Source organism: Hippocampus zosterae, chromosome 16 (genome assembly GCF_025434085.1).
Source record: "Hippocampus zosterae strain Florida chromosome 16, ASM2543408v3, whole genome shotgun sequence".
In the NCBI taxonomy this organism is placed as follows: Eukaryota; Metazoa; Chordata; class Actinopteri; order Syngnathiformes; family Syngnathidae; genus Hippocampus; species Hippocampus zosterae.
The window spans coordinates 5,430,095-5,573,652 of record NC_067466.1 but is presented as its reverse complement, the minus strand read 5'-3'; the positions used below and the strand labels follow the sequence as shown (position 1 = coordinate 5,573,652).

The following is a 143,558-nucleotide window of genomic DNA, read 5'->3' as shown; positions in this document are numbered from 1 at the left end:
TCCCTTCTTCAATTCCTCTTCCATTTTTCTTTTGTTAAATGCCCCCCACCCCCAGGATAAATTCTCCACAAACGCTGCTGTATTAATGTCACATGCAAACACACATATGGGGTTTAACTCTTAGGGGTATCTCGAAAGTTCATCATCTGACACATCTTTCAAACAACCAGTGCATTCTTTTTTTTCTGGAATGTGATTTTAACCCTTGAGTGTCAGACTGAATCCCTGGCATCACCGCAATGTGTAAAGTCTTCACTGAATGTGCGGCAGTAGTCATACAGAGATCCCCCCCCCCCCCCCCCCCCAAATACAACACAAAAGAGAAGCCATAAGAGGAAAATAATGCACCAAGTTGATTTCGGATACTGGCCGTTCAAGACAGTTTTCCCTGGGATGGCGAGGGGGTGGCACTTTTTATAACGCACAGTTTATAACGCCCCCCCCCCCATCCCCTACAAACACACTTCTAATTCATTTCTAATTCTAATTTCAATTAACTATTCAGCAGCAGGCGGCCCGGTAGTCCAGCGGTTAGCACGTCGACTTCACGGTGTAGAGGTACCGGGTTCAATTCCAGCTCCGGCCTCCCTGCGTGGAGTTTGCATGTTCTCCCCGGGAATGCATGGGTTTTCTCCGGGTGCTCCGGTTTCCTCCCACGTTCCAAAAACATGTATGACAGGCTGATTGAATTGTCCCTAGCTGTGAGTGTGAGCGTGCATGGTTGTTCATCTCTGTATGCCCTGCGATTGGCTGGCAACCAGTTCAGGGTGTCCCCCGCCTACTGCCCGAAGACGGCTGAGATAGGCTCCAGCATCCCCCGCGACCCTAGTGACGATTAAGCGGTTCGGAAAATGGATGGATATTCAGCAGCACGCTCTGAGGAAAGCCCATCTCAACAATATTCTGAAAACCTCTGTCGTCATGCATGGCAAAAAAATGCCAGCTGCCCCAGAGAGGACGTCTCCGCAGCTCATTAGCCGTAGCTTTATTTAGGATGCTGCTCATGCCTGTCGAGTCGATGTGGAGGATTTTATTATGTACCACGAAAACATGCGCAGTAACTGAGTTGGCCACAGTGCAGAGTGGGATCCTGTTTAAGCCATTCATTTTTAAACCTTAAGGTAAAACTATTGGGTGTTTTTGGAGCTCAAACAGTGGCAGGCAGCCACCAGCATTCACGACAAGTAGACAACAGCGCACTGAACACTGGTGGCTGCCTGCCACTGTACTTTACAGTGTGCAATAGATTCATACAATACAATACAATACAATACAATACAATACATGCTGATTTATATAGCGCTTTCACAACAGCGGCAAGCTGTAACAAAGCGCTTAACAAAACAGTTAACAAAGTAAAATAATAAACACAACACATAACATAAAACATGGAGTCCTAACCACTTTTCCATCACAAGCTTTGTTGTTTGAAGCAGTTTGAGATGAAAGAGGAGAGAATGTTGCAAATAAGTGAATGGGAGGCTTTGTAAAGCTCTTTGGTAAGACATCGTATGATGTAGATACATTAATATATAAGCGGATTCCATGTAGCATTTTAATGTACAGTTTTTTATTTTCCATCTGGGTGGCAAAGTGCTTGACTGGTTAGCGCATCCGCCTCACATGAGTTCGTATCTGGCTCCGGCCCCCCTCTCTGGACTGGGGCTAGTCTAAAATTACTGCTAATGTAGCGTTAGCTTGACCAACGCAACACAGATCTATGACAAAGAGGAATGAAAGAAAACTGGAAATTCGGAGATCCCAAAATAAATTCATAAATATAAAACAGTAACAGTGCTAAAACACTGCTTAACAGAGCCAAACACTTCGACTAAAGTCATCCACTTGGCTCCTGGTAATCATCTCCTGCCTCAACACTGCATCATCTCCAGCTGGCATGGCTCTGAAATGCTGGTAACACTTGCCAACGTGTGCTCTTGTCTCTTCTCTGTACTGCCCTTGTTGATGCTGGTCCTTCTTTTAGAATAAAGGTCTAAAAAATATACAAATAAAAGAAAGAAAGAAACAGAAAATCAAGAAGAAAGACCCAGCAAAAGTTTAAGTTCATGCTTTGATGCTCTCTGAAAGAAGGTCTTGTGGGGTATGCCGAGGTTTGTTTGTTTGTATGTTTATTGAACATATAAAACATACAATACGATAATAAATTGACAAAAGTGAAGGCAAGTAAAAATTGTAAAAAGGAAAAGAAAATACAGTCATCATCACAATTTTATGTTCAAAGGAGTAGGAAGAAGTAAAAAACGGATCTAGTCCTACCCCTTGTTATGTAGTAACATGAATTGATCCTTTTTCAATACAAAAAAGAAAGGAAAAATCAACATATCATCAAATGCTTTTACCCTTATGTGTACTATACTTTTCTATTTATACAACTTTCGCTTTGTATATACATACTCACTCTTGCACATTTATATATCAATTTTCTCATATAATACTACATCTCATTAAAACATTCAATAAGTTGATCGATGTAATTCTGATGTATTACTATATTGTATAAATATATCAAATTTATCAGCTTACCTCTGATTTGTGTAGTTTTTTTGTACTAATCTTTTGAATTTGTTTTAGAACTCGACAAGCGATTTACTCATTTTTAGGTCCGTTTTGAAATTATTCCACAGATTGACACCTATTACTGATACACTCCTTTGCTTGATGTTTGTTCTTGTTTTGGATTTTTGGTATTGGTTAGTACCCCTTAAATTATAACAACTTTCTCTAATTTCAGAAAGCTTCTGAATGTTTTGGCAAAGGAGGTTATTATGTACTTTGTACATTAATTGGGCAATTTTGAAGTCAACCAGGTCATAGAATTTCATTGTGTTCAATTTGATGAATCGTGGATTTGTGGGGTCTGTATATTTAGATCTATTGATTATTCTTTTTTTTGTAGTTTTAAAACATGGGGTGTGTTTGTTTTACAAGCGTTTCCCCATATTTCCACACAGTAGGTCATATATGGAAGTAATAATGAGTAGTATAATTCAGATTCAGAAAACTTTATTTATCCCCATGGGGCAAGTAGAGTTGTGCGAGAGCGGCTTATTATAGAGACAGTCAGAGCAAAGGAAAGACATAGGATGAGAGTGGGGCTGTAAGCTTAGCACTTGAGGTCTTGAGGTAGTGGTTCCAGCAACAAAATAGTATTGCACATCGAGCAGTATTGCACAGTGAAAACAATATTGCACGTCAAAGTATTGCACCGTAAACCCGTATAGCACAATGGGGTGTGCGAGTCTGTATGGGGTGGGGGCTTTTGAATAAGAGGATAATGTGTACAAAGATCTCTTATTTAACACATCCTTAGTTTTGTGGAGCATCCCTATAGTTATGGATATTTCTAACGTTGTCTATGTGTGGCTTCCAGGATAGTTTAGTATCTATTACTAATCCAATAAATTTATTTTCATAAACTCATTCTATTTCAATTGAGTTTACCTTTATTTTAACTTGGTGTTTGATTGGTCTCGTGCCAAAAACAACTAACTTAGATTTTTTCAAATTTAGTGATAATTTATTCCTGTCGAACCAGTTTTTTAATTTGTTTAATTCATTTTTCACAGTTTCCAGGAGCTGTTTCATATTTTCTCCAGAGCAGTAGAAAGTTGTATCATTAGCAAATAGGACACATTTGAATTGTTTTGAGACACCACAGATATCATTTATATATAAGATGAATAGTTTTGGTCCAAGCACAGACCCCTGAGCAACTCCATGGGTAATCTTCAGTAGGTTAGATACTTTTTATTGTTGAACTGCACATACTGATATCGGTTTTCTAAATAACTTTCAATCCATTTATATGCTCTGCCTCTAATACCATATCACTCAAATTTATTTAATAATATACTATGACATATTGTATCAAGATTTTTTTAGATCTAGAAAAATCCCAACAGTAAATTCTTTGTTGTCTATATTAGTGACTATTGCTTCCACAAGCTCCATTACTGCCATTGAGGTAATCCGTTTTTCACTCACTCTCTCTCTCTCTCTCTCTCTCTCTCTCTCTCTCTCTCTCGCTCTCTCTCAAGGTTACTTGCTTTGTTAGCTGATTTGAAGCATTTTGAGTTCAATGTTATAATGTTATTTTATTTTATTGATTATCATGTTTTCCACTGTGTGTAGTGAGGTCGGCATCCTCCTCAACTCCTCCTCATTGCAGCTGCAGAAAAATTAAAAGCGCTCACACGCATTAGCCGGCTGATGGACGGAGAAAATCACGGATGTGTCGATTTGCTTTCATGGCATTTCCGTCCACTGCATCTTACTCTTGTCTCCTTCCTCCACTCAGGCTTGCTTGTTTTTAATCCGACCTTGACAATACAAATGTTTGAATGTCATTCAAATATCCAGGTCAGATCGGAGTCTTTGAAATGCAGGATCGGGGGGGAACTGCCAATCAGTCATTCAAATCTCATCTTATCCCTTCTCTGTGTTTTTCTGAGCAGATTCACAGACACTGGTCGCATCAGGCTAGACAGAAACACTAGCTGCCATCTCTCTGCAGCACGATGCTTCACTATCTTCCTGAAGGACAACATCTCCGTATCTAATTGCACCTTTTATTTTTCCCTGCATCTCTGTAGTCATCACCCCCCCTCCCCCTGACCTATCCACGAGAGAGCAACCTACTGGACTGCAAAAATGCTGCTTAATGGACATACTGCCGACGCTTTCTGACACTCGAGACACATACCGGTACTTGTAAGAGAAAACAAACGGAAACTGAAATCTTCAAAATGCGGATAAACAATGTCTTGGGATAAAACTAATTAAGGAATAGAGGATGGTATAAGTGTTTGGATTAGTGCTTATGTAAATGAGAGCGTAGAGGGGCTGTGGAGAGTGGAGGGAGAGAAGTCGAGTCGAGCAGTCTTGTTTCACTGAGATGAGCCAAGTCTCAGCCTCTTTCAAGCATTTGAGTCACCATGTTGAGCTACAAGTTTCTTGTTTGTGACTCTCTGGAGTCTCGATCTGATAGTAAGCAGGTTTATGATGATTCACAAAGAAGCATTGAGATTCACTTAGTGCCAAATGTATTGCTCCAAATTAGACAAGGCGTGCGGATTCTCCTTTGCTTGGAGGTTCGGCATTCGGTAATTCATAGATAACACTATTTTTTTTCCTTTCTTACATCTAAGATTGATGAGGAGGGAAAAAATGATTTTATTCTCTGATGATTTTGGCATCATTTTGAGATGTGAGTGTATGGGACAAGGCTGATGTTTAGTCCTTTCATGCACGCTGTAACCCGACATCATGATAAGCTGTCCACTGTAGTAACCGCTGTCCCTGAATGGGTTCAAACTAATTTTATCGCTCAACTTGATTAGGTGCTGCGGTGTTTTGTGACTAGTCTCCATCATAATTGGCAAAAATATCAGAGTAGTTGTTTGGTTTTTTTTCTTCTCCTCAAAGAGTGGAATTACCAAAGTCAAACCGCAACTTTGAATTTGCCTTTTATGACTGGAACAATGAAGTGACAGAGAGCAGACCAAACGGCCACACAGGGCCACGATCAAAAGAAACACTGTCACTGCCAAAGCAGGGTGGAAAAAAAACAATGCAGATGAAGACAGTCACGAGGCTCCTAGATGAACAAAGACAAGTTTTTGATCTTCAGAAAACAGCGGAACCCAGTATAATGCAAACAAAACGGGTGAAGGAGCGGTACTGATTTCCTGGTGACATTGGCTCATATACCCCACTTGGGTCACCCAGTGGTCACTGATAATGTTGATATGCGTTCTTGAACTGCGCATGCGCATTCTTGAGCTAATGCTGTCTTGGCAATGATGCCGTTGAGTGGCAGTGTCACCTGAACTGCCTTATTTGTCACGGACACTTCTCTGGACCGTTGTTGACATAGTGATGAGACAAAAGTCTGTGAAGATCGCAAAAGCTAAGGTTAAATGAAGTGTCGAAAGCAGTGACCATTTCTGAGCAGCGATGGTAGCAGGTTCAAGGGTGCTGGGTTTGATTTGATCAAGTCAACCACACGGTACGATGCTGGTGGTGCAACTGCAGAATTTTGAGCTCTTGAGCAGAATCACAGAAGCAAGTGAGTGGTCGTTGCAATGTTGCTTGTAGTGAGGGCCAAGCGAGTTTGTTCCAATCAATCCAATGAACAACCAGATCATCATGATATGACCACCTTCCACATGGCCAAGGAGTCTCCTGATGTTTGTTGGCTGGTCTGGTCACTGCCATGTTAAAGTTTGGTGGATTGCATTTTCGCTTAGCTTTCTCTGCCTTTGGGTGCTTGAGATTTAATTATCCTTATCACCACTCAAAGCTGCAATTCAACCCCTTCTACCTTCCACTACTTCTGAGCTTGGTCATAGTAATTTCTTTAGATAATTAAACTGCACCAAGACCTTTCTTGTTCATCCTGACTCCAAATGAACATGGTAGCAGATTTGTTGGCCCGGCTATCAAATTTGGGTAAATGTCGGTAAAAACTGAATACAGTGCCAATTCACAACAGAACTTGGAACAGGACACTATTGGGGTACAAGGCATGAGAGAGAGAGAGTGAGAAAGTACCGTATCGGCCCGAATATAAGACTGTGTTTTTTGCAATGAAATAAGACTGTCAAGGTGGGGGTCGTCTTATATTCAGAGTCTAAACATTATACCTATTCACGATGCTCGATGCCACCAGATATCATTGAAGCGAATGCTGAACTTGACTCCCGAGGCCAAAGTGAACCCCTGTCACGAAGAATCAAAATTAAAATAGCAGTAGCATGAAGAAGAAAAATAAAAAATTGTGGTAAGAAAGAAAAGAAAAGAAAATAATCGAAGAGATAACAGAAAATGGAGAAACGTAATGACAATCTGGATCAAAGATCGTCAGCTGAGGAGAAGTTCTGAAACCAGAAGCCATTCATTTACGAATGTGATTGCACTTTAGTTTACATATTTAAATGTTCAGATATTAAGATTTGAATGAGGCAAAATAACATGCTTTTTCTCTTAAATATATTGTTATAATCATTTGTTTCAGATGTACTGTAATTATTTTCTGTATAAAAATTAATTTGGTGGTCTTTTTTCAAACTTGAGTCTTGAAAGTGGGGGTCGTCTTATAATCAGGGCCATCTTATATTTGGCCCAATACGGTAAAATCCAACGGTAAAAGCCTACTCCAGCTATCTTCGGGCAGTAGGCGGGGGACACCCTGAACCGGTTGCCAGCCAATCGCAGGGCACACAGAGACGAACAACCTTCCACACTCACCCCTAGGGACAATTTAGAGTGTTCAATCAGCCTGTCATGCATGTTTTTGGAATGTGGGAGGAAACCGGAGTACCCGGAGAAAACCCACGCAAGCCTGGGGAAAACATGCAAATGGAATGTGGGAGGAAACCGGAGCACCCGGAGAAAACCCACGCAAGCCCGGGGAGAACATGCAAACTCCACACAGGGAGGCCGGAGCTGGAATTGAACCAGGTAGCTCTGCACTGTGAGGTTGACGCGCTAACCACTGGACCGCCGCCCAAAGTTAAATCCTCTTGAAAAATTGCACACCATGCAACTACCACACACAGACAGCATCCAGGAAAGGGGGTTAGCCTGAAGTGATAAGCATATCTGTCTATAGTCAGAACTGCTATTCAGCATCTCATTGGCTCTGCGGGCGCACTTCAAGGATTTCTACCATCGCTGAAGGTGACAGGACGATATCTTTTTTTCCCCCCGCTTTTGACATACACATTGATATTTGTATCATCCACCTGCTAACTTAATTTGGACTCTGGGAATGTTTTTCTCTTAAAAAAAGAAAGAAAAGATGTAACCCTTTCGGGGACAGAGGTTACTACAGTGGACAGCTTATCATGTTATTGGGTTACAGGGTGCATAAAAGGGTTTTTAAAAAAAAGGATTTGTTGCAGTATGTCACCATAATGCCAACCAGAATGATCTTGAGATGAATGCAGCCATAACTAAACAACCTCCTTATCTTTGTGCATATTCTAGGCATGTGCAACTAAAATGTTATCCTGGCCAAGTTCCCCACCAGACCTTTTACCATCCAAAAGCCATTAGCGCATTTCCTGCTCTTTTCATCTCTCTTTCTCTGTCAAGCTGACCTCAGCTCTAAAACAGCCTTTCTTTTCAAGCTTACATTTCTTCTCCAACAATAAGTGCATGTTAATTCACATTTGCATCCCAGACAATAGCAGTGAGCCCTTTCAAAAAGCAATATAATAGATAGAAGCGTAAAGATTTGTTTCCGGGGTTGATTTATGCGCAGCTCAAAACAAACAAAAGGTGTGGGATTGCTTATGCAAACATCACCGAGAATATATGAGTTGCTGAAATAAAAAAAATAAAACATTGCAAATTGTATTCTTTAAGAGGTTCTGTGTAGCGCACCATTAACGCTTTGTGAAAGGCTGCGCATATTGTGATAACAACCCTGAAGCAAGTAATTAAAACCTGGTGCATGTCTAATATGCAATTTTATCTAATGGGCAGCCGTGCATCACATCGAGTCACAGTCAACACATGAAATGCACCAAACAGGCTAAATACAATTCCATTATCACAGTTCCAAATTAACCGTTTGAATCAGAGATGGTTTTACTGCTGATTGTTCAAGCAAATCCTAAAAACCAAATTTACTTATGGGTGTAAGAAAATGATGCACAGCAAGTTGCACGCATATACTTATTATGGCACTACAAGGAAACGCAAACAACAGCAAACGTTTATGGCACGCAACATAGAATTTTTTGTGGTCTATGTCAACCTGGTGTCACCAACAATGTAAAAGTTACAGCCTTTGAGAGCCATAAAGTCACGTCTGCCATCTAGTGGGGAACTGTGTTTTTACAATATAAACCTGAACGTGTAGAGGCAGGTTTTTTGTAATGTTCAAAAATCAATTGAGGAGCAAGTACGAGTGCGGGTATGAGCCTGGCGGTGGGCATCTTGCATTGTAACTGTTGAAATGGTGCGTCCTACAAAAACTTTGGTTGAATTACTTTAAGCGGCTGTCTATTGTTGTGATTTATCTGAGGAACAGATTATATTTTATGACCAAATTATACAAAAATTGATGTCATTTCAAAGGGTTCTCACACTTTTCCTTGCAATTGTATACAAGTCGTGCAGCCCGGTAGTCCAGTGGTTAGCTCGTCGGCTTCACAGTGCAGAGGTATCAGGTTCGATTACAGCTGCGGCCGCCCTGTGTGGAGTTTGCATGTTCTCCCGGGCTTGCGTGGGTTTTCTCCGGGTGCTCCGGTTTCCTCCCACATTCCAAAAACATGTATGGCAGGCTGATTGGATACTCTAAATTGTCCCAAGGTGTGAGTGTGGATGGTTGTTCGTCTCCGTGTGCCCTGCGATTGGCTGGCAACTGATTCAGGGTGTCCCCCGCCTACTGCCCGAAGACTGCTGGGATAGGCTACAGCACCCCCCACGACCCTAGTGAGGATCAAGCGGTTCGGAAAATGGATGGATTTATACAAGTCTTGTACACAATAGACGTATGGCTCAATCGATTGAAAGATTCTTTTCGCCAAGTAACACGTGTACAACAAAAGATTAACTTCACTATCGAAAACGGAATAAGGACTAAAGCTGATAAAACAAACAGTAGTAGAGGGCAATCGTATCAAAGGCATAAAAGGCAATCCAGGGAGTATGTGTCCAAGGGCAATAAATTAACCGCAAGAAGATAAGATCTTTTTAATCAAACATGAAAGATTTTCTAACCTGTAGGAAAACAGTGAGTTTTTTTAAATATTATTTTGTGACGATAATACTGAAATAGCCACGTACTGTACACATGAGAAGGATTTCCCTGCATTGGGGTTTGACTGTGTTTCCTGCTCCGTACACTTTCCTGTTTGTTTTGTTTGTCCTCATGTACCCCATGCGAGTCTCTGGTTGAGCCAGCCTGGCCTACTTTCTGGTGCCTGCTTCTACACCTGCAGCTCATCTCTGGCAATCATGTGCACACGCTGGCAAGCTTAAAAGACCGGCTCACTTCTTTGCGCTTTTTGTGAGCTTTTTGTTGACCCTCTTATGTCTCCTAAAAATGCTGCTGTTTTCACATCCAATTGCCCCCCTGACCTGTCAAGTCTTTCCAAAAAAGTTGTGATTTGTCTATTTCATCCTTTTTCGCTCTGGTGCTGGTACCGATTTAAAAGAAAAAAACAAATTGTATACATTGTTGCAGATTTTTTAAATCTGACATGACACAAAAAAATAATTGTGTGTTAGCTGATATCAAGCATTTTGGGTTAAATGTTATGATGTAGTATGTACAGTACTTGGAGACTGTGGTGTACCAGAGATGATCAGCATAGCACACCACAAGATTGTCCATTCCCAAATCAAATGTCTGTTCTAGTAGTCCAGTGATATTTAATTTGAGGCACACAGATATTAGTGACTGACTTGATGTCTGGCAAATTCTAATCTCCTTGGAGTTGTGACTCACTCATTCACCATCTCCTGGGTCCTCAGAGCCTCACAGCCAGGCAAGGAGTATACAGTGGGAGCACTACTTACGCGCGTCTCTTCATACGAAATTTTAGTTAGAAAGTTACAAAATGCCTCAACAGGAAAATATTGCCTCTTGTTATGAAAGACATTTTAAGATACGAAAGGTAAAAATACAGTATGGTCTGCTACTCGCAGCTCCGAGTTTCCTGAACGCAACATAGTTATAGCTGCTCTGTCATTGGCTCTCACCAAGCATCATCCTGGCATCCCATTGGCTAAGAGGTACTTCTACCGTATGTGTCTATGCATGTAGATTGAATTGAATGAATTGATATGTGTCTATGCAGCATCCTCGTCATTCGCCCTTCGGGCCATGAGGCGTTCCGATAGTGTTACGTACATGTGAATCACCCAGAAAAAGTGTTCACCAGTCCGGCGATCACTCACTATGCTGATGTTTGCCTTGGACATTTTCAAAGGATTAAAAGCCGACAAAAGCAAACGTCCTTGGATCAGTTCTTTTCAAAACGGCAAGCAAAAAAACAAATCCGAGAGAGAACATGAACTAAAAAGGGCAAAAAATGCTGAGGAAGTGAATTGACCATCATTTTTACACTTTACTCTATCCTTTGTTTTTTTTACATTGTGCACAACTCTCATTTATTGTGCAATAATGTAATTGTAATATATATATTTTTTTACATATTTTGATGCATTTTTATGCCTTAGAAAACATTTATGTCTGAATTGGGGCGGGGGGGGGGGGCTTGGAACAAATTAGGGCATTTACATGGAAAACATGTCTCAACTTACAAAATTTTCTAATTAAGAAATTTCTTCCAGAACCAACTAATTTCATAAGTAGAGGCACTACTGTACTGTATTTTAAACGATGAGTGGGAATGACATATATTAGTGGACAATATGTCTAGCAAGACACAACCAAATGTCTTCAACAAACCATTAAATAACACGAAAGCCGCAATTTACACAATCAAATTTGCATTTGTATTGTTTTAAATATGAAGTATAGAGCTTGTTAAATCAATACTCATGCAACAGAATAATCTAATATCACAAATTTAGATCAATAACCTCAAGAGATAAAATAACTCCACGGTCTCTCTGCGTTTCATGCTTCCTCGATTTTGCTCTGTCTGCAGTTTTTTCAAGAGTTGCTCACTTGGAACTTTCTTGTCTATTCTTGTTTGCGTCCAGATTGTGCCCTAGTAAATGTGAACATCCGTTTCAGGACAGTATGTTCTTTATGCGGAAAGTCCCTAACTCACTGCTTCTGGTTGATATAATTTCCGAGTGTAAAGATTCTATGTTGGATGGCTCATTAAGGAATGATGGCATCTGACCCAGCGGTGGCCGGTAGACTTTTCGCCAAGTGGGTGGTGTCGGAGTGGAGGCACAATTAAAAAATAATCATAAAAAAATTAAAGTGAATAAAACTGAACCTGTATCCTTCAAGCCTTCCGATACACCTCGTTTTGGTTCCTGTGACTGTTTTTGGTTCCTACCTCCTTGACCTGTGCCTCTTCCTGAAAATAAACCAGAATTGAGTTCAGTGTGTCTGAAAGAATGCTATGGCCACGAGATATACCGCTTATCCCGTGACATCAAATGTGTCGGCTGTTCAAACTTCAGATGTCTGCGACTCTGTTGAGGCACGATTGTTGTAAGATTACAATTGGTTTGAATTAAAAGGTTTGGCTTCACTTATGAAATGCCTTGATTTGAAGGTTATAGAACATAAAACACTGCAGAAGGCACAATATACTGTCTAAATTTGAGTCAATTGGCTTTACTTTGCATGTCCTTCAATTTCCCTATATAATGTTTGCACCATTGGTAGAGAAGAGTAAACTAGTTGCATTTGATTGATACATTGAATGAATAAATCAAACATACTTTACTTTGATAAACAGTATAGCTGGAGATTCACCAAGTTGCCTGAATCAAATTGACTTGCAAGAGGACTTAATTTTGTTTGTCCACTAAATGCCAAGACATGCTGTTGTTGTAACCTCAAGAAGCAATTAAACTCTCATCAGGCTTTCCACGCTGTGTTTGTGTGTGTGTGTGTGAGGGGGGGGGGGGAATTTAATTGCTTTTATGACACAGCTATACATGGGTATGAGGGTATAAACAAAGGCAAAACATTTTCTTAATCACAGCCAATTGTTGTTCACCAATATCTTCTGGTTAGCTCTGATGTGATAGATCCTGTTTATTCATTCATTCATTCATCTTCCGAGCCGCTTGATCCTCAAGGGGTGCTGGAGCCTATCCCAGCTGTCTTCGGGCAGTAGGCGGGGGACACCCTGAATCGGTTGCCAGCCGCAGGGCACACAGAAACGAACAACCATTCGCACTCACACTCACAACTAGGGACAATTTGGAGTGTTCAATAAGCCTGCCACGCATGTTTTTGGAATGTGGGAGGAAACCGGAGCACACGGAGAAAACCCACGCAGGCTCTCATGATAAACCACATCAAACCTGAAATTTCTCTAGTCACACGTAACACTGTTGAGTGGCAGAAATAATTGGATTAGCAAATGTGTGATTTGATAATATTTTGATCGCATTGATACATGATATTATGGTGCATATTTTCTGCTTCAGTGACTGCCTTGTTCCTTGTTATTGCTTTTTTGTGGTCTGAAACAGTTCCTTTTTTTAATTGACTGATTTCATTTGTTAAATTTCTTGCACTACTTTTCCAAATTATTGACCAGTTACACCACAAGCCGCAAAGGCTTCACAGCCATGAAGATTGTACATGATTAATGCAGCTTGTGACAACCTCTCCGAACCCTCAAGTAGCAGGATGACCTATTACAAAGATGCGTACGCACTTACTCACACATGAAGTGTTCCATCCACAAACACACTGCTGATAGAGACATAGCTGTGGCTCAGCTTTGATACAATGCCTCAACATCAGATAAAATATCCATGGCCTGCTATTTTCTGCATAATGCCATCATTTTAGTGAAACATTAACTGGAGCTCAATCAAAATTAAAGTTTTCCTCACCACTGAAAAAACAAAGGTCCTGTCACAATTTGTATGACTGTGCCAGAGTTGGGACCCATACTGGTGTGATGTTGCTGCGGTCAGTAACATTAAATGAAAACATGTGAAAAGAGTATTATAGCTGTTTCAAAATTGATACTGGACATTCGTGAAATGTAAGGATGGGTAGCCACATCTCCTCCACTTTGATCCGAACCACTGGGACACCACAAAAGTGTGTACTCAGCCCCCTCTATTTCCTCTTGACTCATGACAGCTGCCTGCATTCAATCAGCAAGACTTTTTACCAAATTTTTGCTGATGACAAAACCATTGTTGATCGATAAAAATAACAATGAGTCAGCCTAAAGAGTGGTGGTACGAGATGCTGTGAGACCACCCTGATCCTGAAAAAAGCAAAAATGAAGGAGATGATGAACTTGGATGTGATTGCACACATTAGCCATCTACATCAGTTGAAAGAAGGTTGAAAAATTGAAGTCTCCTAGGGTATAGAGCTACAGACATACACTTGTGGTTGACAACCATTTGTCACCAGGTGGGGATGCCGCAAAACAGACTGTCCAATACTCAATAATCCACAGCAGGCGTACCTCTCTCCAGCCTGCTCGGATCAGAGGCTAATCGTCTTCTAAGACAACCGGACTAGTCCAGTTGTGATCAATTGAATGCCCTCGGAATGAAATAATACAGATGAATGAAAATATTCACAGGCATACCTCCCTCAATACTATTTATCAACTTCTTTCACTCGACCTTCAAGGGCTTCCTGAAGTGTGATTCAGCTACGGCACAAGTGAGAGAGAACAGTTCACATAAAATAACAAAACAAACCAACAAAATACGGTAATATAACACAACACATAAGACATGGATGGATGATTCTGAATTCATATTCTGTAATCACATGCTGGAGCAGAAAGCAGTTTGACAGCATTGTGGAGCCTCGTGAAAAACGAGGGCTCACGTTGGCACGCTTGATGATTCATTTAGGTTAGTATATACTCAGAGGGCGATCCTGGCCTCAGACATGTTTGCTTTAAGGTAAATTGGAACCATTTCACATTTCAATGCCTTCTGGGGTCATCCAATGAGAATTTCAGAAAGTTAACAGAATCAAATTCAAACGCACATGAGAATTATTCCATCCATCCATTTCCGATCCGCTATATCTTCACAAGGATCACGGGACGTGCTGCAGCCTATCCCAACTGTCTTCGGGCAGTAGGCGGGGGACACCCTGAACCATCCACACGCATAAACACACACACGCACACACATGTAGGGACAATTTTGAGTCCCTACATTTTTGAGTAATGAATTTTGTTCACTAAGCTTGCGAAGACAGATGGGATAGGCTTCAGCACACCCGACGACCTTTGTAAGGACAAGGGAATCAGAAAATGAAAGGATGGATGTGCACATTGATGAAACTGGTTCTCTGCATTTAACACCTGAACACTTGTTAACGACTGAGAGTTTATGGATCTGCGTACTTAAGCTCAAAGGTGCACAGCACAGCTGTTGGTGTTAATCAGGATCTCAAGGGTTGTTTGCCACTTGGCGATGTCTTGCTATTTTTTAATTCTTTTTAAAAGAAGAAGCAAAGAGATATTTGGCTATTTTTACAAGTGCTGGTAAAAGGAGCAGTTTCATATTTTAACAGCCAAGACGGGATGAATCACAAATGTCAAAGTCATACTTGTTTTTTTAAGGCGCAATTTATCCACCATACAATGTTCAAAGAATCCCCAATAATAATGGAAGTAGGGGCTTTGCCCGGCTCTCAGACTAACTCTTTAAACATATTCTTCAGACTAAATGCTTAAGGATATGTTTTGAAGAACAAGGTTTTCTCTGCCTCAAAATGCTTTCCACCTCTCTCACATTGTGCAGAGTTGTACAGATAGCCTCCAGTGTTTTTGTGTCATTCTGAATGACTTATACTTGAAGTGTCAGGTGAAGCGGAGTCAAAGTCAAATCAATAAGATTTAGACAGAGACAAATAACTGGATTTATAGCAGTGTATTTCGAGCAAGATTCACAAAGTAATCATTGCCATGATGGTGATGTGTTTTTTTTGCTGGAGGCTCAGCCTGCGTTTATTCTGATTCCAGTCAGCATCATGAAGTTATCGTCATTAACCCTCATGCCCTGCAGGTTCACATTGTCATCACATCACTTACAATTTACATTTCTCGTTCATGAGCGTATTCGCTGTGAATCGGATTGCTCCATGGGTCAAACATTTAAACAAAAGCTCCATTCGGCAAATCTAAAGCACTTCTACCCTTTGACGCCAAAATGGACAACATACAAAAAGGGGGGTTTGATTTTGTATGTCGGACCCTCTCGAAAATGAGATGGCTTAACCCAAGGTTTGGAACCCAATAAAATAACTAAAATATAATGAAATGATAATCTGCTCAATGGTTCACTCTGACACATACGAGTTTGTAAAAAAAAAAAAAATCCAATATATTGGGAAGAGTGGCGAGTAGACTTTTGCAATGAGGATTCAGACTGTGTGTGGGTGACCATCTGCTTTCAACCATTTGGTTGGTTTAGCGAATGATAGAGGGAACAGAAGGAGAGACAACAGGGCCTGTGTCTCAGCTTTTTGTGTGTTGGCATCACACTCAAAATGAGTTGACATAATCAAATTACGCTGTCGTTATTCATCAAGAATAGTCAGTCACAAACTGAAAAACGTGCAGACAAAATGACACATGGAAAATACAACGGAATCTCAAACGGCCACAAAACTATGCAATTTAAAAATTCGACCAAAATTTTCGAAAGAATATGCCCTCAAAATTGCATCTAATGGAGTCCAAGCCACCATGCTTGCAGCTGGCAACCATTTCAGGGTGTAGACCACCTCTCGCTTAAATTTTAGCTGGGATTGGCTGCAGCTTCCAAAGCTCGGGACTTGAATCAATGCAACTTGGACTTGAGTCACTGCTTTGATGACTTACTGACTTGGCACACACTAAAAGACTTGAGACTCCAATTTGAATATGTGAGTTAAAGACTCGACCACTGTGAGCCATCACATTACCGTGGTGAAGGGGTATGTGTGTCCCAATGATCCTCGGAGCTAAGTTGTCTGGGGCTTTTTGGCCCTGGTAGAGTCACCCATGGCAAACAGGTCCTAGGTGAGGAACCAGACAAAGCAGATCCCTTATGGTGAACAAAACAAATGGACTTCAGTTTCCCTTGGAGGGACGCGGGCCTCCCTCTGGAGCCAGGCCTGGAGGTGGGGCTCGATGGCGAGCGCCTGGTGGCCGGGCCTACACCCAAGGGACCCGGCCCGGGCTCAGCCCGAAGAGGCAACGTGTGTCCCCCTTCTCATGGGCTCACCACCGATGGGAGGGGCCAAAGGGGTCGGGTGCAGTGTGAGCTGGGCGGCCGCCAAAGGCGGGGACCCTGGCGTTCCGATCCTCGGCTGCAAAAGATAGCTCTAGGGACGTGGAATGTCACCTCTCTTGTAGGTAAGGAGCCCGAGCTGGTGTGCGAGGTAGAGAATTTCCGACTGGATATAGTCGGACCTGCCTCCACTCATAGCCTGGTTCTGGTACGAGTTCTCTCGAGAGGGGTTGGACTCTCTTCCACTCTGGAGTTGCTCACGGTGAGAGGCGCAGAGCAGGTGTGGGCATACTCATTGCCCCCCGGCTCAGTGCCTGTACATTGGGGTTCACACCGGTAGACGAGAGGGTTGCCTCCCTCCGCCTTCGGGTGGGCGGACGGGTCCTGACCGTTGTTTGTGCATATGCACCAAACAGCAGCTCAGCATACCCACCCTTTTTGGAGTCCTTGGAGGGTGTGCTGGAGAGTATTCCGGTTGGGGACTCCCTTGTTCTGCTGGGGGACTTCAATGCTCACGTGGGCAATGACAGTGAGACCTGGAAGGGCGTGATTGGGATACCGGAGACAAATTCCTTGTGTGTTCTACATACTTGGCCAATAAAGATGATTCTGATTCTGATACTGTTGGCTCCTTCAAGCAGGGCTCTCCAACTCTCACTGGAGTGTTTCCCAGCCGAGTGTAAAGTGGTTGGATGAAGATCAGCACCTCCAAATCTGAAACCATGGTCCTCAGTCGGATAAAGGGTGGAGTGCCCTCTCCGGGTCGCGGAGGAGATCTTGCCTCAAGTGGAGGAGTTTAAATATCTTGGGGTCTTGTTCACGAGTGAGTGCAGAAGGGAGCGAGAGATCGAAAGGCGGATCGGTGCTCGGAGTAGAGACGCTTCTCCTCCACATCGAGAGGAGCCAGAAGAGGTGGCTCGGGCATTTGATTCGGATGCCTCCTGGACGCCTCCCTGGTGAGGTGTTTCAGACATGTCCCGCTGGCAGGAGACCCCGCGGACGACCCAGGACACGCTGGAGAGACTATGTCACCCAGCTGGCCTGGAAACGCCTCGGGATCCGCCAGGAAGAGCTCGGAGAAGTGGCTGGGGAGAGGGAAGTCTGGGCTTCCCTCCTAAAGCTGCTGCCCCCGTGACCCGACCCCGGATAAGCGGTGGAAAATGGATGGATGGATGGAGTTAAAGACTCAGGACTTGGGACTTGTCTTTGCCTGCTCGCCAGCAACCCTAATGAGGTTAAGATATTAAATTGATAGATAGTTTATATCTGATGCTTGTCTTTGTCCTAACATTGACTTGACTGTTCTTCATATATATGAACCCCCACCAACCACCGCTATATCCGGGGTTTATAATTCTCTATTTTCACGAGCCCTGTAGCAATACACAATAAAGCTGACCAAAGCAATCCGTCTCAGGATCACTTGGGGAAACAAGACGAAATGGAGGAAAACACAGCGGATTGATACTAAATGTGGTGCAACACATCAAGGAGAGACAGGAAATCAATGTGTCACTATAGACACAAGGTCATCAGGTAAAATTATATGGGACGAGACAAGTTGTGCTGCAAAGGAAAACACACAAACTCTTGGACAAAAGGTGACATGAAAATGCTGAATAGTACAGTCTCAACCCGCATTACAAAGTTGTTGTTTCAGCAATTGAAGCATTAGCTCAATTAGATTTATGGTCATCTAATGTCTATATCAGGCGTAGACTAGTTACCGCATTGGCCTCACAGAGTAGAGGTGTGGGTTCGATTTCGGTGCCGGCCTTCCTGTGTGGAGTTTGCATGTTCTCCCCGTGCCTAGGTGGGTTTTCTCCGGGTACTCCGGTTTCCTCCCAGATTCCAAAAACATGCGTGGCAGATTGATTGAACACTCAAAAATGTCCTTAGGTGTGCGTGTGAGGGCGGATGGTTGGGATAGGCTCTCTCGACCTCATTGGGGTTGCAAAAAACTCGACTTGATGGAAGGACGCATATCGAAAAAAGATATCCAACAACAAATCACACGTGGATTTATCAAGCTTCATTTTTCGGATGTTGGAGAAAAATGGTGTGCCGGGAGAAAACCCACGCGTAAAAGAACACCACACAAATACCACACAGAGATATTCCAACAAAGAGTTTAAACAGGTTCTCCCAGCTGTGGGCAGATACCGTATGCCATACTCCAAACAACAAAATGTGTTTTTGTGCGGAGCCCAAATGGCACTTTATTCGTCACTCTGATAATTTGAGATCCCGTGTCACTCATTTGAAATGATTTCCTGACATTTAATTACTCAACTCTTGCCAGAGGTGATTGCTCTAAGACTGCAAGGGAAGCTCAGCTTCCATATAAAATGTCAAAAGTAAGTGATCAAATATATGTGTGTACGTACAATTGTGTGGCCATGTCATTGACTAAATATACGTTACAACGCGCTCAACTTTTGTTCCGAATCGGCTTCTTATTACTGGTTACAATGCAACTCTCTTCTCATTCCTTCCCACAGCTTCACTGTGCTTTTAAACTGTGTGGAGGTTGGGCGTCTTGAGAGTTCAGTGTAGGTTGTCCCAATGCATTGAAACGAGACGAGTCATTGGATAATTGCTGGTTTTGTCCCGCCCATCGGACGCTCAGTGTCTCTGGGAGTCTACAGTGGGCGTTTATCAGCTGGCCCGGACGCTCAGCTTTTCTGCATGATCATTGGATGATGAGGCCGAATCTCTTTTTGATTGACAGCGAAATGAGCCAAACACCGATCTTTTGGTGAATGCATCATTTTCATTTTTTGAAAAGGAACGGAGAATAGAATTCATGTATAAATAAACGGACAAATTTTATGATGAAGACCGAAATTGAGCTTCCCCTCCTTGAGAGACCAGCATCCGCCACTGGCTCTCGCTACACCTATTATTAATAATAGGAGACAAAACGTTGCTCAAGTAAGAATACTGCTACTTTAAAATGATTAATGAAGATGGCTACCATATTTCAGATAATTTTATTTTGAAAACTGCTTCTGCGTCAGCCAGTGGAGACCATTTCATTCTTCAACTAGAGTCAAATGTCATTAGAATTGATATCGGATTAGTGAAATGGTGTCATGTCACACGAGTCTTAATGACAAAACAGAACGTGCAAGCAATAATAAATTCATGTTGATGGGGGAAAAAAAAGTAGCAGGCAGGATGTACCTCAGTATAATTAAAGTAAAAGTCATGATTCTTCTTGACAAAAAATATGCAAGTAAAAAAAGCACGCTGCATTAATAGTAGTCTGACAAGTACAATTCATCTGAAACGTTACAACAGTAAATGTAATAGTAGCTTCGGACCATACACCACTGGTAGGAAACAAGTCTATTAGACAAGACTTGTACGTGTAGAATTTAGGGATGTGAATCTCAGCACTGAGGACGATTCGATACACATCTCGATCCACTGCCAGCGATGCGATACTTAAACGATACATGGAATTTTCTGGCAATACGATGCGATACGTTTCACCGTCGTCACGATGTGATACGATTCGATACACATTAAGTTCAAATCAATGCGGTCCGATACGATACAATGCAATTTGTTGCGATATTGTGCAATTAAACATGATGCAAATAAGCAAAGAAAAAAAGCTTTTAAAAAGATGGAATTCAGTATGGTATTACAAAAAGGATACCATTTTATTCCTTATAAACAGTAGAACTTGTAAAACAACTTATTTAAGCCCTTTCACAATTGGGTTTTGTGCAAAGAAAATGTAAACAATTTGGCACCTGAGACTGACAGCTGTTGCTATAGTGTAAACACAAACAGACTATTCTCACTGAGTGTCTTATATGAAATTATATATATATATATATATATATATATATATATATATATATATATATATATATATATATATATATATATATGAATCTATAGCGCAAGATGTCCACCCATCCACTGTAAGTGCAACTCTTTGCGCACTGTTCAGCGACACAGTAATCTCACTTCTCACTTTGTTGTACACATCGGGAATATGTTTGTAAGTGAACACAGACCTGTCTGGTATTTTATACCTGGGTTCCAAAACGTGCACGAGCTGTCTGAAACCCTCGTTGTCCACCACGCTAAGGCTGGAGGTCTTTGCATATGAAATAAGCAGTGACCTTAGTTATAGCCATTGCGCGGTCACAGTGAGTTGCAAGGGGACTCCCAAAATAAGAGGCAATTTTTTTCTGATCCTGACCTGGTTTACCAAGAGTTTCTCCGGTGTCCGACGAGGAACTGGGCGTGGAAGCGGGAGGGAAATTTGTCGGTGATCTGGTGCCATCGTTTTAAGTGGGTCTGCATATTTGTGGTTCTGACGTTGTATGGCTTCTTAGTGCGACATTCCTTGCAAATTACGGAGGTTTTATCAAGCTTTCCGTCTTTCTTTTCGAAGCCGTAGTGGTGCTGCCGTTGTATGGCTTCTTAGTGCGACATTCCTTGCAAATTACGGAGGTTTTATCAAGCTTTCCGTCTTTCTTTTCGAAGCCGTAGTATTTCCAAACATAAGATTTGAATGTTGCGGCTGCATTAAATATAGTAGTTTCCTTGCTGCTGCTTGCGCTAACTTCCATAATGTTTCGCTAGTTGTGTACTCTGGACTGTATTTGACGCACGGCTACCGTCCGTATTCAACACAAAACGCAAAGCAATGATGGTGCATTCATTGCGCCTAGGAAAGGGCAGATGTGTGACGTTTAACCTGAATAAAACGTAAGGGTGTGGAAAATAATCGATATTAATCGATACATCGATGCGCACGTGCGCGATCCGAGTGCATCGGCTCATTCACTGGGTACGACGCGATTGACGGGTGAAATCGCGATTCACCACGATGCATTGATGGGTATCGGTAAAAACCGATTCAAGCGCCGTTTTATTCATGTTAAACGTCACATATCTGCCCTTTCCTAGGCGCAATGAATGCACCATCATTGCTTTGCGTTTTGTGTTGAATACGGACGGTAGCCGTGCGTCACATACAGTCCAGTACAGTGCACTCCGCTTAATAGAACACCGGTTAATAGAGTAATCCGCTTAATAGAGCAAAAGGCTCTGGAACAGATTTGCCTAATGCAATTTCCTATAAAGATACTCCGCTTAGTAGAACAGATCTCCGCTTAATAGAACAGGCCGTAAGCAATGAACATTGTAAACTAGTGGTTTTCGAAGTGTAGCTATCGCGATACTGTACCACTATCGCGAGAAAACGCGGTAGTTCTAGCCGTATACAGTAACAGGTAGCACGCGTCTTTCCACACATAGACACACGCACGTCACAATGGCTTCAACTTCATTCAAGAGACGAGAAAGAGACGAAGTGTAGCTATCGCGATACTGTACCACTATCGCAAGAAAACGCGGTAGTTCTAGCCGTATACAGTTACAGGTAGCACGCGTCACTCCACACATAGACACACGCACGTCACAATGGCTTCAACTTCATTCAAGAGACGAGGGCTATCACCTGCGGATAAGAAGGACATACTCAGACGATACGATGCATTGCCGGATTCTCAGAAGGTACGCCCGCGGTTTCCAGGACTTCCCTCTTATCCAGCGCATTGAGAGGGAAGTCAACCGCAAAATTACAGACTCCTGTTTCCAGACAAAAGTAACGAAATTTTTCTCGTGATTTGAGATGTTTGACTGAAGTTGATTAAAGTTGTTGTTTGATTAAAGATATGGACGTCCACAGTCTAAATATCTCTTCTAACTCGTCAGCAGGGGGTTTTCAGCGTGCATAACTTGGTCGTCGACGTGTCTGAAGGTGTACCTAATAAAGTGTCTCAGGTTAATAGAAACCCCGCTTAGTAGAACAGAAGCGCTTCGGCCCAATGGTGTTCTATTAAGCGGAGTGCACTGTACACAACTAGCGAAACATTATGGAAGTTAGCGCACGCAGCAGCAAGGAAACTACTATATTTAATGCAGCCGCAATATTCAAATCTTATGGTTGGAAATACTACGGCTTCGAAAAGAAAGACGGAAAGCTTGATAAAACCTCCGTAATTTGCAAGGAATGTCGCACTAAGAAGCCATACAACGTCAGAACCACAAATATGCAGACCCACTTAAAACGATGGCACCAGATCACCGACAAGTTTCCATCCCGCTCCCCCGCTTCCCCGCCCTGTTCCTCGTCGGACACCGGAGAAACTCTTGGTAAACCAGGTCAGGATCAGAAAAAAATTGCCTCTTATTTTGGGAGTCCCCTTGCAACTCACTGTGACCGTGCAATGGCTATACCTAAGGCCACTGCTTATTTCATATGGAAAGACCTCCAGCCTTAGCGTGGTGGACAACGAGGGTTTCAGACAGCACGTGCACGTTTTGGAACCCAGGTATAAAATGCCAGACAGGTCTGTGTTCACTTACAAACATATTCCCGAAGTGTACAACAAAGTGAGAAGTGAGATTACTGTGTCGCTGAACAGTGCGCAAAGAGTTGCACTTACAGTGGATGGGTGGACATCTTGCGCTATAGATTCATATACATATTATTATTATATTTCATATAAGACACTCAGTGAGAATAGTCTGTTTGTGTTTACACTATAGCAACAGCTGTGAGTCTCAGGTGCCAAATTGTTTACATTTTCTTTGCACAAAACCCAATTGTGAAAGGGCTTAAATAAGTTGTTTTACAAGTTCTACTGTTTATAAGGAATAAAGTGGTAACCTTTTTGTAATACCATACTGAATTCCATCTTTTTAAAAGCTTTTTTTCTTTGCTTATTTGCATCATGTTTAATTGCACAATATTGCAACAAATTGCATTGTATCGTATCGGATCGCATTGATTTGAACTTGATGTGTATCGAATCGTATCGCATCGTGACGACGGTGAAACGTATCGCATCGTATCACCAGAAAATTCCATGTATCGTTTAAGTATCGCATCGCTGGCAGTGGATCGTGATGTGTATCGAATCGTCCTCAGTGCTGAGATTCACATCCCTAATAAAACGGCGATTGAACCGGATTTTACCGATACCCATCAATGCATCGTGATGAATCGCGATTTCACCCGTCAATCGCGTCGTACCCAGTGAATGAGCCGATGCACTCGGATCGCGCACGTGCGCATCGATGTATCGATTAATATCGATTATTTTCCACAACCTTAGTAGAATTGCTCGTGTAAAGTACATGTATGGAGATGATCGATTGATAATCGTTCCTTTTTATGGCAATAGGATGTATAATTTCCTGCCGTGAGCTTTTTCTTCTGCGAATCGATTTGCAACTACTTATCTGGTCTGCGATTGGCTGGAACCCCAGAACAGGTTGTACCTCGCCTCTTAATCAAAGTCATCTTGGATACACCATGGCACACCTGCGTACCTCATGAGGATAGGCGTGACAGAAAATGAATGGATGGATGATTATCTGGCTATTGAACAATTGCCAAGCACGGTGGCCCGAAACACAATATGGGCGAGGGTCACTGATGTCTTCAAAAATGTATATGTGGTCGTATATGTCAGGTCCCGGATGGAGATGTTGATGAGTCACTGCTGGAATGCTCAAGGTCACGCACAAAAAAAAATCTGCAGGGAGGTATCCTGCAGGAATGCAGTACAAACGGATTTAAATCTTTTGCTCAGCAAGCAGATGACAAGATGTGAGTAGAGAATCTCTCTTGCGCTCTTTTTGTTGACCTCACCTTAGAGAGGGGCTGCAAGACTGGAGGAATAATTTTGCCTCCGCACTGAACAAAAACACACTGCGCTTAATTTAGAGTTGACAATCTGGTGGAAATGGAAATTAATTTCTCCTCTGGCCATCTCAGATGTTTATGTGATAGAATTTTTCGCTTTAAAGGGTAAAAAACAGACACAAAGGAAAGACAGAGACAATAATTACTTAGGAGGAAGAAAAACAGCAGCGCACAAAAGCCCCCCCCCCCTCCTCCTCCAGTCTATTTTTATGAGCGGGGTTGAATTTTATGACTGTTGCTAAATCAGCCATGTTCTTGGGCTACAGCAGCTTTTTCTCCAATAGACATTTCACTTAATCAGCCAGGCACCAGTGAAGAGCAGTTAAAGGAGAGGAGGGGGGGGAAAAGTATATTTTACTCTGTATTTTCTAAGCAAGGGGAGCAAACTGAGGCCTACGCAAGCTCCATAACACATTTGCAATGATTACATAAAGCCTAACCGTGACTCTTAAGAGCCAATATGAGCTGTTGAGGAATTCAAATTTTAAAGGAGATTAATTTTGCTGCAGGCACTATTACCAGAAAATCCCTCCTGTAATTCAGAGAAGCCCCTCTGATCTATTCTCCAAATGTTTTGTACATCCTTGGGCAGAGTGCGCGCATGCCATTCAGAACATTACTTGTCATTCAAGGTTATAATGATGCACCATCCCTTGCCTCTCTCAAAGGTCATCTTCACACTCACTTGACAGAAGAAAAAGACCGGAGGAAATCTGATCTCATGTGCTTAACAGAGACATTTCACTGTATTACAACATTTTACTTCATTTGCATACGCACGAAGGGCAAACTATACGTCATGTCAGGTTCTGAACCCAACGGTATAATGTTTTGGATTCTGGAAATGCAGGCTGAGACAAAGTGCGAATTACCGAGTGTCACAAGGCCAATGACATGAAACCAAAATTCAAGATCGATAACAAGGAATTATTAAAATACTTACAAAGTCCAATGACAAAACAAGAGTGACGATGAAAGACATCGAGACAGTTGAAGCACATCGGCGAAAAAGGTCAATAATCAGACATTATACGAGGCAACTTGGCACTTCTTTAAATAAATGGCAGGCTTGATTGGTAAACACGGAACAGGTGCGGCTGCTGGTGGGAGTCACCCTTCACTCCAGCTGGGGCTGAAAACAAAACAAACAGACTCAGATCCTCATTCAATGCAATATTTACCAAACTAAACAGGCCATTTGTATTTTGGCATAAAACAGGATAAAGGCCAAATTACAGAACACGTTTTGTTTGTTTGTTTGTTTGTTTTTCAAGCTCAGTGATAAAAGGCAGTGGCAAAAATGTTTTAAATCAATTTCCAGAGATGGCCAGCTTGATTTGGCAGTTTGCGACGAGACGAACAATTATAAATCAGCTTGGGATAAAATACCGTATTGGCCCGAATATAAGACGGCCCTGATTACAAGACGACCCCCTCTTTTTCAAGACTCAAGTTTGAAAAAAGACTTTTTGAACACCAAATTAATTTTTATGCAGAAAGATAATTACAGTAAATCTGAAACAAATGATTCCAACAATATATTTGAGAGAAAAAGCATGTTATTTTGCCTCATTCAAAATATCTGAACATTTAAATATGTAAACTAAAGTGCAATCACATTCGTAAATGAATGGCTTCTGGTTTTTGAAATGTAAATTACATCATAACTTATCCTCAGCTGCCGGTTAACCTGGCTGATCTTCAACCCACTTTTCTCCAGATTGTCACTATGTTTCTCCATTTTCTGTTATCTCTTCTGTTATTTTCTTCTCTTTTCTTTCTTACCGCTATTTTTTATTTGTCTTCTTCGTACTACCGATATTTTTATTTTTATTCTTTGTCACAGGGATTCGCTTTGGCCTGGGGGGGTCAAGTTCAGAATTCGCTTCAATAATATCTGGCGCCATCGAGCGTCGTGAATGGGTATAATGTCTAGACCCTGAATATAAGACGACAACCACTTTTCCAGTCTTATTTCAATGCAAAAAACACTGTCTTATATTAGGGGCCAATAGGGTCCGTCATAATGCCATTCGATCTGTATTGGTGCTTATTTAAAGTGTGTACGTGTGTGTGGTGGGGATTTGATAAGCAACACTTGCTCGGTGAAATTTTCGATGAGGTGGAGGTTTGAGAAGCAATGTGGCCATAGAGCGTATGAACTGTTGCCTCTCACAGTAAAAGTGCTTCCTTTTGTCACTTTTTATTCACATTCTGAGCTCTGCATCTCCTCGTAGAAGCAAGCAGCCAGCCGCTGCATGCTCACTGCCAAGCAAGGCGGAGTGGTCAGTTCTGAGAAGAGCTGCACAGTTTGTGTGCATATCTGTTGAGTCGTTTCACTTCCAAATCAAACACTGGCTCCTTGTCTCATCCTACCGTCTGGGATGTCCGAGAAGACAGCCAAAAATATTGACTGTACTGTATTGTCTTTGTTCTTTCGCACAACAAGAAATATAAAACAGCTCTTTCATCCCACTTTAAAAAACGAGCTCCCACTTTGCTGCTTCACACATAACACCTTTTGGCAATCCAGTTCTTTTTTTTCAGTTGTTCCTTGTTAAGTGTCTTGTTTTATTCCGGCATCAATCACTCAGCTTGCTGCTTTCCTCAGGTACAACATTCAGAGTGATTATGTTTCAGAAATTTAATGGAATGACGTGAAGCCAAACTCACATCTGAAGTGATAAATGTGGGCTAGGTGACTAATTGGTCGGTCTTGGAGCAATACAATGGTACCTCTACTCACGAACATCTCTTCATACGAAATGTTTAAGTTACGAAATGTCTCATCAGGAAAATATTGCCTCTTGTTACGAAATAAATTTCAAGATACAAAAAGTAAAAATACAGTATGGGCTGCTACTCACAGCTCCGAGTTTCCTGAATGCAAGATAGATATATCTATTCTGATATTGGCTCTCACCGACCATCATCCTGGCACCACATTGGCTAAGAGGTACTTCTACTGTATGTGTTTATGTGTATAAATAGATAGATGTGTGGATGCAGTGTCCTCGCCATTCGCCCTTTGGGCCATGAGTTGTTCCAATAGTTTTACATAAATGTGAATCACCCAGAAAAATTGTTCAACAGTCGGGTAATCGCTCACTGTGCTGATGTTTGCCTTGGTCATTTTCAAAGGATTGTTAAAAGCCGACAAAAGCAAACGTCCTTGGATCAGTTTCTTTACAAAATGGCACTTCGAGACAGAACATGCATCAAAGAGGGCAAAAAACAATGAGGCTGCACTTAAAAGTTAAATGACCATAATTTTTATTCTATATTCTTTGTTTGTTACATTATGCACACCTCTTATTTATAGTGCAATAATATAATTGTAACATGTATTTGTCCCGTATTTTGATGCATTTTTAGGCTTTCACAAACATTTACTGTATGTCTGAATTTTTTTGGGGGGGGGCTTGGAAAACATGGAAAACGCGTCTCTACTTACAAACTTTTCTAGCTAAGTTATTTCTTCTTGAACCAATTCATTTTGTAAGTAGAGGTACCACGGTATATAATTATGTCGGACAATAGAAAGAATGACCTTCACTTAAATCCCAAAAACAAAGAGAGGAAATCATATCTTGAGACTTCTCTTGGGGTCTGACTTTCAAACCTCAATTTGTAATGGTAGAGGAGCGAGTACGAATGAACCAGCAAGATACAAAGCATTATTTCAAGGCGCACAAAAGCATACCTATAGCTATTTTCTTTGACTATTTAAAAAAAATAGTTGGAAACAAATCCTGACCAGGAAACAAAGGTGGGATATTGTCGTAAGAATGTAGAAGTGATATTTCAGAAAAGTCAATGTTGCTGAAAATTATGGAAATAAAGTGTTTCGTGTTGATTACTTCCCACCTCTTTGCTAGTTATTTATTTATTTGTTTGTTTATTTTTAAGGGTGTATTAAACTGGTAGCCCATCCCATCAACCAATACCCAAAAGGTTTGTGATCCCTGGTGTAGAGGAAAAAATCCATCTGATATGAATTTACACAATTATTTTATTACCAGTGTTTGTAAAGTGGTGGGTCGGTAGGCCAGTGGTTAGCACGTCGACTTCACAGTGCAGAGGTACCGGGTTTGATTCCAGCTCCGGCCTCCCTGTGTGGAGTTTGCATGTTCTCCCTGGGCCTGCGTGGGTGTTCTCCGGGTACTCCGGTTTCCTCCCACATTCCAAAAACATGCATGGCAGGCTGATTGAAGACTCCAACTTGTCCCTCGGTGTGAGTGTGAGCGTGGATGGTCTTTCATCTGTGTGTGCCCGGCGTTTGGTGGCAACCGGTTCAGGGTGTCCCCCGCCTACTGCCCAAAGACAGCTGGGATAGGCTCCAGCATGCCCCGCGACCTTTGACAGGATAAAGAAGATCAGAAAATCGATGGAAATTTGTAATGTTTATTCGAAAAACAGGAAATATTTTCCCCTCCGACTCCTTTTCATTTTATTCTATAAGTTTTGGTTTTATTTAACTTAATCCACCCCATTAAGTGATTTTTTAAACTGTATGTGACTTTGGCGTGTATATCTTTTTCAAAGTGGTTTATTATTCCACTGTCCTGGAAGATGGAAAATGTAGAGTCTCGAATCTCATATGCCATTATTTGATCAATGATATCATCATTCCATCTAACCCTATCAATTATATAATTTATAATCAGTAATCTATGAAATCCAATCAACAAGGACATGGAGAAAATAGTGTTTGGGTTTTTGTTTTTTAAATCAATATCTGCTTGATTAAAAAAAAAAAACCTTGTGGATGGTGAACCCCTGGGCACCAATCTTTTCAATATAGGACACATCACAAGACACAAAAGGATACGGAAGGTTTTATTTTTCCCGAAAAAGTGTCTGTCAGCAATGGAATGTGGAAAATAACCTCCCGCGGCTTCTTTGTAGCAGAACTCTGCTCAAGAAAAGAGGGAGCCTTTGAAAGTGCCTGAATTCCCTCTGGTTGTGATTCTCTTTATGGATAAAGCCGTAAAATAAGAGTGAATCCGAAAGAAATAACCTTGGTATGCATATTTACCCTCAACAATGTAGAGCATCTCTGTATGATGTTCTCCCAAAAGCTATTTTCTTACAGCAAAAATAGTCAGCTGACCTAATTGTATGAATGCCGCGGTGACAAACATCCAAATAAATTATATTGTGCACTAAAATTGTATATTGATAGAGGCACAGAGAGATGTGTGACAAAGCCCCTGACAACACGAAACACAAAGACGCTGGGACTTTCACTTACAAATACACACACACACACACACACACACACACACACACACACACACACACTAAAAATAAGAAAGGCACACAGGTTCAAAGAAAGAGCCGACTAATCGGCAAATCAAAAACCAAAATGGTCATTCATTTTTCGTGTCAACCCAAATGATCAAATGCTTCTGGAAGAGTGTATTTATAATGGGGTAAAACTGGGCATTTCACACATTTTTGGGGGTCGGAACATTCAATTTGGTAAAGAAGCATATAGCTTTATCACATCCATCCATCCATCCATTTACTCCATTTCCGTCTTCAAGCAGTAGGCGGGGAACACCTTGAACCGTTTGCCAGCCAATCGCAGGGCACACAGAGACCAACAGCCATCCGCGCTCACACTCACACCTACGGACAATTTGGAGTGTTCAATCAGCCTGCCATGTTTTTGGAATGTGGGAGGAAATTGGAGTACCCGGTGAAAACCCACGCAGGCACGGGGAGAACCTGCGAACCACCACCGGGCCACCCTCAGCTTCATCACATCGAACAAATTTACATCTTTTCTGTACCCAAGTACAGTGTGGCTCAGCCTCTGTCTTGCAAGTGTCCTGGCTAGCAATGTCGTTGTTGTGATAATCGCATACTTCTTCATTGTGGGACAAATCAATTATCATATAATCAAGTGTTGGATTATTTCTAAATACTCACAGATCAGGGCCTACTTTAGCTACTTTAGTTCGATAATGTATTTGCACATTGGGTGTGTTTTCGTGAGCGCTGAATAATATTGCTATTCTGAATAGGACAATGGAGCCCAGTGGCCCTCGGCTTTAAATTTCAGGCATGGCTTTTTAAAAGGGGCAGCTCGAAAAAGGGGCAATTTATTCTACAATAAGGACCATCGTGGCTTTTGATCCTCCCCTTGAGTGCCCCATTAACTGAAAGACTTCTATGCCCTTCCTGGCCATTTCAATGTGCCTCATTACCCTTGTGTGAACTACAGCTTTTTCTGACTGCATGTTAAGTAGAAATAATGGAGCTTGGAGAACCCTGTCTTTATGACAACCTTCAGGATATTCTCTTTATCTTTTAAGGAGCACTGACCCTTGCAGCTCATCCGAGACGTGTGAGTGTTCTGGTCATGGGCCTCCACAGATGCTTTATAGTTTGTGGAAGCTGACAAAATTGAGGACTGGATTCCCCAACTGCTCAGGCTTATTTGCTCAAGAGCCAACCAAAATGACCGCAAATGCAGTATGTTTCACTTTTATGGCCAACAATGTGTCACTTCCATTTTGGACAGTACCATTACGAATCTTTTTTAGTGTGACTTTAAGACCAGTCAGCAGAGTCATGATGAACTAGTGAGACTTTTGGGAACTGTTGTTTGAACTTAGGCTTTCCAACAAGGTCTCTTTCCATTCATCTATTTTCTTCTACATGTGTGTTGTGGGCGCAGCAGCTCTCGCAAGGAAACCTAGACGTCTCTCCCCCAGCCACTTCGTCCAACTTCCTTCCCCCTGCCCTTCTGGATCCATACCATAACATTCCCAGGCCAGCTGGGAGACATAGTCTCCCCAAGGTGCCCTGGGTCATCCACGGGGCTTCCTCCAGGTGGAACATATCCAGAACACTTCACCATGGAGGTGTCTTCTCACCCTATCACTAAATATACAGAGGAAACTCTTTTTGGCTGCTTAAAGAGGTGAGGGTAGGAATGTAGATCGACAAGTAAATCGAGAGCTTCGCCTTGCAATGGGTGGGTGGGGGGTAACCGGTGACATTAGACTCTAGTGACGCCCACCCAACTTGGGGATCGAACCCGCGCAGCCAGTACCTCCCTGGATTGGGAGCGCATAGCACTGACCAGTGAGCCTCAGCTACGCACTGGATTTGAAAACAAAACAAGGACATACAACTGAAAACAGGTTTGCTCCCCTTTCATTCAATCAACAAGCGTAGGTGGAATTCAGCTTCAGTAAACAGTATGAAAATGAAACTTGGGAGTAAATGAGGTTAGCAAATGAGCCCCAAACATTGATTGTTAGTGACTTTAGCGGTTACACTGCACAGATCAATTTGAAGCAGAGCTTGACAATGTGATGTTTCATTGTCCGTAACCACAACCAAAACAATGACACGGCGGTCATTTTACTGCACTGAACATAGCCAATCCGTCTTCTTTTGACAACTGGGGTTAAATTCATCGTATTTATCATATTTTCTACTTCAGTAATTGCCCTATCTGTCTAGTTCTCAAGCTTTGAGAGGAGAATTGATTAAATCACAAATCTCAGTGGCATTGGATGAGAAAAGAAAAAAGGGAACTATCGTACTGTACAGTGAAACCCTTAGGGCCAAGTAAGCCTGACACAGAATGTATCTTTATCTACAGTATGACTAATGACTCAATGGTGATGGAATTCTCCTTGCATCTGATCTGTTAAACCAGAGGATGATGATTTAAATAAGATAAAAGGGTATAAAAATCTAGGTTGTGATGGATAACAATAGCATCGGTCCAATATTCCATTGATATGTGGAATTTCAGGAACTTGTGTAAATATATGTTTGGGTCAACAAAGACTTTTAAAAAAGTGACAAACAAATGGGAGCTTACAGCAAAACAGATTGATTGGTTTTAAAGCACACTTTTTTGTTGTCTTTCCTTGCATCAATTCTGTCAAATTGAATAAATTAAATTCCAAGATTATTTGTCACCTGTTTCTGCAGAGGCAGTCAAAACCGATGTAGTAGGAAAAATCTATTTGTTAGTGGCTGATTAGAAGTACAGAAAAAAAAACCTGAATAATTAAGGGCAGAGCAGTGAGAGTAGCTGTCCAATTACTTAACAAGGTGTCGTTTTATATTCCTGCGATGGGGTCTTGTATAACGAAACAGATAGGCTCTGAATAAACCAATTTATTACTTGCTTATGTAGCCTCGCCCCTCTGTTAACTAAATTACTTGCCTTAAGTGATCGAATCTCTATATCATGCTCAAGGTGTAAAAACCAAGGGGCAATCCCAGCATTTACGTCTTCTAAAATCCCAAATATACCGTATTTTCCGGATTATAATAAATCACATTTTTTTCATAGTTTGGCCGGGGATGCAATGTATACTCTGGAGCGATTTATGTTGATTGTATGTTATTTGTGATGTGCTGTCACACGATACTCCTTAGGTTTTTGTATTATTACTTCCTCATTTATTTTGATGGTCCACTTCCGGGGACTTTGTTTGCTTCCGCACCTGCAGCTGATCAGCAATCACCACCTGTGTATCAGACCTCTGCTGATCTGCAAGCGGGTGCTAGATGATTCGTGAATTACGAGTGGTATCTAGGCCTTTTTTTTGCGTACATGCTTGCCCTTGTTGGATGTTTGGTGTACAACTGCTTATTCTTGCTCGTCTCTTCCTAGTTCCTCCCTGCCCAGCCTGCCGCTGCTCCTTCACCCCCGGACCGAGTGATCCTACGATCATCCTCCTCCTCATTCACTCAGTCTCCCCACCTCATCATCCAGATGCTGCCACAGGTCATCTAAAAAAACAAAACTCAACAAAATTGGCATTTAGAAAAGTTTCCAAAAACAAACTAATAATGATGAGTAACATGCCAGATGTAGTTTGCAGAGGTGCTTTTGTTGGTAGATAATATTTCTGTCTGGCAAATTAGACATTTCAGCTGCAATAAAATAAGTGAATGTAAACTAAGAGTTACCTTGAAATGGATTTGAATTAGAATGGAACAAGACATAAATCTGAGAGGCACTTGGTGAGACAAGGAGATTTGAATAAATACCTTATTCGCCAAAAGGATATCAAAATGGTTCCAAGCTTGGTTAATTGAAAAGTCGATCTTCGGGTCCAAAAGGTTTGGGCACCCCTGGTCTAGAAGCAGTATGCACGCCGACTCATGCGTCGACACATCATTGTTGCTGGACCTATCACTAGGATTTGGTTTTCTGTGTTTTAATAAAATTTGTCAAGTACAACCAGCTCTTCTCTCTTGCCTGCTTTTTGGGGGCCCACCACCACCACCATTTCTTGACAGAATGACCCGACCATCTACTGGACCCCGCAGGTACCAAGGACTGGTCCCAATTCCCCCCCGTGCCTGGCAGAGCACGTCTGCGGCCGACATCCTTTTCCCCTACTGGCAGCGCAGGTAATGCGGCTGTCCCATGTTCTTTACGTCAAGCCACGTCTACGGTAGGCCGAGCCCTGTCCGCGTCCACGTTGAGCCGAGCCTCGTCACGTGTCTGTTCGAATTGAGTCACATTCACGTCCACGATGAGCCGTGCCACCTCCACGTCCACGTCAGGCCGAGCCCCGTTCACATCCGGCTGAGTGCAGCCAAAAGGTTGCCGCCGCCCTCTGTTCCTGTTCCCGGCGAGGCAAGGGTTGCCGTCGCTTTTCGTTCCTGTTCCCTGGCAAGTTTTGGTTGACCCTGCTCCTTCCTTTTGCCTGCTTTTTGGGGTCTTCCACCATCATGCATCATGACAGAAGCGAACTAAATTTCCCACAGCACTGATTGGAAAGGAAATGTCATGTGATGATCTACATCTGCTGGTGCGACTTAAATCCGGATAATATGTTACTGTATAGCAAAATTGAGCATTAAAAAAAGACAACAAATGATTGCAGTTTTTAAAATGAACATTCATTGGAATTGTGTCGTGAGCTGGTCATATTGATGTGTTTATTGACCTGTTAGTTCAAAAGAAATGGACAGGATTAATATAAACATGTTAAAGGAGAAGATAATGGAATGTGCTCTTGTTGTTGTCTCTTGTTTGTTTTCTCATTTGGGGAAATCTCTCACACGCATGCACACGCTCACACACACACACACACACACACACACACACATGCACACACACACACACACACACACGCACATACGGTGTTTGGTCTGAACTGTTTGACAAGTGTGAGCACTCAAGCATGTAGGCGTGGCACACTTGACCAGTCCCCAGCATGGTCAGAAGAGCTGTGTCTCAGCATGGTACGATTTCTCATACGCGAACACATGCACACAGCCACCCGAACTGGATGTGTCGGTATAATTGGTGAAGAGGCCAATGTGGTGCGAGTCAGAGCTTGTCCAAAATAGAGAGAATCAACTGTGTTGCTGTAACCAAATTTTCTTAAGAAATAAATCAATAAAAAACCCTGAGAGAAACCATGTTAAAGTGTGCTTTGTACAAATGCCCAGAGAAAAACCCATGCAGGCACGGAGGGGAATATTTAAACTCCACACAGGAAGGCCCAGAATCGAACCCATGACTTATGCACTGTGAGCCAAACATGCTAACCAGTTGAACACTGTGCGCGCGCGTGCGTGTGTGTGTGTGGGGGGGGGCGCATTCCATAATGAGGCCGCCCATATAGTTTCCTTTTTTCTTTGCTTTCTTCCTTGCTTGCATTCTAGTTTCCTTCCTTCTTCTGTCCTTCCTTGTTTCCTTGTTTCCTTGCTACCTTCATTTCCTTCCTTCCCTACTGCCACCTTTAAACTGCTCCCCTTATTCCTACCTAAATAATAAGAATAAGAAAACCTTTCCAACCAAAATTCGCAGAAGTTAACCCTAAAAATGAATGTGATTTTGTTTTATCCCTGACTTTCTATGTATTTTCACCGATTCAAACCATTCCACATTCAACGTGTTTTGCAGGTCATTGTGTATCATTGTATATCATTAAATGTCATTTCATATCATTGCACAATTTTTCACTCTGCCTCTGAGCCTTCATATGCAATTTCGCCAGAAATGGCATTTTCTAGTTGTCTAAGTGCTTGCTCATTTTGGGTCATTTCATATTGTTGCATGTGTGAGGTGTGCGGTTGTTGATCTGCTCTTGTGAAAATTGCCTTGAAATATCTGATGTTGTGAATTGGTGTTTTATAAATAAAATTGACTCGACCTTTTAAGGAATTTTACAGAAAACATGACTCATCTTTGTAATGGGTAATTGAAGCTAATTCTTGTTGTGGTCCAGTGTCTCCATCTAGTGTTGAGTTATCATACCGCCTGATGCGCTGTGAAGTCAGAGAGATCAATAAAACAAGCTACATCTTGTTTCATTAGTTGGAAAATGACAGACATAACATTTGCTGGGGTAAGAGTTTCCCGTAATAAGTATGCAAGCACGGAAAATAATAAAATGAAAATTAAAAGAAGAGACGGAAGAAACATTAAAAAAGAAGAATTTCACATTAGGGACAAAAAAAAAAATTATTTTCTTTTCATCTGTATAACAGGTATATACTCTAGCGTATTTACCTTAACTGATGATGTCATAGTGTGTGTGCGTGTGTGTGCGTGTGTGTGTGTGTGTGTGTGTGTGTGTGTGTGTGTGTGTGTGTGTGTGTGTGTGTGTGAGCACATATGGAGCACATGGAGTATGTACAATATCAGCAGGCGTCATTATTCCGGCGGCTGACTCATTCCCATTGTCACGCAAGCACACACTTTGTATCCTTACTCTCATGTGTTCTTGTTTTTTTTTCCATCAGTTTGGCAGCCAGAGGTGTTGAGGAGGCGGATCTGTCTGAGAACAAGTTGCATCACTGACACGCTCCAGTCATTTGTTGGAGAAGTGAGGTCACTCCTCAGGTGACTCGCGTGAAGTTCACATAAATTTGATGAACATGCGAGAATATTTTCAGCAAACCCGATCATAGAAAAATACAGAGGTCCTTAGTGAAGCCAAAAATGTTACTCAATAAAAATGACTGTGACTTGAGAATAATGCGACTTACGTAAAAATAAAAAGTAATGCTTCAAATAAATTCCTGAGTGTTTAGTGGGGAGGAAAGATAGAACAGACAAACAAGGGCAAAATTACCGGTAAGCCACAATAAATGTTTTCAAATTCCCATTTTTGTCCACGCATGAAGCACATTGGATGCCACAAGGCAGAGATGATTAATTATGAAATTCTACATCATTAAATGATATGGAACTTTGACAGGTAGAATTCAACAATGCTGAAATGTTTTTCATTCCTTAAAAACAATTTGTGGTATCCCATCATACATCTTAATGCTCAGTGCTGGGCATATAATGTGGATAATTTTTCCTCGTTGTTTTTTTTTTTAAGTGCATAGCCTTTTTAACAGCTCGGAACTGAGAACTCAAATGGGTCTGACTGGGTCAGCCAAACTCCACAGAGCATGAGGCTCTAACCGCCCCGTACAAACAAAAACAATCGGGCTGTTTTGGTCCCATATTTTCTCCCAAGGTCTTCAATCGCACAACTATATGTCATCTAAGATTGTCCAATAAGGTTATCCATCTGTCTGAGGTATTTTAAGAGTGGATTTGTACCAAGAATAACATCCAAAATGACTCAGGGCCGCTCCCCCCCCCAATTTTTTTTTAATAAAAAAAAAAAGCATTCAATATCTACAACCAAAAATCAATCAATGTGTATGGGGAAAGATAACTATTCTCATTTGTCATTTGACTGTGGACTGTGATGTGAATGTAGCCAATCAAAGAAGACTGACGAACAAGGAAGCATATATATAAAAAAAAAGATTTAAATGTCCTACCTGATGTAATTTCTTTTGTATAAAAGTGGGTTCTCTGGAGGCCAAGACTTTTTTTTTTGTCGCTCCTGCTTCTGGAACACTCACGCAAAATTGCCGCATACTCAGGTATTTCTGTTCTTATTATATTCATTTTTTGTGAAATCACATTTGAGCACACAAGTTTTCTGCCTTGAAGAACGTTGACGGGAGGTCGACGGCAGGACAGATTCAGCATCAAATGTGTATGTTGCTTTGTGTTGAAAGAATTCTGAGCACACACATAATACGACCGAAACAGTTGAATACCTGATTTTCTATCTTCATTTTTGGTGGCTGTTTAAGAATGGAAAAATTTCTGTGTGTACCAGTGCTTCTTAGACTTGCAAATGCAGTCCGAGGCAGAATTTGGTTCTCAAGTGGAGTTCTTGGCGCTTGAAATTATGACATTTTAGGTCAGACACAGATGATGATTGATTGATTGGTCAATTCTCCAGTGTGGGAGAAATAAAGGTTTTCTTATCTTATCTTATCTTAATTGGGCACCGCTCAAGAGCAAATTTGAATCAGAGATGTGTCTCAAAATGTATTTTTGTTGCTGATTTTAAAAAATGCTTCTCCTTTTTCATCTACCACATCAGGTTTTTGAGATTTTTTATGTTGTTGTTTTTTAAGTTTGACCCGCTTGCGCAATATAGATTTTACCACGTGTTTTAATTCATAGTTATTGTGTTTCTGAAAATATTTCCAACTGTTGCTGAGAAAATCCATAGTTCATATTTACAACGGAATATTACTGTATTACATGTAATATATACCGACAACTTTTGTTTCAAATCTCTGAGATTAACCTGAAAAAAAAATGTTCCTCAAAATTAGAAACTTAAATGAAGTCATTGATTTGCAACACTGCTCCGCAACCATGAAAAAAATACATATTTTGAGCCTTTATGCTTGAGCCTACATTAGTGCCTGGTACCTTTGGGACTGTGAAATGTTAAACTTCAGTAACAATCAACTACTTGGTGTTGATCTGGTGCTAACTACAAATTTAGAGTGAGGTGAAAAAAATGAACACAAATGGAACCTTGAATTGCGGGGTGGTGCGTCAAAGGTAAATAAAAACAGAATACAATGGTCAAATCATTTTTAACTTACCGGTATCTTCCATGGAATACAGTACACGACATTATTACACAATTGCTGTTTTCATCTCGACTGAATACTGTGATTGTAACGTCTATGACAGATTACCTGCAGACCCAGGCAAGATTCTAAACACACAGTGTCGAGAGTGAGGACCCAAAAAAGAAGTCGAACAAGACATGCTGTCATTGGGGGCCGTCCCCCCCCCCCCCCCCCATCGTCTCACACCGGTGAGTCAAGGTTTTCCGTTGATTCACGTCTGCTCAACGACAGGCGAAAACTGAAGTCACCCTCCTCCTTTTTCATATTCCTCCCCCCTCCTATTTGACTCCTCCTCGCTGTTTATCTCTTTGTCCAAAATTCCCTTTCCTTCCGGTCTGTTAATTGTTGTACAACCAAGCTCACTGTCTCTGGGTATTTGAGACCTTTGCAAAAAACATTCATTTGTACCTTCGGGCCAGTGCGGCTCAGACGGGGGATTTCACTGCACTGATGACGGGGCCCAGTCTTCCTTCCTGAACCCACATAAATCTGTCGGTGAACTTGCTCCGGTAGTATGATACTAAAGCTATTTTCCATGGCAATCTACTTGGCAGGGAGGGGAGAAATTTTTGGGAAGCAATTAAAACCATGGAGAAGAAAATGCTGTTTTAATAAGATAAGATCATGAGTTCTTTTTTGGTTTGTTTGCTTTGCTTATTTAGCAGTGGATCACATCACTTGTAATAACATGACTCCCTTGTTGTTTTTGAAACAGTTGCTTTAACTAAAATTGGCATACTCTTTAAAACGCCCCATAAAACCACAGGCTGAATTGCACGTTGACCCATGTTTTTATTCACTTCTGTGCCGATGTTCTTTGACTTTTGCCAAGAAAAAGTGACAAGAACGGACTTGCGAGGACATTTTTCAAATGAGTGAAGGACCTCTGTCATCGCAAACACGGAATAGTAGAGGCTGCTGACCTGAGGCTATAGTTTAATATACACACAAGCACAAACTAACACCCATCGCTTGCACACATAGAAATGCATTTTAAAGGGTTTTTTTTTGTGTGTGTGAAATTTGAGCAGTGCATATTGCAAAGAAAAGCAAATCATAGAAATGATGACAGGAATCATAGACAGTAATTTGAACATTTAATTTCAAAGGTTATAAAACAATGTAACAAATATACAAACAATATACATAGAGTCACGGATTTTATGCCAAAAGAGTAAATAAACACTTATTTGAACTGTGGAGTAAAATGTTTGGATGCTCTTGCATACCCCGCTTACATAGCAATGTAATACAGAGGTACTTGTGCATCTCCATTACGTAATGAGAAATGTAAGAAGTAGTGGTTGACCACTTCAAAATTTGTAGTGACGTGCTTGGCGATGACATTATTCTGTGTGTTCTAGAGTCAAACATTCTCTTACATGATTCATTCTCCAGATGATCATTATGCATTTATGCATATCTTTTAATTACCGCACTATAAGGTGCTTCAGAGTATTAGGCGCATCTTTAATGTATGGCCTTTTTTAAAACAGTTTTCATATCTAAGGTGCACCGCATTATTAGGCGCATAGAATAGAAGCCAGAATAGTGGCTGTGGTTGCATGATGCATCCACTAGATGGAGCTATGCTAAAAGAAATACAATACAATACAATTACAGTTTTATTTATATAGAGCTTTTACAACCGCTGCAGCTGTAATAAAGCGCTTGACAGAACATTTAAATTACTATGTCCAAGAAATCTGAATATTGATCCACATGTAAGGCATATTGGATTATAAGACGCACTGTCGGCTTTTCAGAAAATTGAAAGCTTTTAGGTGTGCCTTATAGTGTGGAAAATACGGTATATTGGACGAGAGCAAATTGTAATACTGAGTTGATTTAATCATCAGAAACAACCCCCCTGCCATCGTGAAAAAAAAAAAAAAAAAATCATCAAACTCTTCCCTGAGATCACTGAACTGTCCACTGGTGTCCATAGCAGTCACAAGTTCTGTTCCAGTCTGTCTGAGCCCGCAGAGAGGTTGTGCTCAAGTTCCTGCAAATAGTTCATCTGCCAGGGATGTCCCAATGCTCCACAAGAGTGTCTATATACCCCTGAGAGCAGGAGCCCCACATTCCGGGCTGATACCCCAACCCGTCACCCACCTGAGAGTACCGCAGAGGGCTAGGCGGATGGTCATGAGGGCTGCCACAGTGGCTGTGTGAGGCATAAAATTGTCCCTCCGTAGGATAACAAGGGTAGTGTGGTGAAGGGGGACACGAAGACACCCCGTTATCCATGTAGACGTGTGGCTCCGCAGACAGCCTGTGCATGTGTGGCCCCTCTTGAGGCTGCATCTGGTGAGAGATGGACTCATGCCAGGGAGCGAAACTCTGATGCTCCGGATGAGGGATGGTACCCCCGGTTGGCTCAAGTCGAGATGCTGCCATCGCTGTTGGCCCCGACAGTGACCTGTTACACTCCCGATGGGCGCAAGGCTTGCTGGGAGGGTGCGTGCTCAGGAATACAGAGAGAGCCGAAATGCGATTGATGGCCCTTTGCAGCGTGGCGATCTTTGAGAGCCGTTTGCCACTGAGGTCATGATTCAAAGCAACACGTAGAGCATTGAAGGCCTGGTTGTAATCCATGATACGTTTTCTCTCACGAACATTGGCTGCCACTCGTCGAGCTTTGGAGCGGACTGGCCTATTCCGTTTTTTGGTCTGGCCCTCCTCCGGGTCGCTTGGGCTGCTAGTTGAGCTCTCGCTGTCTTGAAATGACGTCTTTGGACTTGTTTGGTTCTTCTCTTGGCCAAGTGCGCTGAGGTCCAACTCTTCCTCTGAAAACTCAGACTCTGCAACGCTGCTGCAGCTCATTGTGTCATCCAAGCGGACAGTACTTGGAGGGATGAAAAATACAACTTGCAGTGAAAATCTCAATGCCGGACTACATTAGCAGATTGCTGCATGCGGGGCTGTCGGTGTTTGCTGCTGTGCCGACAGCCCTGGTGCTCTCTTCCCCTGACTCCTCTGGATGACTTGCGGTTACTTGTACTTCAACAAGACAGGTTGGCTTGCTTTTTAAAGCTCCCGTAGTCACATGGTACAGTCACCTGTGAGGAATGATCCACTCTCTCCCTCTCGCGGTTTACGAGTACCCTCCAGCCAAAATGGCACTGTCACCTCCTCCTCCTCTGACTCTCCCTCACATCCCTAACAAGTTTCAACACTTGTGCCTCAGAATGAAAAAACAAATCACACGACAAATATGGAAAATAAATCTAGATTTGAATTTGATTTGATGTAAAGGGGTGGCTACCCCAATGAATTGGTCTTCATTCATCCTAATGTCTTTCTTTTTGCAACCTTTTCTGGACTTTGCTGCATGCAGCTCATTCTTTTCTATAAATAGGAACCAAGCCATGATTTTCAATAAGTGACATATGAGTGACATATCACAAGGGGACAAATTGCGCAGTTATCCAAAGGTCCCTATCGTCAAAACATAGTTTTCCTTTTCTCGCTTGGAACCTTCTTCTCTACCGCAGGTTAGATTGGTCTTGCAATTAGACATCTCAAGAGCGATGATTTGACCTTCTCTCAGTCTCTCTCTCTCTCTCTCTCTCTCTGCACAGGTTTAAGGGGCCATGTAATTTAGAGTAACTTCCCTCGAAACCGTCCTCATAAATCAGGCTTGGGCAGCACCTCAGGACAAGAGCATTGCAAAGCCACAACTTCAAAGAGTGGGAGTGGGGGGGGGGGGGGGGACAAGGGCACTTTACAATTAGAACCTGCAATTGCTGACGGCTGAGGCGACCAGTCTTCCAGAACCCGTTACCCATAAATATAATGCAGTTCCAATATTTTCAAATGACTTACAAATCGTGAAAGCACAAGTCTTTTTTTAATAATGTCCTTATACAATGGCACCACCATGTAAATAGCCTTTCCAAATTCAGACCGTTCCGAACAGCATCTCACCCATGCGAATGGTACAAGTGTTTTGGACAGCAAAAAGGTGATGGTGCTGACTTTCAAGCATTTGACCCTGAGTGAGTATTTAGGTCAGGTAACTCTTCAGACATTTGAACCGATGGTCATTGAGAAGCATTGCTTCCTTCCTCTTAGTTTTATTGTGTGTTGTGACTTTGAGACACTCATCTTTAAACAATTACAGGCTTACTGCTTAAAGCAACTGTTGAGTTGAGGTGTCTCATTTTCCTGTGTGTCTCTGTGTTCTGAGCGGTAGCTGATTTTAACAGAAAATTACCAAACAAACAACCATTCACGTTCACAACCACAACTAGGGACAATTTGGACTATTCCATTAGCCTGTCAAGCATATTTTTGGAATGTGGAAGGAAATGGAAGTACCCAGAAAAAAACCCACACAGCATGGGGAGAACATGCAAACACCACTCAGGGAGGAGGAGCCGGAATCGAACCCTGCACCTCTGGACTGTGAAGCAGAAATGTTCACAAGGTGACACCCCCTAAAAATATATATAATATATATATTTTTTTTTTTTATCCAGCCGCCAAGCCGCCAAAATATATATATATATATATATATATATATATATATATATATAGATTGAGCGTCGTCCCGCACGCGGTCTGTCCTTCCGTCTGTCCCTTTTCAAAACGTACCTACTTCACCGCGCCGCTGCGCGCCCCCACTGCGCCGCTCAGGCAGTGGCTCACTACGATCGCGCGGGCATCTTAGCGAAAAAATTTTGTCTACCCACAAGCATTGCAATGAAATTGTTAGTTATTTAGTAGAGCTAAACATCTCTTTATTTTCGCGATAAGCAATGAAGATGAACAAAAAGTTGAACCAAGCAACAACACTTTTGTGGGCCGAAGGCCCACCTTACCAGCCTTCCGCAGGAACTAGCTGATGAGCCGCCCGCAGGGCGGCGAACCAGCTAGTATATATATATACATACACATGGCACTCTGAGACTTCTTGTGATTAAGTGTTGAAAGTGTGAAATTATAAGCAAACGCGAACAGTAAACTTTTGGATACCAGCAAATAGTAGTGTATTTATACACAAATAAAACATCAAATTATTTAGAGAGACCTCTAAATAATGATTGATATGAATCCCATTTTTCTCTACATGTTTTTATTTCTTCTGGCATATAGGCGAGGTCAGAGCAGGCACTCTTTAAAAGTTAAAAAGTAACGACTACCACTTAACTGGAATTGACATTTGGCACGACAAATTCAAGGGATTAAGGTTGTGACGATTGGTTCAGGGACTGAGGCAACTACAAACACCTTTTTTATTGAGGTGAGAAAATTCCTTGCAATGGCCAAAAACATGCATTAACATACCACTGCAAAGCCAAGGTTAAGCGAAGCCAGACCTTACTCGCTTATTAGCACTAACCACCCCTCTGGTAATACACATCTACGTTTGGCACACAGACCTCTAATAACAAACAGCTAACAACCAGTCATTATTGGGGCTTGAGCATGAGATTTACAAATCTTCGTCGCGGCAGCATTGGACAGGTAGCGCTTCCTTGAAAATGGTTATCCCAGCACCGGTGAGGTGAGCTGCCTGATAAAATCTTGTGATTTATTTCTGGCTGGCTGATAATTACGGGTGTGTTGTCACCTGTCAAAAATGGATGGGTGGAGAGAGTCTGAATCCGCAGTCTGCGTGGTGTTTACAACACTGCAGTAAATGTGAAATGTTTGTCAAGCTGTACATCCAGAGGTTCTCTGATAAAAGCTGCGCTAGCCTTTGCGGCATGGGGTGAACATTTCGAAGTTCGAGTGATTAAAGGTACGCAAAATGATCTGCGGGGTTCCCTGAAAGGTGTGTGAGTTCAAAGAAGTGTATATAACCATTTTACAATTCAGTGGAAGAGCTCATTGCTGAACACAAAACAAGGATTAAAATAGCACTAATTATAAATGAGGGCACACACTACACAGCGGGACATTGGTGACTAATGGGATTTTGGTAAGCAGTGAATTTGGAGATTTCCCAAAATGTTTTCTGTTGCGTGAAAAGGGAGCCTTCACTTTTCAGACAAGTTTGATGAAAATGCCATCATAGAGGTACAGTGTCAGCAAAACGTTTGGAGACAACTTCAAATTCAAATGGTCTCAGACTCATAAAGAGGTCAAGAAATTCAAGCTATTTAAATTTTGATCATGCAGACTGTGAACTGAAAGTCATTCCACATCATAAAGCTGACTGAGAAAATACCAAAGCTGTTATTCAGACAAATATGGTGCTTTGAAGAATAAAAAATTATAAACCATATTCTGTTTTGATTTAAAAAAAATATTTATCCCAAAAATTCCATCAGTATTTCTTCATAATGATGACTCTTTTAATGACTCGACAAATCAGGAACATTTCAAATCATGAAAAAAAAAGGCATGGCAGCTTTCTTTATACAGTATGGCACAGATCAATTGGCTACAAATCAATTGGCTGCATGCAAAGACGCAACAAGTCAAGTCAATTCAAATTTATTTAGAAAGCTCTTAAGACTTTCTCAGGTCTGTTGCTGCTTTGGGTGATCTCCCCATTAGTACCGACCATTTCTGGTTGTAATATTTTTTTAGGGCGGCCCTGAAATGCAAACCGGAAGAGGAAATTACTGGTTAGGTCAGGGTTTTTTTTTGGACAAGAGGCACAGTCAGTCAATCAGCGTCTCATTTGTTAGGGTTGTTGTTGTTTTGTTCTTTAACTCATTCACTCCCAAAGACGTTTTTAAAGGTCTTTTCAGACTTGGTCTAGAATTGGCTGGGACTGAATGAGGTAATTGTGATGACAATGTGTGGATGTGTCCCACAGTACATCCAGCATTTTTTCATCCATACATCCATCCATCCATCCATCTTCTACCGCTTATCCGGGGCCGGGTCGCGGGGGCAACAGCTTTAGCAGGGAAGCCCAGACTTCCCTCTCCCAAGCTACTTCTTCCAGCTCTCCCCGGGGGATTCCGAGGCGTTCCCAGGCCAGCTGGGTGACATAGTCTCTCCAGCGTGTCCTGGGTCTTCCTCGGGGTCTCCTCCCGGTGGGACATGCCCGGAACACCTCACCAGGGAGGCGTTCAGGAGGCATCCGAATCAGATGCCCAAGCCACCTCATCTGGCTCCTCTCGATGTGGAGGAGAAGCGGCTCGACTCGGAGCCCCTCCCGGATGACCGAGCTTCTCACCTTATCTCTAAGAAGAAGTTTTTTGAAATTCGAGAAAGCAACTATGAATTAAGAAGTACCAACTTATTCAAAAAACTCAAAACAAGAACAAACATCAAGCAAAGAAGTGTATCTAGCAAAGGTGTTAATCTGTGGAATAATCTCGAAACGGACCTAAAAATGAGTAAATCGCTTGCTGAGTTCAAAAACAAATTCAAAAAAATAGTACAAACAACCTACACCAATCAGAGTTAAAATGATAAATTCTAAACATTAAATATAATGATAAATCAGAACTAAGTTGATAAATAGAGAAAGGTATTGCAATATCCTTTATAAATACAAGAGAAAATTGACACAAGAGTGCCAGGGTGAGGATGTATATAATCCCGATACAAACCAAAAGTTGTGAAAATATCACGGTTAAGGGTAAAGTATGAGCCTTAATGGAGACTTCTTCTTACTTTTTCTTTTCTGATTGATATAAAATGATTTAGTAGATATAAACACATAACGGGGTAGGACTAGATAAGTTTTTTTACTTCATCCTACTCCCTTGAACATAATAACTGTGTTGAATGAAGACTGAGTTATTTCTTTTACTTTTTTATCTACCTTATTTTCTGTCAAATTATTACTGTATATGTTTTATGTTCAATAAACAAACAAACAAACAAGGGAGAGCCCGGACACCCTGCGGAGAAAACTCATTTCGGCCGCTTGTATCCGGGATCTCGTTCTTTCGGTCACGACCCATAGCTCGTGACCATAGATGAGGGTTGGAACGTAGATCGACCGGTAAATTGAGAGCTTCGCCCTTTGGCTCAGCTCCTTCTTCACCACGACAGACCGATACAACGTCCGCATCACAGCAGACGCTGCACCGATCCGCCTGTCGATCTTCCGCTCCCTCCTACCCCCACTCGTGAACAAGACCCCAAGATACTTGAACTCCTCCACTTGGGGTAAGATCTCCTCCCCGACCCGGAGGGGGCACTCCACCCTTTTCCGACTGAGGACCATGGTTTGAGATTTGGAGGTGCTGATTTTCATCCCAACCGCTTCACACTCGGCTGCGAAACGCTCCAGTGACAGTTGGAGAGCCCTGTTTGAAGGAGCCAACAGCACCACATCATCTGCAAAAAGCAGGGATGCAATACTGAGGCCACCAAAACGGACTCCCTCAACGCTACGGCTGCGCCTAGAGATTCTGTCCATGAAGGTTATGAACAGAATCGGTGACAAAGGGCAGCCTTGGCGGAGTCCAACCCTCACTGGAAACGATTCCGACTTACTGCCGGCAATGCGAACCAAACTCTGACATCGGTGGTATAGCGACCGAACAGCCCGTATCGGGGTTCGGTACTCCATACCCACGAAGCACCCCCCACAGAACTCCCCGAGGGACACGGTCAAACGCCTTCTCCAAGTCCACAAAACACATGTAGACTGGTTGGGCGAATTCCCACATACCCTCGAGAACCCTGCTAAGGGTGTAGAGCTGGTCCACTGTTCCACGGCCGGGACGAAAACCACACTGCTCCTCCTCAATCTGAGGCTCGACTTCCTGACGGACCCTCCTCTCCAGCACCCCTGAATAGACCTTACCAGGGAGGCTGAGGAGTGTGATCCCTCTGTAGTTGGAACACACCCTCCGGTCCCCCTTTTTAAAAAGAGGGACTACCACCCCGGTCTGCCAATCCAGAGGCACTCTCCCCGTTGACCACGCGATGTTGCAGAGGCGTGTCAACCAGGACAGCCCCACAACATCCAGAACCTTGAGGAACTCTGGGCGGATCTCATCCACCCCTGGGGCCTTGCCACCGAGGAGCTTTTTAACCACATCGGTGACTTCAACCACAGAGATAGAAGAGCCCACCTCAGAGTCCCCAGGCTCTGCTTCCTCCAAGGAAGGCATGTTGGTGGAGTTGAGGAGGTCTTCGAAGTACTCTGCCCACCGGTTCACAACGTCCCGAGTCGAAGTCAGCAGCACCCCATCCCCACTGTACACAGTGTTAGTGGTGCACTGCTTCCCCCTCCTGAGACGTCGGATGGTGGACCAGAATTTCCTCGAAGCCGTCCGGAAGTCGGCTTCCATGGCCTCACCGAACTCTTCCCATGCTCGGGTTTTTGCCTCGGCGACCACCAAAGCTGCGTTCCGCTTGGCCAGTCGGTACCCGTCAGCTGCCTCTGGGGACCCACAGGCCATAAAGGCTCGATAAGACTCCTTCTTCAGCTTGACGGCATCCCTTACTGCTGGTGTCCACCAGCGAGTACGAGGGTTGCGCCACGACAGGCACCAACCACCTTATGGCCACAACTCAGATTGGCCGCCTCAACAATAGAGGCACGGAACATGGTCCACTCGGACTCAATGTCCCCCGTCTCCCCCGGAACATGGGAAAAGCTCTGTCGGAGGTGGGCGTTGAAACTCCTTCTGACAGGGGATTCCGCCAGACGCTCCCAACAAACCCTCACAATACGTTTGGGTCTGCCAGGACGGACCGGCATCTTCCCCCACCATCGGAGCCTACTCACCACCAGGTGGTGATCAGTTGACAGCTCCGCCCCTCTCTTCACCCGAGTGTCCAGAACATGCGGCCGCAAATCCGATGACACGACCACAAGGTCGATCATCGAACTACGGCCTAGGGTGTCCTGGTGCCAAGTGCACATGTGGACACCCTTATGTTTGAACAAGGTGTTCGTTATGGACAGTCCGTGACGAGCACAGAAGTCCAATAACAAAACACCACTCGAGTTCTGATCGGGGGGGCCGTTCCTCCTAATCACGCCCCTCCAGGTCTCACTGTCATTGCCCACGTGAGCATTGAAGTCCCCCAGTAGAACAAGGGAGTCCCCAGCAGGAGTACTCTCCAGCACACCCTCCAAGGACTCCAAAAAGGGTGGGTATGCTGAGCTGCTGTTTGGTGCATATGCCCATCACCGGGGGCATTTTTCTGCATTTTTTCACATCAGCATGTGCTGATGTGCTGATGTGAAAATGCAATGCACATCAGCATTTTTTCTGATGGCTTAAATACGATCTTTGTAACTATCGGCTATTTTTTTCCAAAACTCTTCACACAAATAAGACATACTTTCACCAAAGCGGCAAAACGTCATAGTTCTTTTGCACAAGCAAATAAGTCTAACTTAACTCTTCAAACCTACATTAAAAAAGTATCAATTGTAAAAAAATAAATAAATAAAAAGAATCTAACAATAACACAAGCTAAAGCTTCTTGACTTACAAGTTGCTGCACTCCAATCATAAAATATTGTGCTGGCTTTAACATTCCTTACTATTATGCAGATATAGAGCGAGGGCATAAAGTGTATCATAGAAAAGAAGAGAAGAATACAAAGGTTATTCCAAATTGAAGATAGCTGACAGGCATGGAAGAGAAAAGTGTTTGCAAAGCGATACTGTCATCTTGTAGCGTTTTAGGTTGTATTTACAAGCACATTGCCATTTATTTTAAGGGATATTTGGCAGTGGTTAGCTGTAGGGTTGTGGAGAAGAACTTGGATTTTATGTAATTTTATTATATATATTTTTAGATTTCTGTTCTTTTTGAAAAATTCTGTACAAAGTGGAGTGGACACCCAGTCGCTGCTGATCGGGGTTTCAAATTTTAAGGTGACTCTGTTATTTAGTTGTTTTAAGGCAAGTTCTTTTTCACTAAATTTAAACATATCGATGTTTCACCTGCAGTGGAAATACATTGTCTTTACCATAGATGTGTAGCCTTTTTTCTCCATGTTTGATTTCGGTCACCGTTTAAAGAAACACAGTAACTCCCGAGTTACGAGATGACGGTCATTAATGTTAGATGGTTGCCATGTTAAAAAAATCACTAAAGTTTAGGTCAGTGACAGTCTCTAATTTCGCCGTAAATCGTATGTTAATGTAAACCTCTGTTGTTGATTTATGTCACGCAGATCTTCTCGTACTGATGTCATGACACGTCGAACAGTTTCCGTTGCAAAGGAATGTTGGCACGCTTCCTCCCCTGCCCTGAATCATGTAATGAATCATTCACTTTAAAACGGCTGGATTGACTGGTGGATCACTAAATGCAAAACCAAGGACAGATATTATTCCACGCGTTCATGGCACAGACAATCGCCTGCTTCTATTTGTTTATACAATTTGGACACGTTGCATTTGAGCCGACAAAAAACAAACAAGTTCTTAAAGGCAGAGATGTATGTTCATCTCCGGCATTCTTTCCACAGAGAAGTCATTCATTACACTGGGTTATCATTAAGGGGTCCTTTCGCAGTGTTGGAACATGTGGTCAAGGTTATATGTCTTTGGCTGGTTCCCACACAACAAAGGATTTGAAGATTTGAAGATTTGAAATTGGTGCTCGCTGACAGCAGACTTTCAGACAAAGCACCGCAGACATACTCGGTGTAACTGACTCGAAAATGTGCTGTCCAAAATGAATATAAATGTGTATGTGTGTGTGTGTGTGCGCGCGAGTGTGTCTGCAGATCGTGTATTGATGTAAACGTGTTCATTGTCCAACTTTCCTCTTTTAGGTCAGTCCTGTGGAGGGCATAATCTTCTCAAGAATTTTTAATTCTACCAGAGGCTAAAAGACAATAAATATATGTTACGGTCTGTGGAGTTGATAGAACATTCTCAGTCGATGCCCTCGTTCCATCAATTTGTGTTTTTTCAAATTTGTAATTTGTGTCAATTTATTGTCAGTTACCCAAGTGATTGTTTCCCAAAATCCCTCCATACTCTGGAAATTAATTTGTCAAAACTATCTGCATTAATACTGACAAATGTTGTGGGACTGTTGACTATATTTATGCTTTAAAATAATAAACGGACTCTTAAAAAAGTCATTCCCAAAAGAAAAAAAAAGCCCATGTATTTATTTCCATCCATCCATTTTCCGAACCGCTTAATCATCACGAGGGTCGCGGGGGAACTGGAGCCTATCCCAGCCGTCATCGGGCAGTAGGCGGGGGACACCCTGAACCAGTTGCCAGCCAGTCGCATAACACACAGAGACGAACAACCATGCGCGGACACACACACAGCTAGGGACAATTTGGAGTGTTCAATCAGCCTGCCACGCATGTTTTTGGAACCTGGGAGGAAACCGGAGCGCCTGGAGAAAACCCACGCAGGCCCGGGGAGAACATGCAAATTCTACACAGGGAGGCACGAGCTGGACTTTAACCCGGTACCTTTGCACTGGGAAGTCAACGTGCTAACCACTGGACTACCGAGCCGCCCGTATTTATTTTTTAAATTGTATTTAAAAACATGTAAACAGTTCAGAATGTGCAAGCAATTGTTTATTGAATATGAACTAACAGACAAACTAAAATAGTCTGTATCAGGGTCCAACTGTCACCAAATGTTCTTAATTTTACAGGCAACATTGCCTGTGTTTTTAAACACTGCTCACTCTCAAATAATATTACAATTAATTATGCCGCTGTAATAATCATAGTTTCAAATAACACACTCTTTCAAAACGCAGTCAATAATCCAGTCAAAGTTGCACAAAGATCACATGAAAAAGTTTGTGATGTCCGATAGAATTCATGTTCATCAAAAGACTGTCATACAGTCCTTAAAATATTATCAAATGCAGAAATATCAGTTACAAACAGCTGCAAATTTCATAGATGAAGGTTCTCATGCTGGAAAATGCCAGTTGGTGTAAAGTACCGGTACACGTTTTCCCCTCTAGATGGGGTAAGTAAACTAAAAAACGAAGAAAGACAAGAAGCTTTCTTGGCATCACGTGAATTGCATGAAAGACGCGTGTATTTTTCACTGTCCTTTAAAGGATTTGAGTCAAAGGACAGAAGAATGCAAAGTATAAAAGAATGTATAATTTCCCCTTCAGCTGCCAATCACTCTAAATGAATGACTTTAGTGAATGACTGATACATTCCTGTGTTAATTATTTGGTGAATATATTGCTGGTAGCAAGTAAGAAAGCTTAGGCTATAACACAGGGGTGCCCATTTGGTAGATCCTGATCTACCGGTAGATCTTATACAGGTCCCAAGTAGATCCGAGGAGAACAAAACAAAAAACAAAAAAAAAACAACCATTTGTGTGTTTTTGTACATGTTAGCAATATATATTTTTTGTGTTAATGTACGCTGCACTCTAATCATCCTATCGGTATCATTTTCACACAAAAAAAATTAAAAAATCAAATAAAGCGGGTAAATCTTGAATTTACGGCGGCGCGTGAGTACGTCGCCGGAAGTTGTTTGCGCTCTGCAGTCCGCAATTGCAGCTTGTAATCAGAGCTGTTGCGCTCTATCTTTTATCGTCATTATTCTCATTCAGAGTTTGCTTCGTGTACAATTCACCGAGGGCACGGGCAAAAAATAGGAATCTCGGAGGGCCGAGGGAAGCACTTTAAAACTGTACGTGAGCGCTACGATAGTAAACAGGCTGCAAAAGTGCAACATGCCTCAGTTTCAGGCTGTTTCTCATGACGTTCATGTGTGTGTGTGTGTGCGCGTGCGCGCGCGTGCCGGTAAGGGTAGATACCGGGAGGTTAGTTGATCGAAAAGTAGATCTTCGGTCCAAAAAGTTTGGGCACGATTGTGGAATGGAGATGATGCACATTTCGTATGAACGAGGTGACACGAGACTCAAGGAGAACAACAATGGGGCAATATTGACCATGTACAAAAAGTTCAGTGGCGACTGACGGGAAAATGGAAAAACTGAAATATTTGAAACGTGACTGCCCTATAATTGTTGTGTTTAGAGTGCTTTTTATTTCATTATTAGTGATTTTATTTCAGTAGCCAGCTTTGGCAAGAAATAGCCAAAATAAGTAGGAACATGGTTCAATACATTAGCAGAACACAGAAGGCCATTGGTAAGAAGACCGACATTGACAAAATGTAAACATTAACAGAAAACTTTAAAAACATTTGAAGTCAAAAAATACGGGGAGGTTTCTAAAAGAGCTGAAAAATATATTTTAAAATGGGAAGAAGACCTGTAGGGGCAGCCCGGTAGTGTCAGGTTGTGGTCTGATAGCAGACCGAACGCAGTGTGGATCCCACAAATGCAGAGTCAGATAAATGGCGATGACAAAAAAGGTTTATTACAGAAAAGCGAGGGACCGACAAAGTATTCAACAAAAGGTTATGGCAAAACAGGGAGCCAGAGAAATAGAAAGAGAACACAAAGCGCTTGCCAAATACAAGGAGAGAATGATTTTTGAGAACATAAAACAATAGAGGTTAGTACAATCTACGAAACCAGGTGCGATACCAAGACGAAACAAATACTCACAAACCCGAATGATTATGACGAGGAGGGCGACTAGAAGCATGAACGAGACATAACTAAGCACGTGGGCAAAGCAGTGAACAAGAGCAATAGTCCGACAAAGGAGACAGATGGTCGGTGTCTTTAAGTAGGCAGCACAGATTGCCTTGATCCAGTACAGGTGCACCGCTGGAAGGTGACACCCCACACTCCAGCTGGTGCGGAAACACTCAGGGAACAAAACAAAGACAAAGTAAGCCATGACAGGTAGTCGAGTAGTTAGCACGTTGACTTCACAGTGCAGAGGTACCGGATCCAATTCCAGCTTCGGCCTTCCTGTGTGGAGTTTGCATGTTCTCCCCGTGCTTGCATGGGTTTTCTCCGGGTACTCCGGTTTCCTCCCACATTCCAAAAACATGCATGACAGGCTGATTGAACACTCCAAATTGTGCCGAGGTGAGAGTGTGAGCGCAAATGGTTCTGTGTGCCCTGCGATTGGCTGGCAGCTGGTTCAGGGTGTCCCCCGCCTACTGCCCAAAGACTGCTGGGGTAGGCTCCAAGTCCCCCGCGACCCTTGTGAGGATAAAGCAGATCAGAAAATGAATGAATGAATGAATGAAAGAAGACCTGTCTGAAAGGTATAGGTAAAAAAAAAAAAAGTTTTTCATCTGCAAACCCAAGTCTGTGGTGATATTTAATCACATTTCTTTCATGTATTCAGTACCCAAATCATTCAATAATTTATAGAACAGTAGTAGAATTTTAAAATCGATTCTACAGCTAATTTGGAACAAGTGTAAATCTTTAGAGCTGGAGTAATATCTTCTGATCTTGTCATTCTTTGTCCAAACCCCAGGTGTAGTGTTCTGAATGAGCTGCAGCTGTTTGATGCTCTTTTGAGGGAATCCGGTAAGAAGATCGTTACAATAATCAAGTCTACTAGAGATAGAAGCATGGATCTGTTTTTTTTTTCTGGTATGCTTGGAGCATGCAGACGCTTTGGTCTGTATGTAGGTAGTTGTAGACTGTCCCCCAACTCCCTATTGTTCGTGTGTCCCACCCCATCACTGTGCCTCACAGTGGGTTGATCTTAAAAATATGATACAATGATTCAAAGGGTTTGAGGCCTCCCGATGAGATATTTAAGAATGAAAAACATTTGATATCCACTACACTTCCTTGGACCTCAGAACCCCTCTGGCCGTGCCCAAACCAGCTGTGCCCGTACTGCAATGTGGTCTGAGCAGATGCTCATTTACATCTGACAGTTTAAATTGCATTGTTGCCTCTGCAACATCGCGTGGTCAACGGGGAGAGTGCCTCTGGATTGGCAGACCGGGGTGGTAGTCCCTCTTTTTAAAAAGCGGGACCGGAGGGTGTGTTCCAACTACAGAGGGATCACACTCCTCAGCCTCCCTGGTAAGGTCTATTCAGGGGAGCTGGAGAGGAGGGTCCGTCAGGAAGTCGAGCCTCAGATTGAGGAGGAGCAGTGTGGTTTTCGTCCCGGCCGTGGAACAGTGGACCAGCTCTACACCCTTAGCAGGGTTCTCGAGGGTATGTGGGAATTCGCCCAACCAGTCTACATGTGTTTTGTGGACTTGGAGAAGGCGTTTGACCGTGTCCCTCGGGGAGTTCTGTGGGGGGTGCTTCATGGGTATGGAGTACCGAACCCCCTGATACGGGCTGTTCGGTCATTATACCACCGATGTCAGAGTTTGGTTCGCATTGCCGGCAGTAAGTCGGAATCGTTTCCAGTGAGGGTAGGACTCCGCCACGGCTGCCCTTTGTCACCGATTCTGTTCATAACCTTCATGGACAGAATCTCTAGGCGCAGCCGAAGCGTTGAGGGGGTCCGTTTTGGTGGCCTCAGTATTGCATCCCTGCTTTTTGCAGATGATGTGGTGCTGTTGGCTCCTTCAAACAGGGCTTTCCAACTCTCACTGGAGCGTTTCGCAGCCGAGTGTGAAGCGGTTGGGATGAAAATCAGCACCTCCAAATCTGAAACCATGGTCCTCAGTCGGAAAAGGGTGGAGTGCCCCCTCCGGGTCGGGGGGGAGATCTTGCCCCAAGTGGAGGAGTTTAAGTATCTTGGGGTCTTGTTCAAGAGTGAGGGCAGGAGGGAGCGAGAGATCGACAGGCGGATCGGTGCAGCGTCTGCTGTGATGCGGACGTTGTATCGGTCTGTCGTGGTGAAGAAGGAGCTGAGCCAAAGGGCGAAGCTCTCAATTTACCGGTCGATCTACGTTCCAACCCTCATCTATGGTCACGAGCTATGGGTTGTGACCGAAAGAACGAGATCCCGGATACAAGCGGCCGAAATGAGTTTTCTCCGCAGGGTGTCCGGGCTCTCCCTTAGAGATAAGGTGAGAAGCTCGGTCATCCGGGAGGGGCTCCTAGTCGAGCCGCTTCTCCTCCACATCGAGAGGAGCCAGATGAGGTGGCTTGGGCATCTGATTCGGATGCCTCCTGAACGCCTCCCTGGTGAGGTGTTCCGGGCATGTCCCACCGGGAGGAGACCCCGAGGAAGACCCAGGACACGCTGGAGAGACTATGTCACCCAGCTGGCCTGGGAACGCCTCGGGATCCCCCGGGGAGAGCTGGAAGAAGTAGCTAGGGAGAGGGAAGTCTGGGCTTCCCTGCTAAAGCTGTTGCCCCCGCGACCCGGCCCCGGATAAGCGGTAGAAGATGGATGGATGGATGAGTTTAAATTGGCACTTAAACAGTACAAATGCAAATGCCTAGCTAATATTTAACTGATAACATACAGTGTATTTATACATGCATATATGCGCATATCCAGCCTATTTTGTGCGCACAATAGCTTGAGTGCAACTACCTACCATGCGTGTTTTTGGAATGTGAGAGGAAACCGAAGTACTCGGAGAAAATCCACACAGGCACAGGGAGAAGATACAAAATCCACACAGGAGCCCAGAATCAAACCGTGCACGTCTGCACTGTGAGACAGACGTGCTAGCCAGTCGACCACTGTACATACCCTGTTTTTATTTATTTATAAATAAATAATTATATTATATATATAAACACAAAACAACCCGTATTGTTTTGTGTTTTTTGTTATTGTAAAGTGTCCTTGAGTGTCTTGAAAGGCGCTTATAAAAAAATGTATTATTATTATTATTATTTATTTATTTTATTTACAGAATAAATTCTTCCTTGACGTTCAGTAAAATAACGAAATTGATAACCGGCACATTTTCAAAATTAGATCAAATCATTTTATGTACAAACAGTTGCTTTAATGAGGCTGTCAGTAAAAGTGAGGAAACGGTCAAATGTGTTCATCCCCTGACTTGGAATTACTGTACACATGGATTTTTTTTAGGAGTGGGCAGACGGGGGGGCATTTGTAACAGGGGGCTCCCACTGCAGATTGTCTTAAAGCAGCAGCGTGAGCACTGATCCAAATCAGTCAGCTGCGCTGTTGCTCATGTGTGCATGCAAGCTCCTTTCCCTCTCATTCATTGCTTTACAATGACCCCCTCCTCCATCCCGAATCCCGCTCCTGCTCCCGAGCGCAGTCATTTCTAGTGCAGAGAAATGTCCCTGGTGACACTGAAGGATGACGCAGGCGCTTTCCTCCATTCGGTGTCTCACCAGCCCACCACCACCTCCCAACACCATCTTTTACCTCTTCCTCCTCTTGCCTCCTTTACCCCCCCCCCTTTTAGATTCCCTCTTCCTGCCTGCCTCTACTACACTCATATTGCTGCTTCTGCCTATCTCCCTGCCTCTCTCTCTCTCTCTCTCTCTCTCTCTCTCACTCACTGCTCTGGCACTGCAGTGCTGATTGTGATTGCACACACACATACACACAGACACACACACACACACACATGCACCCACACAGAGCGTTGCTGAGAGGCAAGGACTGCACCAGCATGCGCCAACCGCGGCTGAGCTGCTCGCGAGCATGAGAAAGGCGAACCGAGGCGACAATGTTGTGCGTTGTCTCACGTCAGCATGCATCATTGCAGCGGTGGCAATGATGCATTTCAAGAGCAGATAGCTTATGTTATCCGGCCTCCTCTGCACTGCCTCTGCATCCTGTTCGCCCTGCTCCTCCCACTCTCTTCCTCCTCTCTTCCTCCTCCTCATCCTCCTCCCGTCGACTGCTTCACTAGACAGGACTATAGATTGACCGGGACAAGCGAGCGCTGGATGATCAGGTTTGCGCCGGCTGAAAGATTTCTCTGTGGCGATGCTACACTTACATCTTCACCGATTCCTGGATTTTAATTGACACGTGAGGCAAGAAGATAACTCGCCACCTGCAGGATATCTTGGATGTGTGTGTGTCACTCCTAGCCAGCAGTTGCCATTGGCTCATTTCCTTGTTTTTGCTGGTTGTTTTTGCCTTTCCTGGCTAGCAGGCACTGCAGCATCAGGACCGCAAGACCAATGAAGTAGTAGGGCATGTGGACCCAGGGCAATCCGAACTAAGGGCTTCAGTGCATCCATTGCTACCACTGCTTATCTTGATTTTTTTTTTTCCGGCCAGAAAAAGAGTGTCTGGTGGGGGTGGGTGGTGAGAGCACAGGTATCCGGGCCCCTGCAGAGGCGAATAGAGCAGGGTGGCTCGTGCGTCGAAGAAGCAAGCAGGACGTCCTGTGGGAAAGGGGCGGCTCAAGCATTGGCCTCCTGATGGTGGCTATTTTTGTCTCCCCTAGCTGAGTGACTGGGACAGCAGGTGGAAGAGAAGATGCTTATGGCCCGAGACACGGCGCGAGATGAGGCTCAAAAGCTACACAGGAAGTGGCTGAAGCACCAGGCCTTTATGGCAGAACTGGCCCGTAACAAGGAATGGCTGGCCAAGATAGAACAGGTGAGTCGATGTGGTCAGGGCATGATGCAGGATGGAGAGGTCACACGGAGCAGGTGAGTCAGACGGAGGTGGGAGTGGGGTGCCACGTTCACAAGATGGCATTTCTGAGTTGTTGTTTGAAGCTAGTAGAAATCGGGGAAGGTGTCATAACTCATTGAGGGCATCTTGAATAACATTCTCAAGGTTATGAATGTTGACTGGGCTTTTCACATTCACAGGTGACATGATCGCGTTGGCCTCTCTTAGCAACAATGTAAAAGAGCACAATTGCGTCAGTCAAAAATTTTGCTTACGGTTGATTTTTGATTCACTCGGACGTTTTCAGCAGCCAGAATCAGTGAAGATAATCTTTCAATGTACTCTGTTTTTCTATAGTCATAACGAAAGGCAGGTTTGTTGCTACTTTGCTACTATGCTATGCTATCTACAGATCCTCTGCCTCGGTGAAGTTAAGGTGGGCTAATGACATGTAAATTAACCCATGTTAGCACTCCACATATTCCATGTTGCAAATATGTTGCAATTTCATTCAGGAATAGCATTCCCAGTTAAATAAGTTCCCATTTGAGAGTACAGGTGCTGATGATGATAATTTGATAGTGTGTTTTGTAATGTAAAGTCTTCGGCATCTTTCTGCATTACAATTAAAATGAGAACATTATTTCTGACAAAAATCTGATAGGATATGATGTATTCTTGGGATGTTTGAGCTTCGTCAATAGAAACTGAAAAACAAATCAATTTTGTTTTGTAAAAAAAAATGTAATGATCATTCATTCATTCATTCATTCATCTTCCGTACCGCTTGATCCTCACTAGGGTCGCGGGGGGTGCTGGAGCCTATCCCAGCTGTCTCCGGGCAGTAGGCGGGGGACACCCTGAATCGGTTGCCAGCCAATCACAGGGCACACAGAGACGAACAACCAACCACGCTCACACTCACACCTAGGGACAATTTAGAGTGTTCAATCAGCCTGCCACACATGTTTTTGGAATGTGGGAGGAAACCGGAGCACCCGGAGAAAACGATCATTAGACATTAATTTACTGTTGTCTTCCTGATTTAAGATACATGATATAGCAGTGTAACTAATTATATCAATGGTCCTTGAAGACGAGTGCCGTAATGTATCAAATTCACAATTTTGGCTGTCTACTGTACATGTAAAATGCAATTTAAGCTTAAACTAATTGCGCTGAACACATATTTTGAAGACCAGGCCCGCAGACTGAATTGGTCCTGCCACATAATTTTATGTAGGCCACCAGAATTTAAAATGTTTATGGTTGCCTTATAATAAGGCTTTACTAGACTTATTAGTAAATACTCTTGACTGAGGTTTAGCATAACTCTGATGTGGTGATAATTAATTTGATAATAACCCTGGTCTAGACCCTCAAAAAGCGTTAGCAGACACCATGGCTCTCTTTTCATGATCGACGTAAATCCTGCATGGTGCATAGTACAACTGCACCGAGGTGGGTTCAGCCCAATATTGGTAATTTGGCAGACAGGCGCTGGAGGGAGTGTTGCGCCGCGGTGGGAGTGGTCACGGCTAAATTAAAACATGGGCAATCGAAGCCGCTCCTTTTTAAATGCTGCACGCTAGTCACGCACATGGTGGAAGCACATCTGTGCTGTAAAGTGGGCACCTGGAAACCAAACCTCCACCTCCGATTGTTCTTGTGAGCTGTGCCGCCAAGCAGGATGATTTAAGAAATATCATACAATGATTCAGAGGCTTTGATGCCCGCTGTGCACATATTGAGGATTGAAATACATTCTGTTCGAGCAGCTGTTTACTTATGACCACTGTTAGATGTGCTCTGAGCAGATATGAGGTTCAGATCAAATTTCTGCCACTGAATTGTCACTACACCAGATGCTTCTCCAAGACACTCCTTCTGCTGGGCTTGCCATCCAAGCTCAGCTGAGACCAGTCTGTCAAATTGGCAAGCGCGCATCGAGCCTTGCAGTCGTCCAAAAATCAGGATCCGTTGGCTACTACCTTACGGCGTTGGTTGACAGAGCCACATAAGGTTAAACACTGTAAGGAGCTAAAAGTGTACTTCATTCAATTCATGACTTACTCTGACGGGAATCGGTTGTAGTGTCCTGCAAAGTTTGCATTCAACAGCACACAACTTTAAATACAGTGCGATGTCGCACTGTTGTACACTGCATTGGTATTTAATAGGAAGCCAGCATCAGGTCAGATCAACACAATTCTGAAGCACTTAATTACAAATTTCAGCGACTAAAACATTAAGGAATAATGGGTAGATATTATCGTATTTTCCGGATTATAAATCGCTCTGTAGTATAGGTTGCAGCATCCATTAAAAGCATAATAAAGAAGAAAAAAAAAACATAATTCACACTGGAACATAAATCACATTTTGGTGGGAAATGTGTTTGATCAAATCCAACACCAAGAACAGACGAGTCATCTTGAAGGGTAATTTAAAATTAAAATAAAATCGAGAACAGGCTGAATAAGTGTACATATGCTAACGTTACCTGACGCATAAACAACGAACTGAGAATGTGCCTGCTATGCTCATGAACATATTAAGAGTTATTCAGATAATGAGAGCAAAAAGAACAAGTTTACCAAATCATCAGTGTCACTCCAAATCACTAAATCCAATGAAATCTTCATCCTGTGTGTCACTTTAAAACAACTCAGCCAACTCGAGGTAGAAAATGTGGCGCTTCCTCGTCTATGTCGCTTACGTCAGACTCAATGTTGATTTATCAACACAGGCATAGAGCGCCGTCTTGCGGTTGAGTGTGAAAATAACGTGAAATAATGTACTGATGTGTTAGTAATTTCACACATAAGTCGCTTCGGTGTATAAGTCGCATGCCTGGCCAAACTACGACAAAAACTGTGACTTACTGCCCAGAAAATACGGTAGTCTGTTTTTATATTTCTCCAGTTATATATTAGCCATGCGATCTTTTTTTCTTAAAATGTATTGACATCATCTCTGTATTGCGACGTTTGTTGTCCTTGGCAAAATATCGCAATCACATCACATCGCCCTATGCGCTGCAATTCCCAGCCTGAGGACACAGTTTGGCAAACTGTCATTAAATATTATTAAATACGATTCCTTGATAAGCATTTCTGAAAGCTGTTACTTTACAGACTGAATTTGTCGACAGAAAATGCAAGTGGAAAAAAAAAGAATATGTTGTGTGTGTGTGTGTGTGTTTTCTATTTCAATTCATCCAGAAGAATATTTGTGAGGTCATGTTTGATGATGTTCATTCAAAAGGTGTCTCTGAGTGAGCCCTCGAGTTCTTTTTACGCCAAACTGGATGGATATTTTATGTTGTGGGCCGTCTCGTGCTCGAAGCAAAAAGGGGCCTTCTCAAAACTGTTCTTGCAAAGATAAATGATTGAGGAGATCCATCAATCCATCCATCTCTTTTCTACACCCACAGTCCATGTTAGGATCGATGTGGGCTGGATCCCAGCTGACTCTGGGGGTGCGAGGCGTTGTAAACCTTCAACTGGTTGATAGTCTATACCAGGGCGCATACAGACGAGAAGTTAAATACAATTTTACAACAACGGGCAATTTAGGTTCCTCAATTAACCTATCGAGCATGTTTTTTTTTAATGTGGCACTCGCAGAAAAAGTGACTGGTCAATGTCAGAAAATTCGCAGGTCGATGCAAACTACACAGAAAGGCCAGAGAAAAAACTCAGAACATCTCAACTGGGATCCAAACATGCTAAGCGCTACTCCATGCTCCTAATATGTTTGGTAAATTGTTTTAAATGTCATTAGGAAATAATGTACTGGCAGATGAACCCTTTGAGGTACAGCGGTTACTACAGTGGACAACTTATCATGTTATCGGGTTACAGGTTTAAAAAAAACACATCCTCCAGGTGTGTAACTCCCAATCGAAGAAAAGCTTGTTTGAGTTTGGGAAGCTACGGTATAACGCAAATGTTTTGTGGGGGGGGGGGGGGGGGGTTGTTTTTTTATGACCATTGGTTTTAGCAAGTTACTGGATGTGAGATCACCTTTTTAGAATGTTGACAAGTGATGTTGTGGAAACACTTATGTGGACTTGTCCTGAGATCCTGCAGCAGAGTATAACCGCTTGTTCTTATTGACACCTTTCACCGTTGTTTAGCTGCACATACAAAGAGAAATAATTTTTGTAAGGCGCTGTAACAGGTCCTGACTAGTGATAAACAGTTGATAAAATCAGGGATCAATTAATCACCTTTTAAAGGGATAGATGAGTCCTGTGCTTTGTGTCGTCTATCTCTGGCTTCGCTCCGTATTTTCGCAAATAAGTACTGTACTTACATGGGCGGCACGGTGGGCGACTGGTTAGCACGTCCACCTCACAGTGCAGCGATGCGGGGTTCAATTCCAGCTCTGGCCATCCTATGTGGAGTTTGCATGTTCTCCTCGTGCCAGCGTGGGTTTTCTCTGGGTACTCCTGTTTCCTCCCGCATTCCAAAACATGCGTAGCAGGTTAATGGAACACTCAAAATTTTCCCTAGGTGTCAGTGTGAGCACGATTGTTTGTCTATGTGTGCCCTGAGATTGGCTGGCGACTAGTTCAGGGTGTACCCCGCCTACTGCTCGAAGACGGCTGGGATGGGCACCAGCATGCCCGTGACCTTTGTGAGGATAAACGAATTAGAAAATGTTGGATGGATGGATGTTTAGATATGGAAACAATGTTATTCCTTCTCGATGCATGGAGTTGGAACAATTATATTTTGGGACAAATACAGTCCTCTGCATGGGACACCTGAAAATAATTTTTGTTTAATCAAAATTATAATTGAAATTTGAATGTCTTTCAGCAGGACAATACCAAGATCCCCACAAAAATGCAAAAACATTTGTGATGCATCATATTTATGTTTCTTTTTTCATACCGGCATGTTTGTTGAGTTGGTCATCTTGGCTGTTTCCTTCACCCACTGCTGATTAAGTCTAAATTGTTTAAATTACGTTGAGCCTAACCTAACCCCTTGCTCTAAAATATGGATAGATATTTAAAGCATCATCGAATCACAATTCCCGCTCCTGGAAATTTGATACCATTTTCAATATGAACTGATTACTGGTCATTCTGGGGAAGGTTGCACGAGGCTGTTTTAAACCACACAATGCTTGTTAAACAGCATAATAAGATTGTGCTGAAAGGGCCAAACACGTTGGAAGAGTAATTACAAGGTCTGCCTCGCAGATCTAGACCTGATTCTCCATTGGGACATCTCTGTGTTGGGTTTAGAGTGTTCCATTAAAATGTTCATGGATTTGCTCTTGGTACAAACCCTTTCAGGCAGGGACAGCGGTTACTGCAGTGGACAGCTCATCACGTAATCCGGTTACCGGTTATCATTATTGGTGCATGAAAGCGTGAATGGAAGTGACTGAGAGTGGGAACAGTTGTCTACCAATTACCTGTGATCCTCATGGGCATAAGCAGCACGCATAGCTGTCATGTAAGGTTTTGTGCATGTCTCGACTGAACGCGTTATAAGTCGACTCAATACCATATCCGGATGCAACAGACAGAAACGTAACTCAAAGAAATGGAAACCTGCAGATTTACTGCAACCAGTCCAAAGTGTCCATCCTAAAATAATCTTGGATAGGTTTCAGCTCATCCGTGATCCTGAATTATACAAATACAAAACAGCTTTATGGATGGATGGGAATTTAAAACATTTTAAAGGATCAGTTAAGTATATTTTAGAATGCTCATATAAAGTTAAGTTCACGCAAGACAGTTTACAGTGGAACCTTCTGGCATGCTGGTTAACCCCCCCCCGCCAACAAAAAATAAATCCGAATTAGTTCTGGGTCAAACATTTATCAATTGTAGGCAGTGCTTTAAGTAACATTTCAATCTTCACAGCCAGACATGTTAAAACTCTAAATCGTCACATAATAATACAATTAAAAACAATCATACTCCCAATCTTAATTTTGCAAAGGTGAGCCATCTCTCACTTTTAAACCTTTGTGATAGGAACAAAAGTGTTAACTAATGGTCTCTTCTCACATTCTTCTCTTAACACCTTTAGTCCAGGCGTAATTATTTCTCACAACACGTGTTAAAAAAAATACACAAAAGGCAGATGAAAGAGCTCAACACAGAGAGAAGTCCCCCCCCGTCCCCCGCTGAACAGAGGTTTGGCCGGGTACAATTTGGATGGCATCATCCATGACGTTGGACCAAAAACATTGGAAACTTCCTGGAAATGTTTGTCATTATTCCTCAACTTTACTAACTCAGACGTATTTGACATTCAAGGGTCCACTGTATATAAAAAAATAACCAATAGAAACTGATGGAAACATTAACATTAACAAAGTACATCAGCATCAGCACTTGATATTTGTCATGTCGATATCAGGGCTCAGCAACCTTTTTGAAACTGAGAGCTACTTCTTGGCTACTGATTAGCGCAAAGGGCTCCCAGTTGGATACATAACAAATGTGCTCAAATGATATGTTTTGATTAATAATTCAGGATATTGGTTTATGTGAAGACACTGCTCCTGTGAATGATTTCTCACAATCATTAGAAAATAAATAAATACATAAATATAATAATGCATAAAAATTTCAGTGAGCGTCTTCCTGTTTACATTTTCAAATAATCACTTTGACAACATTCTGAGAAAATGGAGAGGCCCATCACTGGTGAGCTATTTTTTTTGGAACAGGTTCTCATGTGGTTCCAGAGGGCTACCTGGTGACCGTCGGCAACCACGTTGGTGACCCTTGGTCTATATACATGTGTGTACCATGCGCTCGTGTTTTGTGTGGCTGGCATAATGAATCAATATCGTAGGAGGACATTTGGGTGCTACGACGAAACCTTGTGAGCTCAATTATGCTCAAGTAGGTCAATGACATGAGAGTGAGAAAATTATCTTGTTCTTCTGTGCAGTTTTATGTTCACAAGAGATTTTACAGAGGAGTGAATCTATATTTTTACCAAAACAAGTAGGTTTTGGTAAAACAAAACACTAAAAACAGAATTTAGTGTTTTGGTAAAAATATAGTGAACAGTCCAGGTTAGGGGTGTACCCGCCTACTCCCTGAAGTCCGCTGGAATAGTCTCCAGCACACCCGCGACCCGGAGAAAATGCTTAGGGAGAGCAAGCCAACTCCACACAGGAAGGCCGGAGCTGGAATCAAATCCCGTACCTCTGCACTATGAGGTTGAAGCGCTAACCACCACCCATATAATTGTAATTTCAGGACGAATAAAGGATATCTTAATAATATATATATTATTATATATTATATAAATATATAAATACACACACACACACACACACACACACACACACATATATATATATATATATATGGGATATGGGCACCAACGAGATGAGATATGGGCACCATGCTGCAGAGATACAGATAGATACAGAAGGCAGGTCGGTCAGGAGGGTGCACGGTGGTCGGCTGGTTAGCACACCGGTCTCACTGTGCAGAGGTGCAGGGTTCGATACCGGCTCCAGCTTCCCTGTGAGGAATTTCTCCCTGTGCCTGTGTGGGTTTTCTACAGGTACTCTGGTTTTCTCCCACATTCCAAAAACATACATGGCAGGTTAATGGAACACTCTAAATTGTCCAATGTGTGCCCTGCATGTGTGGCACGTGTGGCTGGCAACCAGTTCAGGGTGTACCTGCCTACTGCTCGAAGACAGCTGGGATAGGCTCCAGCATGACCACGAACCTTTTGAGGATAAAGCGGTTCGGGTAATGGATGGATAAAAAAGTGGAGTTAGCTTCACCTTAAAAAAAAATCGACATCAATACAACACTGAAATCTGATGCTCTCATTCTTTCTTTTATCAGATGTTGCATACAAACTAGCTCACAGACTCATTTTGACCTCAATTATGCAGTTAGAAAAAATGGAATTTTGTAGCATGGAATTTTTAAAGCCGACTGATATTTCCTTTTTTTTGCCTTGTTTTTTCAACAGCACAGCCACTTGCTGTGGAGCATTCACAAACAGGACTTTTGTGGAGCTGCCATGGGTTAAATTCTCACTCAATGTGCTGTCAAACCATGCGGCCAGACCACGCTTTTTTTTTTTGCTTCATTCCTCAACTCCTTGTTTATGAGTAATTTAGCTCAGATGCAAAAGTTTCAAATTTACAGGTAGTTGATTTTCATGAAGAAAATCAAGAAGCGTGTATACATTCAAATGTCCTTGTTGTTCTTAAAGCTCTAAAATGACTGACGCATCTGGACAATTATCAGTGCATTTTGTATGAATAAAAGAGAGAGAAAGAGAGAAAGATATATAGTATGTGACGTGGTTTCTCTTTTCCGTCTTTCATCTGTGTAATTTTGTCAACAGAAAACAGGCTCTCGCCTTACTCAAATTTTACTGCTGCATCAGCATTACAGGAAAGCCTGCGGAATTTAGAACCGTATCACAATGCCATGCGGATGCAATTTCAACATTGTGAGCCACGACTGTGTTGAAAAAAACAATCACCTCGCAGATGTTCACTGGAACCAACTGTGCAAAGGTTGTACGACAGCACAGTGCACCCGCAGCCTGATTCCCACTCCTGTGATTTGCCTGCTTCCTTTCCTCCTTTCCTCTTTTCTCATCTGCTCTTCCCCGGCCACCACCTCCCTCTCTGATTTTTTTTTCTCCTCTTGCCTCTGTGTGTCAGTAAAGCCATGAGAGGAGGGAGACTGCTTTCTGCTGGCTCTGCATTATGAGAGGGAGAAATGAGGCGGCGGGACACGAGAGAGACTGAGCACAAGCAGCAGTTGAACAGCGAGGCTGTGCCAAGAGAAGGAATGCAGAATTGCATTATGAAAACCAGGGAGGAGATAGTCGAGAGCAAAAATAACTGGAGAAAAACTGATTTTTTCTTTGAGGTTTAGAATATGAAGGTTATGACTACATTTCTTTTATTAATCCATGAGGAGAAGTTGGTACCTCTCCATTGGAGTTTACATTTTAGAGAAATACTGGACAATTGCTAAATGACATAAAAAAACAAATCTTAAAAATAACCTTGTCTTAAATTAATTGAATGAATTTCAAGGTCTGCAGCGCACAATTTACTGCAGGACTCTTCAAGCCACACTCCCCTGCATACAGGATGCACTGTGGATTCCTCCATCATGTCATAGAAAATGTCTAAATTCCTGCATGCTACAGGAATTTGAGGCCATGGCGGTATCGGAATCCACACATGACATTGATTTTTATCCTGTAAAATGCTAACACATTTTTTTCATCTAAATTGGAAGAACATCGGAAAGTTTCGAATTCCAACACTAGTTATGAAGAGCATTATAAGAAACACAAATGTCAGCCGTTCAAGCAGCGCTGGTAACAATAGTGGTTCTAATCAGTATTTCCTATTAGTAACTCCATAATCTTGTGTTGGAAAGAAAAACCAGCCTAGCTGGTGCAAAAGAAAACAGCAGATATATTGATTATAATGCATCTCTTCTGTAAGAATCCCTCACAAAGCACCCACAGCAAGAAAAAGCTCAGGTACAGGACAGAAAGAGGTGTATTCGACTTACCGTGCACTATTTGTAGGTCAGCCCGAGGCCAAACTTTGCTCTATTCCCTGCCTCTTTGCAAGCAGGGGGTTGCTGCCTTGGCATGGAGCTATGTCATTCCATGTTATTTTTGGCGACAGACCTGAATGTATCTACTGCCTGTTTTCTTTTATTTTTTTATTCCCGGTCCCAGCAATGAGGCACAATGTACAGATCAAGGTTGGATTCTGAGGTTCATTAGCTCCCATGCTAATGATTTGAATTGGAGGATATTTTGGCTTAAAAATTCTGGAAAACAAAACCTTCACTTTTCTGATTTTCTGCCACATCGTCATCAATAGGTGGCCAGGTGGTCCAGTGGTTAGCGCGTCAACCTCACAGTGCAGAGGTACCAGGTTCAATTCCAGCTGCGGCCTCCCTGCTTGGAGTTCTCATGTTCTCCCACTTGAACGCTCGAAATTGTCCCTAGGTGTGAGTGAGCATGAACGGTTGTTCGTCTCTGTGTACCCAGCTATTGGCTGGCAACCAGTTCAGTTCACATCAAATCTGGACAAATGTTGGTTTTCTCTCAGGAGTCAAAGCTGGCTTTTTAAGCTAGCTTTCAAACTTACCTGCGTAGATAAGTCAAGCAAATATAATTTAAACTAGGATTGTTCTTATTCTGATCAATTAAATGGTGGCCGGAGCTGGAATTTAACCCGGCACCTCTGCACTGTGAGGTCAGCGCGCTAACCACTGGACCACTGGGCAGCCTCAAGGCTAACTTTTATTCATTCATTCATTCATCTTCCTAACCGCTTGATCCTCACTAGGGTCGCGGGGGGTGCTGGAGCCTATCCCAGCTGTCTCCGGGCAGTAGGCGGGGGACACCCTGAATCAGTTGCCAGCCAATCGCAGGGCACACAGAGACGAACAACCATTCGCACTCACACTCACACCTAGGGACAATTTAGAGTGTTCAATCAGCCTGCCACGCATGTTTTTGGAATGTGGGAGGAAACCGGAGCACCCGGAGAAAACCCACGCAGGCCCAGGGAGAACATGCAAACTCCACACAGGGAGGCCGGAGCTGGAATCGAACCCGGTACCTCTGCACTGTGAAGCCGACGTGCTAACCACTGGACTACCGGGCCGCCCGCTAACTTTTATTAAAATGTGAAAAATAGAGAAAAGAGGACATACCTTTTCTCAATCCATTATTTTGGAATACTGTTTGTTGATGTCAAGTCCAGCATATCATGGGATTCACTTCTGTGCGGTTCTTCTAGTATGCTAAAAACGGGAATGTACGTTCCATCAATAAAAATTATGATTTTATCAACACAAATATTCCTGGAGTTATAAGAGACAGCAATGAAACAAATTATACCCAAAATTGACATTTAAATTTCATTTCAACTGTTTTACTTGAGATTCAATTTGGTCAATCACGACTAAAATGTTCTCCAATTCTGGAATAACCCACCTACCAATATTTGATTGCCGGTGTAGCGGAAATTGGACAGATTCAGATGCGCTGTATTTCGAATGACAAGACGCCGTCTATAAATCAAAAATGCTTAATGGCCTTTTTCCAGCTGTAGTGTTCTTCATCTTCTCCATATCTTGTACTGAGGCAGCAGCTCATCTCATAAGAACCATCCCTTGAAGCTATGGCTGACATTAATGGAGAATACAAGGGAGAAGCAGAGTCACTCAGCCAAGAAATGACAGTCTCCCACATAATGCATATTTTATACTGAATATGGCTAGCCCTGTTAGCACTGATATGAGGATTTGTATCGATGTGTGCCGTCATGCAGTCTTACCCCTATCAGTTTAACAATTGTTCCTGTTTTCTTATCATAGGAGGGCCAGGGGCTGATCCAGGAGAAGCCAGAGCTACGCACGGTTGTGCAGCAGAAGCTCGAAGAGATCAGGGAGTGCTGGTGTGACTTGGAGACCACAACCAAAGCCAAGGCTCGTCAGCTCTTTGAAAACAACAAGCCGGAGCCGGTAGTAAAAAGCTACTCAGACCTTGACAACCAGCTGTCCCACTTGGAGCAACAGCCCCCCCAACTAGAGCAGGCACATCATCTGCCCACATTCAATGAGCAGCTCCAGAAATTCCAGGCAAGTACAGTAAAAATGAATATATGGCCCACAGTAAATAAAAGTAAAATATTATTACGGTACCTAGAATCAATATCAGGATTGTGGCGCATGCAGCTGACAAATGGCTAAAACAAATACCCTCCCTCCTCCATTGGCCTTTTTGAGAAGCTAACTCTGTTTGCCAACATGTTTATTGAACAAAAGTCAGTGGTTTGGTTTTGACCTTGCATTTCAGATAACCATTGCTTGAATTGGCAGATTGTTTTCCAGTCTAGATACCACCCAGCACCCAACCATGGGGTGGGGGTAGGATGGGTATTATGTAATTTCTCCAAATTGTAACATAACACAGCGATTGGCTGGCAACCAGTTCAGGGTGTACACCGCCTACTACCCGAAGATAGCTGGGATAGGCTCCAGCATGCCCCGTGACCCTCATGAGGATAAGGCGGATCAGAAAATGGATGGATGGACATTGCATAACTTTTGACACCATTTAGTTCAACCTTGCTATGATTAAAACTCTACTGCATCTTTTTGGCATAGGCAATGGAGTCTAAGTTCGGGGATATCTACAAGGGTGTGGAGGAACTGGGTAACTTGCAGGGGGTTTGCCTTCCCCAGCGAGGTCTGATGGCAGGTGACAAGGAGGGTGGTGAGCAATCGGGCATGGTGGAGACCCGCATCGTTCGCCTCATTGAGCCTCTGAAGGAGCGACGCCGCATCCTGCTTGCTTCCAAAGAGATGCACCAAGTCGCTCAAGACCTGGAAGACGAAATGGTTAGCTCCTCATTTTCTTCTTTTTTGAAACATGTCCAACCGTTCCATGACCTCATTTTGATGATTTAACAGCTTTGGATTCAAGAGAGGCTTCCCCTGGCATCATGTAAGGAATATGGGAATAATCTCCAGAGTGTGCAGCAGCATGTAAAAAAGAACCAGGTGAGGATCACAAAACTTTGAAACAAACCATTCCTGAGACTTATTTGAGATTTGTCTTTCAGACTCTCCAGAGGGAGCTGGCAGGCCGGCGGGCGCGTGTTGAGGAGGTTCTGGACAGGGCGGGAATTATCGCATCACTACGCACTCCCGAAGTGGAATTTGTGCGTGAAGGGGCCGGCCATGTGCGACAACTGTGGGAGGTGTTGCAGCTGGAGTTGGAAAGGAGATCTGTGATGCTGGATGCAGCACTGCAGGCTCAACAATACTACAGTGAGGCAGCCAAAGTGGAATCCTGGTTATCAGGTCAAAAACTCCAGCAGGCCAATGACGAAAAAGGCACGGTACGGGCAACGCTGGCAATCAGTTCATTTGTCAAACCGCCACTCCAGTACACAGATGCACTTCTGATCATTGGCAGGATGAGGCGAGCACCCTGCAACTGTTGAAGACTCACCTGGCTTTGGAGCAAACAGTGGAAACATATGCTGAGACTGTTGGCATGCTGTCCCAGCAATGCCAGCAGCTGCTCGAGCTTGGACACCCAGAGAGGTGTGACACGACTCATCATTTCACTTTCTGTGCACCTTTCAAACACAATCTGTAGTTTCAGAAACTTTTTTTTTTACCTTGAACAGTATAGCGGTGCAATATTGACATCGGATTAAGATTTGAGATTTTCCGTGCACGGGACACAGTTCACTTTCACATGCATCATGTTCAAATTTACAATAGTACTTGAGACATTAACAGTTACTGTGGCACATATGCCATCTTTTATGTTTTTATGCAGTAGGTGTAGTACTTGTATGTCTGATCTGTTATTATTGTGTTTCCTCAGTGAGCAAATCACCAAGCAGCAGTCCCACATAGACAGACTGTACGTTTCTTTGAAAGACATGGTGGAGCACAGAAAGATCAAGCTGGAACAGCAGTACTGGCTTTATCAACTCAATAAAGATGTCGAAGAATTAGAGAAATGGATCACGGAGCGTGAGACTGTGGCAAGTTCAACCGATCTTGGCCAAGATCTGGAGCATGTGACGGTGAGAATGGCGATGTCGCAATAATTTTTTTTTTCAGTTAACAGCCAATCAGTGTAATCAGTTGCCCATCATTGATCATGGATCACACGAATGACATGATACAGCACCGCATGACATTATTTTGATATGTTTTCTCAGATGCTCCAAGAAAAGTTCACCAAATTTGCCTCCGAAACAAACAACATTGGCCAGCAGCGGATGGAGCAGGTGAACAAAATGGTGAATGAAATGATCGACTGTGGCCATTCGGATGCAGCCACCATCGCTGAGTGGAAGGATGGATTGAACGAGTCCTGGGCCGACCTCCTGGAGTTGATGGAGACCCGCAGACAGATGCTGGCGGCATCCAACCAGCTCCACAAGTTTTTCACTGACTGTAAAGAGGTGTGTTCCAAGTTAATAACCGCCTGTGTTACAAGTGTCTCTTTACGCGGTGTATTCGTCTGGCTTATGTTTTAAAAAGCGTTCGTGATGACGGCTCGGTCTGGCATTGTAGGTTTTGGCTCAGATCGCAGGGAAGACGAAGCAGCTGCCAGAGGTGAGGGCATGCCAAGCCAACATCACCAATCCAGCCACCCTGCAGAGACTCATGCACTCTTTTGAGCATGCCCTTCAACTGTTAGTTACACAGGCAAGTGTTATAATCTCTTCTATGAACCGCCAATCATGTAACTTCATTTATTAATGTGGTCTCGTTGTACTTTCAGTTTATATAGCGTGTATAGTTAATCAATTACCATATTTTCTGCACTATAAAGCGCTTTGGATTATAAGGCGCACCTTCATTGAATGGCCCATTTTAAAACTGTTTTTATATATAGGGCGCATGGAATAGAAACTTCAATAGTGGCTGTGGTTGCGCTATGCACCAGCTAGATGGAGCTACGGTAAAGGGAGTACAATACAATACAATACAGCTTTATTTATCGAGCCTTCACAACCAACAAAGCCATGAGAACTGGTCACAAACAAGTACTGTACATGCAACATATAAATACAAATGGCATTACAAAACAATAAATGAAAGACAAAAGTTATGAAGACAACTGATTCAACCAAAAAGGCGCACAAACCTCGTGGGCTCACATCCACAAGGGGCTACATATCCTTAGAAATCTTGCTTGTTTCCTTCTTCCTTCATTTAGTCAGAAGTTAACTTTACTTTTGGGATTATTTTTGTTTCATAATGGCTGCGCAGAGCTCACAGAGTAGTTGTCTGTTGGAGTGTGTGTTGGCCAATGCACATGTCAATTAGTGTCGGGCAATTTTTTTTTTTTTTTTACATTACAATTGGTTGCTGCTAATAATACCCACTAGATGGCATAGTAACACTAACCGGGTGTTTCCCTGTTAGTGTTACTATGCTCAATAGGGAATATAAAGAGACTAGAAAACCATATATAAAACGCATCAGAGTGTAGGGTGCACTGTAGGCTTTAGAGAAAATGTAATCCTTTTATGTACGCCTATGTATGGAAAATACTGTACGTATTATACATTGCTACAGATTGTTTTGGAGAGACCTGCACCTCTCTTGACTATTCTTTGACAGTATCGATCGACAGGGATTTAGCTACGATGAAGTCATCGCATCCTATCTTGGTTCAGGTACGACAGCTACAGGAGAACGCTGCGCAGCTGCGTACTATTTATGCTGGCGAGAAGGCTGAGGCCATAATGGTAAAAGAGCACGAAGTGATGGAAGCTTGGAAGGAACTCTTAAGCTCGTGCGAGGCCAGTCGTGTGCAGGTCACCTCAGTGACAGACAAGGTGCAGTTCTTCTCAGTGGTGCGCGAAAATCTCATGTGGATGGAAGGCATTATGGGCCAGATTGGATGGGACGAGCCCAGGTAAGATATCGTCTACTGTTCTTGTGAACATGTTTGTATTGGAGCTGGGGGGCCCAACCTTTATTGATCAGAGACCCATCATCCCGCAATCGACCTATTACCACACATGCATGAACAAAACTGAAAAATAAAGATCATGCGCCACCGCGGGTTAAACCTGCTTTTTTATTTTATTTTTTCAATACTTTTTTTGTGAGAATGGAACTCATAGGATGCTTCGGGTGCCGTGTGCATGAACACAAAAATACAACATATTAATAACACGCACACAGAAAAATATCTACGTATGGGGCACTCCTGTAATAGACTGTCAAGTGAGGCTGCTGTATCACCTTAACCGAAGTTACAATGATTACGCCTTCAATTGTTCAGCATCATGTAAGCGAAGCTTTTGAGAGTGACTCAAGTTTTCAGCTCATCCAAAAGTTGCTAAATGTATTGGAATAAATATCAATCAAAAACACATCTTTAAAAAATAGATGACCGCCCTCAAGACCAAAACTGATTTCGAGAGCTATAACACTACCATGTACTGCAGCTCAAGTTATATAGTATGTCTTGTTTTTTTGGTTTCTTTTTGTAATCTGTAATTCTAAACCTTTCTTGTTTCAGGGATTTGACTGCATTGGAGGTCATGATGAAACAACACCATGAGTTGAAAGTCAAAATAGATGGCCGGAGCAAAACTATTCAGCAGTGTGCAGATCTCGGCAAGATCCTTATAGCTGCCGGAAACCCCGCATCAGAGGAGGTCATGCACATGAGGATAACCACACAAACAACATACGTTTTTCTCAAACTAAATTGATCTTAATCATACGTTTTTTTGGTTCATGGCTGCAGATTAAAGAGAATTTGGATGCCCTTTTGGCCAAGCAGAAGGATCTTGGGGAGAAATGGGACAAACACCAGGAACGGTTGCAGCACAGTGAGTAGCTTACTTCTTGATATAAGACATTCTTTAAAAAATAAGAAAACAAAACTTATCATTCTCAATGTAACACAGGCCTAAAATAGCGCCATACTATGATATGACACACAAATGCAAATTAACTGTACCCCATTCATCATAGTGTGAGGTGGTGGTTAACGGGTTAATGGGAGGCTGTCTTCTTCAGAGCATGAGCGATTCCAGTTCGCCCAGGAAACGGTGAGGGCTGAAGCCTGGCTGAAGGCCAAGGAGCCTCCGATCACCTCCAAGCAGCCAGAAGGGAGCCAGACCCAAGCCCAAACCGATGAGGTTGAGCAGCTCATCCTTCGCCATGAAGCGTTCCGCAAGGCTGCTGTCACCTGGAAAGAACGCTTCAGTTCTCTCCGACAACTTTCCGCAGTAAGCTTGCCTGTAGCTAAAAAATTTTGATATCCACAGTGAAAAAAAATTTGTGGAAAATTGTAGTTGCTCGGCATGCATGGATTTATGCCAGAGGTTCCAAAGTGTGACATGTCATATACCAAATGTGTACCACAAGTAGTATGTGGGCTCCTGTTAAGGAACACAAAATAATCACTGCACTTAGTGCAGTTTAGTTATATTTAACTTTCAAGTTAAATTGAAAGTTATTGATATTGATAGTCATTGAAATTTCATTTTTCCTATATTTTAACCAAGTAAGTGCTAACCCTGAAATGCACCCTGTAATCTGATAACATGATAAAATGTCAACTGTCCCTGAATGGGTTAATATTAAAATGACATATTACTACAATGGCTTATAAGAACATGGAATATACATTTTTGCAAAAAAATAAAAATAAAAAACTGTCTCGGTTTTGGTGAACACTTGGACTTTCGGTGCTACTGCCATATTTAAATGTTGGTCCTGATGGCGGTACTTGAAGAGTATTGATAGATGGTTCTTGTCTTTGCATCATTATGGCCTTAAAAGCTTCTCTCATAAACCACGGTCTTGCTCATTGTACTACATTTTTTGTTTTTATTTCCATATGGTATGGCTGCCAAAAAAACGAAGCAGCAAATAGTCCGAGTCATTTTCGACAACCGCGATGCTTCTTCTGTTTTCCTCCCTGTGTGCTGACAATTACGTCAACTCCTTTTTCAGGCAGAGAAGAAAAAAGAGGAAGACAAAAAGACACCGCTCGCCAGTCGTAGGATGTTCCCGCTATCTTGTCTGACTCCGAGCGGTCCCTCATTCGGTTCAGCTCCATCTTTCATGAAGCAGATGGTACACGCCCAAATAGAGCCCACCCCCTTACAGACAAGCGTGGAACCAGCTGCCCCTTCTGCACACCAGAGATTGTCCTCATCGCTCGCCAGCTACAACCCGGTCCTAAATGGATCGGGCTATCACGGGCTGGAGCCTCAATGTAGTGGAAAGTTGGTGAACCCCTCGTATCTTGGCATGAACCACCAGGCCATTGGAGGTGGGAGTGACTCTGCTTTTTCAGTTCTGACTTCTCACTGTGGAGGACAGGACACTTCTACTTACCCTGGAATAAACAATCAAACAACTGATAGTGCTGAGAGTTCTGGTTACTTTGGACTGCCTGCGGGTTGCGTGGGTGGCTCCGGCTATGCCATGCAAAGCCATCCAGGCAGTGGCAGGTTAGGAAGTTCGGGTAACCTAGCTCAGGAGCAAAGCAGTGGCCCGATGGGAAGCCCTGGGATTTTCCAGCATCAGCATATGGGAAGTTCTGGATATTTGACACAACAAAATATGGGAAGTTCCGGTTTCTTTACACAACCTCAAAATATGGGGAGTTCAGGATATTTGGGACAGCAGCCCAATTTAGGGAGTTCAGGATATTTGGCCCCGCAACCAAATTTGGGGAGTTCAGGATATCTTGCTCAGAATTACCACAGCACTGGAGGAATGGGTAGCTCAAGCTATCTTGCACAAAATCATTACAGCAGTGGAAGTCTCGGCAGTTCGGGTTACCTGGCGCCAAGTGGTGGCATCATGGACCCAAAAATGGCTTATGCGTGGCAACACTTGAAAGCGGACTTCATGCAACCCGGGATCAATCACATCCACAAGGCTGTAAACCCGCTCCTCGAAGCCACGAGAGTACAAAGGGAACAGTATGGCGATATCCCGATGGCAGACATGATGGGCCCAGAATCAGGACTGGACCTACTCCACGGTCGTCTCCAGAGGGATCCCCGTGGCAGTCGCTCAGACCCTCAGATGGACCACCTGAGGCGAGAGAGGGAGTACAAACTGGGTAGACAAACCTCCAGCGAGCAGGAGATCCAAGCCAGGCTGAACGAGCTTCCGATGATTGTGCGTCAGGAGAGGTATCGAAGACGCTTGGAGAGGCAGTCATCCAGTGAACAGGAAGGGAGTGGCAAGCAGAGGCTGCAACGGCGAGACTCAAGTGACCTGGAGGGATCTGTTAAAGACGGCTCCGACAAACGCTCACTGTAAGTGAACTGGTCAAACTGGTGACACTGTTTTTGCAGACAGTTCATCTGGGGCGCAGCGCCTTTGCCAGTGTGTCCTGATTTTTGTGCAAGTGCAAGGCTCACTGTGTGTGTTTGCCAGTTCGGAAACCCGGTATGCAGTGCAGTGTGTGTTTCCTTGGAGATGCACCGTGCGGCGTGTTAATGTGGTGGCAGAAAATCGGTCTAAAGTTGTACCTGCTGCCATGTCGAGACGCTAGTGTTCGACTAGCACGCCATATTTATAGGGAAAGAATAGAGCCGCTTTGTCTTGAGTGATGCAGGCTGTGAGCACTCCTACAGTGGCCCCTCCCTCACTCTAACAGTTCTGCCGGTCTGCACTCATCTGTGAAATTACTAACACTGGGTCTAACCCGCCTGCGCACGAGGATACACCAAATGTCACTCTGGATTTACACCAGTCCCAAAAATAGAGCCTTCAGCACCCGTGCACACAACAATGACAGCCTAGTAAAAACAGGAGATTATTCATTGCCGTTTTTGAAAAGTTTCATGTTTAAATTATAATGATACGTGCTTGCATGGGTTTTATACGGGTACTTCGGTTTCCTCTCGGATTTCAAAATCATGGACGGTAGGTTAATTGAACACTCAAAATAGTCCATCAGTGCGATTGTGAGTGTGAATGGTTGTTCTTCTGTGTGTGCCCTGCGATTGGCTGGTGCCCGCCTACTGACCAAAGACAGCTGGGTTAGGCTCCAACACACCCCACGACCTTTGTGAGGATAAAGCGGATCGTAAAAAGGATGGATGGATACATTTCATGTTTGAAATTGCCTTTGTTGTCTAAAAAAAAGGCCATGTCATAGTTTTTATCATTTTTCAGTTTAAATTTGACTGGTCTGCTTTCACTGTGTTCACTTTTCATGGGTGACTCGTGTTGTCCTCTATCACTGCAGGGAAAAGAGATCTACTATGGCGGAGATTGTAGAACAAGTACAGGAGAGAGAAGCAGCGAATGTAAGTTATCACTGATAGTGATACAGAATGACGCAAGTTACATCATGCTTTTCTATCGTTTTCTTAAATCTGCGTTATCAGGCCAGAGGAGAGCCTTATCGACCTCCAAGCAGTCTCTCGGCTCCGGTGACACGTTTTGACGGTCGCCCTCGTGCTCGAGATCGACCCAAACCAAGGAGGAGGCCTCGTCCGAAAGAACCAGAGGAAAGTCGCCGCTCTCGATCAGCTCCAGCTACCGGCGCCCCGACGACACCCCAGCCACCTTCACACACAGCGCACAATGAAGGATTCCTGTATCGTAAAAAGGCCAGCAGCTCTGATCTTGAAGCTCAGCAGAGAAGCCCCACCAGGTATAAATATATATATAAAAAATCCTCACCTCACCCCTCGGGTGGTGTCCGTCCCTCATTCGGCTCGGGTCCTCTACCAGAGGCCAGGAAGCTTGAGGGTTCTGCGCAGTATCCTTGCTGTTCCCAGCACTGCACATTTCTGGACTGAGATGTCCGATGTTGTTCCCGGGATCTGTTGCAACCACTCATCTAGTTTGGGGGTCACTGCCCCGAGTGCTCCGACCACCACAGGCACGACTGTCACCTTTACCTTCCAGGCTCTCTCCAGCTCCTCTCTGAGCCCTTGGTATTTCTCGAGTTTCTCATGTTCCTTCTTCCTGATGTTTCCATCACTTGGGACCGCTACATCCACTACAACGGCTTTCCTCTGCCCTTTATCTATGATCACGATATCTGGTTGGTTCGCCATTACCATCCTGTCAGTCTGGATCTGGAAGTCCCACAGGATCTTTGCTCTGTCATTCTCCACCACCTTCGGAGGTGTTTCCCATTTTGACCTTGTGGTTTCCAGTCCATACTCCGCACAGATGTTTCGCTAGACTATGCCAGCCACCTGGTTATGGCGTTCCTCGTAGGCTTTCCCTGCCAGCATCTTACACCCTGCAGTTATGTGTTGGATCGTCTCAGGTGCCTCTTTGCACAACCTACACCTTGGGTCTTGTATGGTGTGGTATATCTGGGCCTCGATGGCTCTGGTGCTCAAGGCCTGCTCCTGAGCAGCCAGGATGAGTGCCTCTGTGCTGTCCTTCAGGCCAGCCCTCTCTAGCCACTGATAGGACTTCTTGAGATCAGCCACTTCAGTTATGGTCCGGTGGTACATCCCGTGTAGGGCCTTGTCCTCCCATGATGGTCCCTCTTCCAGCGCCTCATTCTCTGTTCCCCATTGTCTGAGACATTCTCTGAGTACGTCATCCGTTGGAGCCTTCTCCTTGATGTATTCATGGAACTTGGATGTTTCATCCTGGACAGTGGCTCTCACACTCACTAGTCCCCGGCCTCCTTCCTTTCGGCTTGCGTACAGTCTCAGAGTGCTGGATTTGGGATGGAACCCTCCATGCATGGTTAGGAGCTTTCGGGTCTTAACGTCCGTGGTCTGAATCTCTTCCTTTGGCCACCTTATTATTCCTGCAGTGTATCTGATCACTGGCAGGGCATAGCTGTTTATTGCCCGGGTCTTATTCTTGCCATTGAGCTGGCTTCTTAGGACTTGCCTCACTCGCTGGAGGTATTTGGCCGTAGCCACTTTCCTTGTTGCCAGTTCGAGGTTGCCATTGGCTTGTGGTATACCAAGGTACTTGTAGCTGTCCTCAATGTCTGCTATTGTTCCTTCGGGGAGTGAGACCCCTTCCGTGCGGACTATCTTTCCTCTCTTAGTCACCATCCGACTACATTTCTCAAGCCCGAATGACATCCCGATGTCGCTGCTGTAGATCCTGGTTGTGTGGATCAGGGAATCTATGTCCCTTTCGCTCTTAGCATACAGCTTTATGTCATCCATGTAGAGGAGGTGACTGATTGTAGCTCCATTTCTGAGGCGGTATCCATAGCCTGTCTTGGTGATTACTTGGCTTAGGGGGTTCAGTCCTATGCAGAACAGCAGTGGGGAGAGTGCATCACCTTGGTATATGCCACATTTGATGGACACTTGGGTAAGTGGCTCGCCATTGGCTTCAAGTGTGGTTTTCCACATCCTCATCGAGTTCGCAACGAAGGCTCTTAGGGTCCTGTTCACCTTATACAACTCCAAGCATTCAGTGATCCATGTATGTGGCATCGAGTCATAGGCTTTCTTGTAATCAATCCAAGCTGTGCACAGGTTGGTACGTCGGGACCTGCAGTCTTGTGCAACTGTTCTGTCAACCAGGAGCTGATGTTTGGCTCCTCTGGTATCTCTACCAATGCCCTTCTGCGCTTCGTTCATGTATTGATCCATGTGTCCACTTATCTTAGCCGCAATGATGCCTGACATGAGCTTCCATGTTGTGGAGAGACAGGTTATTGGCCGATAGTTGGATGGGGCTGCACCATTCGAGGATTCGAGGGAGATATATATATATACCTTTTATTTATATATAAAAAAGGTGTCGTGTGGAACCGGGTCGAAATGACTCTTTGAGTGTAAAAGGGAACAAAAAAATCAGCCCGGGAATATACAACGACGGTGGCCATCACCTGCCGAAAAATAATCAGCGATTGTGGTGTGTGCGGCGGCACTGGTTCGCATATTTGCCTTACAGTACAGCGGTGTAGGGTTCATTTCAATAATCATTCATACACTGACCGGCGGTGAGAGACTTATGTGAATTTGTAGCTCTTTGCCAGAAAAAGTGATGGTTTTTGAGACATCTATTTGCCTCTCAACTGTTTTGTGCAGCAAATCCTGGGTTAATGTCTACTGCGTGCTAAAAGAGGGCAAGCTGACCTTCTACAAGGACGCCAGAAACCACAACACAACATACAATGGAGAACCATCTGTTGACCTTTCCAACTGCTCTTTTGATCCTTCGTTGGGATACAAGAAAAAGAAGAATGTTTTCATTGTTCAGTAAGATCAATTTCAAAATTATGATTTTGTCTTCATGCATAACGTTCTGTTGGTGGATTGTTGATCGGAAATGGGCAAAACACATGACTCTTCTGATGTTAGCTCTAAAGCTTTGTCAAGCATGAGAAACTGATTGTCACTGTTTTTCTTTTCTCTCAGAGTCAACGATGGAAATAATTTATTAGTATTTCATGCAAAAGATGAGGTAAGAGCATTTGGCAAGTCGTGTTTAAATGGAGATGCATGGGAAGGCAAACATTTGGATGATCCTTTTTTTAAAGATTTTAACACACCACTTTGGAGGTCAACTCAATATTTTTTTAATGCTATTATATATGTTTGAGGCAGAGTTGAAACATAAATGAATTGGGAACAACTACTGTATCAGTAAAAACAAAAACAAAGCCAGTAATGTATCATATCATTTATTCATATTTCCTTTTAAATACATTGTTTCTCCAAATCTCAAAACCGTGGCAGTGGTAGACTGAAGCAATATTTGTTAATTTCATTTATAAAAAGCCTTATTACGCGATGCATCCTTACAAGAGTAGCTGCTCTGATTGAAAAACACTGAGCATAGTCTTTGATGTGCTTCGCAAAGCAAGTCAAAAGCCCCAAAAATTGGCGACTCGAGTCAAGTCACGTGACTTGAATCCCCTGTATCTGTTAAATGAATAAGGAACAATGATGCATCCAACACGGGGTGTCTTTAACTCTTTAAGGGACAGCGGTCACTCAAGTGGACAGTTTACCATGTTATCAGGTGACAGGGTGCATGAAAGGGTTAATCTGGCCCATGCGCAAGAAAAATCTTCAGCACTCTGGAGTGAAATATGTGGCCGGTGTCAATCAGCTTGGCCTGAGCATCTTGTAAAAGGTCCTCAAGCAGAGTAACGAGCCAAAATACACAGCTAACACGAGATGACAGGTGCAAAAATCTCATTGAGTTACCTAAATGCCACAAACAATATTTTTACTCTCTCATTTTTCTTTTTATAGTGGAAGGATGTCAAATTGCCTGTGTATCGAACGAAATGAATGTACTGAATAAGAATGCACTTAATATAAGACTGTACAGAAGACTTCTTCACGAACAAAGGAATGCGCAAGTCAACATTTTTGATGAATGCATATTTTCAGAGTTAACACATTAGTCATATTGCACGAATCAACCTGGACAGAGATGCACTTACCAAATGAATATTGAGAGACACACTTCTTGGAGTGGCTGGCGAGTGTCTGGTTAAGATTACACCACTCCATATTTTGTTCCTATAACCGCAGACTAACTTCATTATTTTCATCCTCTTTGACGACTCTCCGCGAGGTCACTTTTGGAGTTCATCTTTAACCCTTTCACACACCGATAATGATGACCTGTAACCTGATAAACATGATCAACTGTCCACTGTAGTAACCGCTGTCCCCTGAAAGGGTTATTGCGCTCACTAAGCAAAAGTCTCACAAGTCTCACAGGATATGCCATACCTGTTCATTTGTTCTAACTTTAGAAGCCACGAGGGACTTTGGAGATCCCACTGTGTTGCAGATCAGTGGTCCCCAACCCCCGGGCCGCGGACCGCTACCGGTCCGTGGGTCATTTGGTACCGGGCCGCTGAGAAGAATAAATAACGTGCATTACTTCTGTTTTATTCATTTCAGAATCTGAAATATGTTTTATTTTGAAAAAAAATTGCGGATTCTCTCTTACATCCGTCTATAGTATGTCACTCTTGATACAGGTCAAGGCGCGCTTCTCAGCCACTTGATAGGTTACCGCTAAAATGAAAGCCAGCGGCTAGCAAAATGTGTAAAAAAACAAATGTCTTTGGGAAGGGGAAAAGGCCCAGCCAGGAGACAGAAGAGGGACCTACGACTTTCAAGAAAACCAAGGTTACATTAATAGACAGTATAAGGAGTCCTACTTAAAATACAGATTTATCTCAACGGGAGATTCCCACGCACCAAGCCTGCATAATATGCGGCGATGGTGAGCCGTATTTTTCATGCACTTTGTATTTGCACTGTATCTTATTTTGAAGGCACGTTTAAATGTTACCATAGCGACCAGAGAATGTAGCTAGGACGTTCTTTGAGTCATTATTCATGTTCATTATTATACTGTATTTAGAAAATACCACCGTTTTCATGCAGGTCATATCACATTATTTTGTTGAATTTATCCGCCACACCTTAAAGGCCGGGTCCCTGAAAATATTGTCTGATATTAAATCGGTTCGTGGGGCAAAAAAGGTTGGGGATCGCTGTTATAGATGATGGTTGACCGCTCATCTCACTTTCTCTGCAGGAGGATCTGAAGGCTTGGACTTCTAACATCACCACCTGTATATCTGAGCATGAGGCCATGGCCATGTGGGACAAGCCCGGCACATCTGGCATGGACCATGACCGTTCGGAGAGGAAGGAGAGGTCGGAGGGCGATGCAGACGCCAGGTCGGAGAGATCGGAGCTCGTCGGTGAGGAGAGATCTGAGAAGGAGAGGTCAGAGAAAGGGGATGGCTCAGACAAGTTAGACACATCAGAAATTGCTGACAAGCTGGAGGGTGGAGCTGGGGGCTCCAGCACATCTGGAAAGAGCAAATGAAGAGCCTACTTATGTTTCGGTTTTAGTCACTGACAATTGGTGGTTGTATGAATGGGAAGCATGTTTGCAGAGCCCCAATCACAGAGCCGGAGGTTACCGGCCATGGACAAGACTATTGTAACTCATCTCTCAGCCAACCTCTCCACGTCACCGACTGCAATGCTTCGGTGATTGTATTGAGCCACCTGCTGGTGGGGGGTTGTCATTGTTTAATCTCTTGGTTTCATCTTTCGATATATTTCAGTGACTGATGATACCATGTCGATCTCTCTATCTGTCCATCCGTCTCGACGCACCTGAAAAAGAGGTGAATGAAGTGTTCACAACAATGAAAAACTTTTTAAGCAATATACTTTTTTTAAGTTATTCTATCTTGTAGTGAGAGATAAAAGCAAATGAAACATGAAGTAGTGGCAAATGTGACGATTCGGTCTGAATTCTCATTCATACACAGTTACCCCGGTCTTGCACCTTAGATGCTTAAAACATACGAAATCTTGAAGACATGTAATCCCACCTCATGGTAATATCATAGATCATGTTATTATAATGGAATGTTGGTGTTAGCCACCAAGCTTTTTTTTGGGGGGGGGGGAGTAGTGAAATTCAAATTATTTTTTTGATCCATGTCCTGAAGAAAAGAAAAAAAAGAACAACAAAAAAGGGAGCTGTCTATGAAATGCTCTCGGTGACACGATTTGACATAATGCCTTTGTACACAAAATCTGAACACTGCATGAAATCTAATAGTCTCTTAGTGCGCTTGTTTGACTTTGTTTTTTTATGTTCTTGAAATTGTTTGGGGAAACTGCAATAATTTAGTGTCAGGAAATCATTTTGCAATCATGGTTCACAAAAGTAGGGTTGTCTTCCATCCACAGTTATGACTACTCCTTGATCAGCTTTTTGAATGACAGGAAAGTGCCCCTAGACTCCTGCGCCCCACCCTTTTTTTTTTGTTCGATATCCTTATCATTTATTTCCCAACAGAATTTGACATTGTGTCTGGAGAAAAAAAAATGAAGTGAGGGAGAAGCTCTCTGTACCCTTGCGTATTTTGTTTTCAAATCCAGATTGTCAATTTACCAACAGTGAGTTCAAATGCAAATCTGTTCAAAGTCATGAATTGTATATACCTATCTTTGTGTGTATATCAATAAACCCTGTGTGCTAATAAAACAGTACACTAAAGTGAAATGAGTAAAAAGTAAAACATTTATATTAATCCACTTAAGTCAAATTTAAAAAATACATTTAATGGAAAATATGCAAATTAGAAGTCACGAATGAATTACACAGCATATATTAAGTACACTAATATCTAGTTGTCTTTTACCAGGGGAAAGCAGCAGGGAATACTTCAAATACGCTTGTATTTTTATATTCCTATGTTTCTTGTATTGGCCCACAGCCCAAATAAGATCATCTCGAGCTGATTGAGTTGTCAGCGTGTTTGTGAGCAGCGTGTTCAATGTGTGTATTATCAACATGTGTATGTTTGAGAAATTATTGGTGGCGAGCAGAGTTCTGTGAGATTACCAGACGCACACTTCATTCTTTTACGTGTTTGAGAAAAATAGAATCTAAATGTGAACAACGTGGCCATTTATGACGTGCATAAATTCCTGAAAATATGTGTGCATTCATCTGCAGTTACAGCTGGAGGCATTCTGTAAATGTCAAGTTGAAGTTTCCCATTTTCTCATCGTTGCACCTTACACACACACACACACACACACACACACACACACATATATATATATATATATATATATATATATATATATATATATATATATACATGGTATATACTGTATATATTCAAATAGTCTTCCTTTCTTTGTGAACACCAAAAGATACTTTCCAATTCAGTGGTATTGGGTTACCCACCTGAGGAATGTAGTGACAACGTACTGCCCTTCTGCAGCCTCCAAATTATTCAAACAAGAATAGATGAGCAACCGTATTTTACGATGTGAATGTTATTTTCCTGTCACCGGTTTAACATAAGTGCCATGTCATAAGGTTTGATGAAAGAGCACTAAAGAAGACCGGTGATTCTTGAATTGAACTGAATTGCAACACGCGGTTTTATCAATCGCGTGGGAGCTACAAAACTTTCATGTGGACGTAGTCGCACCATTCAGTCTGACATGTTTGCTCTCCATTACTTTTATGAAGCACGCTGGGGACTTCTTTTTTTTTTTTGGTTGTTTTTCTTCCACCATGTTTTGAGCAACCCAGCTAAAGAGACAGCACAAACTGTGACTGACGAGAAAAAAAATGCAAACATTGTTTCCTTCATTGATGGTCTTCAAGTGTGTATGTCTTTGTTACTTTACATTCAAACCTGCTGCTAAGACATGAATAAACCTCTGAACTTGCTGATGCTAACGTGACACTGAATTGATGTGGAGAAGTTCTGTACTCTTATGATCTGCTGTTCTCCTCACATGACACATTCAAACGTTTTCTCCTAAAAAACGACAACGTAGAGCAGCTGTTTTCAAAAAGTGGCGCAGGGAGCATCCCGTCAGAGAGTTTAAAAATGATGCAAGCACCTCCTACTGTCCTTCTAAAATATTTTCTGATGTCGAGTTTTCTGCTCTCCCCAGACTCCGTTTCTTATTTTTCCATAGGAACAACCAACAACAAATTAAAGAAAACCTTCGTTAAAAACTAAATGCTTTATTTTTCTGCATTTGCTTCCAGTTGTTCCAGAACCATTTCGGAACTGGTGTAACCAAAGCTAACAAACAAGCGACGAGTCACACCATTTCGTGTGAGCCGAACCATTAACTAGCATGTCTACAAAAAAGATCCTACTGCATTTGATTTGATCGGTGAGCGAGGAGAGTTAAGAGTTGTGGCAGGTTTCCCTCCATGGCAACTCGCTTTCCCGCAATGCCTCCGACCTCACTCCTGGAATATTGCCGTGCTGGTCTAATCTCCAACCTCACCTGTCTTGCTTCCAAGGGATTTTTTTTTCTCTTTTCACAAACTCAAGGGGTTAATCCCGGGAACCGTTTTTGGAAGACGTGAACAACAACAATGTGGCCGTGATGATGGCGCCGTCGAGAATCTTGGAAGAATTCCTGTCAGGGTTTCATGAAGGTGTAACAGAGAAGGCTGAGGGAAATGGGTTACACTAGAGGTGGATAACTTTGAAGAGTAACGTTTGAAGTTGCTAGTTTGTAGTAGATTTGAAATAGAGTTTTTGTGACAACCAACCCTCAAACTTTGCTGACGCACTACGATTCTCTTCTTCTGGAATTCATCTCTCGTACTCTTGTAAATTGCTTGTTCGAACTCCACCAGTAACACTCCACTATTACAAATTTCAGTGCAGGACTGAATCACAGTTTTTTTTTTTAATAGTAATGAGAAGGCCGAGTCTCCAACAAGCTATAGTTTGAAACAAATTGTGAGTGAATGGGTGAAACGTATGAGAGTTAAAAAAAATCAACAACAAAAAGGCTTGTGGAACTTTCAGTAGCACTGTAGTGCCAGTGGGCGAGGGGGGGGGGGGTGTTTGATAAGAAGCAATGATCGGACATGTATACATTATTGCACAAATCCTGCACAACTTGATGTATGCTTCAAGAATGTACATTCTAATTTGTTTATTGAATTGAATTACATCTAAATTATATCTGTCTGTGTAAATATGAAATGTGGTGATGTATAAAAATTCAGTCCATCCCTTCACTTTGCCATTGTCTTCTTTCCCCTCTGAAGGTTTTTACAAACGATGATAATGTTGTAAAATATGTATACTTCCTATGTGAGGCCTGTTAAGGAAATGTTGTGGATCTGTGCTCCTCGGTGGTTCCAAAGAAGACTTTATTTCTTGTATATTATTGTAGAATTATACTGCAAGCTATCGGTAAAGAAGACAGAATGGAATATAGATGGCATGCATAATTGAATTGAATTAAATATTACATTTTTATATTTAATGCGAGACAAATCCATCATCCTTATATTCTGTCCTCAAAAACATATTTTTTAGTCGTTGACTCTCATGTAATATGCCCACCGAACTCCTACATTTTCTATAGATCAGAGGGTAAAAAAAAAATCATTGCTTTCATACGTATAAACAGCAACTGAAGGTGGTTTCAGTGAAGGCTGGACAAAACATCTCCTTGGAGGAAACACAGAATTTGATTTAGCAATTCCCAGTTCAGACTTCCGGCAGTCATCCACTAGTAACATGTAAATGAACACTCAGTAATGAAGCTCGACACTCCAATTACAAGTTGACTGCCCTCCAACGCCCCCTGCCCCCCCCCCCCAAAAAAAAAATCTGTTGCGGTCTTATATGTAAAATATCTCAAAGAAGCCAAAAAGGGTCCGTTCTGAACTGAAGTTTTCAACATTTTTACAGGAATACATAAGAATGTTATGGCAGATGACTATTAGCACAGACAATCTCAAACAGACTGCACAAAGGACAGCCACCCCCTTGGTTCAGACGTTGCTGGCACTGCTCTTCTCTGCCAGGCGCATTTGTGCTGGTATTTGCAACATGAGCAAAAAAATTGAACACATGTCATGGAGGAACATTCTTTTCATACACGAACAAGCATTCACACTCATAATCACAAGATTAGACTGTTCCTTTAGCCTGCCGTGAATGTTTTTGGAATGTGGAAGAAAACCAGAGCACCCAGAGAAAACCTGCGAACATGCAAACGCCACACAGGAAGGCCAGAGCCGGACTCGAACCCTGCCCCTCTGTCCGTTGAGGCGCTGAGAATCTGGAGACAGGGGCCATATTTGTGCTCTCGTTTATTTAAAGCCAGGGAAGCGCCACGTGACATGGTCTGGGACCACAAGTGGGCGGGGCCTATCAAACACCAGCTACGGAAGCTCACCCAGCTACTTTCTGAGAGAAAATGGCCTTCGTTGGAAAAGTTGCGTACTTGGTTAGGACCTCTATCAGGGGCTCGCGAATTTTGAAAGGTTTAACATGGCGCCGAGCTGTCGTCTGTGGCACTGTTGTCGCGACTGGATTTATGGGTTATTCTTACCAATATAACGTGAACCGAAGCGTTCCTCTCTTCGTCGTTCACGCTGAAGAGCAAAAAGTGAGTACGCACTATACGCGCTCTAACAAGTCGTAACTTATACACCTGACAGACCCAAGTTGTGTGTATTAGGTGCATGCATGTTTTTAAATGAATGTGACATACTTCAATTTTGCACCGATTGTGACAGTTAATGAAGCACCACGGTCTTTTTTAAAAGGCCTCGCCCGATTGTCAAACTTGTTATGGTAAGAGGATAGTGTTTGGGTAAAACGACTTCCATGAAACAAGCATTACCGGGGCTGGCAGGTCTTTTTAAGACGCTTCCAGTGATGTAAGTCTCGTTTCCTGTGACAAATACAGTATTGTGAAAGTTATAACTGCACCATTTTCTGGCGAAGTCAATGGGGGTCGAGATTTTCGGTGTGATATTTTTTTGTAGAACCCGAGTTTCAAACACCCATACATTTCTTAATCTTCATCGTATAAGACTTCTCTCATACAATTCGTCTCTCTCATAATGAGACGAATTAATTCGCCAGTGGGTAATGAGTGGTTGATTCCACTCTAAACGCGAAGAATAGATTCATAATAATAATAATAATAATAATAATAATACATTTTATTTGTGGGCGCCTTTCTAGAAACTCAAGGACACCTTACAACAAGCAGTTAAAATCACGAGTACAATGTTAAAAAACTACATCAAATAAGATAAGAAAAAATACAACAAAATAAATAAATAAAACAATGGCTTTATGGTCTGAGTGAATAGGCTTGTCGAAACAGATGTGTTTTGAGGCGGGATTTGAAATGTGTTAATGAGGCTGTATTACGAAGGTCAGCGGGGAGTGAGTTCCATAGCTGGGGAGCAGAGCGACTGAAGGCTCTATTTCCCATGGTGACGAGGCGAGCAGGGGGGACAGAGAGGAGGACAGAGGAGGAGGAACGAAGAGAGCGGACAGGCGTAGGAATATGGATGAGGTCAGATGGGTATGGAGGGGCTAGGTCATGAATGGATTTGAATGTGAGTAGCAGGATTTTATATTGAATGCGGTGTAAAATGGGAAGCCAGTGGAGATGTTGGAGGACAGGTGTAATATGGTTTATGTATGGCGTGAGTGTGATAATGCGGGCGGCTGAATTTTGGACCAGCTGAAGCTTATGGAGGGTTTTTTGAGGGAGACCAAACAGAAGGGAATTACAGTAATCGAGTCGCGAGGTGACGAGGGTGTGTACAAGTATAGCAGTGGACTGAGGAGTGAGAGAAGAGCGGAGCCGGTGGATGTTTCGAAGATGATAATATGCAGAACGAGTGATGTGGTTGATATGTGAGGTGAAGGAGAGGGTGCTATCAAGGATGACACCCAGACTCTTGACCTGAGGGGAGGGGGAGATGGAAGAGCTTTCGAAGGTAATGGAGAAATTGTTTATTTTGTTTAGATTGGATTTAGTGCCAATAAGGAGGAATTCAGTTTTATTGCTATTCAGTTTGAGGAAATTTGAGGTGAACCAAGATTTTAATTCCTGCAGGCAGTTGGTTAGGGAGGATGGTGGAAGTACGGTATTAGGTTTGGTAGAGATGTAGAGCTGGGTGTCATCCGCGTAGCAATGAAAATGAATGTGATGTTTCCTGAAGATATTACCCACGGGAAGAAGATAGATTAGAAATAGCAATGGGCCAAGGACAGAACCCTGAGGAACACCTGAAGTGAAGGGAAAGGGGTGAGATCTAAAACGTTTGAGCTGGATAAACTGGGTGCGGTCAGAAAGATAGGAGCGGAACCAGGAGAGGGGGATGCTGGTGATGCCAATGGAGGAGAGTCTGTCGAGGAGGATGGAGTGAGAGATGGTGTCAAAGGCTGCACTGAGGTCAAGCAGGAGGAGGATGGCGAGTGAACCGGAGTCAGCAGAGAGAAGAAGGTCATTGCATATTTTGAGGAGGGCAGTTTCAGTACTATGGAGGGGACGGAAGCCAGATTGAAATTGTTCGTATAGCTTATTGGAGGAAAGATGGGTGTGAAGTTGAGCAGCTACTGTTTTCTCTAGAAGTTTGGAGATGAACGATGAACGTCATCTCATCATAACAACGATCATCATAATTTGAAGATTGTAATTATTAAATTCAGAATATTCAAATAATCTGATAAACCTGCTTTTGTTAAAGTATTATGTTGTACACATTTAAAGTAACATGAATGTAGTAAAACAAAGCAAATATAGGAAAATGGCTCTTTGCTGTACATCGTTTTTATAATGGGCGCAATTCTGAGAATAAAACTAATTAAATATTTGAAAATTAACAAACATTCCCTAGGTTATTAATATACATTGTAAGAAACCAAAATATCACAGTTATGAGGCATTTGTAGTTGATAAAATCTATGAAATGGATGCTAGAAATGACTGAAAATATGAGACATTGTGGCATCACAATGGAGCTGGCGAATTTTAAGACCAAAAATGTGTTTGTCAATTGACCAAGTAACTGCAAATTTGACTGAATCTGAAAAAAAATATACTATATAATAAATCCAATCATTTGGATTTTAAATAATTACTTTTCTAAAAGTTTTTGAAGCGAGCTTCTCAACTACAAATTAGGGAAATGTTAACCGAGTCCTATACCCATATGTGATATTTCAAGAAATGTTGAAGTTGTAAAAAGAGTAGAATACATGTTCTAAGTCATCGTGAGTGGTTTATACTGCCGAGTTTGAAAAACACAACAGAAGTTCCGTCATCACTCAAATAAAGCAATCACGAGAATGATGCCTCAGCAACGGACATACGCATACATGTTCAAATGATTTTATAGTTAAAAATAATAAACCTCTCATCCTTCTTTTAGGAGCCTGCAGCTCCCCAAATGTCTGCCAGAAAGATGCGTTTCATCCAGTTTGCCTCAATTGTCTATGAAGAAGAGCCCTACATGACCCCGAGAGACTTCCTCTTCTCTGTGATGCTGGAGGATGTTGATCGTAAGTGCATGCTTGTTTCATGGCGGGATACAACATACTGTGGAGTAATCGGGTGATTCCACAGATACCTGACACGTGTGTGTGTGTGTGTATATATTAAGGGTGTGGAAAATAATCGATATTAATCGATACATCGATGCGCACGTGCGCGATCCGAGTGCATCGGCTCATTCACTGGGTACGGCGCGATTGACGGGTGAAATCGCGATTCATCACGATGCATTGATGGGTATCGGTAAAATCTGATTCAATCGCCGTTTTATTCATGTTAAACGTCACCTATCTGCCCTTTCCTAGGCGCAATGAATGCACCATCATTGCTTTGCGTTTTGTGTTGAATACGGACGGTAGCCGTGCGTCACATACAGTCCAGTACACAACGAGCGAAACATTATCGAAGTTAGCGCAAGCAGCAGCAAGGAAACTACTATATTTAATGCAGCCGCAACATTCAAATCTCATGTTTGGAAATACTACGGCTTCGAAAAGAAAGACGGAAAGCTTGATAAAACCTCCGTAATTTGCAAGGAATGTCGCACTAAGAAGCCATACAACGTCAGAACAACAAATATGCAGACCCACTTAAAACGATGGCACCAGATCACCGACAAGTTTCCCTCCCGCTTCCCCGCCCAGTTCCTCGTCGGACACCGGAGAAACTCTTGGTAAACCAGGTCAGGATCAGAAAAAAATTGCCTCTTATTTTGGGAGTCCCCTTGCAACTCACTGTGACCGTGCAATGGCTATAACTAAGGTCACTGCTTATTTCATATGCAAAGACCTCCAGCCTTAGCAAGGTGGACAACGAGGGTTTCAGACAGCTCGTGCACGTTTTGGAACCCAGGTATAAAATACCAGACAGGTCTGTGTTCACTTCCATATTCCCGATGTGTACAACAAAGTAAGAAGTGAGATTACTGTGTCGCTGAACAGTGCACAAAGAGTTGCACTTACAGTGGATGGGTGGACATCTTGCGCTATAGATTCATATATATATATATATATATATATATATATATATATATATAATTTCATATAAGACACTCAGTGAGATTCTGTTTGTGTTTACACTATAGCAACAGCTGTGAGTCTCAGGTGCCAAATTGTTTACATTTTCTTTGCACAAAACCCAATTGTGAAAGGGCTTAAATAAGTTGTTTTACAAGTTCTACTGTTTATAAGGAATAAAGTGGTATCCTTTTTGTAATACCATACTGAATTCCATCTTTTTAAAAGCTTTTTTTCTTTGCTTATTTGCATCATGTTTAATTGCACAATATCGCAACAAATTGCATTGTATCGTATCGCATCGCATTGATTTGAACTTATTGTGTATCGCATCGTGACGACGGTGAAACATATCGCATCGTATCGCCAGAAAATTCCATGTATCGTTTGAGTATCGCATTGCTGGCAGTGCATCGAGATGTGTATCGAATCGTCCTCAGTGCTGAGATTCACATCCCTAGTGTGTGTATATATATATATATATATATATATATATATATATATATATCTTCCTAACCGCTTGATCCTCACTAGGGTCGCGGGGGGTGCTGGAGCCCATCCCAGCCGTCTCCGGACACCCTGAATCGGTTGCCAGCCAATCGCAGGGCACACAGAGACCAACAACCATTCGCACTCACACTCACACCTCGGGACAATTTAGAGTGTTCAATCAGCCTGCCACGCATGTTTTTGGAATGTGGGAGGAAACCGGAGCACCCGGAGAAAACCCACGCAGGCCCGGGGAGAACATGCAAACTCCACACAGGGAGGCCGGAGCTGGAATCGAACCTCTGCACTGTGAAGCCGACGTGCTAACCACTGGACTACCGGGCCGCCCTATATATATATATATATATATATATATATATATATATATATATATATATATAAAATCCTCATCTCACCCCTTGGGTGGTGTCCGTCCGTCATTCAGCTCGGGTCCTCAACCAGAGGCCAGGAAGCTTGAGGGTTCTGCGCAGTATCCTTGCTGTTCCCAGCACTGCACATTTCTGGACTGAGATGTCCGATGTTGTTCCAGGGATCTGTTGCAACCACTCATCTAGTTTGGGGGTCACTGCCCCGAGTGCTCCGACCACCACAGGCACGACTGTCACCTTTACCTTCCAGGCTCTCTCCAGCTCCTCTCTGAGCCCTTGGTATTTCTCGAGTTTCTCATGTTCCTTCTTCCTGATGTTTCCATCACTTGGGACCGCTACATCCACTACAACGGCTTTCCTCTGCCCTTTATCTATGATCACGATATCTGGTTGGTTCGCCATTACCATCTTGTCAGTCTGGATCTGGAAGTCCCACAGGATCTTCGCTCTGTCATTCTCCACCACCTTCGGAGGTGTTTCCCATTTTGACCTTGGGGTTTCCAGTCCATACTCCGCACAGATGTTTCGGTAGACTATGCCAGCAACCTGGTTATGGCGTTCCATGTAGGCTTTCCCTGCCAGCATCTTACACCCTGCAGTTATGTGTTGGATCGTCTCAGGTGCCTCTTTGCACAACCTACACCTTGGGTCTTGTCTGGTGTGGTATATCTGGGCCTCGATGGCTCTGGTGCTCAATGCCTGTTCCTGAGCAGCCAGGATGAGTGCCTCTGTGCTGTCCTTCAGGCCAGCCCTCTCTAGCCACTGATAGGACTTCTTGAGATCAGCCACTTCAGTTATGGTCCGGTGGTACATCCCGTGTAGGGGCTTGTCCTCCCATGATGGTCCCTCTTCCAGCGCCTCATCTTCTGTTCCCCATTGTCTGAGACATTCTCTGAGTACGTCATCCGTTGGAGCCTTCTCCTTGATGTATTCATGGAGCTTGGATGTTTCATCCTGGACAGTGGCTCTCACACTCACTAGTCCCCGGCCTCCTTCCTTTCGGCTTGCGTACAGTCTCAGGGTGCTGGATTTGGGATGGAACCCTCCATGCATGGTTAAGAGCTTTCGGGTCTTAACGTCCGTGGTCTGAATCTCTTCCTTTGGCCACCTTATTATTCCTGCAGGGTATCTGATCACTGGCAGGGCATAGCTGTTTATTGCCCGGGTCTTATTCTTGCCATTGAGCTGGCTTCTTAGGACTTGCCTCACTCGCTGGAGGTATTTGGCCGTAGCCGCTTTCCTTGTTGCCAGTTCGAGGTTGCCATTGGCTTGTGGTATACCAAGGTACTTGTAGCTGTCCTCAATGTCTGCTATTGTTCCTTCTGGAACAATAGCGGTTGGAGGCTAAGATCAAGGCGGCCCGGAAAGATGTGAGTCAATTGACAGAGGCCCAGAGAGGTGTGATGAAAAGGCCGATACCCGAGAGGTACATCCAGATGACCATACCTGAAGCACTCGAAACTGCCAAACAAAGGCTGCAAGCCTTGTCCAGTCGCCTAAAGCGGTACACGAAAGAGAATGAGGCCAGACGAATAAACAGGCTGTTCGCAACACAACCTGCGAAAGTGTACGCTCAGTGGCAGGGTCCTAACAACAGAGCCGACCCACCAAGACTGGAAACTGAAAGGTACTGGAAAGGCATATGGGAGAAGGAGGTTGCACATAACAGCAGTGCACAATGGCTGGTGACCCTGAGAGAGGAGCACAGCAACCTCCCTGAACAGAACCCAGTTACCATAACAGTGGCAGACATACAGGAAAGAGTCTCAGATATGAAGAACTGGACAGCACCAGGCCCGGACATGGTCCACACCTACTGGCTAAAGAAACTCACAGCACTCCATGAGCGCCTTGCAGTACAACTGAACCAGCTGCTGAGGGATGGGACTCACCCAGAATGGCTAACCGAAGGGCGTACGATCCTGATCATGAAGGATCCCTCAAAGGGGGCAGTTCCATCCAACTATCGGCCAATAACCTGTCTCTCCACAACATGGAAGCTCATGTCAGGCATCATTGCGGCTAAGATAAGTGGACACATGGATCAATACATGAGCGAAGCACAGAAGGGCATTGGTAGAGATACTAGAGGAGCCAAACATCAACTCCTGGTTGACAGAACAGTCGCACACGACTGCAGGTCCCGACGTACCAACCTGTGCACAGCTTGGATTGATTACAAGAAAGCCTATGACTCGATGCCACATACATGGATCACTGAATGCTTGGAGTTGTATAAGGTGAACAGGACCCTAAGAGCCTTCGTTGCGAACTCGATGAGGATGTGGAAAACCACACTTGAAGCCAATGGCAAGCCACCTACCCAAGTGTCCATCAAATGTGGCATATACCAAGGTGATGCACTCTCCCCTCTATATATATTATATTGATTTATATATATATATATATATATATATATATATATATATATATATATATATATATATATATATATATATATATATATATAGTTTTTTTTTTTTTAATACACACACATACACTTACTGAGTGTAAAAACACTTGTAGGCCATAAATATAAAACAAAAATGGAAAAGAGTAAGTTTGGCGGCAACTGCGTGCATTTCTGTACCATGTGATAACATCCTTCCGCTGCTTTATTAACCAAGGACCCCCTAAACTGTGTATTCATTTGAAAGAACATCGCAACATGAAGAAAAAGATGCTCTTGTTTTTCTAAACAGGATCATCTAGTGCACCATATAGTTTTAAATGCGTTCCATAATTTTTTTTTTTAACTGCCGTCATTTTATTTTCTTTTTTTAATGTTCTTTCAAACGTATGTAATCAAACTTTGTTTTCTTAATTTTTTTAATGTGCATGTTTCTGGTCTCTGCTATAGGAAAGCTCCAGAAGAGAGTCCTAACAACAAAAGTAAGAGTAATTCCATGCATATGGTAGATAAGTACTGTAAATAGGACCGTTTCACTTTATGTTGGGTATAATAATACTGCTATTGCATCTACTCTGACATTTTTGTAGGAACGAGAACAGATGATGGTGGCTGCTTCCGAAGCTCGGCCTGGCAATACTTTGTTCAGATTTTGGGGTGACAATGGTAAGTCAAGTGTCATCTGAACAGGGTTATCGCATGAATGGTTCATTCTGTTTCTTGCTGCGAGCCAAACAGTTGCACACATGCAGCGGAACCTTGAACCCAGTCCATCGACCATTGTTTCTATCATTCCAGGGTCAAATATTGCCCTCATAAAACCTTTCAAGCGGAAATCAACCCCAAATTTTTCTTTTCAGTAATATGATAATGTCCCTTACCAAGTCTTAACACTACGTTCTGATTCATTTTGCGTCTGTGGAATATCAGTTAGAAGTAAAATTCACCCGTTTTTTCGCCATCTCAGGGGCGTGGCAGCCATTTTGCTAACTTTCTGTCAACTGAAACAGACCTTGCAGTCTTGATTGAATTTCAATCAATTCAATCACGGTTCGCCTGTGTTCTGAAGTTGCCATTTTGCAAAATGGGGATGTAACTTATTTTTTTTTAAATATATTCTTCATCCCACTACGGGGGACACAGTGCGATGGCAGGTACCCCAGGTGTGATCTAAGGATCATGTTTTTATTTTTAGTTTTTTCCTTTAAAATGTAATTGCATAATCACTACGATAGGTGGCAGTGGCGCTCTTGCTGAAAGACAAAGGTGGGCAATTCCGGTTTAGGAGGCCTGGTATCCTTAATTAATGTTTTATGTCTCCCTGCTCTGACACATCTTACTAAATTAGAATTAAATAGCGCTCCCTGAAACCAGTTTCACTAACCAACACTAAATTTGGTCCACTAATTTGAATGAATTCCTATTATAACAAAAAAAAAAGTGTAAAGCACCTATGCATGACGTTCAACAAGACGTCGGCCATTTTGGTTTCAAGCAACCACAACAAACTAATAAGAAAGAAGGCATCTTTACACAGATGGGCGACATTTAATTGCCTTTGCCATTGACTGGAATGTGGGCAGAGCATGCTGCCAAGCTTTGCTTATTTCGAGGATTGTCCATGAAACAGTGGTGTGAAGGCTTGTATTTATTGTACTAAGTTCTACTATTTCATTGTATTTTTATATATAACTGTGACATCATGTTATTGCAGGTTTGATAACCTACACAGAGTACCTGTTTTTGCTGACTATTCTGACAAGTAAGTGAATGAACGGTGATTTTATGATAATCCACATGATGAGATCTGACTGTCGCAATTTCTCCAAAATTCCTGAATATATTTTCCCGCAATAACGCTTTCGTGTACCCTGTAACCCGATAACATGATAAACTGTCCACTGTTGTAACCGCCCTGCCTGAAAGGGTGATGTGTCATCGAGGTTGCATCAACATCTAATAGCTGAGCTGAAGTGGCGAGTTTGATTCAATATCAAAATTGTTAACCGATTGTTGTTTGCCGTGGCAGAGCCGCAAACAGGATTTCACATTGCGTTCAAAATGCTCGACGTGGATGGCAACGAGCAAGTGGATAAAAAGGAGTTCATGAAGGTAAAACTAAATGACAGTCGTACTACATCACATAAGTTGTTTTTTTTAACTAAGTTCTCACAAATGGATGGCTGGCTGAATTGTTTTTATGAGCTCAAATGTCACAATGTATGCGTTTGTAATGCTGCCTGATGGTCCGCACTTCATGCTGCCACAGTTGGAAGGTGAGTGGAGCAGAAACTGTTCTAGGCCAATACACTTCCACATTTGCATCTCTTGTAGCCTGACTCAGCACTTCTCTTTTGTTCATTCCCGCCAAAGCGTGTGAATGACAGACCGAGATTGTATTTTTAGGTGTGTCCGTGCTCCAAGCTTGCATGTCTGGGTTCTATTTTATCAGGTAGACAAGAAGGCTGCTTCCAGAATTAGAAGTGCACGTTTCCTTTTTCTCTTAAGCAACAAAATGACTTGGAAAAAGATCATAATCGTTCATGAAAGTGATCATTTCTTTATTTTGTTGTTTTTCAGCTGAAGAAAATCATTGGAAAAAATAAAAGGAGAATTTCAAAGGACAACCCAGAGGTAAAAAATAATAATAATAAATCACACTGTCTGTTTCATCAACTATCTGGCAACCAACTTGTGCATATTTTTGTTTGTTTGTGTTTTGAAATTCTTGGACTCTTATAGAGATCAGTTGAGGATGGAGACCACGTGAACACGACGCTGCAGGCGTACTTCTTCGGAAAGAGTGGCGAAAACAAGTTGCAATATCAACAGTTCCGCAAGTAATGCAACTCTCAGTCATTGTCAAATGACAACATAAGCCTGAGTTTGATGGAACCAGAATAAACCCCGAGTAGATCAGTCACTGTTCAGAATGGATCTGATCAGTATAATATCGGCCTCACTTGTCATTCTTGAGGTTGCTTTTCGATGACTTGTTAACCGCTTGATCAACTGTCCGTCACTTAGGTTCATGGAGGATCTCCAGGCCGAGGTCCAGGAGATGGAGTTCCTACAGTTCTCCAAAGGAATGGACACCATGCGACGGGAGGACTTTGCCGAGTGGCTGCTCCATTACACCAACGAGGAAGACAATGAGGTTTACTGGGAAAACATGAGGAAGAGGATCCCTGCTGGCCAGGTACTCTGTTCTGCAACGTGGATTTTTTAAAAAATTTGTTGCTAAAGTGCATCATAAAAATGGCATCCCCCCCCCCCTTTTGCAAGAGCATCACATTTGAGGAGTTCAAAGCCTTCTGCCTGTTCACCAACAATCTGGAGGATTTTGCTTTTTCCATGAAGATGATCAGTGAAGCCAACCGTCCTGTGGGAATGGGTAAGACCGCTTATCACGCTTGAATATATCGCAAGGGAGGACCGCCGTCGTTAACAGTCGGTCGTTTCCATCTTCTGAAAAAAAAAAAAAAAGCCCAGTTCAAGCGTGCCGTGAGGATAGCCACAGGCCACGACCTGTCTGAGAACGTGTTGGACACTGTGTTTAAACTCTTCGACATGGACGGGGACCACTGCCTGAGCCACAAGGAGTTCATTGGAGTGATGAAGGACAGAGTCTTGCGGGGGCTAAAGGTGGGTATCCATCACTGTGGTTACGTAGTCGCGCAAAAATTCCAGCAATGGAATTGCTGTAGCTTAATGAATATCAGTTGGAATTCAATTCATTGATTTACTCTGGAGTCAGGGTGGCCCGGTGGTCCACTGGTTAGCACGTCCACCTCACAGTGCAAAGGTACCGGGTTCAATTCCAGCTGCGGCCTCCCTTTGTGGAGTTTGCATGTTCTCCTCTGGCGTGCGTGGGTTTTCTCTGGGGACTCCGGTTTCCTCCCACATTCCAAAAACATGCATGGCAGGCTGATTGAACACTCTAAATCAGGGGTGGGCAATTATTTTCCCGGGGGGGGGGGGGGGGGGGGGGCAAATAATAAGCATATCAGTTGGATATGCTTATTATTGTGGAGGGCCCGGCCAAAATTTAGAAATAGAAATAGAAAATAAAGAAGATAGCACAATGTCTTTGTATGCCAGTAATAATATAACATTCTCCTCCACCATCACACTCAGCACCGGTTCTCCTCAAGGATGTGTACTGAGCCACCTGTTGTTCACGCTCTACATATTTGACTGCTCTCCGACTCTTATTAGCGGTCCAGTTTGCGGGAAGTTTTTAACATGATAAGAATCAAACCATTCTAGGAAATGTTCATTTACTCGAGCCACAAGCAATTCACTCCGAGCATGGAAATTGCCAGAATCGGACTGAGTAAGAATCGCTTCCTTGTTTTTCAAAGTCTCATAGATTTGAGTCTTTCCCCTCCCTCCCCGTGCTCTGCAACTTGAAGTAACTGTGCCACCTGTTGTTGAAATACCATTACAAGTCAAAATGAAATGAATGCAATCAAACCTTAATTGTGCACCGAACATGTAGTTTGCCCACCCTTGCTCTAAATTGTCCCTAGGTGTGAGTGTGAGCATGGATGGTTGTTTGTCTGTGTGTGCTCTGCGATTGGCTGGCAACCAGTTCAGGGTGTCCCCAGCCTACTGCCCGAAGACGGCTGAAATGAGCTCCAGCACACCCTAGGAGGCTTGTGAGGATAAGCGCATCAGAAAATGAATGAATGAATACTTTGGAGTCAACCAATCCTCCATTAAGCGTCTCCAGTCGATCCAGAATGCTGCTGTTCGCCTCTTGACTGGTACTCGTAAGAGGAAGCACACAACTCCGACTCTGGCATCCCTTCACTGGCTCCCTATACATTTTAGTTATTTTTAAGATCCTATTATTTGTTTTGAAATCTTGAAATAGCCTCACTTCACCTTACCTCTCCGAGCTCCACCCCTAGGCACCTGCCTCAGTCAGGTCTGTGGACCAGACATTAGAGGTCCTGAGAACTAAACAGAGGCTCGGAGGGGATTGAGCCTTTTCCGTTGCTGTTCCCTCTCTTTGGAATGACCTCCCATTGAACATTCAGCAAGCCCCCTTGGTGCTCATCCTTAAAACTCGTCTCAAGACTCATTTTTATTCTTTGGCTTTTGACTCAGCATGAGACTTGATTTTTAGTTTGACCATTTTTGTGCTTTCTACCATCTTTGTATACAGGTGTGGTTGTTTTAAAGTCGTCTACAAATACAATTGAGTTGAGATTCATTGAATATGAGAGAAGTGTGAAGACTGATCACCCTTTTTTGGTTGTTACTTGCATACTGTGTACATCGGGCGTGACAAATATGCCCCTGCGACACAGTTGCTTTTCTTTGCTCGTCGGCGTTGCATTTTCCAAGAATTCTTGCTTTATTTTATGTGATAAACATATACAGGTGCATCCACAGAATGGCTTCTCTGGCTACTGGAAATGTGTGAAGCGGGAGACCCTCAAAGGCGCTCAGGAAGCCATGGGAGGCGGCAGATGTCCCATCTGAGCATCCGATCGACCGAGGACACGTCTGAGACCCGCCACGGCTCCACCCGAGTGTGCATTTCATCAGTCGAGAGCAAAGTGTCCCATCCACTTTTGTTGATGAGTCAATGTTTCAAGAGCAAAATTGTATCTTTGTAATATTGAGGGAAAAAAATGTAATACATTTTTCTACCACTAAATGTCAAGGAGTCATGTTTTGAGGATGTTAATATTACAAGAAAATTTGGGGTGGGTATGTTTTTCAAAGAAACAGTCATTCAGTCATGACACCATATAAATACATTCAAGAATGAAGGAGAAACCAAGGGAATGAAATCAATCTGGAAAAAGGTTACAAAACCATTTTCGAGACTATTCAAGAGCCTGGCTTCGGCCCTCATTCAGAGCTGCTCCTTTCCACATCCCTGCAGACCTCCACCACCGTCAATATGTGCCATTGCCACCAAACGATTGTCAAAATCAAATTACCTCTTCATGTAAATATAATGCATAGTTTAAAATAGCAACTTTGTCCTCTCGCTTTCAAACGTACCGGTACTCTAAATATAAATCATATAAAAACAGATTTGAAAATAATGGAAAAGCAAATGCGTCCTCTCGCTTTGCCAACTGAGTTCATGATTTTGGAATCAGGTATAAATAGTTTTGAAATTCCTGACCTTAGCAACCTGAAATTATGAATGCTGAGGCTTATTTTTCCAATTTCTATTCAATTCAGCATTTTCTGCTGCACATGAATAAAAAAGGTGCTGTATTTCAAACAACAATAAACGCACAGAAGAGTGACATGTGTCTCGTCGGTTGACATTTTTAACATGGTGCAACTTTAATTTACTAACATTCAGGTCATTTTTGTGTGATCATGTCACAGTTTCGTTTTTCTCTGCTCGCAGAAAAATGACCTCTTGTTGTGTTTTTCGTGTTTATTTGTAGATTTGATGTACCAGCTTCTATGATGTGCCGATTTGCTAACTAACAGCCAACCAGTTATCACCGACGGCTGATGCCATTTTGCATCCTGCGATTAATGGTTCGTTCATTCTGTGCATATCTAAAAAGCACAATTACACCAAAATCGTCATTCTTCACTATTCCACGCATTGCTTTTCGCTTAGGTCTGTGCTTGCCTGTTTTATCAGTGGGTTGGTTAAGATTGATATGTGTGCATTTTATTTCATGAAATCATGCCCGTGGATGTATGATACGACTTCTTGGCCATGTTGTGAGTTTACTCAGGCAATGTTTGAAAGCAATGGTTTTTAATTGATAACTGTAAGAATTAAGTGTTCGTTGCTGAAGACAGATTGTTTTACAATTTGCATTCAGAACAATTGTATATTTTAGATATGCATTTACCTAAAAAAAGAAACACATATCCCAATTTATCCTAGTCGTTTGGGTGGCCAGCGATTGACAAGGGGTGGCCCCAGGCCTGGGCCACCACATAGCTATGCCCCTGCCCAGCAGACCGCGACCTGAAGCCTTCAACCGCTCGGCCGCCTTGACAATTTCAAGCTCTGTATCATTTATAAGTTCAGTGGTTTCATTAGCTCAGTGGTGCTCCCAAAGGTTGTTTGCTCAATTTTCTCATTCATTTCTTGGTTGGTTGGTTCAGTGATTCCCAATTTTTTTTTGTCATACCAAGATGTGGGGTTCATGTACCTACAGTTTATGTATGTGGTCATGGTCTCACATTGCTTTGCTCAGGGCCTGGACGAATTGATATTCATGCAACGAGAAAAAAATGTAAGTTTGGGGGTTTGTTGTTTTTCAGTGGATGGCTCTTTACGAATGACAAAAGGAGAGATGGAATCCTTTAATGCAGTTTATTAAAAGGAGAAAGAAAAAAACCCCGTCCGCACCTCCGAATGGATGAACGAGAACACACCCCTTTCAGTCACGAAAGCACTTCCTGCTTCACTTTAGCCAATCAGACGCAAGCAACATAAGAATGTTTCAACAATTATTAAACAGCGTATAATTTTAGATAACTATCACATAAAGAATATAATGCTCAAATATAAGATGAAAATAATTAATAATTTAATATAAGCTTACAAAAATGTATATGCCAAAATGAAAATCCTGTTGGCTTACGTTAGTTAATGCCTTAAAGGTCGATGCAAGGTCAAAGTCCAGACAGCCCAACTGAGATCCCGCTACAGTATATCATACTAAATAAATAAATACATAAGTACCATATTTTCCGCACTACAAGGGGCTTCTAGGTATAAGGCACACTATCACTGAACGGCCTGTTTTGAAACCGTTTTCATTTACAGGGTGCATTGCATTACAAGGCGCATAGAATAGAAGCTACAGTAGTGGCTGCGAGATATTATCAGGTGTGCCGTGGGAAATATACATTATGTATTCCTGTGCGGTCGATCGCCTTGGAAGAGTGATCATGTAGACCTCTTTCATACCAGTAGGGAGCACCAGCAGCTAGGAAATTGCCTTATTTTTCGAGACAAGCGAAGTTTCCAACGCGAGGCAATACAATGAAAAGTATATTTCATTTAGAGTTACGTTTACTCTTTACTGGAGATGCAACGGCACCAATGTTCCTTCTGAGCTGTGCACTGGTCGCACACTCGGCGCACAAGAAACCCCATCTAGCAATGAACGCACTGCAAACAAATTAGATATATAACTTTTTTTCTGTATCAATTTGCTGTGGAATTCAGTGAGTGACAGTTGTCCAGTCAATCACACGATACGATGCAATGACGCTATGCAGCCAATCACGGCATTGACAGTACTTGCGAATGTTCTCTGCTCCATAACAATTAATACAATACAATACAATACATGCTTATTTATATAGCGCTTTCACAACAGCGGCAGCTGTAACAAAGCGCTTAACAAAACAGTTAACATCAAGTAAAACAATGAACACAACACATAACATAAAACACAGACAGACAGTCATGCAGGCATAACCACTTTTCCATCACACGCTTTGTTGTTTGAAGCAGTTTGAGATGAAAGAGGAGAGAATCAAAGTTTCCTTTAACCAGTGGATCAGAGACGCCATGCTCAAAATGTGCACACGTCAGCTACAAGCTAAGTTTCAAAGTCAACAAGAAGCTGTAGCATCCATTGACGAAAAGAGATTGGTTCAATTCTCCTGTCCCATGGAAATCCATTTCAAATCTAAGCGGCGACTCACGGTTCCAAATGCGCATCAGCGCTCTGCGCCAACGCTCCTCTCTCCTCATCCTCTACTTCAGCAGCCATCCATTCAGCCGCACCAACGCCGACTGTCCAACAGCGTCGACATTGCCACTGAACAAAACGGGGTTGTGAAAAATGCTGCCCATTACAGGCGCAAAAAACACAAGCGCCCCAGGTCTGTCCAGCACCGACAGTCAATAGCGCAGACATTCCTCCCAACCAAAATCTGTGCTGGTACAGGCGTGCTGCCGAGAAGGCGCAGCCACCAAGCACAGATGCTTCTCCTTTGACGAATGTCGTGGCCAAAAAACGCTGAAAACAGTCCATATCAGGTCCGCACGATGAAACAACAAACAACGTGACAAAACAAAAGACAAATTAACAGTGCGACGGCGACAAGTGACGCTCATGCTAATCCCCTATTACAGTACTGTATTACAAAACGACAGTGTAGTGAATGTGATACGTCGACTCCCCAAACAAAAATAAGAAATGAACTGCGGTTCTTTAATATTGGTTTGGCTGCCGGAGTATGTGAAAATGGAAGAACAAGCAGTGCAACTGGGTGAGATATTTTCTTTTTCGAGTGAGAGGTCTGCTCTGCAAAACATACAGCAAAGCTAAAGTTGTGAGCGAAGAATATGGACTAAATGGAAGCTGGACAATTATACAACGACTCAAGATGGGGAAAGGGATTAGTACATTACAGTAATCCCTCGTTTATCACGGTTAATGGGGACCAACAGCACCCGCAATACACGAAAATCCGCGAAGTAGCGACCAATTAACATATACAGTAAATATTCCCATCCCCGCAATTCTATGGAAAGGAATATCCTTCACCTGGAATAAAAACCGATGCATTAACATTTTGACTACGATATTACGCGTTACCGGAACTTGCGTAAGCGGAAATTCCACTACCCGTAACCCAGATGGAGGTGTAATGCCGCAGGAGCTTAAATACACGCAACACCCACCCGATGTGACGGAAAAGACACAATGCTGAAACAAGTTTTCACTTCGCATTTTTCGATCATCAGATTCTAAACGACGTGTAAGTGAGTTTTTATTGCCATGCGTTTTACTGTAATTGTGAATGATTTTAACTTTATTCACTTACGTCCTGGAGAACGCGGCACCCACTCGACATGACCAAAGAAACGTGTTCGCTTTGCTGTTTTCATTCATCAGATTCGAAACGAAGACGCGTAAGCGACTTTTTATTGGCGTGCGTTTTACTGTAATTGCGAAAGATTGTAACTTTATTCACTTACGTCGTGTAGATCATCGCATCGAAACGTAGAAGAACTGTAACGATTGGAGCGGAGCAAGTGAAATGCATCCGTTTGAGCGAGGCTGGACACAAAGCTAAAAAGATCAAGCAGACACTTTTTAAAAAGGCATTGATTCAACTCCTGATGACAAGCCACCATCCAGCAAGGAAGCAATTCAAATGGCAATAAAAATCCTTCTTTATGCACAAGAATTAGCAGACATCGGTGATCAACGGGACAGTTACTTGCAACTACCAAGAAAACTGTATGACACGCAGGCAAACATTGTCATAAACCAAAGAATGCATCCAACAAAACAATCCAAAATACATTTTTTCCCCCCAAGACAAAAAAATCAACATTAAAATACTGTATGTATTTTACTGTTGTGGTTTTTACGGGATACACCTGTATTGCAGTTGTTGTTATATAAATAGTTTTTCGACAGTATATTTTTGTGATTTATTGTGTTGTTATTGTGCATTTTGTCAACATACTTGCAGGTTCATAAAGGACATGGACGATGCTCATTTCCGAAATGAGGAATTTCTGTTATCAGGACAAATTGGACAGCGCAAACACGAGTCCGTACTAGAGAATATTTACTGAATAGGTAAAAAAAATAAATAATAATAATTAAGTCCGCAAACAGTTCAGGAGAAGCTGCAAAACAACAGCGAGTCACATAGAGCAACATATGCGATACTGTACTCCATGTATATGGGATTTTTAATATTTATTTTTATTTATTTATTTTATGAATATGTTTGAAAAAATCCGTGATGCACCGAATCCGGGATAAACGAACCGCGAAATAGCGAGGGATCACCATTGCGGGAGAAAAAGAACTAGCTGTCACACAGAAAAAAGATCCGAACATGAGCAAGTTAAAGTTCTAATTGACTATTTTTACTTGCTATTAAAACAAATGCACCAATTGCTGTTGTGATTTGAATATTTTTTAATAAACCATGAAATGTTCTATAATCCCAGGTGTGATACAGTGCACTCCGCTTAATAGAACACCATTGGGGCGAAGCGCTTCTGTTCTACTAAGCGGGGTTTCTATTAACCGGAGACACTTTATTAGGTACACCTTCAGACACGTCGACGACCAAGTTATGCACGCAGAAAAACCCCTGCTGACGAGTTAGAAGAGATATTTCGACTGTGGACGTCCATATCTTTAATCAAACAACAACTTTAATCAACTTCAGTCAAAAATTTCGTTACTTTTGTCTGGAAACAGGAGTAATTTTGCGGTTGACTTCCCGCTCAATGCGCTGGATAAGAGGGAAGTCCTGGAAACCGCGGGCGTACCTTCTGAGAATCCGGCAATGCATCGTATCGTCTGAGTATGTCCTTCTTATCCGCAGGTGATATCCCTCGGCTCTTGAATGAAGTTGAAGCCATTGTGACGTGCGTGTGTCTATGTGTGGAGTGACGCGTGCTACCTGTTACTGTATACGGCTAGAACTACCGCGTTTTCTCGCAATAGTGGTACAGTATCGCGATAGCTACACTTCGAAAACCACTAGTTTACAATGTTCATTGCTTACGGCCTGTTCTATTAAGCGGAGATCTGTTCTACTAAGCGGAGTATCTTTATAGGAAATTGCATTAGGCAAATCCGTTCCAGAGCCTTTTGCTCTATTAAGCGGATTACTCTATTAACCGGTGTTCTATTAAGCGGAGTGCACTGTACTGGTTGTGTGGCCACAGCAAGCACTTCTGATGTTGTCCACAGTGGTCCTCGGTGTGCTCAGAGAAGTTGTTTGTTTGCGCAGACACATGAAACATTAGAGGGACCATTGAACGGCGCTGACTCTGTTGTGCTTGGTATGTGGTGAAACAGCGCTATGGTCCCAAGTAACCTTAAACTCCATCTTCAAACAAAACACCCTTCACTTCGAAACAACAATGTGGAGTATTTTATTCACCTGTCTGGACGCACGGAGAAACAAGCAACGTGCATGAGAAAAACTGCAAAGGTAAACGAGAGAGCCTTGAAAGCAAATTACCATGTCGCAGAGCAAAAAAAAGTGGCAGAGCGATTAGTACTGCCCGTCTGCAAAGCCATTGTAATTGAGATGTTCGGACCCGAAGCGGCTGAAGAAATAGCTTGACTGCAGTAAAAACTAAAAACATAGAAAGAAAGAGAGCTGTGAAGGAAGAGTTTCGTGTGTATTTCATCAATTGCCTCCAGGATATCAGATCTATGTTCATCCAAAACATTTATCACACTGAGTGATAATAAATATGACAGATTATAAAATACTAGCTGGTTCGCCGCCCTCCGGGCGGCTCATCAGCTAGTTCCTGCGGAAGGCTGGTAAGGTGGTGGTTCGCCGCCCTCTGGGCGGCTCATCAGCTAGTTCCTGCGGAAGGCTGGTAAGGTGGGCCTTTGGCCCACAAAAGTGTTGTTGCTTGGTTCAACTTTTTGTTCATCTTCATTGCTTATCGCGAAAATAAAGAGATGTTTAGCTCTACTAAATAACTAACAATTTCATTGCAATGCTTGTGGGTAGACAACATTTTTTCGCTAAGACGCCCGCGCGATCGTAGTGAGCCACTGCCTGAGCGGCGCAGTGGCGGCGCACAGCGGCGCGGTGAAGTAGGTACGTTTTGAAAAGGGACAGACGGAAGGACAGACCGCGTGCGGGACGACGCGCTATATATAGATTGGATTGATGTTGATTTGATTCCTATTCAATGTGTTATAGCATTATTTTTCAATGTAGAAAAAGAACCCTAATTGTAACAATATAACACTTTATAGGCGTTAAAATAAGCTATTTTCACATTTTCAGGTAGTTGTGTTTCGCGGGATATTTTTCAATGAAAGAAATGTTTCTTTCATTGAAAAATAAATATTAAAAATCCCATATACATGGAGTACAGTATCGCATATGTTGCTCTATGTGACTCGCTGTTGTTTTGCAGCTTCTCCTGAACTGTTTGCGGACTTAATTATTATTTTTCTTGGTTCGAAAAAACACTGGATCAGAGCCTTCACAACCGCTGCAGCTGAAGCAAAGCAAAATCAGAATATTGATCCGTATATAAGGTGCATTGGATTACAAGGCGCACTGTCAGCCTTTGAGAAAATTGAATGCTTTAAACTGTGCCACATAGTGCGGAAAATATGGTACATGACCACACACACACACACAGTTGATGCAAAAATCAATTCTGCAAAGTAGAAAAATCCTAGAGTTCAGTCATTTTATCAGGGTGGCAATCAGTAAAACCAATTACTCTTTCATCCCCCCCCCACCCTCCACAATGTCAATTTATTACATTTACTTGGGCAGTCTTTGCAATATTGAAATTGGCATGATGTAAAAGTATATTTGCATTACCCCCCCCCCCACCCCAAAAAAAAAAATCACAAAGGAGGGCAAATTACTTTTGAATTACTTTTTCACAAATGAGTATACAATGGCGTGGGTTTTGGTTGGTATTTATTGAATAAAATTTGTAAAAAAAAAAAAAAAAAAGTTTTAATCTGAGGATCTGTAGCAATTCTGAGACAGATATAAACAGTAAAAGACAGGCAGACAGCAATTCAACTACCGTACTTTGCAATTTACTGTTGAATTTGATCCATTGAGATCACAAGTATGTTGGTAACTATTGAAGATTGTGGTGCTAATTATCTTGTATACAATTTTTTTCAGAAAGTAAATAAAGCTTACGTCAGTGAAAGAAATTAAGTGACTGGTGGCCTGGTTATCACACAACATACACACCACAAAAATAAAATAAATGACACTTGAGTACGATGCCATCTTTGGTCTTATTACTACTAACAAAACAAGAATGAATGAACTTTGAATTGTATCAAAAATAGAAATTACAGCCATATTGAAAGGAAATTCACAGATCTGACAGACCTATATGAGACAAAGTAAGATTACATAAACTCAATCCTGGGTTTTAAAGAAAAAAATTGCTCTTTTGAGAACAGAACATTTTTGACATTCTTTTTTTTGTTTGTGGAGCATATATATCGGTCAAACGATCAGTATCGATTTGAACCAAAGATACTTGCCAACATAAAAAAAAATGTTTTTGTTTCAGTTGTTCAAAAAGGGTGTGCTTTCAATTGTAGACATTGAAAATGACCTGATGAAAAGCACGAGTCTTGTGTGTCCTTTAAGCCAGCAGTCTCATCCTCTTTTGACGTGGGAGCTCTTCAGTCGCTGAGAGGCACATGTTGAACTGCAGAGAGGGCAGACTCTGCTTGACGTGGTAAGGAAGTGCTTTGGGATCATCAACAACATCCTCTAGAGAAATAAAACGGAGAGAAATGTCAATGTGATGTCAAATGGGAAATTTAACATTGGCTGCTTTTCTGCTAAAAAAAAAAGTACTTTTGGAAAGTAATGATAGCTTGCATAAGAGACCACGAAGAAAATCAGAACTTTTCTAGATTTGGTTTAACATTTTGAAACCTTACGATAAAGGTTAGGTTAAGTTTTATACTTTTACATTAACTCTTTCAGTACCAGCCAATTCTGGACCAAGTCTGAAACAGATATGAAAGTGGACTTTCCTGAAAATTCCGGGGAAATTTTATATGTATATTTTCCGCACGAAAAGACGCACTGGATTATGAGGCGCACCTTCAATGAATGGCTATTTTGTAAAAAAAAATTCATACATTCGACGCCTCGCACTAAAAGGTGCAATCTACAATGCGTCCACTAGATGGTGCTACGCTCCTTCCATTCAACTCGAGAGGCGTCAGGTTCAATTTGAGAGGCGTTCATGACCGCCTCTGAAAAATGTAAATTCACTTAAATGAAACTACGAAAATTGAAAATAATGCATCAAATCAGAAAATCAAGCGAGGAAATCACAAAATATTCTATATTATTCACAAAAAAATCTATATCCCCCCTACAGAATTTATTTTGTGATTTCCTCGCTTGATTTTCTTCATGGTTTCATTGAAGTAATAATTACTTTACGTTTTTCGTAGGTGACCATGCACGCCTCTCGAATGAAAGCACGGAGACTACAGTACCTGTACTTGCTGACACTGTGAAAACCATGAGTAAAGTATGCGTTTAAAAAAAATAATAAAACCACAACCACAGCTCTCATTTTTTCAACAAACTCAGGTGTGTCTTTATCCGTCTCCTTCCCTTATTATGTTCCTGTCAACTCAAGAGGCATTCATGACAGCCTACGAAAAACCCATTGGCATTTCCTTTATCGTAGCTCCAAGAGTACAATCAGATAAGATAAAATAAGAAAACCTTTAATAGTCTCGCAATGGAGAAATTCCCACTTCACAGCAGCAAAGTTATGAGAGGAAGAAGTGGAAGAACAATATAAATAGGAGCTGCTGGAAAGGCAGCCAACCTCGCATCGCCATCTTGAAGTCAAAATAACACAAGATGTAAGTCGTAGTTATTTATTCCTTTGTTGTGTATTCACAAATGATTAAATCATTTTAAGGCACTTGGTGAGCTTGTAAGAAAATGGAAGACTTTTTGGTGCGCCCAATAGTGCGGAAAATACGGTACATACACACACGCACAGACACACCTGGCTGATCACGCATGAATTAGTTTACATAAAACGCTATTCAAATACTCGGCATTCAATGATTAATCTTCCTTTTGTGTAAACACGTGCACCTTTTGTGGCTTCTGTTCTCGCCGAAATTTCAAAATCTCCGAGATATGGCGAGGCCATGAGAAGGTGAGGGTATTACTGTTGTAGCGATGCCACTCGAGCTAAGCACGCTCTCTGCTGTGCGTGCGTCAGCGCGAACATGTACGCAAGCGCATCTTTTGATTTCAACCAATCAGCGCCGACGCAACCGACGTCACACACGACAACAGCTAAGCTAAGCGAGCCGAGACAACACTCGAAGTCGGACGGACTTTTTCTGCCAATCTGTGTCTTTCCCCTTTTGTCCAAATATATTTTTTATGACAACAACTGTCTTGTCCAGGGTGTCTTTTATTCATTCCACTGAGGTTTAGCAAGTGTGTTTATAAAGAGATGAAAATCTCTTTAATGTTACTAGTGTTGGTGCCTCAACATGGCTAAGCTCGTGAAAGCAAAATAACAAACTCAAACGCGTGTTCGTTCAATGTTGTCAACTAATATCCGGATTAATTTTCGGCAATTTTTCCTCAATGGCCTATTTTAAAATGGTTTTCATATGTAGGGCGCATCGCATGATAAGGCTCATAGAATAGAAGCCGCGATAGTGGTTGCGGTTGCGTTATGCATCCATTAGATGGAGCAATGCAAATGTGAATACAATACAGCTTTATTTATTTCCTAGTCCCCAACCGCTGCAACTATAACAAAGCGCTTTACAGAACATTTAAAATACTACATCCAAGAAATCTGAAATTGATCCATGTATAAGGCGCATCGCATCGAATTATACGCACTGTAGGCTTTTGAGAAAATTGAATGGTTTCAAGTGTGCCTTATTGTGCAGAAAATGCGGTATTGACGATTTTTTTAGAAATGTGATTTCCTCATCACAAAAGCCATGATTTAAATGGTCATTCGGACATGCAGTGGAGCATAGAGGGGGAGGGGAGATGGGGCGAGCAAGCAGAGACATCATCCCACGTGATTTTTGGTGAATTTTGTGTCTCCTGAGACCACGAAGAGTATCGACCAAATATTTTTTTGCTTTGTGAGTTTAGAACGAAAAAATAAAATTAATAAATTGCCATGCCGGCGTATTGTGGGAGTGGAGAACCGTGTGTAAACAAAAGTGCCTGTGCTAACAGACGACCTGTCGTGCGAACAACCGCAGCGGTGTGATGTGTGCCACATGTCAAATAAGTGTTGACTTGCATGGATGAATCTGCGGCGTTTGCGCGTAAGCGCTGCCGAACGTCGACGTAACGAAACACATTCCGTGGTCAAATAATTTGAAAATGGAAGTGGTCGTATGTTTTGAGGATAAATAGTATGTGAGCCACGCAGTGCGTTGTCAGATTTCAGGAATGAAAATGAAGACAGACGAAATGATTCTTGCTCGTCATGACTCATCATTTATGAGGTGCCGCCGCCTTTAAATGGATGCTGCTAGTTTTTGAAAGTGAAAAATGTTACATCACATAAACAGGTATCATCTTATTTTCTCTCCACTTGAGCATGTGTGATGTTACCGTTACTTGTTTACATATCAATGATAACACGTTTCATTCAAAGCTGGACATGTTGAAATGGGAAAGCCATACATTTGTTTGCATGATGGGTATGCTCTGCGTTTTAGTTTGGTTGATTTCCGACTGATTTGCGGTACTCTATCTGTGTAACACAGCACTTGTGTGGCAGAATTATGTAGTCATGGTGAATACCTACTCTTAAAATACTACATGTTAAAGTATTTACTAGTTAAGTTTTACGCCTGTCAAATCATGGTAGAGAATTAAACTGTCTTTCATTTGCCTTAATATCATAATATAAAAAAAGGAATCACATGCAACATCACAATTGCATTTTTTCCCCAGATAATTTTTCCTAATGGTTCAACCCTAACTGGTTATCACGCATTTTTTCCCCAGATAATTTTTCCTAATGGTTCAACCCTAACTGGTTATCACGCATTTTTTCATAAAACAGAATTTTGACTTTCACCTAATACTGACGGCATGTCAGCATCGTCATTGTGTTACAGCATTGCCGCGTCTATTGTGAGAGGAATGTTGAATGGCGCCACACGGCCATGTCAATTTGTGATGTATATAATGTGGCAGGAGCGCATGGGTTGTGAGAACACCCAGTCATTGAAGCCCAGCGAGACCTTTATCTTAGTTACTTTATTGAAGCTCTCTCTTGCCTTCACAGCAGCAAGCAAAGGGAGTTTGGCTACTTTTGCAGGCTGGAGAAGAAACAAAACTAGAACTTAGCGCTAGCGACGCAAATGGATGGATTTAAATGGATGGTCCAAAAGCTGTTCTGAAAACCATCGACCAAGTTAGTTTTTTCTTTTTTGGACTATGACATGTTTTCCGGCGAAAATGCAATTTGCAGCTGAAATTCGGTTTTAGAATTGCATGTGCAGGATGCTAAAGGACAAAGGGGAAGAGATTTGGTCATACCGCTGCTCAGAGGACGGTGATGTCAAGGGTCACTCTCTTTCTTTACTGACACGTCTCCGTCCCCAGCCAGAATGGTGGAGATCTCGCCCTGCATGAAGGCCCATGGCACAGTGGATCCAGCCAGGGGACAGCGCTCTCCGCTCGGGCAGTAAACCTCTCCTCCTTGGCCCTGGCTGCGGATGAAACCTCTGGTGCAGGGAAAGCAGAACTTGTGATGCGGGACAGAGGGACATTGGACAAAGTGGGTGTCCTCCAGGCGCTCTCGGCAAAGAGTGCAGCAGAGCAGGGTGCCCTGACTCCCACCGCTGGTCGACTCCCCGCTACCCGTGCTGCTGCTCAGGCCCACGGGCACTTGAGAGACTGAGGTGGAGGCGGTGGCGGCAGAGGGGCTGCTTGTGGCGGCCCGCCCGGCCGTGGAGGAGTGGGCTGAGGACATGCCGGGGCTGGCTCTGGCTACCTGGCTGGAGCTTAGGCTGTCGGTTACCCCCATGAGCGCAGACATGGGTGAGGGCTGGCTGTGTAAACGAGGGGGGGCGTCTGGAGGGACGGCCATTCCCGGAAGAGGTTCCATTCCCGGGTAAGCGCCTCTGGACCACACCTCTCTGGAGGGGTGATCGGTTCTGCCTTCACTCTCGCCATTCTCTGAGCCCGGAGAGGCTTTGCGGCGCCGAGTTGTGCTCTTGGCCGGTCCAGAACGGGCGGCCACCGCCATGGGCAAAACGGGATCAGGCTGCGGAAGAACTTCGGGGATGGGCGGCTCCTTAAACATGCGCACGCCGTCATTTAAAAGCTCAGACAACCCCCGCCAGTCTCCGCTCCCTTGTCGCTTCTCGTATTCCACGTAGCGTAAGCCAGAGTTCACCGCTTTACCGGCATCCTTGGCGGAGTCACGGAACATCTGCCTGACCAGGTCCGGAACTCCCGAAAATATCATCCCGGAACCAATAGGGTACTCCACAAAAACCTTGAGCTCGAACTCCGCGGTGGCACTGGCATCAAAGGCCAGAACCCTGCCCAAGAGATTGTGGTCTTTCCGGAAGCGCACAGTAAAGGGAACACAGGTACTTAGAGCCAGAAGAACATCCCTGACAACTTTCGGTCTGTTTGGCCAGCCTTCCACCTTGCTGCGTGCCACTTCATTGAGTTCAGCCATCACTTCGCTGTTCCTCCACGCCGCTGGATCGATGCCCACCAGAGCAGACGTGCTCGCACCCACGCCCAGAGCCACAGCCTGTCTTCTGGAAGCGTCGCTCATGATGGGGCCAGCTGAGACCGAAATGGGATTGCCCCCCGATCTGGATCCAGATATTGGCGCTAGGAGACCATGTGGGGACGCGACTAACCCCTGTGCAATCAACGCATGGGATATCGTTCCGTGGAGACTCGGAACGGCCCCAGCCATCGCCCTGCGAGTGTTCGGGCTCTGTCGGCTGCTTTCTGATAACGCGACATCCTCAGCTCTGTGCAGACCATTAGGCAGGCGAGCTGATACCCCGTACTCACCCCTCCCCCTGTCGAGACGTTCTCCATGCGGTCGCCCGGCTTCCATGGACCCAGTCGAACTGGGTTTGCTCTGCTGTGGGCCAGGAGACCTGCCCTCCAAAACTCCATGTGTACTCTTCAGTTGTCTGGCGGTTTCAATAAGGAGCTCGATTCTATCCGCGCCGTCGTAGTTGACGCATCCCCGGCATACGGCTTCGCTAAACTCCCACAACATGGCCCAGGGCATCTTGGGTAGATCGCAGAGGTAGCACCATTGCCGCCTCGAGGAGGGCTGCGATGTGGAGGACATGTTGTTTACAGGCCCTCGACCAAACTTTATTTGCTAGGCCTAAAGCTTCGATCAACGTATCCGACGGTTCTTCCTTTTTCAGCCACAGCTCACCACATACTGCACACTTTTAAATGTTCATTTAACGAAGTGTAGCTAAACAGACGACTGTATTTTACGACATTCGGTAGTTTGAAACGTCTTCTTTCTTGGGTTTGTCGCGTCGATCCGAGCAGAGGGAAGTAAAATCTTACAGGACACCGGAAACACCTACGTACTTTACGGCCCGGGGCATCATGGGAGTTGTAGGCTTTTGCGCTCCACGAATAACCTCATTGATTTCGTTCAAACCAGTCGATAGTCAGTCTAACACCACAACTGCTGTCCACAACGGTCAGATCTAACACCACAACCGCTAAACACAATCTCGTCAATGGACACGTAGGCCCATTTAAGATGTAACTATTTTAATATATTGTCATCACATACAGTACCTAAATTCGAGTCTAGCCAGTCCCTTGACTCACTTCGACGTGAAATGAAATCCGTTCCCGTGGCAACCCGAAAGACAGCAAATAGTAAATGTGTAAACAGACTTGGTTTGAAACACGATGCCGTTGACAAGTTCGGAACTCAAAACACTTTCCCACATTGCGTTTCCAATTCAAGTTTTAACATCGTCAGGCACATCTTCTGTTATGCAAAGTTAAAAATCTGCATTTCAGATGTTTATTACATGTTTTGTGTATTACAGTGCTGTATATTCAGACTGGTCAGAGTATGTGTTCCCATTTGGTCACAGTTTACAGGTGCAAAATGGAACCTCCACAGTGTTTCCACTCGTTTTATTTATTCTTAAAACGTCAACATTAATAATTACCCCATCAAATGACAACATATGTATTTTTTTAATCAGGAAACTACAATTTGCTCATTACACTGTTTGCCAATACATACATATGGATGTTTACGTTTCAAAGTGAAGTTCCCTCTGTTTAAAAACAAGGGCTGAATTTACAGATTGGGTCTTGATATTACATTGGGAAAAAAGGGAATACTGTCATCACTTAAAATATAAAACAACAATTCTACTTCTGTCAATAATGAGTGAACATTTTAATATGACATAAGAACAGAACTACATTATAGTTTAAGCAAAGAAATAAAATGTGACATTTTTTGAAGCAGTTGTAATTTAGCTGCTGGCATGGTGGGTGGTTGAGAAACACAACTTCAGAGTATAAGGGTAAGGCCCACCTAGGAAAAAACAGGGTTAAACGTTGTACACATACTTTGAGAAGGTTTAGACAAATGATACTAGCATTTAGGAAACTGCAAGCTGTGTAACTACTTACTGGGGTTTTTCATCTGGTGATGGTTCATCATTGCCAGGGCTTCCATGGCATCATTAACAGATTCCCACTCAAGCAACCCTGATGAACTTCGCTCACCTGTAGTGAAGACAAATTATTAAATTTAAAAAAATGATATGTCTGTTAGTAATTGATAATGGCCAGTTTTAATTTCAGGGGTAGGTATGTATACTTTAAATGAGCCACACGCAGTATTGGAAAGCTAATTATTAAAACAAAAAAAGGGGCTGGTAACTTTTTAAGTAAGGCATGAGTAGTAAAATGAGGAAAAAACACAATGGCTATAATATTGAGAGTAATACATAAAAACATATAGATATATTACTGTAATGTCCAATGATTTGGACTTATGTTGGGGATCTTTTGGTTCCAAACCTTTATCGTATATGAGCTCATCACGACATCATGCAGTTTAATAAGAATGTACAAAATTGTCGCAGCCGAGTTGCATCAATATCACTACTATATTTCAGGACATTAAAACAAACAGCATATTATTTGAGTTAATCAGCATTGTAACATTTGTTAGAGCAATGCTTTAGATTGGTTTTTAATTGTACAAACAACATACCCAATGTTGGGACTGCCCACTATGATTGATATGTGAAAAGAATTGACCAAATCTGGGCAATAGCTTTCATTCCAACAGCAACAAGATCAGAAATGTAATCTGATTACAGAAAATACTGGGTACTCATTTACATGATAAATGAGTACCGTAACAGTAAAGTCTCAAAATTATTCACATCATACATTTGCAATTTTCAAGTTCACAAATACATCTTGAGACAACTATCCCCCCCCCCAATGACAATTTTTGGAGCGCAAAAACAATTGGGCCTCAACGCTTTGGTAAATCATCACTCCCATGCACTGAACTCTACCTTTCTAAAATGGAGGATGTCTGCATCATGTGTTAATTCATGCATGAAACTGAGGATGTTTGTGTGCATCACTCAAGACAATACGCTTGATACGGCTTCTTCCCCTACAAAGTTTAAATTCGCTGTGCGCGGCAGACAAACTCCAATAAATCATATTCTCAACCTAAATATGTTAAGTAATGTACAGTATTGAAATCTGATTTTGTATGAGTGGGAGGACAACTAGTGCCTGCAAAATGACAATTATGAACTCAAATTTACATGTCAAAAACACATTCATACTCATAGCAATTACTCACTCTTTCCACTGAACAGTTTCACACTTGAAGGGCTCTTAATTCCTAATTCATCGCAGACCTAGAAGGGGAGAACATGGGATATGGGGAAATTGACACGAATACAAGGAACTTTATTGCTATCGAGGATATAATAAAAGTTACACATCCTTATTCAAATTCCAAATTTTTGCGGTTTAAAAACACAAGCCCATGTTAAACATTTCAAAACATTTAAATGATTAATGTGTGAGATTAGTCAGATTAGATTTTTTTTCCATGCATGGTGAACAATACCATTTTGACCAAAGGTGTGTAGAATTTTGAAGTGCAATGTAAAGACCCTTGTGGTTGTTCTGACCTGGTTGAAGATCTCCTCAGAGATGTCAGGCTGTGCATTAAAAAAATGTAGGACATTGGTGGGGTGCTGGATTCGGTTCTTGGCTGCCTGCTCTGGTGATGTGAAGCGGTTGTTGCGAGAACCATGGAAGTCTTTGAAGCTGCTGGTGTTGTCTTCTAACTGGTAACTCTGTCCTGGCACGATAGCTTGCTGCTTGGACACACTAACAACAAAGACTATGGGTTTGTATCTGGAAGCATTGGAATCATCAAATGTTTTCGATGATGAAAATGTTCAAAACTCCCGCCCTCACCAGACGTTGAGTTTTTGTCCAAAAAGGAAGTTGTTGTTAAGATGAGAGATGGCCCTGTCCACAGAATAGCAGTCACCCATTTCCACCATTGCGGCTCCAGGTTTGCTCTTCATGAATTTCACCTGCATGAACAAGGTCACGCAATTGATGACTTACCAACAACTTTTCTTCAAACAAATCTTTGAAGGGGAAGTAAACCCAAAAATGTTCTTTCCAACATGTTCTATGCAGCCCCACTAGTTAAGCATTCTGATTAATACTATGTTTGTGGAATATGAGTGAAGCAGTAAAATCCACCCAGTGCTTGACCATCTCAGGGGGCGGCCATTTTGCCATTTGCTGTCGAGTGAAACTTGCATCAGTTGCTTCAGAAAACAGGTGAGCTGTAATTGGTCATTCCCTGAGCAACTGTGACGTCATTTCCAGTCGACAGCAAATGGCAAAAGGGCCGCCCTCCGAGATGGATAAAAACGTGTGGATTTTGCTACATCATCAAATTTCACAAATACAACACTAATCAGAATGTGGTGTTTGGACAAGTGGGTGCACATAGAATATAATGTAAAGGAAAGTTTGGGGTTGGCTTACCATTTAAAAGGAGTACAGTAGTGTTATTTTACTCACCCGCTCCACATTACCATAGAGGCAGAAGATGTTAAAGACCTTGTCAGCATTGATCTTGGAGGGCTCAAGACCATATACCATAAGTACGGGCGAGTCAGCGTGAGGGCCGTACTCGGAGGGCGGCGGCCCGTATGCAGCGCTATAACGCTGACTACCACGACCGCGTCCGCCCATACCCGGCCCCATGCGGTGCGGGGGAGGCCCGTAGCTGTCATCACTGTACCCATGATAGCCTCCCTGAGGGCCACCTTTATGGTTTAAAAAAATAAAAATAAAAAAGGAGGAGGGTAATTCCATATGGGTGGTGTTACTTATCTGTGCGTCAGATTGAAACGTTCTGGATATATACCGTAATCAGGTGGGTGGTCTCCAAGTAGAGCAGGCTGCCTCTGACGCTTGTTGGGATTTGCATTCGGGTCTACGTAGGATGCGGTCAAAAATGGCAATTAAAAGAGTTTCGCGACAAGCTAGCATTCTGCCAAATTGCGGTGGTGACTTTGTGTTATGGGACCAAGTGACTGGCATGCAACAGAAGGAGCTTGCGTCTTAAATCGTTGGCTGCAGGTATGATTTTGTAACCAAATTAATGACATAATGGAGATTTGTTTGTAACTGCCATCCTAGTACTAAACACACCTTGTGAATTGTTCCAATTGCCTTCACCGTCAGCATCTGTGCAGGTACACATATACATGTCAAATAAAAAAAGTCACAACTGTTAAAGACAAGCATTTGACAACATTGCCTTAACATTTCGTGACACGACTGACAATTCGATGGTAATTACAACAAAATACAATTACCGGTCTGCACCGGTTTTGCGTCAAACATTCCACGTGATCACAACATTCCAGTATGCCGCAGTTGTATGACAAGAACTACAATCATAATGTCGTTTACTCTAACCACAATACAGCACAGTCATTCACAGTTCCAATCCGTTCTCTGGCATCCAAATTATTTTGTTGGTCTTTAGTTGTCACAAAGTAAAAGTTTCACCCTCTCTGTGCCAAAATGACACTGGTCAACAGCAAATTTTGATCATAGATGGCTCTCGGTGACCCTAAACATTTTTTTAACTGATTAAAAAAAGTCTAAACATTTCCTTTTGCACGTCAGTTTTTTTTAAAGACTTGACCTACAAAAACTTGCATGATACGGATTTTATGATGTTTTAATTTATAGGCCTGACATTATGGGAAAAATATGCCCCTATTGTCGAACCTATCCCTTAATTCATAAATACTACAAATAAACTAGTATTACATATATTATTTCTATATTATGAAAACCTGATGTGCTAGAGAAAAAAACCAGGGCAGATTCAGAATCAGTGCAAAAAAAAAAAAAAAAGCAATTCGAAAGAGTGTAAAAGATTAAACTAATTAGCAAAAATGCGTTGACCAGTGTTATTCAAACACATTAGCCAATTCAAGTAAAACCATATCATACATTTATTAAAAGGCTGTACATTATAGCTGCTGAATGAAGTCTCATTCATGGCTCCTACTGCTCTCGACTATTATTTTGGTACAGCACTTTGAAGCAAACTGCAGCAAGTTTGAGTTTGGTCCACAGGAGCTGCCAGTTTTCAACCACAACATCAATTTTGTCATTTAGCAGTACTTACAGCACCATACAAGAAGTATTGGACACAGTGGGTAGGTATGGGGTGGGAGGTTGTCTTCAGCAAAGGATGCCAGCCTCCAAGCTCAACTCATTCTCCATTTCCTTTTTTTTTTCTTCAGGTCTTCCTTCTTTGCATCCCCACCACCAAAGGTAAGTACATCGACACATCCATGCTTTGTTTTTTTCCATTTCATTGTTTAAGTTTTTTCTTTTCAAAGATGCTATGACAAGCATATCCATCTTACCGTGCTGACCACAAAGCAGGATTAGTGCATCATTTGATAGTGGGCTGTCTGTCCACAGACACACTGAGCCAAACCTGCATCACACGGGAGGTGTTAAAGTCATCACTGTGGGCCAGTGTCAAAAAAAAAAAAATTAAAAACAGAACAGCACAGACAGGAGGGAAACGGGCGGGAAGGTAAAGGCGAAAACAGAATACCAGTCCAAAAATGCTGTGCTTCTGGAAGAGCATTTGTAATCTGTTTGCATCTGTATTCGTATGCTCGACGAATGTTTCATATGCTTGTGTCTTCATGGGCCCCCCCCGTGGATATATCTTCTCATGTAAAAATGGGAAAAAAACGGGGCGCTGAAATATCGCTTGCTTTGATTTGATCTCATGGTGCATGGTCACTTGTAGAAGAAAAAGAGAAGCGGCATCTAGTGCTTGACAGTATAGCGGCGTGATGATGTGCTGTGATGACAGTTCCGCACTGTATGCAGTCGTGGATATTCAGCTTGTTGTAGTGTCGTGTGGTGGCTCAGGAAGGTGGAGGCGTGCTGTATGTTTCAACAAAGTGCCTCTTTTGTGTCATCTGTTCCCTTGTCAGCTGAGTGTCTGAAATCTCCTCTGTGGATCCCTGTAGTGGTGGTGTTACTGAAGGAATAGCCCAAGGGCCCAAGGGCTAGGAAGTGCAGCCGACAACAACCTGCCCGGGCCATCAATGTGCTGTGTCAAAGGTGGTGGTTGCTCCTCAAGGTTCTGAAGATGTGCTGTACTTGTAAACAGGTGGTGGCGGTGGTGGTGGTGGATGCTTAAGACATATCAAGATGGGACGGTGTTGGGTATAGGAGGTGTTTGCGTGGCCTTTGAATATTTCGGCCCCTCAAAATGAAAGGCCGATTGTCCATCACCCCAAAAAAATACAATGGATCCCCTTGTCAGTCCCATTGTAGTGGAGATAGAGGTGTCGAACTGAGGAAGTGCTGTTACTGCGTTGAGGTTGTGTTCCGGTGTTTGTTGTCCCACTGTATCCAATGTATCCCAAAGAGTATTACTTGTCGCTTTGGGTGCTGTTCTATTGTCACTGTCGAGCTTGTTGTGTCTTTGGCGGCATGTGTCTGCTTGGAAAATGAAGGTAAGCCTGTATATGGGTTTGCACGGCCAGGACACGAGGAGTACCTCTGGTTTGAAAGGCAGCAGAAATTGTAATAGAACACTTCCAAGTGGACACCTCACAAAGTCATGTTCCTTGAATTGATTTTTCCGGCCAAAAGTAACCTGTTTTGGAAGCGTACCGACTCAAAAGGAGAAATACATGGAACTGCCACCTTTAAGGGGAACTCAAGGCAAATATTTTCTTTGCGATAATATATTCTCTAAACATGTGCCCGCACTTATCTAAATATGGTATTCTGATTAATATTCCGTTCATGGAACAAGAATTACGCAGATTAATTCAGCCGTGATATCAATCTCACAGCGTTGCTACTTTGTCCTGTAGCGCTCTTTGCTGGTGACTGAAACTGATGTCCAAGCACCCTTCAGCTTGCATCAGAAATGTCACACGACCCTAGCCAGAAAACAGTTGGGCACTTTGACATCAATGTCAGTCGACAGAAGAGGGCGCTATGAGACAAAATAGCATTGCTCTGAGAAAAATGAAAACTGATGGACAAATCTGCTGAACCCTTGTTCCACTAACATAATATTAGTAAGAATTCAGTGTTTGAAACAATGGGGTGCACATACAATACCGTATGTCATTGCAAAGAAAATGCCTTCAATTCCCCTTTCAATCACGTTGACACCAAAGCATATACAGTATTTGAACAGCGTGTCCCGTACAAGTTAAAACAACGATTCCAGATAAACAATTCTAAAAAGAGAATTCCATGCATTCATCCATCCATCACCCGAAAGTCCTGAAGCTGCCTTAGCCTTTTTTCTAAAAATTTGATCCTGCTGGAGGCTGTAAATTTCCCCATTGTGGGACGAATAAAGGATATCTTATCTTATGTTCTCAAGCCTGATAAGGGCATACTGCCAATCAAATATCTTAAACTGAGTGGAAGGTATTGAACGCAAAGAGGGCACTCACTCCATCACTCATCCTTGATTAGAGTAAACAGTATTGATTAGAATGTTTATGACGCCTTTAAAACAGGCCATTACTTTGCAGCATGGCAGTCAATCCCTCATTACACTGGCCACTTTATAGGGTCAAACTAAAATGAAGCGCATTCAAAATCAATTTCATGACAATGTGGTCATGTGAACAGAATAGTTTGATTTTCATAAAACAGCAAAGGGTTAAACCCCGTCCGGTGACAGTGCTACAAGTGAGGGGAGAGCAGCCATCAAAATAACTGGACAAACAGTATTTTATCATATGAAATCAATGCTGATTGAGTGTAAATCTTCAATGGCTACAAACATCAGAATCCATTTGCTGGAGCCATGAAAAGATGGGCTTCATTTAAGAATGAATAAAATCTCCAATATGTTTGTTCGAACACAACAAGTGAGCACACTTGCTAAAATTTACTGAACTGCAAAAAAAGCGGGGCTGTTTCACTGTGCAGCTGTGTCATGCTCTGGAGGGAAGGTGGACCTACTAGGTGAATGGTACACTCGTGCACGGTACTGTGACTAGAGTGCACTGGTCTGGACTCATGCATCGGACAATAATGATAATAATCATTGGCTGCCAAAGAGATTACCCCTCATGCCCTCACTGTGTTCCCGCTATGTAGCAAGAAAATGCATAAAACTGTGATTGTACATGGGGAATAATGCCTTGGAACAATTGTGAGGGCGAAATTCAATGACGATTATTAGACTCAACAATGACAAAATTGGCATCATCTTCAAAAACAATTTACGTTAAAACAATGTCTTATATAGTGATCATAAAAGTTTAAAAGTTGCACTTTGGGGTTGAAATTGCTTATTTAACTGTCAAAACAGTTCTTTGGCAATTTACAGGTGTATAGCAAATAAAATCCAATGCACTATTTTTGTTTAGACAAGGAAACCATTCTTGAATGTATACATTTGCACCATTTTTTAATTTTAAAAGAACTAATTTATGAATTGTGTTCGGTCCAAAACATAATCCAATATTATAGTGTTTCAAATAATTTGATTCGTCTGAATATTTTTTACATTGAAACATTTTCTTGTTGTGTACAAAAAATAAATAAATAAAATATTCAAATAGAATCAAAGAATTCAATTGAAGAATCGTGAATTAAATCCTCACCAAACTAATCGTGATTAATAGATCAGCCCTATGATCGAAGGCAATATTCCCACAGTGGAGAACCCTAACATTGAATATTTGTGGCGATAAAGGTAAAGAGCAAGTCGAAAGGAGACAGAATGGGAACAAACCTACCTTGGCCACTTAGGTTTGGATTTGTGTAGTCCCAGGTGTCCTGGTCATTCTTGAAGACATTTAGCCGTGCCGGCTGGGAATTTGATGACAAAAGAAAGCTCAACACTAAATATTTGTACTTGTACAAATGACAGCTCGACCTGTCTTACACGTACGTACCTTAGCATATTCAATCTTCAGTGTACAGCAACCAGAATAGATGTCAGCCCCATTGAGCGAGGCTTTGGCCCTCTGGGCACTTTGGACCGAGTCAAATGTAGCAACTGTCAGTTAAGAAACTGTCGGTTGAGAAATTCGGAGTCACTGCAGATAACTTGAGCCGATGTTTACTACAAAGGAAAAATTGCTTTGGCACCCACAAGAAGTGACTGGTTCGTAATATAAGACACTGTGCAAATGGCATAGGTCACCCACTGGCTTCTTTTTTGTCACGGCACATTCTTACAGCGGTCAGTCAGAAATCATGAAACAACAGGACCTTGAAGGTTTACACAAATGATTACCAAAATATCCACTAATAACATAAAAGACAAAAAAGGATATTCAACCATGGCCTGGACACCATTCTTTCTGAAGATGACGATCCGCTGCACAGGACCACAGTTGTTGCATATGGTGTACAACACATCCTGTACAAGTAAATTTGAATTTAAAAACAAAAACTACCATGCACACAGAACCACTCTAAATATATCACATTGGATCATGTAGTAAATTAATTACTTGAAAGAGAGAGAGAGAGAAATTATCAGACGCCTCCTGTGTATTTTAAATTTTGTCTCTGCAAACCACATTTCAACACGTACAACTTCACACAACACTAGTTTCAAGTGTGGATTACCGTGGTGATGGGGTAGATGGGGTTTATGATGGTGAGCAGCAAGACATTGTTCACACTTCGTGTGTCGTCCGAGTCTCCTGGCCGGGAGATCTTTTGGCTCGTGGAATAGTTGATGAAGGCAGGGTGGCCTGCAATGTAAACCTGGTTCTCAGCGGCATATGTAACAGCATTGCAGGATCCATTCATGTCCTCAAACTCCACCAAGGCCTGGCGCTTCTTGGGCATCATCACCACAGAACTATGGAAGGGAGGTATAACCAACGTTATGAATTCCTCTCAGTCAAAACCTTACCTTTACCAAGTTTCAAAGTACTACCCAGAAGACCAAGATGATGTAGCTACAGTGAAATAAATATGCGTTAAACTTATCATGGTCTACAGTAGAGGTGGGCAATTGGCAGCCCGCGGTCCATTTGACCAAGTAAAAAATATTATATATACATATGTTGTTGTTTTTTTTTTGCGAACCTAAATTATTCTTCAAAAATACTGAGGGATATTCAATATGTTTTCTACCATAGACAAGGGCGGGATGGGGGGGTAGAATCAGAGAATCTGCGAAACCATGGGTGCCGAACCCAAATATGGAAGGGTTGACTGTACTTTTAAGTTGAGGTACCACCAATCACCACTCGACGGCGCACAAGGCGAAGTTGCACTTAGACTGGGTATTATGCCCTATACTACGCGAATAGGCCTAATAATTCGGCACTGATTGGAAATAATAATCAGGAATAACATAACACTTCAATAAGATTAACATTTTGAATGTCAATTTTTGTTTTTAAAAAAAGGTACAACATGAGTTCTTGCAGTTAACGATTTGCTATGAAGAAGTACTGCATTTGACAGCCCTTTGTACTGGAGGGAAAAAGAAGAAAAACTCACAGCATGTGGTTATTTTATACCAGCATTATGAAATAAAATTATACTAGGAGCATGTAATCTGTACTTAATTTTGTCTACCTTTAAAGTGACATTTTTGTCACACTTCAGCTTAGTAAGTGTGCATCTTATCCACTGTACCCTAAATTGCTCTGATGAAGAACTGTGGGATTGGGGATGTAACACCATCACACTGCATGATTTTTAATTAAATAGGCGGGACTGATGTTTAGGAATGTTGCAACAACCTGATTTATGATTACTTACCCATTCATCTTTGTTTGGCATCATTATAAGATCAACGTTTTTCCTAGGCTCAAAATAATCAATTGGCAGACCATATTTTATGCTGAGCTAACCCCCGTGAGAAACGAATAGCAGATCTGCAATAGTTATGTGAAATTAATTAAGTGATAATTTTTTAAAATTTCAAACCAACATGATTTTCAAAATGGTTTCTGTCAAAAAGGTGGGGAAAACTGTGTTTCATAGATGAAGTAGAAATGTACAAAAAGAAAAATTGCAACATATTTCCCATTGGATGAATACCTGACGGTCCCAAACTCTTGCAATGCTTCCACCAAATCAGTTTCCACAATGCCATCAACCAAGCCTCTGATGTGCACCACCGGGGAGGGTAAAGGTTTATGAGGATCATCGTAGCTCTCCTGAAAATAATTTCAACTCAGTGACGGTGGACGGCTCGTAAATGATGTGTAAAACAATGTGGGGAAATAAAACCCACCTCTACAAATAGACAAAGTGCAAAACTAGGCCCAAATGGGGCCGCTTGAATGGAAAATGCATCGAGGTTAGCATTCAACATAAGCAATTTTTTGACAATTGATATAGACGTTAAAAACGATCAAGCAAATTGTTGATTTAGAATTTGAGTTTTAACAATGCTTTAATTTTGACGACTGGTCTACGAAATTAATTACTTTGAATAGAAGACAAACTAATTTGAAAATGCTAACTAGCGTATGGTCACAATTGTGTTATCTGATAGCGGCTAGCTTCGTGTCTACTGAAGCACAATGATGTCTCGGTAACGCCATAGAGACGTCTAAAGCCAAGTTTTAGTACAAAATAATTTAATTGACAATTAAATATTACTACAAGACTGCCCGCCTAACCGTTGTCATGCCTCCGTCCTCGGTTTTCTGTCGTTTTGTTGCTCTGCCTCCTTCTCCGTAGAAGCGGCCCGCAGCGGCAGCCATGTTGTCGTGCCCCTTGTGCCAGATTAATGTTGCATTCAAGGCCAATGGGACAAAGGAACTTCTTCCATGCGTTCCGACGAAACCAAACGTTGTCTCAATACAATGTTTCGAAAAATGAGGAAAAATAATTATATTCAAACTACTCTATATCATTAATTACAATTGCACAAACTATACATTACAAAACAGTACACAGTACAATGTTATACAAATGTTTTCTTACTGTGCACCTGTACTTTGTATGTGCTACAGTATGTGCATCATTCAGGAAGTGGAGGTTAGACACCTCCACGAAAATATTAATAATCCATTCACAAACTTTTGAAACAGTCCCTTGTTGTGTAAATTATAGCTGTTGATATTCTCCTTGTAATTGTCAAAGGGTTTTTATTATTCACTGGGACTCGTGAGGATAAACGGTTTCAGATTATGGATGGATGGATTTAAATACTGTAGTAGTAATTATATTGTCCCTCGATGTGTGAGCACAGATAGTTGTTTGTCTTTGTGTGCCCTGCTTTTGGCTGGCAACCAGTTCAGATGTACCCCGCTAACTGCCCGAAGACAGCTGGGATAGGCTCCAGCACGCGCCGCGTGCGACCCTTGTGAGGATAAGCTACTGAGAAAATGGATGGATGGATGCCAGCATTCGGTAAAAATAAATAAATAATGCCATTATATTTGGAACGTGACACGATGCTACATCCTGCAGTTAGCCTTCTGCTGGACTCAGTGGATAGAAAAACACACGTCACAATTACAATTATAATTCTCACATAAATAAATTATATTGTAGTCATCTATTTAGAACATTTACAATAATTTACAGATACAGTACATAAAATTACAATCCCCAGCCCCCCCAAAACAGATAATTCTTTTCAAAATTTATTTAGAACATTCAAACTGACTGACCATTGAAATATAGATTTGTCATTGTGTAGCTTAAAATAGAAATAATGTCCAGTCTTGTCAACATGTATGCATTACTTTGTTGTCACAGTGGATTCATTTGGTCAAGCAAACAATGGCCAGTGCTGCTTAGAGAAACACATACCCCATGCCAACAGTTTATCTTTTAAACTGTTGTTTATGACAAGAATATAAATCCAATTGTACAGTTCGGTTATTTTTGACAGTCTGTTTTACACGTGAACAGGGTAAATCTATCATTTCATTGTTGTTAATGAGAACAATCAAATACAGAGGTGTGTGGACAAAATAAAATCAAGGAAATTGAAAGGCAGAGTGGTGGTACGATCCATTATTTTAAAATAATTTTAAAAAATGTAAGCCATTTCATTCAAGAGCAAGCTATTTCATTGAAGAACCCCAATAAGGGGGGGAAAATGAACTTCTAATACAGTTTATGAGTTACACAGCCTCAAGCCAGCATAAAATTAATTTAGACAAAAAACATGAACCATTTGTTCTTTGTTTGATTAACACTGTATACTCAGTACATAATAATACAATGAATTCCTGTAATGATCAAGTGTTTTTTTTATGCCATGCCGGAAGTGATGATGGGTCTTCTCAAAATTAATTAGTAATTAGTTCTTTCCAAAGGAATACTGTATATCTTTGTGCAATTAGTGTTCCCAACAATGCCTTCTCAGAAGCCTTTTATATGGCAGTAGGCCTCCAAACTTGAGAAGAGAATGTAAAGGAACCAAAGTCCAAAGAGAATCAGTGATGTCAGGATTCTGGGAATCCGAGGGCCTCCCAGTTCACCACCTATTGAGGGCCTTCGGCGGATCATTAACACTCCCATTGTGAGGAAGGCAAAAATGGTAAAGAGTGTGACCGAGAAGGCCAGTGAGCCAACATCGACACGAAAAACCTTCCCTTTGACTTCCCAATAAATAGCAGCCACAGACCAGGCTACACCGATACCTAAGAACACGTTCACAGCATTGCTTCCGGTCACATTTCCCACTGATGCGTCTGCATATTGGTCCTGGGTGGCAGCCACCTTGCTGGCAAATGTATCTGTGGATTTAAAAAAAACCTCAGGATTACATCCGCTGAATATTCAATGTAATGCTGAAAATATATAGATGCCATATTTACCAGGAAGCGAAGTCCCTAAGGCTACAAATACCACTGCAGTGACAGTGTCTCTCAGGCCAACTGTGCAGCCGAAATGGGACGCGAGGTCTCCAATAATGGCTGTTAAGAAACCGATGAGTGATATTGACACTATAAAACAGGCCCACCCATTCCAATACTCAGTTGGCGGTATACACGCAAAAAGGATCTTCCAAAAAATGCACAAAATGTGCATGAAATAGTCAAAGCAGTTCGGCATTGGCTGATCTTGGCTGTCATCATCAATATCACCTGTTAAAAAAAAAAGCGGGAAAGAAATGCACGTCAGCATCCTATGCAACACAATTTGAGAAGCGGGCAGCTTTTCAACATGAAGGGCAGGTTCTTATGGGGTTGTGTGCCCGAGTAAGCATGACACAAGCTGGTATGTATCGGCCTACAACTTTTCCTCAGAACACATTTGTCAAACTCAAAACTTTAACCTAAAATTGAATGGAAAACAGAAAACAATCCAAAGCAAAAATCCAACTGGCAAAGGAAAACGGGCCGAAACATGACAAAACATATGGAGAAACGGACATTTTCCCATCCCACCAAGATGGTTTATGATCTGCGTGGGGGGGACTAGACAAGCAAACAGGTATCAAACTCAAGGCCCGGGGACAGATCTGGCCCACCACATAATTTTACGTTGCCCACGAAAGCATATCAAACATGTCAACTTCTCAGATTATTGCTAAAATCTGTACCAAAATTTCAAATTTCCGTATGTAATAAATCAGTGACATGAGCATTTTCTTGTTACCAAACCCCTCATTACATTTACTCAAACAATAATTGAATAAAATGTTATTCTTGACTTTGTTATACAGCTTCATTCATCACGGCCATCCATGGGAAACGGTCATTATAATGTGGCCCACGACAAAAATGAGTTTGACACTCCTGCTGTAATGCCAATTCTGGCGAATGAATGCACAAATGAACACCAGCGATCAAACTCGCTCGATGCACGTGAGGCGACAGTTCATTTCGCATCCGATGTAAATACAGCACTCGCGATAAGGGCAGAAGTTCAGTCATCCAGGAGAAGCTCAAAGTTCAGCCGCTACTCCTACGCATTGAACGGAACCAGATGAAGTGGCTTGAGCATCATGTTAGGATGCCGCAACTGAAACACCCCTGGCGAGACGTTGCAGGCACACCCCACTGGGACAAGGCTTTGACGAGCGAGTTTCACGGTTGGTCTGGGAATGCGAAAGCATCAACCCCCACCCCCGGAAAAGTTGGACAATGTGGTTGAGGAGAGGGACGTCTAGATTTCTCTGCTTCAGCTGCTGCCCCCGCGACTTGCCCCCAGGTTTAGTGGAAAAGAAATGATGGATGAATGGATGGATGGATGGACATGACACTGATAGCCACTGACCTGCACTGACTGTGACAGCTTCAATGAACTGCTCCTTCCATGAACGTGAGCCAATCACAGCCGCCATGTTTGTATCCTTAAGGAGTTTATCCACAGTAGTCTGCCAGATGAAATAGGCCACATTAGGATGAAGATAATGATTGTTCAGACATTAAAAACTTTTTTTAAAATTAAAATCTGTATTTGTTTCAGAACCGGAAAAATATATATATATTGATAAGTCTGTATGTAAACAACAATGATTTACTGTTACATAAATTTAGAAACTAATTATGAGGCAAAAAGATACCCGCCTCTTTTACACAGAGATTATGCAACACTGTTGTCTGTAACAATGAGTCAAATGTCATGCATAATGTAGATAGGTCATCGCTGCCAACGCTGTCCGAATGAGTGTTTGGGATTCGCTGCGCCACCATGATGTGACACTTATTTGGTAGTCATGATATTTTGTCTCTAAATAGTGTTTCCTGCTCTGTGCAGTTTTTAAAGATAAGGCAAAACAGAACATGCTTGGCACACAGAAACAATGTGAAACTGTTCAGGGGTGTCGAACATAAGACCCACGGGACAAAAGTGTCCCAACAGGATCTTTAAGCTATACGTGTAATAAAGTTTCGATCTATTCAAATGGCTTTTGGTTTGATTTATGGGTCAAAAGTCTTCAAAATTTTTTTTTTTTTTAAACCCACGATAAATGATCACAATTGAGAATGAGATGCCCTTTTCTTGTTTGCGAGTTAACTAATTAGCAATACTAATAGGACTTGTACTTTACAGTGTTCCTAAACACATGTTGTCAAACATGGACTGACCAGTACAACATATATCCTGTTCCTGACACCCCTGGGTTAGTCTGAGTGCATCTTCAGATCCATGTCATGCATTAATAAGAAAAGGCATGAATGGATATACAGTATTTTCTGTATATCCAAATGTGTGCGATAAGAAACGAGACACATCAACACTGAAATTGTACCTGGTCAATCACGCCATTGGGAGTCTGATGTGTGAAAGGGTGTCACATTGTTAGTGAATCAAATCACACCAACTTGATTATGTTTAGACTTGCAGTTAACCATTGGTCGAGTCTTTGTTAGAATTGATGAACTGGACTTTCCGATGAATAACTGACAGATAGAATTTTGTGTCCCACCTTTATTGCAGGGTGAAGTACTTTGGTCTGAATTTTTTTTTCAGCAGCCTACGCATGCTCTACAATTACACACACTGGGATGTATAAACATCCATCCCATCTTATTAAACTACAAAAATACATGTCAAAACAAACTAAGCTGTGCTAATGTAACATTCTTTACAAAAAAAAAGCACAAATACTTTTATATATTTTTGTTTTACTGGTTAAAGTTTTTTTTAATATTGCTCTCCTGAGTTAATGTTGGTGATTAGTTTGAATGCATTATTAGTTATTGATTTTATGGAATTATGTTTCAGTATTCGTATGGTTTGACATGGTCAGTCAAAAAATATTTATCGTTAAATCAAGAATTTAATGTAATTTATAAATTTCAGATGCACTTTAAATCTTTTCTGTTCCAGTTACTAAAGCTATTCTTTGTTGAAAGTTGGTCTGTATCTCTTTCTTTTTTATTCTCTTATACATTAATAAGGATACAGTGTTATGCAAAGGTGTTCTTTTACAATTTTATAGACAAATGATACTATTTATAGTCGTGCGAAGGGAGGCGGGGGGGGGGGGGGCGCGAGATGTTTTCCTCTTCCTAGGGTGGGCATGACAGAAAATAATTGAGAACCACTGGTCTAGAAGGATATATTATTACAGTATACATATAGTATTCAGCCACCCACACACCTTAAACTCACAGGACTCTTCTATGATGATCTCTATCGTGCTGTGCTCTCCTAGAATGGGCTTGCCCATCTCAGAGGTCCGCCGAGCTTCTTCCTCCTCAGTGGTGGGGTGACCTGTCAAGGATGAAACCGAAATTCCTTTACTGCCACGCCGCCATTACCATATGCAGTGCCACACACACATACACACACACGCTTAAAAAAATTCAGCAAAATAAGTACAGTACTGTAATTCTATCTAGCCCAAGTTAAGACCCTCCAGCCTTTTATTTGATATTATAAAATTATTTTTTCAGACCCCATTTAGCCCAGAGCCATTCCTGCCTCCACACCATAAATCCGAAAAAGCAATCAGAAATGCATTACCAAAGCATTATTTGACAGCATTTTCAGCATTAGTTTTGGCTAAATAGTTTCAGCTTTATTTATGGAGCTGAGGGAATTAAAACTAGGTTTTCAAACTCACTGAATAGAGTAGACATTCAACCTCAGCTTCTTTGGCCGACTGGTGTCAAATATCGCTAATAAGAAACATCTACGGATGTGGATGGATCCATATTAAAACGTATGGCCTTCGGATTAGCCAATCCATTTTGCTGCATGTAAAATAGGAATACCATCATCCATATATGTTCACAGAAAACAAAAAAAATTGTGTTTGAAATGCTCAACACCGCACCCTTTAACCCAACCAACAAACTGTGTCTTACCCTGATTCAGCAGTAATGCTGTAAAAACACAGATCATGATTCAATGAATGGAGTCCCATTCCCTTGTTAGAATGGCAATGTTACGTGTTTCCAATGACCACTGTATCAGAGGTAATGGTTAGACTGGCTAGAGTTGTTGTCCGTACTTTTTTTGGTAATTTTATTTTTTAATAAATAGCTGCTAATTATAGTAACAGTTGCGAAATTTCTAACACGGTACTGTAAAAAGCTAACGTGAATGAATAAGTTTGAGCTTTCTGAATATTGTCAGTGAAAAAATAGTCAATTCAGTGCACAAATTACAGTAATATGCTTTGTACATCGTAGCCTGATGGAAAATAATTTTGAATGGAATTTCTTGTTGATGTTCATGTATACAGTATAACTATTTGTCAAATACTATACTATATATGCATCAATCCATTCTCTGTACCGCTTTATCCTCACTAGGATCGCACGTGTGCTCGAGTCTATTTTAGCGACCTATGGGCAAGAGGTACCTGAATTGGTCGCCAACCAATTGCAGGGTACAGACAAACAATCATTCACCTCTGCGGACGATATAAGCATTCAATTAACCGACCGTGTCTGTTTATGGAATTCATTCATTCATTCATGTTCCGATCCACTTTATCCTCACAAGGGTGGCAGGGGGTCCTGGAGTCTATCCCAGCTGTCTTCGGGCAGTAGGCGGGGGGGGGGGGGGGGGGACACCCTGAACCGGTTGCCAGCCAACCACAGGGCGCACAGATGAACAACCATCCATGCTCACACTCACACCTAGGGACAATTTGGAGTGTTCAATCAGCCTGCCATGCATGTTTTTGGAATGTGGCAGAAAATGGAGTACGCGGATAAAACACAATAAACATGGGGAGAACATGCAAACTCCACACAGGAAGGCTGGAGCCGGAATCGAACCCTGAAGCTCTGCACTGTGAGGCCGATCAAATATAGTTGAATTGAAAAAAATATGAATTATTATATTTTACGACAAATATTGAAGGCTATTTAACAATTCATTTCATCTTTTTAAACGCTGTAATCTTTCCACTATCAATTAAATAACTGTCTGTGGTAATGTGTGTCTGCATGTCTTGCATGTGTCTTGCATTTACGAAAAATCACTTTCTCTGTTGCGGTTTAAAGCATATGTCAGATTCATGCAGACGGTTCCTGAATTAATATTTTCATTGTACACTATGTGTTGCAAATTCATTTAGTAATACTGTAGCATGATAATACTGAAAATTATAAAGTGAAATTTTCATACGATTTTATCTCTACTGAGTGCAGGCATAAAATAACATGCGAGACATCATTTTCACACACAAAGAAAAAAAATCCCAAATGCTTTAACAGAAAGTTAACCAGGTTCGTGTAATCATACAGACATTTGTTATTTGAAAAAGTTTACTTACCAGAGTGTCCTCGCTTTAGCCATTTCGGCTCTTTGAGCACAATAAAGAAGTTTTCCTGTTTTTCATACTCTTCCACATTTATAATGTGAACTTTTAAGGTTTGGCTGGAGGCATGCAAGACAAAAACAAAAAAACAAAACAAAATTACTTTAGTCTCACAAAATATGAATGGGAAACCAAGTGAAATGTGACATGCTTGTACAATCGCTAAACAACACAAACATTTACATTTGTCCATTTAACTCAAAGACCTGACCAAAATTTATATCCCAATGGACCATAAATTCATTTCAGATGGGCGGAAAACTACAGCATATGAAGATACAAATTAATACTGCATCATTTTGCCAAGCAAAAATCAAACTTGTCAGGCTATTAGTCACTATGCATTTCAAGTTGCTGATATAGTTCATTGATTGGCCGGTGATATAACTGCATACTCCACAAAAGGCCCAAAGTCCTAAATAGGATGCATGCAAAAGCAGTTTACATAACCTGTAAATTTAATCGGAAAATTTAAACGGCGTAATTGCAGATTCCCACACTGCAGGCAGCATTACAGGATTACCTCACAACTTGATACCCATCAAATACTGAAGTAATGGAGAGTCACTGAGGAAGGCTACATTTCCCCGTGTTGAAAGTGATAAGGGGTAAAGTAAAATGCGGAGAGTCAAACAACTGAAAATGCATGATGACATTTTTTCCCCACAATTTTGTACAAAATAAAAGTACCGTAATACTGTAGTCTTTATCAGACAAAGCTCCACTGCCTCACCTGATGAGACTTTTTTTAACATGCACATGCACATGCACACATACCATATATTTGAGTTGTACCACATTATCTTCATATCCTCCTGACTATCAAGAAAAAAAATGTTGTCCAATCACATTTATTTTGAAATTCTCCAATCTATCTGAACTAATTGGACTACTCCAAAAGATTTTTTTGAAATTCCACTACATTTTTTAAACACTTGAATACTAGGCTCAAATACACTTAAAACAACTCAATGTGTTCATAAGAGTCTTAATAATAAAATGCCAACATCATTTCAAGACAAAATGTGTTTGATGAAAAGTATTACTTTTCCTCTTCCCATAAAAAGTGCTTGCACTAAGGGAAGCCATTTTCTTACTTTTTCTAACCCCTACAAATTTGGTATCATTGCACTGAAAGCACTGAATGTCCTCTTTAGAGTAACAAAGGGAGTTAATGCGATTGGATGCACTGGGTGGGAGATATTTAGGTTCACAAATGTCCTCTACAGAGGACAAATTTGAACTACTGGTAGTCAGGAGGATAATAGTGTAATTTTGATGTAGCGCTGCTCGGAACAACAATTAATGTCCAAACCATATTGTAGGTTCTTCCGGGTGGCAAAAGCCAAAGAATTCTCTGACAGCAACACGAGTCAACAAGTGATTCGACCAAGGCAGAGTGATTTAGAAAATTAGGTAAATGAAAGATTTTCCACTTGCATGGCAGTGCAGAGAGTCACATATTCACAAATGAATGTGTCTCTGATTGGCTAGCCTTCTTGTCTATCTATCAATGTAGTTTGAATGTATTAAGTGTCAGTCAAAAAAAAAAAGCTAAAATTAGGGTAAACTGCTTCGAAAGGAAGTGGCGCAGTAATGCTAGGAAATAATTTACAAACAGAGAATAAGAAGCCCGAGCAATGTGAACATACAACAAAGGCGGGAAATCCAAAGTGAGCATGAAAATAAACTTTTATGTAGTCTGGCGACAAGGTAGAACTCCGGTAAGAAACATTTAAAATGGTAAGCTACGTTTAGAATGTTTTTTTTTTTGTTAAACATGCAGTGTTTATGCACCGTCACAAGAAAAGTGGAATGACCATATCAGCAATTCAGAAAAGATGCATATGTGTTGTACACAAGGAAACGCGAGGGCAGCATTTTGAAATCAATATTAATAATAATAATAATAATAATAATGCATCAGTTTTATATGGTGCTTTCTTAGACACTGAACACTGTCTACAGTGGATTCATTAGTCATGCTCACACACGTTCATGCTTTAGTGGTGGGGAAACTATGTTCTGTAGCCACAGCTGCCCTGGGGCAGCTTGCCAGACGCGTGGCTGTCAGCCCGTTCAATCTACCATTAAACATTCACAACCAACCCTACACCAGTGTGAGCCACACTCTGTTACCCAGTTGAAAAAGTGATTGCTTTCGTGCTCGCAACATAAAGAAACATCAATTTAAAAAAGGATAAAACAAACTCCACATAGAATGAAACATGTTATCGTGCAGTTACAATAATCCAAAAGGGACAGCGGTGACAAGAGTGGACAGCTTTTGAAGTGTTGTTTTCTTCTATTAATTACACTTAATGTCACAGTTGTGCATCAACCACTACAATGGACCCTTATGTGCGTTGCCATCCACTGCCATTTTTTTCATGCCTAAATACAAATAAAAACACTTCTGATGTTGCTTATTATTTGCATGAAATGGTTAATTACGGAGACTGAAATAAATGAAGGGTCTTAACCTTCGTCATCATAGATATGTAGCCTAAGGCAGTGGTGTTAAACATACGGCCAGCGGGCCGTAACCGGCCCCCAAGGAGGTTCGATCTGGCCCGCGGGATAATTTAAAAGTGAACAAAAATGCATTAAAGACAGAATGAATATTTTAAATAAAATACAATTTGTGGATTATCCGCTAGGAGACACACTTTTGATCACAGTAGAAGACAACATTGTTTTGATCGGGGAAGAAAACAGCAGTCTCAGTCTGTCGCCGAGATAGACCCAACACTGCAAATGATATGAAAGCGCCCATCAATGCTTCTTGAAACCAAAGCAAAGGAAAGAGATGATATTTTGGTGATTCATCGCACAGTACGGTATAACGTTAATGGTTCGGCCCACTTGACATCTACCGATTCCGTATGTGGCCCACAATGTGAAATGAGTTTGACACCCCTGGCCTAAGGGCTAGCATACTATCACAATTTACAAATGAGCACTGCCTACCAAAGGTTCTTTTGCTTACTAATGCTGTTTGATTAGCTCATCTTTTGGGTTATGGTAGATGGTCTATTTTTTTTTTTTTAATTATCAAAAATAATGATCGCTTGAGCTTTTCTGTTGCTCCGATTAAATAGCACATTTGCTGGATTTATTCAGATTTGGCGTCTATTGTTTACAAACATTCTGAATTGGCCTAAAGATTTTGGGGACGATTATGAAGCGCACTGTATGAACAAACGTTTTGAGACACAACTCTTTTCAACTAATTCAATCCATCATGAACTGTGTGGGATTCCAAAGTTCTTTCCTAATTCTTGACAAATTCACGCAATGCATTTTGGACAACTCCGTGCTTCCAAATTTGAAAAAACAGTTAGGGGCTATCTGTTTTCTGTTATCAAACAAGGTTTGATATCTCAAGACATGTTGGTTGATTTTGGTGTGGAAGAACTTGATTGGCTTGCAAAGACACTGACCTTCAACCCCATCCAATACATTTGTGATAAATCCGAACTGAGCTCGTGAGCCAACATCAGTTGGAGACAGAAAAAAACATCACACACACTCTTCATTTCCTTCCAGCCATTGCCTCAAGTTACTGTCTTTACCTCACCTGGTCTGTTCATTGGTAAATTCCAGCTCACCCTTGGCCTGCTCGTAGTCCACTCCAGCTTTGGCACTGCCGTCCTCTGTATGATATGGTACAGAAACGGTACCCCTGGAGCCTGAGTTCCTCACCACTGTCACCGTCAGTGTGCCTGTGCTCTCACTCACCCGCAAAACCCCCTGACCAAAGGTGAAGATGCCAGCATGGTCATCATCCAAAATAGTGACAGTGGCAACCAGCGGCTCCACTAGTCTGCCCTTTGGTGAACATCCTGTCCCTTCACCACCACCCTCCTCTAACCTCAGATTTTGAAGACGGACAAAGAAATGTTCGTCCTCTTCAAAGATGTCATCATCCAAAATGTTCACCTGAGGAATGAAATTTTTTCAATCTTACTTTTTTTTAAATGATACAAAACATTCTTTGGTTCATGTCGTCGACCAGTGTTTGGCTGTAAACGATCACGATTTAGCCCATCAGCCTCAAACCGTTTATGATACGGTAGGTGTGCCAAGTTGTTTACAAAACCATCAGGCTGCTGTCACAGTGAACTCAAATGAGGAAAGTGGAAACATATCGCAACATCTAAGAAATATACTAATTTTTGGCACATGTGATCTTATTGCACATACAAATTTGTACACCAAAAAAATTGAACAATTTACAGTGGGCTAAGTATTAACAAAACACTGACGTTTTTTTTCTCTTTGCTCACCTTGATCTCTTTCCGCGTTTCTCCTGGCTTAAATATCAGGGTTCCTTCGTTAAATTCATAATCAGCCCCAGCGTTGGCAGAACCGTTTTCCGTACGGTAGTCCACATAAAAGGTGTTCTGGGCTGTGCCCCCATCAAGGATCACCCAGAGGCTCAAAGTACCACAGTTCTCTGTGCACAGATACTGGGCACTTTCAAAACAAATGTGAGAGCAGATACGTTTGTCATCCCCCTGACCTGCCGCAGCTGTGCGGCGTGAGTATTCAGCAGCATGTTTCCTTAGTAGGTTTCCAGCACCTATCAACAAGCGAGTTGCCTGGACACGGTAAAACGCTCGACTCTTCTTCCGATGAACCAAAGTGGAGTAGTTGGCCATTTCGATAAGCTGGTCTAGGTTTTTCTCCGGGTGTTTATCCCTCAGGTCTTTTAGCTTACGGACCACCTATCAATGAAGGGAAATGATATAGTTTATAATCAACATTACCAATGAACTATCAATCAACTACATCCATCCATCCATGCATCCATCCATTTTCTGATCCGCTTCATCCTCACAAGGGTCACGGGGCGTGCTGTAGCCTATCCCAGCTGTATTCAGGCAGTAGGCAGGATACACCCTGAACTAGTTGCTAGCCAATCGCAGGGCACACACAGAGACATCCAAATATTCGCGCTCACAATCACACCTCGGGAAAGCTTACAGTGTTCCATTCACCTGGCATGCATGTTTTTGGAATGTGGGAGGAAATTGCAGTACTTGGAGAAAACCCACGTTGCCACGGGGAGAGCATGCAAACTCCACACAGGAAGGCTGGAGCCGGAATCAAACTCTGCACCTCTGCACTGTGAGGCCGATACACTAATCAGTCGACCACAGGGCCACCCTATTGATCTTATTTTTATTACTAGATCCAGGAAACAACAATGGCAACACTTTAAAGTGACTACTGCGCTCAATCTCTCTGGGTGGGTGTACTCGCCTGTCTCCCGGTATCTCCTCCACACTCATGAAATTCGATGGACAAGCACTGCAAGCATTCTAAAACAGTGCATGCAGAGGTGCCGGGTTCAATTCCAGCTCCGGCCTTCCTGTGTGAAGTTTGCATGTTCTCCACGGGCCTGCGTGTGTTTTTTTTACGGGTACTCCGGTTTCCTCCCACATTCCAAAAACACGCATGGCAGGCTGATTGAACACTCTAAATTATCCCTAGCTGTGGGTGTGAACGTGGATGGTTGTTAGTCTCTGGGTGCCCTGCGATAGGCTGGCAAACAGTTTAGGGTGTCCCCCGCCCTACTGCCCGAAGACAGCTCGGATAGGCTCCAGCACCCCCCGTGACCCTTGTGAGGATAAGCGGATCGGAAAATGAATGAATGAATTTATTATTGTTTTCTTTGGTGTGGTCACTGCACAAAGTTAAAACGTGCAATTTGAGCATCTGCGTAAACAGGGATATTTTTGATAATTGTCACAGGATAGTATACAGTCATACCTCGGTTTTCGACCATAATCCGTTCCAGAAGGCTGTTCGAAAACCGATTTGTTTGAAAACCGAGACACGCTCTTTAAAAATCTTAATTTAACACGTCTGTTCACCATGTAACGCTAAACGAGGAAGTGTCACTTCCTCGTCTACCTGAGGAAGCGTCACTTCCTCGTGTAAGGAAGGCGAGAGGAGTCAAGTGACGCATTCAAGTGCGCTCAGTTTGTTTGAGAACCGAAAATCAGTCGTCACCCGAGGCATAAAAAAAACTCAAAATTTTTGGTCGAAAACCGATTTGGTTGAGAACAGAGACGTTCGAAAACCGAGGTTTGACTGTATTTAAATAGACAGTCAAAAAATAGAAACAGGCATTAAAACTGAATCTCCAATTGGGCACTTGCAGGTGTAAATCTCAGCTAAGTGGAAAAAAACACCCCGACAGCACTTCAATCTTCTGTCCTTTGACCAAACGTCTTGTAATGGCAAGGTAAATGTTTTCCTTACCTCATCTTGGTTCTGGTCCATCTCACTCGATGTTTGGACAGACACTGTCACACTTGAGGAGTTTCTAGGGTAGGAAATGCCATCTGCGTTCTTTCCGTCCATGATAATATCATGGTCTTTGGGTGTAATGTCGCCTTCCATTTCCACCACGATACCATGTCTTTTGTCAGCACGGTAACGTTTAGAAAGATATTTGTAGAAGAGCAAGCGCCGGTCAGCGATCCAAGCCAATAACACACACACCGGAAAGTAAAGCAGGGTCACCATGGCTTCCCACACCTAGGAATGCAGACCGTGTCCATTTTAATGATTTGCACACTTAACAAAATGCCATCAAACAGAGTGTAAGAAACTCACCTCTACGATCCCAGGAGATATGACGGCTAGTATGAGATAGAGCCAAATGTAGGCGAAGATACTCCAGAAAGAGGTGATAAAAAACACTCGCAGGTGTTTAATCTTGCGAGACTCTCCATCAGGGATCACCCACACACATATGCCGATAATCACAAACATATTGAAGGCAGCGCTTCCAACAATGGTGCCTGGGCCGAGCTCCCCCGCATCAAAGTTATGCCCGCACACCTGTTAAGTTAAAAACAACAACATTAATTTGAATAAATTTCCTTCTGTTCATCATGATTTTAATAAAGTGGGGAAACTATGCAACAGTATTTATCATGAAGAACCACAACATTTGCGATCACTGCCTCATTTTGAGTTGTTGAAAGTGGTAATAGGGCTGTCCTATTGTACTAAATGGGGGGGGCAAATTTTCTTTGTTGAAGCATTTATAAAATGAGTATGCTTTATTCTCACATCATGATTTTTTGTTTTTTTTCTTAAAAATATGTTGGTTACCTCAATGACAGAAAGCAAGATTTCGGGAGCAGAAGAGCCCAGAGCCATGAGTGTAAGGTTGGAGACAGTCTCATTCCAGATTCGTACTGTGGTTACTGTTGTCTCTCCATCAGGTTTGGTGATGGTTATCTCCTTCACCTAAAAACAGGTGTTTGAAAAGATGTCAAAGTATTGTTTTCATTCTCTTAGATGTCAAGCAATGGCATCGTAATAGCACCCTATGCCACATGAAAATGCGTCAAATTATGCCTCTGGAGCTACTAAGCGCAAAACATCTTATCTCTGTTCAGAATATTTTTTTTGGTGTTAAAATACTTTGTGCTGTTTACCATTGTGATGAATTAAAAGAACCATTTTGTGAATATACATTAAGTATGAATTCAAGAGCAAGATTAAAAAAAAATTAAAAAAAGATGATTCTTCAAAGTGAGCCATACCTGAGAGGTAATGACTTCGATCGATGCCATAAAGCGGTCCGCAATGATGGACACTCCCAGGAAAATGTACATGAGGCAGAGGAAGTAGATGACGGCTCTTCCTGCCCTCTCCCCTTGAGGAGGGTTGAGTGGCAACCACACTGGCAACAGTATGCCAGGTTTACACACTACATTGCCGGAACAAGTCCTCTTGTCGGCTCCTGTGACGTTCGAGGGCTGGGGCTGATGAGGGCCTGATGGTCGTTCAACAACCGGCGGTCTGAAGGCGGTGGAAGGATTGGAAAGGAGAAGAACCAGGAGAAGGGTAACGGGGACTGTTGAAATCCGGAATCGTATTGGTCCCATATCTCAAACGGGTCACTGAGGAGTCGCTGGGTCAGAAGACTTTGTTGGAAAACCAGAAAGAAACAAGTGAATCTGAGAAAAAAATAATTTTAATTCATGAAGATAACACATTTTTAGCATTTGAAAAATGCTGAACTGGGGCAAAACAATTCATGAATGGGGGATAAAAACAGTCCTGGGTTTTTTTGGGGTGTCAGTATAGAATATATCAATGCATTGCAAAATCAACTTGCTCATTCTAATGCAGACATCCTATTCCAGAAAGAGAAACCTACATTGACCGCTGGCATAACAAAATAAATCAGGTTCAAAAGACCTGGTCGAATCTTTCAGCTCCGTTCCCAAATGTTCAATATCATTTAGAACAGGGGCTGGATCGGGGCTCTTCATAATCATTAAAAGCTTGCTCATAGTTATTCTTGGGTATTTTAGGGCTGTGTGTTTTTAGTCATTATACCCAGGATTAGGGTTAGCTGAGACCAAGTTTTCGGACAATGGACAGTCTTGAGAGTTCATTGCACCCTGCAAATACTAAAGACACCCTATGTCCGACGCAGCAAAGCAGCCCCCCCCAAAAAATGAGTTCAGCTTCCTCAATTCTTTATCGTGAATGCAGTGCAACCGTGCAACTTAGTATTAACCCTTTCAGGGTCAGCAGTTACTAAAATTTACTAAATTTGGACCGACAGACAAGGGAAAGTTTACTTTTCAATGTTAGACTTCAATATGTGGGTCACTGGTGTGCTTGAACATCCACCCATAATTTTTCCATCTTTAAGAACGCAAAAAAAAAATAAAAAGCATGC

General features: G+C 42.4%; 6 protein-coding genes across 8 annotated transcripts; 2 read left to right on the top strand and 4 right to left on the bottom strand.

The window, feature by feature from the left end:
• Window positions 1-39,905: 39,905 nt before the first annotated feature.
• Window positions 39,906-41,574, bottom strand: bhlha9 (basic helix-loop-helix family, member a9). Its single transcript, XM_052046292.1, has one exon. The coding sequence runs from the start codon at window positions 41,426-41,428 to the stop codon at window positions 40,619-40,621; it is 810 nt and encodes a 269-aa protein (XP_051902252.1). The 5' UTR covers window positions 41,429-41,574; the 3' UTR covers window positions 39,906-40,618.
• Window positions 41,575-56,809: 15,235 nt separating this feature from the next.
• LOC127587771 (spectrin beta chain, non-erythrocytic 4-like) lies at window positions 56,810-85,621 on the top strand. Its single transcript, XM_052046212.1, has 19 exons — window positions 56,810-57,850; window positions 69,258-69,521; window positions 70,050-70,283; window positions 70,356-70,445; window positions 70,508-70,786; window positions 70,864-70,994; window positions 71,284-71,488; window positions 71,627-71,872; window positions 71,985-72,119; window positions 73,097-73,338; window positions 73,951-74,089; window positions 74,182-74,266; window positions 74,457-74,668; window positions 75,399-76,720; window positions 77,659-77,719; window positions 77,801-78,069; window positions 80,444-80,614; window positions 80,774-80,819; window positions 82,926-85,621. Exons 1-19 carry the CDS (start codon window positions 57,728-57,730, stop codon window positions 83,220-83,222), a joined length of 4,551 nt encoding a protein of 1,516 aa, XP_051902172.1. The 5' UTR covers window positions 56,810-57,727; the 3' UTR covers window positions 83,223-85,621.
• Window positions 85,622-88,072: 2,451 nt separating this feature from the next.
• Window positions 88,073-101,810, top strand: micu2 (mitochondrial calcium uptake 2). 2 transcript variants are annotated; one of them, XM_052046271.1, is made up of 12 exons: window positions 88,073-88,315; window positions 91,107-91,236; window positions 95,983-96,014; window positions 96,123-96,198; window positions 97,247-97,294; window positions 97,562-97,644; window positions 98,113-98,166; window positions 98,275-98,372; window positions 98,560-98,731; window positions 98,818-98,926; window positions 99,020-99,177; window positions 100,936-101,810. In XM_052046271.1, exons 1-12 carry the CDS (start codon window positions 88,124-88,126, stop codon window positions 101,023-101,025), a joined length of 1,242 nt encoding a protein of 413 aa, XP_051902231.1. In that variant the 5' UTR covers window positions 88,073-88,123; the 3' UTR covers window positions 101,026-101,810. The 2 variants fall into 2 exon arrangements, with proteins under 2 accessions (XP_051902231.1, XP_051902230.1); XM_052046270.1 differs by having other exon boundaries at window positions 100,924-101,810.
• Window positions 101,811-108,925: 7,115 nt separating this feature from the next.
• On the bottom strand, window positions 108,926-115,729 carry LOC127587793 (interferon regulatory factor 2-binding protein 1-like). The gene is made up of 2 exons (XM_052046255.1): window positions 113,572-115,729; window positions 108,926-109,767 (listed from the first exon to the last, which is right to left on the bottom strand). The coding sequence occupies exon 1, from the start codon at window positions 115,361-115,363 to the stop codon at window positions 113,594-113,596; it is 1,770 nt and encodes a 589-aa protein (XP_051902215.1). The 5' UTR covers window positions 115,364-115,729; the 3' UTR covers window positions 108,926-109,767; window positions 113,572-113,593.
• A 432-nt stretch (window positions 115,730-116,161) lies between these two features.
• Window positions 116,162-127,408, bottom strand: hnrnpl (heterogeneous nuclear ribonucleoprotein L). Of its 2 annotated transcripts, XM_052046259.1 has the most exons (14): window positions 127,266-127,408; window positions 126,679-126,797; window positions 125,245-125,482; window positions 124,947-125,032; window positions 124,563-124,659; window positions 124,404-124,476; window positions 119,788-119,823; window positions 119,501-119,569; window positions 119,152-119,399; window positions 118,528-118,649; window positions 118,236-118,437; window positions 117,899-117,956; window positions 116,698-116,793; window positions 116,162-116,599 (listed from the first exon to the last, which is right to left on the bottom strand). In XM_052046259.1, exons 1-14 carry the CDS (start codon window positions 127,347-127,349, stop codon window positions 116,538-116,540), a joined length of 1,590 nt encoding a protein of 529 aa, XP_051902219.1. In that variant the 5' UTR covers window positions 127,350-127,408; the 3' UTR covers window positions 116,162-116,537. The 2 variants fall into 2 exon arrangements, with proteins under 2 accessions (XP_051902219.1, XP_051902220.1); XM_052046260.1 differs by lacking the exon at window positions 119,788-119,823.
• A 704-nt stretch (window positions 127,409-128,112) lies between these two features.
• Window positions 128,113-142,822, bottom strand: slc8a2a (solute carrier family 8 member 2a). The gene is made up of 11 exons (XM_052046240.1): window positions 142,408-142,822; window positions 141,971-142,108; window positions 141,467-141,694; window positions 141,110-141,388; window positions 139,126-139,566; window positions 138,417-138,778; window positions 134,792-134,895; window positions 132,662-132,774; window positions 130,828-130,927; window positions 129,423-129,692; window positions 128,113-129,341 (listed from the first exon to the last, which is right to left on the bottom strand). The coding sequence occupies exons 1-11, from the start codon at window positions 142,750-142,752 to the stop codon at window positions 128,965-128,967; spliced, it is 2,757 nt and encodes a 918-aa protein (XP_051902200.1). The 5' UTR covers window positions 142,753-142,822; the 3' UTR covers window positions 128,113-128,964.
• Window positions 142,823-143,558: the final 736 nt, after the last annotated feature.

Coding starts and splice junctions, on each gene's coding strand:
- hnrnpl (XM_052046259.1), bottom strand. CDS start 127,349: ATGGCTGCCGCTGCGGGCCGCTTCTACGGAGAAGGAGGCAGAGCAACA. Junction 118,650..119,151: donor TCTATGGTAATGTGGAGCGG/GTGAGTAAAATA, acceptor TTGTTCATGCAG/GTGAAATTCATGAAGAGCAA. Junction 118,438..118,527: donor GGACAAAAACTCAACGTCTG/GTGAGGGCGGGA, acceptor CTTTGTTGTTAG/TGTGTCCAAGCAGCAAGCTA.
- slc8a2a (XM_052046240.1), bottom strand. CDS start 142,752: ATGGGACCAATACGATTCCGGATTTCAACAGTCCCCGTTACCCTTCTC. Junction 141,695..141,970: donor TCTTGCTTTCTGTCATTGAG/GTAACCAACATA, acceptor TTAACTTAACAG/GTGTGCGGGCATAACTTTGA. Junction 141,389..141,466: donor TATCTCCTGGGATCGTAGAG/GTGAGTTTCTTA, acceptor CTGCATTCCTAG/GTGTGGGAAGCCATGGTGAC.
- micu2 (XM_052046270.1), top strand. CDS start 88,124: ATGGCCTTCGTTGGAAAAGTTGCGTACTTGGTTAGGACCTCTATCAGG. Junction 97,295..97,561: donor TTTGCTGACTATTCTGACAA/GTAAGTGAATGA, acceptor TTGCCGTGGCAG/AGCCGCAAACAGGATTTCAC. Junction 98,373..98,559: donor CAATATCAACAGTTCCGCAA/GTAATGCAACTC, acceptor TCCGTCACTTAG/GTTCATGGAGGATCTCCAGG.
- bhlha9 (XM_052046292.1), bottom strand. CDS start 41,428: ATGAGCTGCAGCAGCGTTGCAGAGTCTGAGTTTTCAGAGGAAGAGTTG.
- LOC127587793 (XM_052046255.1), bottom strand. CDS start 115,363: ATGTCCTCCACATCGCAGCCCTCCTCGAGGCGGCAATGGTGCTACCTC.
- LOC127587771 (XM_052046212.1), top strand. CDS start 57,728: ATGCTTATGGCCCGAGACACGGCGCGAGATGAGGCTCAAAAGCTACAC. Junction 69,522..70,049: donor AGCAGCTCCAGAAATTCCAG/GCAAGTACAGTA, acceptor TTTTTGGCATAG/GCAATGGAGTCTAAGTTCGG. Junction 80,820..82,925: donor TATTTCATGCAAAAGATGAG/GTAAGAGCATTT, acceptor CTTTCTCTGCAG/GAGGATCTGAAGGCTTGGAC.